At 43.2% G+C, this 125,117-nt stretch overlaps 2 protein-coding genes and 1 pseudogene across 2 annotated transcripts; 1 reads left to right on the top strand and 2 right to left on the bottom strand.

Moving 5' to 3' along the window:
* Window positions 1-11,476: 11,476 nt before the first annotated feature.
* GABRR2 (gamma-aminobutyric acid type A receptor subunit rho2) lies at window positions 11,477-73,500 on the bottom strand. The gene is made up of 9 exons (XM_003822874.7): window positions 73,106-73,500; window positions 57,355-57,461; window positions 28,659-28,726; window positions 26,013-26,236; window positions 25,017-25,099; window positions 24,682-24,822; window positions 22,617-22,769; window positions 21,416-21,612; window positions 11,477-14,999 (listed from the first exon to the last, which is right to left on the bottom strand). Exons 1-9 carry the CDS (start codon window positions 73,291-73,293, stop codon window positions 14,688-14,690), a joined length of 1,473 nt encoding a protein of 490 aa, XP_003822922.3. The 5' UTR covers window positions 73,294-73,500; the 3' UTR covers window positions 11,477-14,687.
* Window positions 59,392-68,240, top strand: LOC100969084 (tubulin beta-3 chain-like; annotated as a pseudogene).
* An 11,817-nt stretch (window positions 73,501-85,317) lies between the features above and the next one.
* Window positions 85,318-111,684, bottom strand: UBE2J1 (ubiquitin conjugating enzyme E2 J1). Its single transcript, XM_003822875.6, has 8 exons — window positions 110,534-111,684; window positions 101,672-101,745; window positions 100,323-100,454; window positions 96,730-96,814; window positions 96,476-96,581; window positions 93,569-93,698; window positions 91,360-91,479; window positions 85,318-88,219 (listed from the first exon to the last, which is right to left on the bottom strand). Exons 1-8 carry the CDS (start codon window positions 110,562-110,564, stop codon window positions 87,941-87,943), a joined length of 957 nt encoding a protein of 318 aa, XP_003822923.1. The 5' UTR covers window positions 110,565-111,684; the 3' UTR covers window positions 85,318-87,940.
* Between the last annotated feature and the right edge of the window lie 13,433 nt (window positions 111,685-125,117).

Genomic DNA, 125,117 nt, shown 5'->3' on the forward strand with positions numbered 1-125,117 from the left:
GTGGCAGTAAAAAGCCCTTCATGGGGGCTGCTAGGATGGAAGAGGTGTGTGGAAATGGGGTCCCCTCAGCATGTTGTCTGAGGACTGAATACAAAATGCAAGGACTTCTTTTGTTGTGCCCCCCAGCAAATCCAACTGCCTTGGAATAGTAATAGTTTGCAATTGAATGGTGCTTTGGCATTTACAAAACATTTTCACATCAGTGATTTCATTTGGCCCCAAGAACAAGCCCTTGAAGTAGGCATAGCAGGTTACTACCTCCACTTCCTTGAGGAAGCACCTGAGGCCCAGAAACATAAAGTCATTTGCCCCAGGACACATGATTAATAGATAGGAAAACCTGTGCTTTTGATCCCGGGCCTGGGCTTTTTTGTGAGCTCTGTCCTCTCCTGCCCCTTCCTGAAATGGCTGATCTGTAAAATGATTTTATTTGTGACACATTCTCCTTATTTACCATGTTGCCCAACAGGACATTTTGATGACAACTCAGATCTTTTAGTTAATTAATTCCAGATTCTTCCCTGCTAATTAGAGGAGCTGATTCATTGGAATGAAATAGAGGCTTGGGGGGATGACAAGAATAAATTCTTTGAATGAGAAGCCACATTAGAAACTGTCAACTCTTGAAGAAAAGAAAGAGTGTGATTTAATTTTATGATAAAATACACAACACACTTAAATTGAACTCATGAGTAAAGATACAATAGGAAGAACAACATAACACAACATAAGTTGTGTGATATAATGTATTACTATTTAACTTTTTTCAGCATGTGATTGTCTTGACTCACAGAGTAACTTTGCATATAATTTCTTAAAATAAGTTAATATAAATTTCACTATCTTTTAATCTATTGAAAAATGAAAACAAAATAAGCTTCAGAGTGTTTTCATTCATCTTCATTTTTTTTTTTTTTCAGATTATTTGGTTCTTTGCTTTAAGGGAAAGAGAAAACACGGGCTCTTTATGAACCAGTGGAACTAATTTTTGTGGACTTCTGCCTTGTGAGGCTTAGGGCTGGGCTTTCCCTAGGTTATGCTTTCCCTAGGGGCTTCTGAAGTCACCATGAATCTTGCTCCATAACCTGGGCCCAGGAGAACATCCAGGGCAGCTTGGATGTGACTATAAATCACAGGTTTGTGGGGATTGCAGCTGATATTGATGGCATGAACTTACCTTAGGCATCTTTAAGAATCCTGACTATTTCAGGAGGGATAGATGTTGGGGTTCCTCTAAGTTAATCTACCTCATTTACCAACAGCGAACTCATTCAGATGGGTTATTCAGTGTTGTTTGCTTTTCCCAAGTGGCTATAAAGTTGTAGGAGCTTCTTGTTTTTTATTAGTACCATTTAGGTACAACTGGTAATTTCCTGTCCCTTTCAGTCAATGCTGGAGTTGGAGCCAGCCGATCTCTAGTGATGTGGTCTTTGGGGCTGTGACCTCTGCTTCTAATTGTTCTGTAGAAAATGCTAAAGTTGGCAATGCAGGTGGTTTTCTCAGTTGGTTCTTCTTGAGTTGAATATTCAGTAGTTTCTGGAGTTGCTGAGTGAAATTTCACCTAATTTAGAATTTCCACAGCTCATGCTCTGAAACCTCAGTAATCGGGACATGCAACTTTTAGAAAACCAGAATTATTTTGCTTAAAAAATGTTTTGCTTTCTGGTCAATTTACAGGTGTTAACTAGTGGTCCCTAGTTGTTTTAAAATAGAAAAGAAAGAAATAGTGCTCTCTCCATCCCCACGTGTCCCCACCCAGTCATGCAAGGTACCTCTCCAGTCTGGTTACCATAGCCTCTCAGGCAAAAGGAGGCAAAGCCTGAGGCACCAGAGAAGTCTGTAAGGAGCAAGGCCAAACTGTCCAGGCGGTGAGGACAGAGATTGACCTTGGATATGGGAATGCTTCCTTCTTAGCAATCAAAGCCAAAGGGTATTTCCTACCTCAGTTGAACACCATGTTGCACGTCCTGGGAAAGACAGCCTCATACAGGAGCTCATGAGATCTGCTCTATCAGGTTGGCAGTTCTAGTTGTCCCATAAATACAAAGATTGGTATAGTGTGCACGAAGCATATGGCTTACCCAGCCATCTCATTACAAACCTCTAGAAGACCAAAATGGAAAATCATTAACATTTTATGCAAAGTTTCAGCATCTTCTGTTATTTCTAATGGGTAACGCTCCAAAGAATTTGAAGATAGCACAACCCTCCCACAAGTAAGCAAAGGCTGTGGATGGAGAGAGTTACTATAATGTAGGGATGCTACTCAGAGGTACGACAACATCTTCTTAGAAAGACAGACAGCACAATAGTAGCAGCTCAGACTTCAGCCAGTTCTGTCTGTGTTCAAATCCCAGCTTGGCCATTTATACCTGCGTGGACTCTGGAAGGGAAACCTGTCCACGCCTCAAGTTCTTCATTGTGAAACTGGAATGATAGCAATAATACTTACTTCTTAAGGAGGTAAACAAGTTAATAAATGTAAAATGCTTAGAATCATGCATTACATGGGTAAAATGTTTGCAGTGGGCTAAATGTTTGTGTCTGCCCCCAACCAAATTCTAGGCTGAAACCCAAATTCTCAATGTAATGGTATTTGGAGGCAGGGCCCTTTGGGAGGTGATTAAGTCGTGAGGACGGAATCCTCACAGGTGGGATTGATGTCCTTATAAGAAGAGACATGAGAGAGATAATCTCTCTCTGCTTGCCTCCAAGTGAGGATATTGCTAACCAAGAAGAGAGCCTTCACCACACACTGAACCAGCCAGGGCCTTGATCTTGGACTCCCCAGCCTCCAGGACTATGAGAAACAAGTGTTCATTGTTTAAGCCACCCAGTTGATGGTATTCTGTTATAGCAGCCTGAACAGACTAAGATGAAGTTCTACAACAGTTGCTCAAGGGAAAACTGTGAATTTATCGTAGACAACATCAGCACTTTGCACTTATACAGGACTTTAAGCTGACAAGTGCATTCCCATGCATTCACTCATTTGCTTCTCACAACTGTGAGTTAGGCAAGGTAGGAGTGAGCACCTCCATTTTACACATAAGGAAACAGAGTCCAGGAATTTTCTCCACTGTAAAATGGAGACATCAACAGCCCACCAGGAGCAACTCGTCTACAAATTGTAAACATGAATTTTCAAACCAAGCCTATTTTCTTCATTTGATTGAAAATTGGTAGATAACTTTTAAAAACTGCATGAACTTGTATTTTTTTGCTTCATCTTGGCAACTTCTTCCACAAATTCTTCACTTGAACTTCACAAAGGGTCTAGTTGTATATTCACCACCCCTGAGCTTCGTTCACGAGTAACTATCTTAGATGAGCATGTTTCTGTGCTAAGACATGCACAACTCACATAACACCTTCAGGATTTTATAAGATTAAATGTACGCCTGACTTAGGTGTGACACCAAAAGCACAATCAACCAAAGAAACAGCAGATAAGCTGGACTTCACCGAAATTTAAAATTTTGCTGCTTCAGCAGACACCATCAAGAAAGTGAAAAGACAACCGACTGACTGGGAAAAAATATTTACAAAGCATATATCTGATAAGTATCTGATAATTGTATCTAGAATACATAAAGAACCCCTACAACCCAATAATTAAAAACAACCAAACTTAAAAATGGGCAATCCGAATAGACATTTCTCCAAAGAAAATATACAAACAGCCAATAAGCTTATGAGAAGATGCTCAACATCATTAACAATCAGGGAAATGCAAATCGAAACCACAATGAGATACCACTTCATACCCATTAGAGTGGCTAAAATAAAAGACAGACAGTAGTAAGTGTTGATGAAGATTCAGATAAATTGGAAGCCTCATCAATTGCTTGTAGGAATGTAAAATGGTGCCCACACTTTAGCAAATAGTCTGTTCCTCAAAAAGTTAAATATAGAGTTACCATATGACCCAGCAATTCCACTCTTAGGTTTATTCCCAGGAGAAATGAAAAAATATGTCTACACAAAAACATGTACACAAATGTTCATGGCAGCATGATTCATAATAGCCAAAAATGAAAACAAACCAAATGTCATAAATAACATGTGGTATATTCATACAATGGAATATTATTTGGCAATTAAAAAGGAATAAAGTATTGATACATGCCACAACATGGATGAACCTTGAAAACTTACACAATGTAAAATAAATCAGTTACAAAAGACCATACATTGCATGATTCCATTTATATGAAGTGTACAGAACAGGCAAATTTATAGAAACAGAAAGTAAATTAATGGTTACTTAAGGCTAGGGGAGGGGAGGAATATGGAAATTGGGGATGAAAGGACAGGCAGTTTCTTTTTGGGGTGATGAAAATATCCTAAAATTCATTGCAGTAGTGGTTACATGACTCTGTGAATATATTAAAAATCATTGAATTGTACACTTTAGATAAGCAAATTGTATGGCATGTGAATTATATGTCAATAAAATGCTTTCTTAAAAAAAAATTCACCGACCTAGTTAATACCTAATAATTCTGCTCCTGGGTACATACTAGGAGAAATAAGAGCATATGTTTACACAAACTCTTGTACACAAATATTTGTAGAAGCTTTATTTATAAATACATTTATTATTTTAAAATCATTTTAAATAATTTATTATAAGAAGATTTATTTCTCCAAACTGGAAACAACCCAAATGTCCATCAACAGAAGAATGGATAAAGAAATTCTGGTTATTCATACAATGGAATACTGCTCAGCAGCAAATCAAAATGAGCAACTGATACGTGCAACGACATGAATTAATCTAAAAAATGCTATGTGGAGTGAATAAAAGCCAGACATAAAAGAGTACATACCTCATGGTTCCATTTATATGAAGTTTTAGAAATGATAGAACCAATCTAATGGCGATGGATCTCAGAACAGTAGTTGTGAAGTAAGGGAAGGTGATTATAAGGATTAATCTGGAGCATGGAAGAACTTTATGAGGTGCCAACAATGTTCTATCTCTGTAGATTGTGGGCTAATGGGTACACACATTGTCAAAACGAATGGAAATATACACTTAAGATCTGTGTATTTTAGTGCATGCGAATCATACCTCGATAAAAGTTGTCAGCTGTATCTGGTAATAATTTATGAAAAGGTAAGTTTCCCAGAACACAGATATGACAGATATGACTACATATTCCCACTTTTTAGATGCCCATATTCATGTGGCATGTGTACATGACATGCAATAAATAGACAGGGGCAGAATAGTATTGTGGAAAACGAAAGATGTCATTATTCTTGGACACTATGGCCTTAAGATAAGCAGTAACTTGAATCCCAGGTGTACAAATGGCCCAGATTACTGACTCATGTAGTCATACATTATTATTCACAATGTTGTTTTTAAATGCTGTCTTATTTCTTGTATTATTTTATTATTAAGAAGGAACATCCAGAAAATTACACAAGCTGTTTATCTCACTCTGGATTCTTTTTTTTTTTTTTTTTTTGGAGACAGAGTCTCACTCTGTCGCCCAGGCTGGAGCGCAGTGGCATGATCTTGGCTGACCGTAACCTCCGCCTCCCAGGTTCAAGCGATTCTCCGGCCTCAGCCTCCTGAGTAGCCGGGATTAGAGGTGTGTGCCACCACACCCAGCTAATTTTTTGTATTTTTAGTAGAGACGGGGTTTCACCATGTTGGCCAGGCTGGTCTCAAACTCCTGACCTGAGGTGATCCGCCTGCCTCCCCCTCCCAAAGTGCTGGGATTCCAGGCGTGAGCCACCGCGCCCGGCCCTCATCTGTTCTTTTGGTGAAAATGTCAAGGATAAAGTGCAAACTGAGTTTTCTTGGGAAGAATTTCATATATTCTGAAATCAGACCTTCCCACAGTTTCAGTGTTCAAATTTTTGTTTTAGAAATGACAGTGGGCCAGTGGCTCACCCCTGTAATCCCAGCACTTTGGGAGGCCGAAGGTGAGGACGGGGGTGGATCACTTGAGGTCAGGAGTTCGAGACCAGCTTGGCCAATATGGCGAAACCCTGTCTCTACTAAAACTACAAAAATAAGCCAGGTGTGGTGGCTTATGCCTGTAATCCCAGTTACTCGGGAGGCTGAGGCAGGAGAATCACTTGAACCCGGGAGGCAGAGTTTGCAGTGAGTGGAGATCGTGCCACTGCACTCCAGCCTGGGCAACAGAGTGAGACTCCTTCTCAAAGAAAAAAAAAATGACAGTGATAAGAGATGGAAGTAATATTTTGAATTGTGGGTGGTTTTAAATCTTTTCATTTGGCAAAGTTAAAACTTAGCAATGCTCTTCCCCTTTTGGGAACATGGCAACACTCTTCTCCTTCCTCACTTTCCTCCCTTCTCCTTATCTCTTTCTTCTACTTCATTTTTCCTCAGGGGCCAGACACTGGGCTGAGTATTTTAGTTTTTGTTTTGTTTTGTTTTTTAGAGATAGAGTCTTTCTCTGTCACCCAAGCCGGAATGCAATGGTGTAATCACAGCTCGCTGCAGCCTTCAACTTTTGGGCTCAAGCAATCCCCCTGCCTCAGCCTCCCAGACAGCTGGGACTATAGGTGCGTGACACTATGCCCAGCTAATTTTAAAATATTTTTTGTAGAGACAGGATCTCACTATGTTGCTTGTGCTCAAGTGATCCTCCCTCCTTAGGCTCCCAAAGTGTTGGGATTACAGGCATAAGCCACTACACCCAGCCTGGGCTGGGTAGGTACATTGGCTCACTCACTTCTCACATCCACTCTGAGAGGCCAGAATTATATGTGTGTGTATAACACACACACACACGTTTTTTTTTTCACGTACAGAAACTAAAACTCAGAGAGAGTAAATAAATGGCTCATGGCCACAGAGCTAGCAAAGTGCATGCTCTGAATCTCCAGGCTCCTGCCCCCACACTGAACTTGAATGAGATACCTCAGTAGCTAACAATAAATGACACAATGTAAGTAAGCATTCAGCACAGTCCCCAATGCCTCATGGGCAAGAAGAGTTCACTCATTTCTTCCATAAATATTTCCTGAGCATCTATCATGTGCCAAGCACTGTTGTAGACCCTAAATTACTGCAATTAAGGAAATGGACAAAAATCCTTGCTCTCAGGTAGCTTACCTTCTAGGGCTTCTTATTACATCCATGGTTAAATTCTCTGGGGCAACCTCCCCTCCTGCACCCTTTCTGCTCACAGGAGGATGAGAAAGGTCTGTGGCTAGGTGCCACTCTACAGCCTCTCCAGTGCCATGGTAGAGCAGACACCAGGAAAGAGTTGGAGATGTGGAGGCAGCAGCTGCCAGCTTCCTAGCGGAGGTGGAACAGCGGTGCTTTCTTAGGGAAAGGAAAAGAGGCAGGTGAAGGCCGGAGGCCAGAAGAGGGCTGGCGACCAGAGGCCCAGCATCCAGGGCTGGAAGCTTCTTCCAAGCAGCTCAGGCAAATCCAAGCTCTGTGGGTGCTTGTCTGACCCTCCCACCCCTGATTTCCGTGCCTGCGGCCAGGAAGTCAGGTGCCTTCTGGAATGATCTGAAAGGACGTTGGTAGAAGAAGACTAAAACCTCCCTTGGGCCATTTTTTTTTTCCTGGAACTCCGTAGCTTTCTTATAGGAAACTGTGAAAAGTGAAAAGGGCTTGGGGACAGAAGCCCCAGTTCCAGCCCTGGCCCTGGAACTCACCCCCTTTACCTCTTCTCTCTCTGTAAATCTTTCTTCACTGGGCTCCTGGAAGAACTAAAGCACTGGGTTCCTGGAAGAGCACCTGCTCATAGTAGGCTCTGTATTCTTTGTTGGGCTGGTTGGCTGACTCCATCTCTTGTCCTCATGCACTGTGTTCCTTCTTGTTCTTCTGTCTCCCACCCATTCCTCCAGAGTAGACCTTAAAGCCCCTCCAGAGAACCCCTTGTTTCCAGGGAACACAGTTTAGAAACCATGTCCAGACAATACTCTCCCAGAGAAATTTATTTCAGACTTTAGTACCAGCCTTTATTTTTTTCAGACACAGGGTCTCACTCTGTCACTCAGGCTGGAGTGCAGTGGCACAATCACAGCTCACAGCAGCCTCAACCTTCTGGGTCCAAGCAATCCTCCCACCCACTTCAGCCTCCTGAGTAGCTATGATTATGGGTGCACACCACCACACCCAACTGATTTTTAAACTTTTGTAGAGGAGTCTTGTTATGTTGCTCAGGTTGGTCTCGAACTCCAGGGCTCAAGTGATCCCCCTTAACAGCCTTTTAAAAATAGTGTCATTTAAAAAGAGAGAGAGAGTTGAGACCACAATAAAATCAGAATGGGGCTGGGCTTAGGCACTGATACTTTTTCAAACATTCCCCAGGTGACTCACATACAGCCAGCCTGGGAACCATTGTTCAAGTAGAATAATCACAACATAAAGGAAGTGCCTCAATGCACAAAATGCTTTGGGATCACAGATGAGATAATAATACATTCTGCCTTGGGAGGGGAATGTGAGCTCTCTTGTCAGGATGCCACAGACGGGAGGTGACACATCTGAGTTTCACTTCAAATGATGAGCAGGGGGCTCTGGGGCCTTGTTACTTAAAGCCTGGTCCGCAGACCAGCAGCACCAACATCTCCTGGGTGCTTGTTAGAAATGCATAATCCAGGGTCCCCTCCCAAAACTATTGGATCAAAATCTGCATTTTATGAAGATATCCAAGTTATTCATATGCACATTAAAATTTGAGCCATGTTGGGCTAAATGGACACGGTGCAGAAGAGTATTCACCACCATTAACCTGGTCAGTTTAGATTAAACAACAGAGTACTATAGCGAAGGTTTATTTTTCAATTTAGCTTTTAAAATAAATCCGAAACCTAATGTTATCGATGGCTGGCCCAAATGTCATTTTTTAAATGCCATCTGAAGGTCAGAGGGTCAGGACTGAGTGCTTTATCCAATCTGCTAATGGGGAATGTTCTTATGCTGCAGATATGAGCAGGCTCCGGATGGCTCTGGAGGCTGGGTAGGCTGGGCCATGAGACCCTCCTAGCACAGGACTTAACTCTCCATGAGAATAGTCCAGCACACTTGTCCTCAGACACATGTAAGGCACACAGCCTTCTTTACCGGTACCGTTTCCTAGTGATTGTTGGGAGTGGGGAGTCAGCTGCTTCCAAACCGGTGCTAATCCTCTAGGCCACAGCCCTCCGTTCCTTTGCAATGGAATGAAAAAGACAAGACGTTTCAAATGGTGGTGGTCGCGGCGGCGGCTGTGGATTCTCCTTGCGCACTGATTAAATGAATAGTGCCTTTTAACAGAGTCGGTGATGGAAACCCATAATGCCTCTGCCCTGGCTGCCCTGAATATGTGTGTGTCTCTCAAAGCCAGCTTCCAGCCTCAAGAAGCTAAACCAAGATGTCCTGGTTTAACTCCAAGTTCTCACCTGAGTGTAGAGATAATCATGTAGATGCGTTTCAGCATAACCCAGATTTTCTATCTGCTCTTTCTAACCACTTCTCTGTCCATCTGAGTGGGGAATGAATCACCTTTTTCCTGAAAATACTATGAGAAATGGATTGTTTCATGCAAGATCCACCTACGTAGACATGTTGACTGCAGTTATGGGAGGCCCCACAGCTTAGCAGGTGTGGAGTACGGGAAAGTCCTTCCTACCACAGCAGGGTTGATGTGAGAACTGAATCAGAAATCACACGTCTGGCGTTTAGCATGGTGCTGAGCGGAGGATGCACTCTATACTTGCCATTTACCTCATATGGTCACTTTAATGGCTGTTCTCTTATCTTCTGTGACGACTGGATCTGATGATCCAGTTATAAACGCTGTTCTTGGGCCACTCCCCCAAATTCCAGTGTAATAGTTTGGGGAACCAACCATTGAGAACACAGCCCTTATTCAGGCTGGGTCTGCTACCATGTTATGTTTTAAGCCTTCAAAAATATAAGAATCTATAATAGTCTTTCCATAATAAGTAACATAATTCTCTGAACATGTTACTTCTACCTTCCTCAATCACTGTGGTTAAGACAGCCAAGGATGGCTGTCTACCTGGTGTTTGCGGCCACCGAGCCTCCTGCCTACACCTTGTCACATCTGTTCAGTCTTTACCCTTCTTGTGTTTATGGTTATTATTTGCTCCCAGCCCCACCCTCCTCCTGTTGAGAAACTCCCTCCTCCCAGCTTCTACCACAATCCTCCTCCCACCTAAATATATACTCCCGAGCTCTTGTCCACAGACCTGCTGTCTGCTGCTTCTTCCCCTTCAGTTTTGGCCATTTTCATAGCTTCATTCAGCATATCTAGGATATGGTTCCAAATCTTTATCTCCCTCTCAGGCTCACACCAACATTTGCTACTTTTTATTTGACATTTCTAGTTCCTTGTGAAACTCAAACTCCTCATCCTCCACGCATGCCAGCTCTTTCTCCTGGCTTTCCAGTCTCTATGAACATCAACACATAGACTGTGGCCCTCACACATTACTGAATTTAGCATGAACTTTCTCCACTATTTTTAATGTTATTTTCCTTCTTCACTGTTTCCTCAAACTAAGCAGCCTTTCATTTTTCAAATTCATGGCCTCCCTTTAACAGATGTTTGCAAAAAGGTGGAACCAAATAAAAGTGTTTTTGAAGAGTTCTAGCTTTCTCAACTTAAACACATCACAGAGATCTGATCACCTTCAACATACATGGCCCAGCCCAGACCAATTAAATTCATTCCCCAGGTTTATTCTAAGTGGAATAAACATAGAAAGACCCTTGACGCTGGGTGATTGAACTAGAAAGCTGTGGGCCTAAGACCGTCAAGGCCACTTCACCCACCCACCCACACCAGGTGGAGGAAACTTGTCTGCAGTGGGTGAGAATGAAGACAGACAGAGTGTTGGATGGAGATATGACCCTGAAGGGACATGCTGAAACCCAATTCCAGACCCTTAATTCCCTAGAGCTTCCCTACTCCCTTCAAATCCCCTTTCATTCTATGAGCCCCTGGAGTATCCTTCCAATATATCTTCTTTTCATTTGTACCATTTTTAGTTGAATTTCTGTCACTGGCAACCAAAATGGTTAAAAAATACACCAGTTTATATTCTGATGGCAAATTAATTGATTTTCCAAAAGATTATAACTTCCCTGCTCAAAGCCCTTTTTGCTCCGACTTACTTTTCCTATCTTATGTCTTGTACATTCTGTAGAGTGTCTATTCACTGACCCCTGAACATACCTGAGCTTTCCTTCTGCCACGTTATCATCCCTTCCTTCCCTTTTCTAGTACTCAAAGATGTGTTTATTCATCACTCAATATTTATCAGAAAACACTCCTCAAATTCTGTGATCATTCCCTCCTTTGAGCCACACCCATTAGAGTGTAAGCTTCTTAATGACTGAAGAGTGTTTCCCATTCATTTCTTTACCCGTCACCACCATCCCTCACCTCAGCACAAGACCTTGAGGACAAGTGCTAAATAAATATTGGCTCCTTGGTGTCAATGAAGTATGTCCAATCACCAGTTTTTGTATAAAACCCATTTCTTTTATTGTAACATTAACATTTTTTCACAGTTTCATATTGGTGAAATCAGGATTCATATTATAATCATGGGCATTCCAGAATTTGATTATTAGTATTTTTTCTCAGTACATAAAATATGGGTGCATCTTACATTTCACCATGTCTTAGATTCAGTGAAGTAAAGTATCATTCATGCATTCCTGATAACAATTTGTGTTTGCTTCTCTGTCTTCCTGCCTCCAGGGTGAATCATCCCATGTTCTCACTATTTCCTTAGTTCCTGTTTTCTACTCCTACCAATGTTGTCTCCACTTTACCTCTTTAAATTTCCTACTTTTCTCAAGTAGTGTCAGACTATTATACTGTAATAAGGCAATGCTAAATACAATGGTGTCATTGTATCATGGCCCTGCATGATAAAACACTGTTTATGATTCTAAATATGTCTGCTATAGAATTAACTCCAGTTTAACATAGAAGCTAGCAAAAATAAATATTTGTTTTAATTTGTGAACAGGCAACTATGTTATATGAGCCATAATTCATGAAAACAATGCAGTCAGAAGCAGAGAAGTGTTGGAATTAAATAAGACTTACAAGCAAAGCAATATGATATATTTAATGACAATAAAATTATCATTCTTTGAGCAGCACTGTGGCCTGGGAGAGTCTCTAGAGATAAAAGGTTTCTGGCCGGGTGTGGTGGCTCACGCCTGTAATCACAGCACTTTGGGAGGCTGAGGCAGGCGGATCACCTGAGGTCGGGAGTTCAAGACCAGGCTGACTAACATGGAGAAACCCCGTCTCTACTAAAAAATACAAAAATTAGCCAGGCGTGGTGGCGCATGCCTGTAATCCCAGCTACTCCAGGGCTGAGGCAGGAGAATCACTTGAACCCGGGAGGCAGAGGTTGTGGTGAGCCAAGATCAAGCCATTGCACTCCAGCCTGAGCAACAAGAGTGAAACTCTGTCTCAGAAAAAAAAAAAAAAAAGGTTTCTAAACAAGTCCAGATGCCCTGTACCACCCAATTACCCATATTTATGCATTTTTGTTCTTCATTGGTCTGTGAGACTGGGAAATCTAGTAGTCTTGGGTCCAGCAACTCCATAGTGGGGAAGCTGTCCTCATAAGCACTGGCATGGTGGGGACCTGCCTTGATCCCTAGTGTTGTGGAAAAAGCTAGTCGCTCACCTCCTCTTATCACAGCCTAGGATCCTGCCAAAATGAATGACTTGCCCACAAACCCTGTTCTCTGCAATGGCAAACCTTCCCATTCTCCCCATGCGTCTGCTCAAGCTGGTCTCTTGGCTGGTAGAGCTTCCTGGTCTTTAGGTCTGCCCAGCCCAGTGCAGCAGCTACTAGCAACTGTGCTTACTAAGCCCACTTGAGTGTGGATGGTGTAACCAAGGAACTGAGTTCTCAATTTTATTTAACTTCAACTAATTTAAATAATAATAATTATTATTTTAGAGATAGGGTCTCGCTCTGTCACTCAGGCTGGACTGCAGTGGCTTGATCACAGCTCACGGCAGCCTGGAACTCCTGGGCTCAAGCCCTCCTCCCGCCTCAGCCTCCTGAGTAGCTAGAACCCCAGGCACACACCACCACACCTGGCTAATATTTTTAATTTTCACTAATTTAAATTTAAGTAGACATGTGGCTAGTGGCTACCATATGAGACAGCCCAGATCTAGGATGCATTCTGCTCCATTTCTTCTTCTTAAAATCCTGACCTTCAAGGGGCATCTCAGGGCTGCTTTCTCCATGAGGTCTGTCTCCCTGGTGGGACTGTTTTTCCTCCCTTGGAATTCCCATCTCACACTGAACTATTACTGAGGCACTAAACACTCTTAATCTTATATTATAGATATTTGTGTGGTATTTCCTTTACTAGTTCCTTCTCTGAGAACTTCGACTACTCTTATTCTTAATTTGGACCCCAATGTACCTAGGGCAGAGATACTTTAAAATGTTTATTGCCTGAATATATAATAGTAACACCGCAATTAACATTAACAATAGGGAATTGACAAGAGTTGCTGTGTAGTAAAGGACTAACCTTTACTAGGAAGCAACCTCTATGCCCTTGGAATGTCCTGTGAGATAGAAGGGTCTTTGTCTACTGGGGCCTTGGGCCACACCAGATAGTCTATGCCAACAATGTGATTTATGATAGGTGCCCTGGACCTCAAGGTACCAGCTTAACCTCTGGAGGGGCAAAAGACTAAAGTCAGCCATGTGGGCAATCAGCTATAAATCCATGACCGACCCCAATAAAAAAACTGTACACCATGGTGAGCTTGGGTGAGTTTCTCTGGCTGGCAATACTCCATGCACATTGCTACATGTCATTGCTGGGCAAAATTAGTGCTATCTGTGTAACTTCACTGGAGGAGGACAGTTGAAAGTTCTGGACCTGGCCTCTCCTGGACCCTGCCTTATATGCCTAAGAGTAAAAGCAACAGCAAACAGAATGGGTCTGTGGGGTAAGCGGGGTTGAAGGAGGGGAAAGAGCAGAAGTACATCATGCCATATGTAGAATGAGCACAACTTAGAGAAGATCTCTAAGGAAAGAGACTATTTTCTCATTTCCACCGTACCTGGACAGAGTGGGACCTCAATATTTAATGAATGGTTGAATGGATGGATAAATGAATAATCTCCTCTAATATTGCAAAATCCTGTGGGTTGCCATACTCCCACAGGCCAAATCATTTCCTGTCTGGGATCTCAGCTCTTTTCCCTTCTAGGTAGGCACTTAATCCAGTTCAATGGGTTTACAGGGTGTTTTTTGTCCTTAATTTCCTATCTCCTATCCAGAATGCCCCTAAGCTTGTACTTCAGTTTTTCCTTTTCCCTCCACAGCTGACTCCTAGGCAATCTGAGGGTCTAAGAATGTCTAGGAGGCATTTGAATCCTTGTTTATAGGAGGGGAGTTCTTGTGAACTAGTTCACACACAAGAACAGAAGGTCCCAGAGAGATGTGAAGTGTGACGCGAGACAGCATGAATATGGAGCAGCCCCACGAGGTCTGGGGTCAGGGCAGCTGGAAGGCTCCTGGGCTTCTCTGAGAGATGAGTGCTGCTCAGCGTGGTCCAGTAGCTGCTGCATTGTTCGGTGAGGGGCGTGTGGTCAACAAGTCCGTCTGTCAATGACTGGCCAGGCCCCCTCGATGTCTATGCCCTCTTCTAGGAACAGCCTTGGAGCCCCTAGGAAAACACTGACCAATAAATTAAGTTGAAAAATATGTAGGACGCAGGGAATATCAACCTAGAGTATTTGTCAATGGCATGGGTGTTCTGGAAGATACGAAAACCCGTCTGGCCCTTCAGAAGCCCCTTCTTTCTGGCAGCGTTGGCTTCACCACTCAGGCCCAGGTGGACCACTATTTTGTCTTGCCTTTCTTCTTCTGTCAGGATATGGCTTCTGGGGTACCCAGCCAGGCTGTTGGCCTCAGACTCACTGTAGCTTCCATCCAGCATCATGGTTTTTGAATGAAGCATTCCACACATGCACGGGAACTATGGGAAGCAAGCACAAAGAACATCATTAAGCCTTGTGAGGTGGGCAGAGGAGGGGGCCTGGCCCAAGAGCAAAGCCACATTGCTACTCAGAACCACAGAAAGATAGAACTAGAAAGATCTCCAGAGGTTACTTAGTCCAACGATCCTCTACCCTGGCTGCATATTAGAATCATCTGCACAGCTCTTTAAACTGGCCATGCCCGGGCTGCACTTTAGAGCAATTAATTTAAAATTCCCAGGTGATTCTACTGTGTAGCCAGAATTGAGAATCACTGATCTAGTCCAAATCCCTCAGTTGTAGAGACAAAAACTTAAGACCCAGAGAGCTATACGATTCTGAGACCACACAGCTGGTGTCAGAGCAGGACTCTAAATCCACATAGTCTGATTCCAGCTGCAGGACTCCACCTTTCTGTGCATGATTCAAAAGATGATTAGGAGCCAGGCGCAGTGGCTCATGCCTATAATCTCAGTGCTTTGGGAGGTCAAGGCAGGAGGATCGCTTGAGGCCAGTATTTCAAGACCAGCCTGGGCAACATAGTGAGACTCCTTCTCTAAAAAAAAAAAAAAAAAAAAAAAGTTTTTTTTAATTAGCCAGGCATGGTGGCATGCACCTGTAGTCCTAGCTACTCAGGAGGCTGAGGCAGGAGGATCACTTGAGCTCAAGAGGTCAAGGCTGCAGTGAGCAGTGATCATGCCACTGCATTCCAGCCTGGGTGACAGAGCAAAACCCTGTCTCTTTTTTTTTAAAAAAAAAAAGAAAGAAAGAAAAAGATGATGAGGTAGAGAGTGTCCTTATCTTAAAAATTACATTTGAGAGTCAAGGGTCATGGTATCTGCAATGTATTTTTAGACAGTTCAACTGCACCAACAGATACATGCTTATATGGAGAAAATGTATTATGCATTGAATGCATAATACATTTTCTCCATATAAGCATGTATCTGTTGGTGCAGTTTTTGCCACACAAAAATGGCAAAATGTTAGCAATGTTGGATCTAGGTGCTGGGTACCTGAATGTATATGACCCTATTCTTTTAATAGTTTCTGCAAGTATGAAAATGTGGATGACACTCTAAGTGGGAGGAAAGGAAATGGTTTTGCTTGACTTCTCCCCATGGTTTAGCCAGCAGAGAGTGGGCTTCCACTGGTGCCTGGATGCTTGGTGTTGACTGAGAGCAGGAGGCCCACTTGACACATCCAATTGGCGTTGATTTGAATATGTTTCTGACCTGGCTCTCAGCCCTTCAGGGCGTCTGTTTTTCCATCTAGGAAAGTGAAATAATGAAGTTTCACAACCTGCCTCTTATTGTTATGGATCTTGGAACTCTCAGATGAATATCATAAAGCTTTAGAATGCAAAAATAGATGAATGATTTTATGCAGAATTAGAATTACTTGAAGTATTCTTATCCTTGAAGAAATTGTTCGTGGTTTGGGGGCTATTTTTTTTCATCAGGCATGATTGTTTCATTATTAGTTTCTGTGTCTTTTTTCCATCAGTAACAATTCTTTTTTTTTTTTGAGATGGAGTCTCACTCTATCCCCCAGTCTGGGGTGCAGTGGCTCAATCTCGGCTCATTGCAACTTCCGCCTCCAAGGTTCAAGCGATTCTCCTGCCTCAGCCTCCTGAGTAGCTGGGATTACAGGTGCCTGCCACCATGCCCAGCTAATTTTTGTATTTTTAGTAGAGACAGGGTTTCACCATGTTAGCCAGGCTGGTCTCGAACTCCTGACCTCAAATGATCTGCCTGCCTAGGCCTCCCGAAGTGCTGGGATTACAGGCATTAGCCACCGCACCCAGCCAACAATTTTTGAATAATTATCATAGACTCATAGCTATAAGGGAATTGGGGATAAAAGGTAAGAGGTCATCTCTCTCTCTTTTTTTTGTTTTTTTTGTTTTGTTTTTTTTGTTTTTTAGACAGGGTCCTGCTTTATTATTACCCAGGTTGGAGTGCAGTGATGCCATCTCAGATCACTGCAGCCTCCACCTCCTGGGCTCAAGGGATCCTCCCACCTCAACCTCCCGAGTAGCTGGGATTACAGGCACACACCACCACACCCAGCTCATTTTTGTATTTTTTGTAAGATGGGGTTTTGCCAAGTTGCCCAGGCTGGTCTCAAATTCCTGGGTTCAAGGGATCCACCTGCCTTGGCCTCCCAAAGTGCTGGGATTAGAGGCATGCACCACCATGCCCAGGCCTATTCAACTCTTTGCATTTAGATATAATCACACCCAAACTGATAAAATTGTGTGATATTATCATTGGGGGGTTATTTATTTATTTAAGGCACAGTTCTTCTTCTCCTTGCTCTAAACTGAAAATCTTTCTGCAAAAATGAAAATAGACTTTTCTCCTAAGATTTTGAGTTCAAATCAGGAAATACCAAAAATTAGGATAAAACCCCTGTTTCCCAGATTGGCTTGCTTCTAAGAAAGAGGAAGTGGCTCTTGGCATGTCAGACAAGGTCTGGCTAATCAGCCGAAGTACTGGAGCAGCTGAGGGGAGGTAAGCCCTGGGCTCCCACGTGCTCCCGCATGCTCTCGCCTGCACTTGTCTGCCCTTCAAACCAGGGGTGGGCCTAACGGGTCCCAGGCAGCTTTTACCTTTACAGAGTGGAAATCACACTTCAGTGAGCATCAGAATCACCTGGGAACTTGCTTAAAATCTTGATTCCAGGGTGCCATCCTCAAAGATTCTGAATCAGTAGACCTAGGGTGTGGTCTAGGGAATCTATTTTTTGAGACCCTGTCTCAAACCCGGGAATCTATTTTTAACAGACTCAGGAGGTGATTCCAGGGAAGGTACTCCATGGCATCCACTTAGGAACCTCAGCTCTATTGGGAAACATTTCAATACTATGAATATTAGTTTCTCTGTGAGGCAGCAGATGGTGCCTTCTCACCTCTGTCTGCTCTCCAGCAACTATGCTTCTTGGTCTTAAATCCTACATTTGACAACAGCAGAGTACGAGCTCTCACCTCCCGGATGTCTGTTCTCACACAGACAGAGGGGGAGACTTAGGGGCCTGAGGCCCTCTCCATAGATGACTTCCTTGTCTCTTTAAACAAAGTCATACAGTTGCCGGCAAAGATCCGACATGATATGGAAACAGGGCAAGTTGTGCCGGTGAACCGTTCGTTTGTGAGCCCCTGTTTGTCAGATGAAGGCTTTGCTATTTTTTTCAACTGCTCTATACAGGAAAGTCTAATGATTTATAAATCAAAAGTGTTTAAATATGGTCCAAAGTCCTGTGATAATGGTCAGTGTACAAATTACTGAAGTTTAAACAAGTCAATTTTCTGAAGTAAAAAATGTTTGACTAGAGCTTTAAAAATAAGCAACCTAGTATAATATATTTGGAGATGTAAACTAAAAATAAAGTTCTAAGCCCCCAAACTGACGAACTGACCCCCATCTTGGTCAAGGGGACCCCAGAGAAACCTTAAAAACTGAGTTCCCAGTCATGACGAGACAAGAGGCTGAACACACCTTGTTATTCCTCCTCTCTTTTGGGATTTAGACACAACTGACCAGCATTAATGCTGAAATAGAGATTGTAAGACAGAACAGATTCTTTATGGCCATAAGATACCAAATTACAAACAGTACCTAAGGCCATTCTAGGGCCAGGGTGAAGTCACACACCCCTGCGCTTAAAGAATACACTGTGTGCTAACTGCCACAAGGTTTTTCTTTTTCTCTTTCAGCTAAACAAGCACTGGCCTTGAGATAAACAACGTTAAAACAATTTGGGGCTGGTGCGGTGGTTCATGCCTGTAATCCCAGCACTTTGGGAGGCCAAGGTGGGCAGATGGCTTTGACTCCAGAAGTTTGAAACCAGTCTTGGCAACATGGCAAAATCCCATCTCTTTTAAAAATATAAAAACTAGCTGGGCGGGGTGGCACATGCTTAAGGTCCCAGCTACTTGGGAGGCTGAAGTGGGAGGACAGCATGAGCCCAGGAGATGGAGTGCAGTTAGCAACCACTGCATTCCAGCCTGGGTGACAGAGTCAGACCCTGTCTCAAAAAAAAAAAAAAAAAATTTGCAGCTCACCAACCATCAGACACTGACTAACCAACCAACCCCTGGCCCGTGTTCCACCAGCCATAACTACAGCTTTGATTGGACAAGAGAGTGATTTTAGTAACCTTCTCTTGATAGACCATCAATCATGGACCAGTCCTGGTCAGTTTACAGAGGCTGTTCACTTGAGTGACTTTGTGTCCCTTTTGCATATAGGGTCCAATTGTAATACATTGAAATGTTAAGTCTCCACCCCAGGGTGAACATGGGTTGTATGTTACATGCACATTTGTTCAATAGGCATGTGTCAGGACTACCTTCATAAATATTCATAAATCTTCCTATAGCCTGTTGAATATGTATATTTAGCCATATTCAGCATGAAGCCCCTACTCCAACACCTTCTCCTTCAAAGTGCCTGTTTCCAGGTCTTTACAGGAGGCTGCACTCCCCAGCCTGCAGGATGGCCACCTTGCAGACTGGAATCCTTTATAAGAAATAAAGTCTCCTTTTTCAAATTTATAAATTTCTGATTTTTTTAAAGTTAACAGAGACAATGTGGAAATACTTGATAGGTATAATGCAGGTGTTGAAAGACAATTTTTGAAAAGGCAACATATTCTCTTTTCCTAAAATTTAAAGGTCCCATTGACCAAAATGTCGTTACATGGCAAAAATAAATTATTTTAATTTTAAAAGCTCCATTATGCTAAAAGGCTAATGGCCACTTGGTTGTTCATAAATATGAGATTTTCATGTCCCTTTATCTCCACAGCTTTTAGATGAACACCCATTTTGATTAGTGCAACGATTGGCAATGATCAGGTAGCAAGTCAGCATTATTTATTTAGTATTAGGTTGGTGCAAAAGTAATTGCAGTTTATACCATTACTTTTGCACAGACCTAACACTAAAATGAATAAGAGTCTGACTATGAATGGAAAAGACTGCCTCCCTGTGCCAAAGGCTCATGAGCATGGCTTTGTAAAATCTCCCAGTTGTATTCTGTCTCATAGTTTGCAGTTGACCCTTGAACAACACAGGTTTGAACTGTGCTGATCCACTTAGATTTTCTTCCACCTCTGCCACCCCGGAGACAGTAGGACCAAACCTTCTCTTTCGTCCTCCTCCTCAGCCTACTCAGAGTGAAGGTGACCAGGATGAAGTCGTTTATGATGATCCACTTCCATTTCATGAATTGTAAAGATATTTTCTCCTTCTTATGATTTTCATAACATTTTCTGTCTAGCTTACTTTATTGTAAGAATACAGTTTATAATACATATACAAAATATGTGTTAATCGACTGTTTATCTTATCAGTAAGGCTTCCAGTCAACATGAGGCCATTAGTAATTAATTTTTGGAGGAGCCAAAAGTTATACTTGGATTTTCTACTGCACAAGGGGTCAGCCCCCCCAACCCCTGCCTTGTTCAAGGATCAACTGTAGTATAATATAGTACAGTACAGTACATTATAGATAGTATGGTATTTTTATTTTATTTTATTTTTGAAATGGGGTCTTGCTCTGTCACCCAGGCTGGAGTACAGTGGTGCAATCTCAGCTCACTGCAACCTCTGCCTCCCGGGTTCAAGGAATTCTCTTGCCTCAGCCTCCCAAGTAGCTGGGATTACAGGCGTGCACCACCATGCTCGGCTAATTTTTGTATTTTTAGTAGAGATGGGGTTTCACCATGTTGGCCAGGCTGCTGTTGAACTCCTGACCTCAGGTGATCCACCCACCTCGGCCTCCCAAAGTTCTGGGATTATAGGCGTGAGTCACCACGCCCGGCAGATAGTATAGTATTTCCAATTTCCTTCTGCATCTACACATAAAAGGTTTTTTTTTTTCAGAAATATATATAAGGTATTTAGCTTTAGTCCTTACTGTGGCTGAATTTTCACTGGGCACTGATAAATAAAGGCACTTTTTGTTCTAGAACTCTCCCTTCTCTGGTCATAAGACAAGGAGGCACCGTCCCTAGACATGTTCAGTAATGATAGTGAGTGTTTGTCTAGATCCTGATACATGTGAAAGATCAAAACAACTTTCACATACATTATCTCATGTGACTCTTACGTAGAGGTGAGGGTTCTGTAATCTCCCTTTTACAGATGAGAAAACTGAGGCTCAGCATAGGTGTCAAAGTTGAGTCTGAGACCCAAGTCTTCCAGTTCCTAGTCTTTGTCTAAAGACCTTCTGCTTTCTGGAACCCTTTGGGGTAGAAGCCAGAACCTATTCTAAAACAATATCCTCCTCGTTTTGCACAAACATCTCCTTTTTCTACATGCAACCCCTGCCTCTGCCCCCCCGCCCAGAAGACCTTCATTTTCACCCAGCAGCATGGACTTAGACAAGGGCGGAAGAAGCCCTCTCACCTTCTCCCGCAGCTTCCGTTCCTTGCGCTCCTGCACGGTGGTCAGGTAGTTGACAGCCGCGTACTCCAGCACCGAGAGGAACACGAACACAAAGCTGACCCAGAGGTAGATGTCCACGGCCTTGACGTAGGAGACGCGCGGCATGGAGGCATTCACGCCCGTGATGATGGTGGTCATGGTCAGCACCGTCGTGATACCTGCAACACCCGGCCTTAGTTGGGCTGCTGACAGCGGTCTAGAACTGCCCCCATATCTCACTAAGTCACGATTTTACACTCTCTATCTCTTAAACCACATGAGAAAGTCCCAGGTGTGTTTCCACCTCGGAGAGGGGCAAGGATCTGCCCTACTAGCAGCCAGGCCTATTCTCCTCAGAGCCAACACGCTTGCTTGTCCCATTTTCCTTCAAGCACCTGAAAGACTGGGTTTCTGTGATGTGGCTGACAAGGAGAGGACCTATTCTCATGTGGAATTAAAGACAGCGACTAAAGGACACCTCTGAAGGAACGTTCTCAAACTTCTCATCTTTAGATGAGAGAGAATGTGCCTATTCCTTGAAGTTTGAGAACGTTCCTTCAGAGGTGTGCTTTAGTCACTGTGGAAGACTGTGGAAATTCCCAGAGGCCCATCATGCGGGATTCTTCTTCACTCTGTCTTGCTGCTTAAACCCTCACCTTTCTCAAAGCCCAACCTAATGTTGTCTAAATTTACAATGACATGTTGTAAACTTTCACTCTGGAATTCAGGGTCTGTAAAAGGCTAAACCACAGCTCGAGGGAACGTGGTCCTCCTTTTCCCAGAAATCTCATATTCTGTGCCCTACCTCCAAGCCCTCAGCCTGTCTAAACAAGGCCAGCAAATGAAGTTTTTGTATTTACAGAAGGAATTGTTGGCATTTGCAGAATCATCTTGTTTATCTAAATACTGAGCTCTGATACTGCCAGTTGTCGAAGTCTGTACCCCAAATCTTTCTGAAGTGATACAATCACAGTTGATGTTGTTTTAGCTCCCTGTGGCTCTCATAATGTGGAGGAAACTGAGGCCAGCATCTAGATGGTAAAGGCAAGAAACATGAAGTTGCTCCCTCTGACTCTAACAGCTCATCAGTTAAGAACTCTAAGTAATGATTTTTACTTTTTGTAAACATAGTGATAAGTTGAAAAAAATAACCACCCTACCACACCTTATGAAATGCTTTTACCCAGTGAAACTCTGGCAGGCACAGCTCTGCGGTCGATCCAGAAGGACACCCAGGACAGCATGACCATCAGAGTGGCAGGGAAATATGTTTGGAGCAAGAAGAAGAAGATGTGGCGACGCAACGTGAAGTTAATATACAGACGGTTGTACCAGCCTGGGGGATGCAGGAAGAAGCCAATGAGGTTCCATCTGAGAGGTGAAAGCAAACTGTGTCCCTGGGAACCTGTCTTTCACTGACATGGCTCTCATCAGCAACAGAAAGTTGAAATTAATGACCAGTTGGCTTAATATAATACCTTTCTTTTCCAAAATCTAAGCCCTTTCTCCTATATATAAATATCTTGCCAATATCTAGTACATTTACTATCTCAGTTGGTATTACCTAACTTTTCTTCACAGTATTTTGGGAAAGGGCAGAACTAAACAGAAGGGAAGTTTTAGTCATTTGGGTTTTTGTTTGTTTTTGAGGCAGGGTCTTGCTGTGTAGCCCAGGCTGGAGTACAGTGGCACACTCACAGCTCACTGCAGCCTCAGCCTCCCAAGCTCAAGCGATCCTCCCACCTCAGCTTTCTGAGTAGCTGGAACTACAGGTGTGTGCCACCATGCCCAGCTAAATTTTTTTTCTTATTATTATTTTGTAGAGACAGGGGTTTCACCATGTTGCCTAGGCTATAGTTTTTTGTTCTGTATTTGTAATTTGCAAATTACAACCATATTTCTTGAGTGACTTGCTGCTCAAAAGCATAAGAGGTTGGAATAGTTCTATTTTGTTGAGGCCAGTGCCACTGGGGCAGGAGCCAGGAGAGCTAGGCTCTGGTCACTCTCACCTTTATTGTGAAATTTTCACCTTTATTGTGAGACCCTAATCCTTTATCATGCAAACTCCACATCCATCACAAAAAGAAATAGGCTGTTCACATGATTCTAAAGTCTGACATTGGGACATGAGGAAATGAGACACTTAGAGGCTTTTCCAAAGCCTTAGCTAGAGTCAGTTGAGCTTGGTTCAACCCAGGCCTCCAATGCCCAGGCGAGTGTACAGTTCACTGGCACTAAGTATATTATTCACAATATGGTACAACCATCACCACTATTCATTGCCAGAACTTGTTCATCATCCCACACAGAAACTCTGCACCCATTACACAATAACTCTCCATTCCCCCTCCCATGAGTTCCTGGGAACCTTTATTCTATTTCTCTCTCTTTATTTTTTTTAATAGAGACAGGGTCTCGCTCTATTGCCCGGACTGGAGTGCAATGGCACAATCATAGCTCACTGCAGCCTCAAACTCCTGGGCTCAAGCAATCCTCCCTCCTCAGCCTCCTGAGTAGCTGGGACCAGGGGCATGTGTCACCATGCCTGGCTAATTTCTTTTCTTTTTTTTTTTTTTTTTTTTTTTTGAGACGGAGTATCACTCTGTCCCCCAGGCTGGAGTGCAGTGGTGCAATCTCAGCTCACTGCAACCTTCGTCTCCTGGGTTCAAGCAATTCTCCTGTCTCAGCCTCCCGAGTAGCTGGGATTACAGGTGCATACCACCATGCTTGGCTAATTTTTATATTTTTAGTAGAGATGGGGTTTTGCCATGTTGGCCAGGCTGGTCTCGAACTCCTGGTAGGTAGAAGCCAGAACCTATTCTAGGCTACACTATTTTAATAATCAAAATTTAGGCTGAGCATGATGGCTCAGGCCTGTAGTCCCAGCACTTTGGGAGGCCGAAGTAGGAGGATTGCTTAAGTCCAGGAGTTCGAGACCAGCTTGGGCAACATAGTAAGACCTCATCTCTACAAAAAAATTTTAAAAATTAGCTGGACATGGTGGCAGTGCCTGTAGTCCCAGCTACTCAGGAGGCTGACGTGGGAGGATCACCTGAGCCTGGGAGGTTGAGGCTGCAATGAACCATGATTTCGCCACTACACTCCAGCTTGGGAGACAGAGTGAGACCTTGTCTCAAAACAAAAAACAAAACACACACAAAACATATTTTCCTTGGGGTTAAGGCTGAAGAAGAATTCAAATGTGCTTTCTTGCACATTTGAATCAGATTGTGGCAAAAGATAGCTACCAGTGCTGCTGTAGAAGGCCAGTCTGGAAGTTGTGTGAAATTTCTGAATCAGAAACTGAGACAAGGAGATCTTCTCATCTGTTTTTAGGGATTCATCCCCATTCTTCCAGTACAGCATTAGATCTTCATCTGTATAGGCATCTTTGGGAAGAGGAAAACAAGTTAATTTGACTCCTTCGCTTCTGATGCAGGGTGAAGTAACAGGGAAATCCTATGCCAGTCCAGAAGTAAATAGGTCTTAACGTTGGCGGGCAGTGCTCAGTCTCATGATTACTAAAATGGCACAAAGATCAGAGAGGAAAGAAAGCGAAGGAATTAGGAATGCTGATACTTACAGCTCTCCAGCTCCAAAGAACAGGTCTGGGAGTCCAGGGGAAAGTGGCTGAAGTCCATGTTGCACATGGCAGTGACCGTAATCCTAGACAACCCAGAGTCACATATTGGCTTGTGCAGTGAATTATTGGCTCCTACATCTGCCCAGAGCAAGAAGGCACAGCACACAACTGAGCAGCTGCCTCCTCACATCTGCTGCAGAAGTTTGGAAACATAGTTATCTGAGTTATAGAACCTTAACTTCTAGAGTTTTGTCTTCTGTAGTAGAATATTAGTGCTCTGCAAGATCCCCATTACTGGGCTGGTGCTCCCCTTCCCCAGCCACTGGTGGTGCTGGCTGCTAATGGCTCTCTCCTGTGCCTCTCTCTGGGCTTTGCCCTCAGCCAGCAGGGCCACCTCCTCCAGAGATGCCTGGGAGGCCCCCTCATCAACTTCCACCGAAGGCCAGAAGTGTCTAGTATCAGCATTGCATTCTGGTGAACTGTACAAGCAGACCAGGGGGATGTGGGACAATGAGTTTCATCAGTGACAAGTAAGAAAAAAGCATTTTTTTAAAGATGTGGAACATGACTTCTTATGTGACTCCCCGTACTCCAGAAGCCAATCTGCAATAGCACTCAAAACACAGTAGCTATTTTTTGGGGGGCGGGGGGGGGCTTTTTTTTAATCTATTTTTTTAAAGCTTTTTTTTCATCTTTATTATCAATCAACTAGAATCACATGCTCTCAGGGAACAGAAGGTACAGTATGTGGAAGGTCATTGTCTCATTCAGGCCAAAGTAGTCTTCTCACCCAAGCTTAAGACCCCCAATGATGGGGAAGTTGTCCCCTGCTGGGGTGGCCATGTCATGTTTAGATAGTTCTGACTAGCATCAGAAGGCTCCTCCCATCCAGGAACCCACAGACCCAACTGCAGTGACAGTCTTCAGGGCCAAAGGGCCTGATCACACATACCAGAACGGCACTGGACAGAGGAACAATGGCCCCCAGACAGCTACCTCATGCTGTACAGCACGTGTCCATCTGGGAACACCCTCAGCATGATGTTGTCAGTGGTGGTGTCATGAGTGAACGATCTTTTGGAGTGAACAAAGAAGACATCAGGGACCCAGATCTTCTTCACCAGCCGGCCATCGAAGGTCATGCTCTTGTTGCTGGCGCTGGAGAAAGCTAGCCTCTCATCCTTCCAGTAATGCCGCAGGTACAGGGTCATAGTGAAGTCCTGTGGGAGCCGGGATGAGACCAGACAAAAATGGCTTAGAAGGTTTTCTTCCTTACAATCAACCCATCATTCACTACTGTGGTGGACATCTCAGGCTCAGCATCCAGATTCAGAGGTAACAGTTCTGCAGCCCTGTGGCAAGATGGCACTGTGCAGTTGGAAAGAGAATGGCTCATTTTTATGGATCATGCGCTTGGAGCCCAGGAGACTGAGTAACCAGCCCCTCAGGCTTTGCAAATGAAAACTGCAGCTGTGATGCTCGCAGCCTGGCCTGGTGGCCAGTAGGGAAGGATTTCTCCAAAGCTCTGCTCTCTCTCACTTAGACCTCTGCACACATGGTTCCTTACCCATTGGCTAACCATTCCATTTCAGCTTAGTGGCCACTTCCAGAAACCTGGATTGTCGAATGTCCCTCTTAGGAGGATTCTTGCCATTAGGCTTATAAGATCCTTGAAGGAAAAATTGTGTCTTGCCCACCATTGCATCCCCATTCATCACAGAATTTAGTGCCTGGCAAAGCACATAGTAGATGCTCAATAGATATTTGCTGGTTGAAAGATCGGGGAGATAAATGGATGAGGGGATGGGCAGCTGCATACCTACTATAATTTCTGCCTGAAATCTTACCTTGTTCAAAAGTGTCTCCTTGCCTGCATGGTTGATTCCTTAAGAGTTTGGTCCTTCCCCATAGCCAAAGCTGCCACGGGTGCAAATGGAAAAATAACTGCCCAAAAGATCTTCTTCTGGGTGGAGGAAGGCTGGAAAGAGTTCGTGGTTGTGGTGGGCCCAGAGGGAGCCCCAGGAAGAGAGGAAAGAATGAGTGAGCACTGGGATAGTGCATGCATGAGAGTCTGTCCCTAGACTGATCCTGGCTCCCAGTGCATCAGCAGCTGCCAGGAACTCCCCCCTCCACACACATGGAGAGCAGCCAATACATGAGTAGGAAGAGACCAGCCAAATGCCCCTTCTGGCTATTTCCCTTCTTGGTCACAGAGCTGAAGAGCAGGCTCTGAGGGCCATTGCCCAGGGGAAGTGCAGATTCACAAACACCAGCTGTGTATGGCTACCTTGGATGTTACCTACCTACTGCTGGAGTCCACCTGCCTTCCCACAGGTTGGTGGTTGCTCTGCGAGAGGCGAGTCATTCTAGATACCTCTCCCTGTGATCCTGAGCCACACAGGACAAAAGTCTTCACACTCACCACAGACATCTGGGTTGATTCAGTCTAGGGCAGCCAGGCTGTTCTAGACACAGCTGGTTCTGGAACTGGGCTCAGCTGTTGGATATCCAAAGGGGCTGGCAATGTACAATCTAGCATCTTGGAAACTGTCATACCTGCACCATTCACACCTGGGCCCCATATTTTACCAGGTGCTGGAGCTATGGGGGGTGCACAACCTCAGTATCAATCATATCAGCTCTGCCATGCTGGGTCCATTAGGAGCAAGGGGCGTTCCCACTCTTCAAGGGCAGATGACAGCATTGCAAGTGGGATGCAGTGCTGGCAAGTGGAGCCTCCCCGACTTTTATTTATTCCACACATTTTCAGGGCCCCTGTGGTGCCACACTGGACTAGACTTGGAGATATTGGGGTAAAGAAAAACATGAGTCCCTGCATTCATGGAGCTTATAGTCAAGCATGGAAGACAACCGATGTATAAGAAAACTCCCCAAATAAATATCTAGCACAATTATAAATGATGATGTAGGCTATGAAGAAAAAACAGAAATTCTTTAGATCAGGAGGTCAGGGAAGCCTCTTTGATGAAGTCTCATTTTAGCTAAGTCCTGAAGGATAAGAAGGAGATAGCTGTCGGGAGGGCCAGAGCTGAAGCGTGCTCAAGATCCCTGAGGCAGAAGAAAGAGGAAGTTTGCAAACTGAAAGAGAGGCATACAGAAGAAGGAAGACAGGAGGCTGGGGCCCTGGGGTGGGGGGCACACCTCTCCACTGTGAGCTCTGCAGGACACCCAGGCCTGTGGTGGTAGAATTGGGGTAGACATGGAGTGGGGGACACTGCCACAGAGTGAGTAGGGGGACTGCACTTGCAGCAGGAACTGAACATCAGAAAGCTGCAAGATTTCAGCCTGAAATTATCCACCTCCAGTACCCCACCAGGTGTGGTTTGCCTGATCACTTGCATTATTTGTGGAGTGTGTTGAAAATGCAAAGTATCACTCCCAGAGATTCTGAATCAGGAAGTGTGAAATGGGGCCCAGGAACCCACATTTAACCAACTCCTTAGGTTATTTTTACCCACGCAGCGAGAATGCCCGCTTTAGATTTTACTGCTCCAGGGCCAACTTCCAAGTGCCCATTTTATCACCTCTGGCTCCCGCTCTGCCCACACGGGCACAGCCTGCACCACCGAGGCCCACTACACTACAGGCTCTCACGCTGTCTCACTGGAGGCCGCTGCATACCATGTCCACCTCGGAGATGCTGTCCAGGCTCTCCACCTGCACGTCCACGCCCACTGGGATGGCAGGGCCTGCAGAAGAGCAGAGACAGCTGGTTAAGGCACCTTCCTCTCTACCTTTGGGCTGGGAACAGCCCCAGTTGGCTTCCCCCGGGGAGCCAGGACTAGAGCAGAGTAGGGCAGAGGTTTAGAATTCTATGAGGGTTTCTTGCTGGTTCCTGACCTGTTGGGTGTCTGAGCTCTCTCCACAACGTCAGGGACTGTGCCTGCCTTATGTGCCATCCCTGGGCCAGGCTGAATGTGTAATCCATGCTTACTGGATGAATCAATGAGCTGATCACCGCTTTTTACATCCCAGGGCTGTCTCTGTAGGGTAGAGGTAATAATGTGGCTGTAGTGCCTGACTGGAGACCCTGGTCACTGGGCCTCCTGTGACATCTGAAAAAGAGAATGAGGCCCAAGAGCATCCAGCTCTGGGCTGGGCACCTGCATGCCCTGGTCTGGATTCATTTGGTCATTCAGGCTCTACCTACAGAGACCCTGACATATAGCTGGGGTGCAGCGCTCTAGAGGCCTTCAACCCGGGGTGAGACAAGATCTTCTCTGTGCAATGTCACATCACAGCAAAGGACAATGAAACCTTGTCAGGCCATGTCAGATTAGAAGTATGAGAAAACCCAGCACGGAAACTAGCACTGAACTTCATCTGGCCTACGGCAAGATTTCTAAAACTGAGTTTGTCTGTGGGGTCCTGTCCTTTTCCTTGAGCTGGGTGATGGTTACGTAGATAAGTTCACTTTAGGAGAATGTAGTGAGCGGTACACTTACAATGGGTGCACTTTTCTGTGTGTATGTTATGCTTTAGTAAAATGTTTTTTGGATTTTAATATTTTTTTAAACTTAGAAAGGGAAAAACCAACAACCTGCATCTATCAGGCGTGTTAATGAATGCCATCACACTGGAAGTCAGGTGCGGCTAGGCTGGGCCTCAGCGGGAGAGGGCATTGTCCAGAGGCCAGCCTAGCTGCACGTGGGTCCTCTGAGCCCTGACCAGGGAACACAGGATCAGGACGTTCTGACCCACTGTGGTTTGAGCGGGGAGAACCTTAGGGGGACTTGGTGAGTCTGAGTCCTGAGGAATGAGCAGAACTGGAAGGGGCTGAGACTTTGGCCATGGGCAGGGAAGGAGGACCAGAGTTTCCCACACTGCGTACGTAGGAACTAGAAAGCCCAGTCCTCAGCTCCCGCCCAAATGCAGGGTAGAGGTCCTCTTGGAAGTAGTCCAGGGTGGGGGATGGCCTCGCTGACTCCCCCACGGCTCCCCATAGGCTTGCGAACACTTGAAATCCCACCGTTAAAGATTTCCTGTTTTGGCTGAGCCTAATAGAATGGAAGTATTTTATTCATTACTGGTGAGGTTGGGTGACTATTTTCTGTGTTCTTAAACGTGAAAGAAAATAAGTACAATGCATTAATTTTTCCCTCTCAGATAAATCAGGGTATAAGTTGAACGTTCTATTTTTCTCTGTTCCTCAGATGATAGCTAAGATCAGGGCCCATGAGAAATCTTTGCTCTGACAGTCGTCCGTATTCTCTCTTCTTTTGAGACAGAGTCTCGCTCTGTTGCCCAGGCTGGAGTACAGTGGCACAATCTCGGCTCACTGCAACCTCTGCCTCCCAGGTTCAAGCAATTCTCCTGCTTCAGCCTCCTGAGTGGCTGGAATTACAGGCGCCTGCCACCACACCTGGCTAATTTTTTGTATTTTTAGTAGAGGCCAGGGTTTCACCATGTTGGTCAGGCTGGTCTCGAACTCCTGACCAAAAGTGATCCGCCCGCCTCGGCCTCCCAAAGTGCTGGGATTACAGGCGTGAGCCACCGCACCGGCCTGCATTCTCTTTTTATTCCAGGCTCCAGAAGTGCTTTGAGGGTGCCAGAAATGGGATGGTCCCTGTGGGAGGAGGCCCCTCCTCAGGGCTTACCAATTAACCTATCTTTCTCCCCTGAGGGCCTTGCAACCTGAAGGAGGGTGTGTGGGCAGCCTGGCCAGAGCTGTCTCCTAGTACCTAGATCCCGCTCCCTGCTAGAGGCTCCCAACACCATTCATTCCCTCATCCTGGGGACCCTTCATTAGTCTGAGGTGTTAAAATGGCCCAGAGTGGCACTTTAAATTCTGGGGTAGCACAGCCTCCTGTGGAAGATGTACTGTACTCTCCCTGTTCCCCATCTCTCCTGTGCCTACTTTCTCTAAAGTGCCAGGTGACCTGCTGGATACAGCAGTCCCAAGAGCCGCAGGGAAGAAACAATACAGCGATGGCCCTCTTGGATTCATGTTCTAGTGGCCTGGTTTTCAGATAACATGCACAGTGTTTGACCAGGAGCTAGTTTTGGCTCAGGCATTTTCCAGATAAAATGTCAGCTGGCTTGGTGTTAGTTACTGTGTCTGTCTGTTCTCAGGGCCTGGCTTGCTCTTCAGAGCTCCAGTGCCCTTTTAAGGAGAAATTTGATAAAAACTGCAAGGGAGGCATCAGTGCTCTGGAGGTATTGCCCATGCGGAGTGCAGGTCAAGGTCTCAGATGCCCCAGATTGTTGGAGGAAAACAATCTTTCTATTCAGGAGGTCCCAAAGCCACATTCAGGGAAACTCGCACCTCAAGTTTCAACAGAGACCAAAGGCCCTGCCCTCCTTGGTCTGAGCGCTGCCTTTGACCTGCCCCACTGCCTGGCTCTCAAGATCTCCACTTTGTGGCCCTTCCCAACCTAGATTTGGGAGAAATTCTTGCAAATTACTGGTCTTTCTTCTTCTTCCATGAACAATTTTATGTTTTGAGTGGGGCTAAGTCCTAACAAGTCCTATTTAGAAGGAAAGTAGTCTCATTAAACTAATGAGGCTTGGCCGCTTAACACTGCTGTAGGGTTTTCTGCTTTAAGAGAGGGGCTGGGCTGGGTGAAGTGGCTCACATCAGTAATCCCAACACTTTGGGAAGCCAAGGTGGGTGGATCATCTGAACCTAGGAGTTCAAGACCAGCCTCAATAACACGGCAAAACCCTGTCTCTACAGAAAATACAAAAATTAGTTGGGCATGGTGGCATGCACCTGTAGTCCCAGCTGCTCAGGAGACTGAGGTGGAGAATTGCTTGAGCCAGGGAGGTCCAGGCTTCAGTAAGCTGTGAGCATGCGCCACTGCACTCCAGCATGGGCAATAGAGTGAGACCCTGTCTGTAAATAAATAATTTTTTAAAAAATAATGAGGGATCTGGTAATGCAAAGAGACTTCTCTTTGGGATTTCTCTTCTCTGGTGAGATTTCAGGCAGTGTAGCCAGTTAGGTGACAAATTCAAGGCAGCATAAGGGAAATACATGCTTAGCCAAGGGCTCTTCTTGGTTCCTAACTTTCCGCTTTAATTTTTCTTCTCATGGTCCTGGAAAGCACACTTTAGGGATTTATCACATCCAGCAAAACACTGAAAAAGATAATAAATCATGTCCAAATCAGGTTCACTCCAGGAATGCAAAACTGGTTTTAACACTAGAAAATCAATCAAGGAATTCCAGTAATAGCAAGCTAAGTAATTCACACTAACATTTCTACTGAAAATTTAAAAATTGGACAAAAATAGAAAAATTTACTTTTTTTTCTGTTTTTAAGACAAAGTCTCGCTCTGTCACCCAGGCTGGAGTGCAGTGGCATGATCTCGGCTCACTGCAACCTCTACCTCCCGGGTTCAAGCGATTCTTGTGCCTCGGCCTCCCAAGTAGCTGGGATTACAGGTGTGCACCACCACACCTGGCTAATTCTTGTAGTTTTAGTAGAGATGGAGTTTCACCGTGTTGGCCAGGCTGGTCTGAAACTCCTGGCCTCAAGTGATCCACCTGCCTCAGCCTCCCAAAGTGCTGAGATTACAGGTGTGAACCAATGTGCCAGAAGAAAAACTTACTTTTGGAGGCATCAAAGTTAACAAAACAGGCCAGGATTGGGGGTCTAGGTGAAGCAGAGTCCCAAGGGGATGGCCCAGTATTTGGATCTACTTCTCTTAGGGGCATTTGCCAACTCAGGAGGGGAATTGAGAGGCAGAGAGATGCTTTTGATGACTTCAAGGGGCTGTGGGACAGGATTAGGGCCCAAGTGCTCACTTAGTAGAGCTTCGTACTTCATATATTGTACATCCCAAAGACTGCATTCTAGAAATGAAAGTGGACCAGAGTAGATAAACCTTTGTAGGGTTCGCAGCTTAAATTATGTCAGTCACCGAACACAGATTAAAGCTCTCCGGAGTGGTAGTCCCCTCAAGCAACCTCGGGTGTTAATGCTACCAGGCACCTGGCAGAAATAAACATAAATCCCCTCTGGAGGAAGATAACATCATCCTTGGTCTCTAATTTTTTCTATTAAAATATTATAAATATAAATTATAATATGAAATATAAATATAAATTATAAATCATTATTTATATTATATAAATTATAAATCATTATTTATATTATATAAATTATAAATCATTATTTATATTATATAAATTATAAATCATTATTTATATTATTATATAAATTATAAATCATTATTTATATTATTATATAAATTATAAATCATTATTTATATTATTATATAAATTATAAATTATTTATATTATTATATAAATTATAAATTATTTATATTATTATATAAATTATAAAGTATTATTTATATTATTATATAAATTATAAATTATTATTTATATTATTATATAAATTATAAAGTATTATTTATATTATTATATAAATTATAAAGTATTATTTATATTATTATATAAATTATAAAGTATTATTTATATTATTATATAAATTATAAAGTATTATTTATATTATTATATAAATTATAAAGTATTATTTATATTATTATATAAATTATAAAGTATTATTTATATTATTATATAAATTATAAAGTATTATTTATATTATTATATAAATTATAAAGTATTATTTATATTATTATATAAATTATAAAGTATTATTTATATTATTATATAAATTATAAATTATTATTTATATTATTATATAAATTATAAAGTATTATTTATATTATTATATAAATTATAAAGTATTATTTATATTATTATATAAATTATAAAGTATTATTTATATTATTATATAAATTATAAAGTATTATTTATATTATTATATAAATTATAAAGTATTATTTATATTATTATATAAATTATAAAGTATTATTTATATTATTATATAAATTATAAAGTATTATTTATATTATTATATAAATTATAAAGTATTATTTATATTATTATATAAATTATAAAGTATTATTTATATTATTATATAAATTATAAAGTATTATTTATATTATTATACAAATTATAAAGTATTATTTATATTATTATATAAATTATAAAGTATTATTTATATTATTATATAAATTATAAAGTATTATTTATATTATTATATAAATTATAAAGTATTATTTATATTATTATATAAATTATAAAGTATTATTTATATTATTATATAAATTATAAAGTATTATTTATATTATTATATAAATTATAAAGTATTATTTATATTATTATATAAATTATAAAGTATTATTTATATTATTATATAAATTATAAATTATTATTTATATTATTATATAAATAAGTTCATAAGCAAAAATAAGCAGGCACATCAGAAAATAAGGCATACACAGTAACCAGCAGGAAAATAAAGAATATAAACAGATCCATAGGGGTCTTTGGATACTGAAATAAGATAGACTTTAAAATATCGAAGTTTACTACGTGCAAATAGATTTTTAAACATTAAGATTGAGAGTTTCTGCATAAAACTGGAAAACTATAAAACTTAGAATCAATATAAATTTCCACATTAACAGACTACAAAAGAAAATTCTTTACCTCAATAATTGCAGAAAAGCGTTTGTTAAAATCAGTACCTATTTATGATTTTTTAAAAAATGAATAGAAGGGAATTTTCTCAATATGATGAAGGAGAGCTACCAAAAAATCTACATTAAATACCATCTTTAATAGTAAACCATTGTAAGATTTCCTTGGAAATTGTAAGTAAGACAAGAATGCCATTGATGCCACTACCATTGTCCTAAAGGTTTTAGCCAGTGCAATAGGAAAAGAAAAAAACAGTTATGACCGTTGGAAAGTTATGACATTATTTGCATGTTGTATGATTGAGTACATAAAATTTAAAAATCGTAGATAAACTATTAGACTGATAAAAGAGTTTAACAAGATTGTTAAATATAGAGTCAGTATATAAAAATCAATTACATTTCTCTATACCAGCAGAGTTTTAAAAAATGATTTTTTTAAAGTATCATTTATGAAATCATCAAAAGTACCTAGAAATAAGTACATAGAAATACGTCTATGAAACTATCTGAAGTCCTCCATGTAGAAAACTATGAAACATTATTGAGAGAAATTAAAGCAGACCTAAATAAATGGAGAAATATATCATGTTCATGTATTGGAATATTCACTATTTGACATGATTAGGCTTTCTGTCCACACCTAAATCTCATCTTTAATTGTAATCCTCATTATCCCCATCATCCCCACTTGTCAGACCAGGTGGAGGTAATTGAATCATGGGGGATGGTTTTCCCCATGCTGTTCTCATGATAGTGAGTGAGTTCTCTCAAGATCTGATGGTTGTATAAGGGGCTCTTCCCCACTTTGCTCAGCACTTCTCCTTCCTGCTGCCTTGTGAAGAAGGTGCCTTGCTTCTCCTTCACCTTCTGCCCTGACTGTAAGTTTCCTGAGGCTTCCCAAGCCATGCTGAACTGTGAGTCAATTAAACCTCTTTCCTTTATAAATTACCCAGTCTCAGGCAGTTATTTATAGCAGCATGAGAATAACTATGTAATACAAATAACTGACAAAGAGCTAGTATACAGAATATATAAATAACTCCTAAGAGTTCCATTAAGAACAAGTCAAATAACCCAATATAAAAACAAGCAAGAGATTTGAATAGGCATTTCACAAAAGAGGAAATTAACAATAAACATATTTGTGTGGTGGGTACACTAGAAGCCCAATGCCCACCATTACACATGTATTTAACAAAAACACACATGTACCTGCTGAATCTAAAATCTAAAAAAAAAGAAAAGAAAATAATTACTACACAACAACAAAAATGATAAACATCTGGAAAGGTGCTCAACCTCATTAATAGCTCCATTAAAACCACAATAAGATATTCTTACTATATACTAACAAAAGTGGCTCAAATGAATGGGTGACTATCCCAGGTGTTGACAAGGATATGGGGCAACAGGAACTCTCATACCTTGCCAGTGGTGGGCGGGGGGGGGGGGGGGGGGGGCTGCAAATTGGTACCACTACCTTTCAATGCATTACCTAGCAAAATGGAAGCTATGTACACCCCATGACCCAGGGACTCTACTTCGAGAAATGTATGTGAATGTGCACCAGAAGACATACACAAAAATATTCACAAAGCATTCTTTGTAATAGCTAAAAGCTGGAAATCTCCCAAATGTCTGTCTCTAGTATAGGATACATTGTGGTGTATTCATACAATGGAATTTCATAGTTACATGCAATAACATAAGAGATTTTCATCTTATGGATGAATATGTACTGTATGCTTTCATTTATATAAAATTCCAAAACATACAAAGCTAAATTATGGGGTTGAAGATTATGTATGTTGGAGATGAAAGAATAAAAAGTCAAGGAAGTAATGGCCAAAAGGTACCTGACTGGAATGGCATATGGATAGGTGATGGGTTTCTGGGGAATAGAAATATTATTTTTCTTGATCTGAATGATGGTTCACCTGGGTTTATTTTAAGCTATTTCACTGTACACTTGTTTAGCGTCCTTTTCTCAATGTGTATTATAGCTCAAAGTTTTAAAAATAGTAAAGAAAAATAACACCTATTAATATTTGAGAAACCAGTATTTGGAAACAGTGACTTAAAAGCTTGTCTGAGAAGGTGAGGCTGAGGGGCTTGAGTCTCAAATCTAGGCAAACCAACTAGGGTCTCAACTTAAACTCTACCTTTCTTCTAGGGGGCTTTTCCTGAGCCCCTGGGTAAGGTTGTGGGGTCCCCACAGTGTCCCATTCTTTTCCTAGTGTAACACTCACCTGCTTCCTTCATCAACTTTCAGGGAGAGCAACTGTCTTTCTGCTTTGTCAGCCTCCAAAATCTGCACTCAAGAAAACACCAGAACCCCCAACTCCCACTCACCCACACTAGTGTGGGGCGGGGAGGTTGGCATATCAATAGAGACCAAGATCTAAGGTCAAATGGCACAAAGTTCCACTGAGGTGTGGGAGGAAGAGGAGGACAGGAGGTGTTGATGGCTTTGTGGTCCCACAGGTGGGTCATTCACCAACCTGGACTCAGGAAGCGGGCCCCTGAATTTCCTACTCCTGGCTTCCCCAACCAGCTCTCCAGTGGTTGAGGGGCCTCTGTTTGCTGTGGCTCACAGTATGGGCCAGTACCAAGAATGACCAATACCAAGAAGTGGATGATAAGCCTGAGAAACCACCATGCCCTGTGCATGGGCTGCAAGACGAAGCCAGCTCCCGAGCAGGGTGGAGCCGTCTCTCTGTCCCTCAGATCCCCGGCCTGGCCCTGCATCCCCTCTCTGGTCCTTCATGCCACCCACAGCTGCTCCTGACAGTTTGCTTGTGTTTGTGCTCTGTTATCCACCATCATCCTCGTGTTGAGATTGTCTGTGTGAGGCAGGCAGCGGGGAGCCCTGTGTCCATGGAGTCCCTGAAGACCGGTGAAGGGATTCTGTGAACACCCTGAAACTGGATATAAAAAAAGTGTGCATGCGTGTGTGTGTGTGCATGCATGCGGGTGTGTGCTCACTCTGGTGTGTGTCTGACAGAGACAGAGAGAGGCAGATATTTTTAATTACTATTCTGGGAAACAGACTTTCAAAGGACTGTGATTCAAAAAACTTTTTTTTGGTTTATTTTTAGAGATAGGGTCTTGTTCTGTCACCCAGGTGGGAGTGCAGTGGCAAGATCATAGCTCACTATAACCTGGAACTCCTGGCCTTAAGGGATCCTCCCTCCTCAGGCTCCCAAAACACTGGGATTACAGGTGTGAGCCACTATGCCAGCTACAAAAAAAGTTAAAAAAAAAAAAAAAAAACCCCACTGATACACTGCCTGTATCTGAATTTTGTCACTATCATTTCTTAGTAGTGTGACTTTGTACATACAGAATTTCTCTTTCCCTCAGTTTCCTCATCTCTAAAATAGGTATAATAATTGTACCAACTTCATATGGTTATCAGGCTATCATTAGGATTAAATGTGCTCATCCATGTAAAGCCCATGGAAAGCTTTGACATATAAGATGTTCTCCATAAATAGTTACACTGTCTGGCTGTGGTGGCTCACGCCTGTAATCCCAGCACTTTGGGAGGCTGAGGCAGGTGGGGCACCTGAAGCCAAGAGTTAGAGACTAGCCTGGCCAACATGGCAAAATCCCATCTCTACTAAAAATACAAGAATTAGCCAGGTGTGGGGGCTCATGCCTGTAATCTCAGCTACTTGGAGGCTGAGGTAGGAGAATCGCTTGAACTCGGGAAGCGGAGGTTGCAGTGAGCCAAGATCGTGCCACTGTATTCCAGCCTGAATGACAGAGACTTAGTCTAAAAACAAATATATATATATATATATATATACACATACATATACATATACGCATACACACACATAGTTACATCAACATTGTCATTATTATTATGGCCTAACTCACTTACCTAGAGGACAGAGCCTGAGGCGCTTACTCCCATACTTCCCTCAGCACTCACAGAGCAGACAGTCTGGTCTGAAGGGGGCTGAATACACATTGGAGGAAGGAATGACTCTGCCAACCTCTTAGCACTGGTGTCTATGTCACTGAGGGTCACACTCTGCAAATCTGATTTCCTGAGGGGATCACAGGCACCCAAGATGGGTTGCCTGCCATGCCAGCTTACTGCCCGCTGCCCCTAGACTCCACAGGCCCTAACAAGGGTCCTGAACTGTCTCCTGGCCCTGGGCTCCAACGCTGCTGTCATGGGTGAATGCGGTTTTGCTCAGCTCCAGCAGAGTGGGCGGAAATAGAGCATTCCAACCTGTGCCATGGAATAAAAGGTGGAAGCCAGCAGCAGAAAAATCTGTGAGCCACACTTGAAGAAAAGTTGGTCATTGTCAGCAATGTGTGCTCCCAGTTATTATGGAGATTTTTTAAAAACTATTTCTGAAGTTCTGGATTATCAGTCAAGGAGAACTTGCCACATTACACTGAAACAAGAACACAGCAAGGATTTTCCCAAGGAAATGCTGTGCTCAGTGAATTCTTCAGGCTCTCTCACAAGGCTTCGCCTTAGGATGAAATTTTGTCAAACTTGTAAAATGAATTGAAGCAAAAATAAGTAATAACGATTTTTCACTGTTTCTCTGAATTTGATATTTTAAGTGTCACGATATTTAAAGAAATAGATCCACATCAGAGATGAATTTGAATAAGACCTTCCATGTGTCAGTGCTTCCTAGGGTCCCTGTGCCTGCACTGACTGAGTGGTTCATACCTGTCCTGACTGTGTCCACCAGACCAAGCCCTGAGCAGACTGCAATTCGCAATATGGAGATGCATAGGCCGCAGTTCCTTCCTCCAGGAGCTTAAAATCCGTGGAGAGGAGCAACTGACTCTGTTTCAGGACACATCACAGAAGTGAAAAAGAAGCATTCATAATATGATCCAGAGGAAGGATCAGTGAAGTCTAACGAAAGGCATTGGAGAACATTTCACACAAGAGACAGCTTTTGCTGAATTTAGGCCACAGGCACTGGAGAAAGCATCACCAACGGGCTGCATTTGGGTTGGACTTTGAAGCACTAGTTACTTCTAACAGGTAGCGGGAGGAAGAAGGGCACTTCAGGTTGTGTGATGAGCATAAGTGTAGTGTGGCAAGTAGATCATTCCCCCACACTTCTCAGATGTGCACGTTTTTTTTAAAAGGCAGTTTCTTTGATCCATCTCAGAAGCCCTTATGTCTGTTAAGATGTCTGTTAAGTGTGGAAAAGTTGTAATGAACAGCAGCTCCGTGTAGTCCAGGTTTTAAAGTGTTTCAGATTTCCTCCCACCGTAGATGACCTGTGGCACAGAGGCAAAAGGGGGCCCTTGAATCCTTGCTTGCTGGCTGGTCTCTGCCACTAAGCACTTGTCTGGACTGGTGTCTGCTGAGGTCCAAAGGATCTCATCTGTCTTTTGGCAAATCCATGGTCCTCTGGCCTCCAGCAGGGAAATCCTCTCACGCTAGGGCCTCTGGGTCCAGACCGGAGCCTATGTTGGTCTGCTGTCCATCTCAGCACCAGCGTCTGCTTACTGCACACTGAGCACTCATGGACTTCAGAAGGCTGTCATGCCCCTCTCTGACCTGGTGGGGGCAGTCACTCAGCTTCAACTCATCCGTCCGGCCACCTCCCTCCATCACGACTGCATCACTACTCCTTCCTCATACTCAATGTAGCAGCAAACGCTTGCATACGTGCACACACACTCGCACATATATACACACTCTCTCACACACACATGCAACCTCCCATGCTAGGCCCAGCCAGTGAGCCACCAGCCCCCCTCCTCCACCACACCCACAGAGTTCGTGGGCTCCCTCACATACTGATCTTGCTCTCCAGAAGGAAGCAAGGACACGTGCATTCGACCTCTATGTCTACCCGTCTGTCTTCTTCCCCTACAGCTCCCCAGGGGTTGGGCTTGCCATGTCCTCTTCCTGTTCATTAGGAATTCCTCTTCAGGCATCCAGGCATTCCATCTCACAATTCTGCCTTGATGGCAGAAGTGGTGTTTTATCTTCACAGTGAAAAAACCCAATGGACTAAGTTGACATGGCTCTTGCTATGAGAGTCCAGGGTGATTTGGACTAGAGGTTTCTGATGATGAAGACACATTGCTTCAATATCCACCATTATCTTTGTCACCATGAAATGACATGAAGATGCGACTGTTTGTGGAGTCGGAAGCAAAATATATAGGAGTAGCATAGGGCATGGAAAAGTTTGTTGTTTGGGAGAAAGTGTGGCAAGGTAAACTGGGATGGGATCCTGGAAAGGCCTTCTATCCAACAGCAGCCCAAGCCCACCACCAGGCCCACAGAGGCAGCCCGAAGTGGGGCTTCCCACAAGGTCAACCTGCCCAGCTCAACAGGCTTCAGACCGAAGTGGAGAGTGGCAGCTGTCTGCTCACCAGTCTCCCCCTTTCAGATCCTCACTTCCCCAGCCCCTCCCAGAGTCCTCCCATTCCCACGATACTGTGCAGCTCCATGTTCTTGACTTCGGGCAGACACGTGGAACTGGTGACTACGGTGCCGACTCCATCCTGTGTGCTGCACACGTGGTCACACTCACTAGCTGAGGACTGACTCCTCAAAGCCCAGAGACTTTCATGATTCAGCTTTCTAAAGCTCACTTATCTGATAGGTATAAAGTTCTTTCTCAGTGTTTTCATTTTTATTTCTCTAATTACCAATGAGTCTGATCATTTCTATGTTTCTGGTCCAGGATTTCGTCTTCTGTGAATTGCCCGTTTCTGTTCTTTGCACATTTTTCTATTGGATTTTAATTTTTTTTTTTTTGCTTGTTGTAAGGAGAGTTTGCCAAGGATTCTTGTCATCAATAGGTGTTCTTTATCAAGAGTTTTTTCTGTATCTATTTAGAGAATCCTATGATTTTCAAAATTAGAGATGTACAAAATTTTAAAAATGACATATATACATATGACTTGTGATAGCAAAATAGTGGAAACAATTTAAATATCCTTCAATAAGACAGTTGGCAAATAAAGTATGATAGATCCATACAGTGGAATAATAAACCATTAAAAATATGAAGAAGTTGTATATGAGCTGATAGATTCCCAAGATATAGTGCTAAGTAAAAAAAACCAATGTACAGAAGAGTATGTATAGTACAATAACAACGAGAGTATATATAGCCACACAAGAGTATGTATAGCACAATCGTCTAGAAAGTGGGGTGGGGAGGATATATATGCATATTTCATATGCATAAAATAGCTTCGGAAGGACATGAAAAAGATTTTTATAGGCATCTAGAAAAACAGAAGGGATAATTCCCCTGGCTCTGCATGAGCCAAGTACATCCAGGAGGGACAGCGTTTGGAACCAAGAGCTGCCTGTGAATAGCACAGGCCCAGGGAGAAGTGTACGGGGTGGGCACATTCACGATCACACTATATTAGAGTCTATTGAAGGGCATGGATTATTGATCTTGTAAAAATTAAAAACTTTCGGAAAACAGTCTTCAACTATTTGAAGGATAGTCATGTGGAAGAGAGACTTCTTCTGAGTAGCACCATAATTACAGCTCTCAAGGTGGTATACGTAGGAGCCTCAGAGAGACAGATTGGCCCTCAAAATGATGCAAACTCTCCGATGGTCCCACCACTCCAAAGATGGTTGGGGTTGTTTCAAGAGAGAGGGTCACATGCTGTATGATTTCATTTACATGCAGTTCAAGAGTAAGCAAAACTAGTCCATGGAGACAGAGGTCAGAAAAATGGTTACCCTTGGGAAGTACCAAGGGTACCTTGGGAGGGGGTGTGAGGGAGCCTTCTGGGAGCTGGAAAGTTCTGTATCTCGATCTGCATAGTGTTTTCAAGGGTAACTGTTTACATATGTAAAAATTCAAGCTATACACTTAAGACTTGTGCACCTTACATATATATGTCGGTAGTAGGCAGAATAATGCCCCAGAGATTTATACATCCTCACCTCCAGAACCTGGGGATGTGTGTGGTTGGATGGCAAAGGAGAACTAAGAACATGTGCAGATAATTAAGGTAGCGAATCAGCTGACCTTACAATGGGGAGAGTAGCCTGAAGTACCCAGGTGGGCCCAATGTAATCACAAGAATCCTTAAATGTGGAAGAGAGAGGCAGAAGAGAAGGTCAGAGTGATGCCATGTTTAAACGACTTAGCCCGCTGTTGGCTGGCTTTGACCACAGAGAAAGGGAGCCAGGAGCCACAGAACGTGGACGGCCTCTAGAACCCAGAAAGTACAAGAGAATGGATGCTGCCTAGAACCTCCAGAAAGGAACATGGCCCTGCTGACGCCTTGCTTCTAACCCAGCGAGACCCATTCCGGACTTCTGAACCACAGAACTGTAAGATAATACATCTGTGTTGTGTTGTCTCCACATTTGTGATAATTTGTTATAAAACTTAGAGGAAAGTAATACAATGTTTTACCTCCCAAAAATTTTTTAGCAGAGTGTCTGAGGTGGACTAGGGAGTGTGCTGGAACAGGGCCGGAACAGTTTACCCCTGCATAAACTATAAAGAATATGTTGATGGACTACCTCAGCGTAACATTCAAAATTCCCTGTCCACAGCCGACTCCCCAGGCACACAGCCCCGTATCCCTCTCCTCTGTGAAAATGAGTTTGCCTGTGGGCAGCCTTGCCCTTTTCCACTGACTGTAAGCTTAATTGTGTGGGGAAACATTTCAGACATTCTTCATCCCTGAGGAAGGAGGTGCCTTCTGCCCTGCCTCTGTGAGGTTGGAAAACATCCAGTCCCCAACAGCACCTGGGCTTCTCCCCATGGGATAGCCAAGGAGTGGCCAGACTGGGCCCAGCTGCCCTGGCATTGCTGGCGCAGGGGAATTGTTGTTACTGGGGGTTATATGGCTTGACTTTGCATTTGCTGCATGTTCCTTTCCTCAAGGGCTTCTTGCAAAGTTTGAGTTAATTTGAACTGTTGGCAACGACTCTTTTTCCCTCGGTGGGGGTAATCGAACGTTTCAGTTTAGAAATAGGCCTGATTTTTCTTATGGTGAGGGCCGGCTCCTAAACAGGTGATGAGCACCACGTGTGAGCATGCGATTGAGGGTGGGGAGTGGGTGAGGCTGCACTCGATCTGTGGCTCCTCCCTCCAGAGCAGCATCACCATCACCCGGGCACTTAGAGATGCAAATTCTTCGGCCGCCCCTCCCCAGGCCTGATGAATCAGACACTGTAGGGATGTGTTCAGGGGTCTGGGTTTAAGGTAGCCTGGTGGGTGATGCTGATCCACACTCAAGTTGAGAACCCCTGGATTACCGACCTTGAAGGAGACATTCAGGAGTGAGACTACAACTTGCCATGTCCTGGTGGCCGCTTCCTTTTTGCTGTCAGACTTCCAACATCCCATCTGGACCAGCTATGGGTATCTCCCACCGGCGCGCCCCCTCCTTCCCCACTGCCCTTGCTGAGTGGCAAGACTTTTCCTAGGCCTCGGCCTCTTTGACCTCTCCCATGGGGTGCCCTGCTTGAAACTCCCTCCCTCTGGGGTCTCTGTGACAGCTCTTGCCCGACTCCTCCTCTCCCTCCCAAGGGCCTTGGGCCCTTTCTCTTCTCTGCAGATACTCAGCTCCCCGCCCGCACCCCCAACAACCAACTCTCACCCTAAAGCCAATGACAGTCTTCCTCCTGGGCCTATCTCTGACCCAAATCCTATGGCCTAAATGTTTTTCAATGCCTACAAGAGATCTCCAAGGAATATCTGGCCAATTTCTTAAATTTGACCTGTCTAAATATTGCATGATCACACTTAGACGTGGAATCTAAAATAGTCAAATTCACAGAAGCAGAGAGTAGAACAGTGGTTGCCAGGGACTGGAGGATGAAGAGAATGAGGAAATATTGATTAAAGTGTACAAGTTTCAGTTATGCAAAGTGAGTAAGTTCTGGTGATCGAATGTACAGCAATGTGACTATAACTAACAACACTGTATTGAGTAGTTGGGATTTGCTAAGAGGGTAGACCTTAAGCATTCTCATCACAAAAGAAAATGGTAACTATGTGAGGTGATACATTTATAAGCTTGTTTGTGGTGATTTTATAATATATATGCATATCAAGGCATCAAGTTGTATACCTTAAATATATACAATTTTTACTTGTTAATTATACCTCAAAGCAGAAAACAAAATGAAAAAAAAAACTATGACAGACCTGTCTAATGGGACCCAGCCCTGCCCCACTGCCCAGCAGCCCAGTCCTTCAGGAGCATGGTGACCTCGATGGTCACCTCCACACGGATGGGGTCCTTAAGTACCAGGCAAAGGAATGAGACTGCCACGAGGGTGGGTGGCTGCAGAGGAGGGGCTGTGTGGGACACAGGGCAGGGAGGGAAGTTTAATTTTAATGGAAGGAGCAAGTAGGAGCGTGTCATGGTGTCAGGTTACGGCTTGTGTTCCAGAGGGAAGCTGGGGAAGGGCCAGAGGTGTCCCCTCCTTCAAGGGTAGAAGCCCCTGGGAAGAAGCCCGAGGGAGCCCCAGAAAACCAGCTTCTCTCCAGCTCCTGTACCCCATCCCATTTCTCCTAAAATGTAGCAGTGAAGCACTAACCTCACCCAGTGTGGGGAAGACGAGAGGCAGAGCCAGGGAGTCCAAGAAGCAGCTCAAAAAGGAGGCTGCTGCCCCAAAGTGAGCCAGTGCCCTTGCTCTGAGTCGGCTCCGTGAGCCTTGGTGGGACCAGAGGCGCGGCAACCGGGGCCCTGCTGACCAGGCTCCTGTGACTTGGAAGTCCAGGGGTCAAACCTCCTCTAGGGAAGAGGCCACAGAATAAAGCACCAGGAGAGCCAAGGGGGCACGAGGGTCTCTGCTCACAATCTGGGCACCCCAAATGCAGCACACTTGGATGCTAAAGTAGCCAGCAAGGTGAAAGTTGTGTGACAGAACGACCCTAGAAAGTTCTTCAGAAGGCATCACATTGGAGACAGTCCAGCTGGGGAAGCAACCAGGCAGAAACCTAAGAAGCAGTACAAGTCTTTGCCCTGAGAGAGACCCTCAGAGCCAGGAGCTGTGTCGAGAAGGCACAGGCCCACTGGCTCCTCAGGAACAGGGCCCGTGTCTTTGTCATGTCTGCGTCTGGAGACTTTGCAGTGCTGTGTGCACCCCCACCTCCATCGCCGCCTCACACACACTGGCTGCACTGGCCAGGCTGCGCTAAGTGCTTCCAGCGGGACATCTGAGTCCATCCTCACAACGGCTGGCTAAGGTGGGTGCTGATATCACCCCCATTCCACAGGTGAGGACTTGAGGATTAGAAGGTGACTGAGTCCCCAGCTAGAGGGAGGCACAGCCATGAGCTGATCCCCAGTGGTCTACATCCAGAGCCCTGTGCTTAATCACTGCCCTGTGTTATGCAGAACGTTCTTAATAAATAAAAATATTGTTTACTGAGCACTTCCTATATGCCATGTACTGTGCTAGAGACATCACACACATTACTCACTTAATTCTTAGAACTCCCCCTCTGAACAGGTGCTATAATTATCCCCACTTTATGAGGCAATTAAGGAACAGAGAGGCTCAAGAACATGCCTGAGGCCACACAGTGAGAGACAGAGCTGAGGTTTGGACTTCCCAAGGTAGTGTTGCCTCAGAGTGGTGGTTTTCAAACATCTCTGCAAATTTTTTAACACTTCTCCTAGCAAGAGATGAGGTTTAGTTCCCCTCCCCTTGAACCTAGGTGAGACTTGGTAATCAATTCAATGAACAGAATTCAACAGGAATGATGATGGCTGCAAACTTCCATCTGCTGGTTTCTCTTCAGTTGCCATGGAGATCACAGAGAAACCAGAGAGGGGAGGACCAATGGGGAAAAGCACTTGGGGTGGGGTGGGGGCAGAGACAAAAAAAGGAGGGCTAGAGGGGATCAGAGAGAGGGGAACCAGAGAGTGGAAAAGGAGGAAAGGAGGAAACCAGTGAGAGAGAGCAGGGGGGATGATGCCAGGATGCCTGAGGAGCCCCAGCTTTGGGGTCTTCAGCCCAGGCACCAGACACAAGCATGAAAACACCTTCGAGAGGACCCCATCAGCTGCCACCATCTGACTACAACTGCATGAGAGCCCCAGTGAGAACTGCACAGCTGAGCCCGGTCAATCCAATTTGTGAGCAAATACATAAATGCCTGTTATTTTAAGTCACTGTCTTAGGGTGGCTTATTATGCAGGAGTAGATAACCAGAAACCCAGTGTCCATGTTTTATTTTGATTTTGATTTTTAGAGACAGCATCTTACTCTGTTGCCCAGGCTGGAGTACAGATAGCTCACTGCAAGTCTTGAACTCCTGGGCTCAAGTGATCCTCCCACTTCAACCTCCCAAGTGGCTAGGACTACAGGTGTGCACCACCAAGCTCAGCTAATTTTTAAAAATTATTTTTTTATAAAGACCAGGTCTCACTGTGTTGCCCAGGCTGGTTTCAAATTCCGGCCTCAAGAGATCCACCTCAGTCTCCCAAATTGTTGGGATTATAGGCGTAAGACACCGTGCCCAGCTAATGTTTTTAATCACTACACTGTGAACAAACTAATTAATAAGTGACTGAAAGAATGAATCAATGATGTCAAAGGAAAAAAAGGTCATATACTGAGTTCAAAACAGCCGAGAGATGCTTCATGTAAGAGGAAAGAGATTAAGCTGGGCTCTAGGCATGGTGAGTCCGTCAGAAGGAGCAAGACCATGCAGTGGGGTGCTGTGAACAAATGTTCACAGGCAGAAAGAAGCACAGATGTGCAGGGCCAGAGAGCATGCTAGGAGAGAAGAGGCCTTGCCTGGGAGGAGAGAGGAAGTGAGCAGAGGAGGCAGTGGGCCAGGCTGCGGAGAGGTATCGAGATCCAGCTGCATTGCATCCTGTAGAACAGGGGAAGCCTTGAAGCTTCAGAGGGAGCAGTGCTGAGGAAGGGGTGTTTGGAAAGTGAACCTGCCTAAGAGATATGGGAGAGCCAGAGGTGATGCTGGAAGATTAAGGCCATGGTGTTGGGGGATGGCAATATTCTCAACTTTATCAATATCACTTCCTAAAGAGAGAATTTAACTTGAATTTGAATTCTGATTTAAATTAAATACTAAGGATAAGATTTTGTCAGAGAGGGCGCAGCTAGGATTCCTTCACCCTCCAAGATCATGTGGAGAACATGGGTGTAAGGGATGGGGGGCACGCCAGAGCAGGGGAATAAGGGATAGATCTGAATTACAGTCTGATGGATGGATTGATATAACTTGATTGATCTGGAAGGGGAAGGGGAAGGGTGAGGAGGAGGGCAAAATCAACAAGGGCTTTGTCTTAGTTCATTTTGTGTTGCTATAACAGAATACCTGAGGCTGGGTAATTTATAAAGAAAAGAAGTACATTTAGCTCATGATTCTGGTGGCCAGAAAGTCCAAGAGCATGGCACTCACATCTGTTTGGCTTCTGGTGAGGGCCTCGTGCCACGTCACAACATAGCAGAGAAGCAGAAGGGGAAGTGGGTGTGTGCAGGGACCAAGGCACAACCTTGCTTTATAACAACCTACTCTTATGGGACTCTTTGATTCCTGAGAGAACTGATCCAGTCTCTTGAGAGTGAGAACTCACTCACTACCAAGAGAACAAACAGTGCCAAGTAGAGCTCCATGACCCAAACACCTCCCATTAGGCCCATCAGCATTTTAGAGACCCTGTCTCTAAAAACAAACTGTAAAATGATATATATCCCTATCCTGCTGTTTTGGCAAATACACCTTCCTATCAGCCCAGAATGGCTCAGTCCAGCTTCAGAACTTGCAGACTCCAGGGAGTAGCAGGCTGATGTGTGCCAGCACAGGCAGACTGGGCCCAGCACATGAGCTGCCTTTCTTCTTTTCCTGCCACAGCAGGTCCCTGCACAGGGAAGAGCCTCTGTGCATGCATGTGGTCACCCTGCCCACATATTTAAGCCATTCACTCCCCTTGAAACAGCCACCCCCAGCCACCTCTCAGGACCAGGGGCAGGCACAGGCAATGCAGCAGTGCCCTCAGGGGCTCGCCTGGAAAAGAGGCATGCACAGGCCCTGGAGGCAGGCTCAGGGCTGTGTAGACAGTGATTCTGGGGCCCAGTGCCCAAGTGTGGCCAGGAAGGGCAGGAGAAGCAGGAGGGCAATCTCCCCTGAGCCTCACAGACTCGACACTCTGAGCCGGGTGTGGGGCCCAAGCAGGGCCCCTCTTGCCTGGGTCTGAGGCGGCCACTGACAACAGGTCCTTGCCCTCCACCTCCTGCTTGGTTCTGCCAATGAAAGTGCCAGTCGGTATCAGAAGGCAGGAGGTATCAGAAGGGAGGAGGAGGATGAGGGGAATGGCTTCTCCTGCATCGCTCTTGGCCCAGCTACGGGCTGCATCCTTCTTTTGAAGGCCACAGCTCCCATCGGGCAGCTTTTTCCAAGAGCTACAGCTCTTTTCCAGGCTCAGGTAACTGCTTCCTCCTCTCACACTCAGGCCTGGCCTGGCAATGGCTCCACATTCTTTGCAGCCTCTGGGGATTTGCCACAGCTGCTAGTTTCCCTTGACCCTGCCCATGCCTCTGTAAACGCACCTTCACTAGGCTCTCTTCAATGACCCCTTGGAGCATGCCAGCTGCTTCCTGTTACTATATCCTTTCCTCGTTGCTTTTTCTCAGTGCTCTATCTCAGTGAATGGCCTCACCCAGGTCACACACTCAGGAGGTGCCCTAGGTTCCTCTGATTCTGTGGGATACCAAGACCTGGCTCTCTTCCCTCTGTAGCATCTCTCAGGTCCCTCCATTTCTTTCTGTGGTCTTCAGCCCCTCATCAGCTGTGGCCTGGAGCATCCCTGAAGGGCCCAGCCCGTGCCCTGCATCCAACCTCAGCCCGTCTAGCCTCCTCCACGCAGGCCCACAGTGAGCTTCCTAAAGCCCAAGGCACATCCTGTTGCTCCTTAGCTTAGGCTGTGCTGCCAAGAGTCTGAACTCAGCAAAGCCCTCCCAGAGTGGCGCTGCCCATTGCTCCAGCCTTCTTTTGGTATGCCCCGGCTCTGCACTCCCTCCTGTCTACACACGCACACACTAGATATAATCCAGCCACGTGGACCTGCTCCTGCTCCCTGACACTTCGCTGCTTCCTGCTCCGGGGTATACCCTTCTTCCTGCCTTTTCCTCACCGCTGGTGCTCACACACTAGGTATCCTTCCAGATTCACTGCAGGTGTCACTGCCTGGATGCAGGCTTCTGCAGTCTCCTCTCGGGGCAGAACTGAGCATTCCCTCCTTTCTCTTACTCCATCAGTAGAGACACCCTACATCACTTCTGTCATACTTGATTACACTTAATCATTTATCTGTTTCCCCCCAATAGACCATCAGCTTCTTGAGAACAATATTTCATTTCATGCAAAGTAATTTAATGTAAAAAGAGTTCCAATAGTATGAGCTTCCCAGGCAAGAGCGGCTCTTCCCCAGGGCAGCCCTTCCCTTGTGCCCCTGATCAGACCCAGCTGTGCACCCCAACAGCTCTCCAGCCTTTTCTTCCCAGTGGCCCTCACAATTTGATATCTCCACATGAGGATTTCATTAAACTGCCCTTCCAACTAGAGCATAAACTCCAAGGACTATGTCTGTCTTGCTCCCTACTGGGTCCCTAGGGCCAAGGACTGCCCAACGCATAGCAGCAGCTCAAAAAATACATATGTGTCTTATGAAAAAAATCATTTTGGTTGGAGAACCTGACCTACTTTGTTGTCTCCATTTTTTCCTGGCCATTCTGACAAACTCCTTGAATATATTTCAAAAAATTCCATGATGATACTATATCCCTCCAGTATCTCCCATCTATGCAGTTTGAGTTAAAAACCAGCATTGTGCTGGTGGAAGTGTAAAATGGTGCAGCCGCTGTGGAAAACAGCACGGTGGTTTCTCAAAAAAAAATTATATATATATATATATCATATATATCTATGATATATATATCATATATATGATATATATATCAGATATATCTCGATATATATGATATATATATCAGATATATCTCATATATATCATATATCATATATCTCATATATATTATATATCTATATATCCTATATAGAGAGATATTTGCACATCCATATTCATAGCAGCACTATTCACAATAGCCAAAAAGAAGAAACAACACAAATGTCAATCAACAGATGAATGGATACACAAAATGTGGTATACATATCCACTGGAATATTCAGCCTTTAAAAAAAGGAAATTCTATCACATACTACAACATGTACCTTGAAGACGTTATGCTAGATGGAATATGCCAGTCATAAAAGCCACTCAAAAGTAGTATAATTCCTATATGAAGTTGTTAGAATAGTCAATTATGGAGACAGAAAGTTGAATGGTGGTTGCCAGGGGCTGAAGGGGTGAGAGAGAAATAGGGAATTCTTGTTTAATGAATATAGAGTTTCTGTTTGGAAAGATGAAAAAAGTTCTGGAGATGGATGGTGGCGGTAGTTGTGTAACAATGTGAATATACTTAATGCCACTGAACTGTACAGTCAAAAATGGTCAAAAGGGTCAATTTTATATTATATATTTCTCCACAATTTTTAAAATGAAATTTAAAAGAAAATCAGGGCAGGGCACAGTGGTTCATGTTCATGCCTAGCACTTTGGGAGGCTAAGGCGGGCAGATCACTTGAGCCCAGAAGTTCGAGACCAGCCTGGCAACATGGCGAAAACCTGTCTCTACACAAAATATAAGAAATTAGCCAGGCATGTTGGTGCACGCCTATAGCCCCAGCTACTCAGGAGGCTGAAGTGGAAGGATCACCTGAGCCCGGACAGTTGAGGCTGCAGTAAGCTCTGATCCTGCCACTGCATTCCAGACTGCACAACAGAGCGAGACCATGTCTCAAATAAATAAATAAAAGAAAATCAGCATTGCAGCATTTCTCCCAACAAAAGGAGGAGAAACCCTGTGCCCCTGGAGGTTCTAACCAGGGCATACTACCTAATCAAACAGCTGGTCGCTTAGACAAGGTATTTTTGTTTCAACTGATCCATGGGATTATTAGGAAGCTGACAGATTTTTAATCTTTTCTCTTTCTAGACTAAAAAGGTCACCCAACGGGTATCTAGTCCTAAGCTGATTCCTCTCTCTCTCCACTACTTTTAATTTTTAAAAAATATTTCATTTAAAAACTTGGTGCTTGGGTCCCACCCCCAGAGATTCTGATTTAATTAGTCTGGGGTATAGTCTGAGCATGATAATTTTTCATTGCTGTTTTTGAGCCAGAGTCTCACTCGTCGCCCAGGCAGGAGTGCAGTGGCGCAATCTCGGCTCACTGCAACCTCTGCCTCCTGAGTTCAAGCAATTATCATGCCTCAGCCACCCAAGTAGCTGGGACTACAGGCGTGTGTCACCACACCAGGCTAAATTTTTGTATGTTTAACAGAGATGGGTTTTCACCATGTTGACCAGGTTGGTCTCAAACTCCTAGCCTCAAGTAATCCACCCACCTCGACCTCCCAAAGAGCTGGGATTACAGGCATGAGCCCCCACACCCAGCCTCTATCAACTACTTTTAAACACCATTCCACAGGAAGTCCCTCTTGGAGAAATAAGATGGGAATGAGGACATAGTCCACAACAATATTGAGGATATTGAGGAACATCTTTGCTCAAATGACCTGCTTAGTGTGGTGGGCGCTACTGGAAGGGGGTGTTAGGCTGGGCCGGCACTTTGGGTGGGTTGGGCCCAGGCTCTACTTTTTTTTTTTATACTTTAAGTTCTAGGGTACATGTGTACAACGTGCAGGTTTGTTACATATGTATACATTTGCCATGTTGGTGTGCTGCACCCATTAGCTCGTCATTTACATTAGGTATATCTCCTAATGCTATCCCTCCCCCCTCCCCCCACCCCACAACAGGCCCTGGTGTGTGATGTTCCCCTTCCTGTGTCCAAGTGTTCTCATTGTTCAATTCCCACCTATGAGTGAGAACATGTGGTGTTTGGTTTTTTGTCCTTGCGATAGTTTGCTGAGAATGATGGTTTCCAGCTTCATCCATGTCCCTAAAAAGGACATGAACTCATCCTTTTTTATGGCCGCATTGTATTCCATGGTGTATATGTGCCACATTTTCTTAATCCAGTCTATCATTGATGGACATTTGGGTTGGTTCCAAGTCTTTGCTATTGTGAATAGTGCCGCAGTAAACATACATGTGCATGTGTCTTTATAGCAGCATGATTTATAATCCTTTGGATATATACCCAGTAATGGGATGGCTGGGTCAAATGGTATTTCTAGTTCTAGATCCTTGAGGAATCGCCACACTGTCTTCCACAATGGTTGAACTAGTCTACAGTCCCACCAACAGTGTAAAAGTGTTCCTATTTCTCCACATCCTCTCCAGCACCTGTTGTTTCCTGACTTTTTAATGATGGCCATTCTAAGTGGTGTGAGATGGTATCTCATTGTGGTTTTGATTTGCATTTCTCTGATGGCCAGTGATGATGAGCATTTTTTCATGTGTCTGTTGGCTGCATTAATGTCTTTTGAGAAGTGTCTGTTCTTATCCTTTGCCCACTTTTTGATGGGATTTTTTTTTAATTTGTTTGAGTTCATTGTAGATTCTGGATATTAGCCCTGTGTCAGATGAGTAGATTGCAAAACTTTTCTTCCATTCTGTAGGTTGCCTGTTCACTCTGATGGTAGTTTCTTTCGCTGTGCAGAAACTCTTTAGTTTAATTAGATCCCATTTGTCAATTTTGGCTTCTGTTGCCATTGCTTTTGGTGTTTTAGACATGAAGTCCTTGCCCATGCCTATGTCCTGAATGGTATTCCCTAGGTTTTCTTCTAGGGTTTTTATGGTTTTAGGTCTAACATTTAAGTCTTTAATCCATCTTGAATTAATTTTTGTATAAGGTGTAAGGAAGGGATCTAGTTTCAGCTTTCTACATATGGCTAGCCAGTTTTCCCAGCACCATTTATTAAATAGGGAATCGTTTCCCCATTTCTTGTTTTTGTCAGGTTTGTCAAAGATCAGATGGTTGTACATGTGTGGTATTATTTCTGTGGGTTCTGTTCTGTTCCATTGGTCTATATCTCTGTTTTGGTACCAGTACCATGCTGTTTTGGTTACTTTGGGGGCCCAGGCTCTACTTCTAACTAGAAGCCTGTCAGGGGCTGCTTCCAGGGAATGAGACACCTTCTATATCACCTTCACAGAGTCACCTTTGTGCTGTCTGTGCAGCCTCCTTTCTCACAGAGACCTGCCCATGAGGTGCTGAGTGAAATGGGGACACCCAGGAGCACCTGCAGGGAAGGCTTCTTGGCTCTAAGCCATCTTCAAATGCTCCCATAGGGTTCAGGTTATAAAGATCATTGACAGCACAAGCAGTGGGAATCCCCGTCCTGCAATCATCCCATCTTGCCTGGCTGGCCAGAACTCTGGGTGTCTTATTTATGGACTCATGGAGGCAGGGAGCCCTGGTACCTCACTATGTGCTCTCCTACCCCCGTTTCATCCAAGTGACATTTGGGCATCCAGGAAAGCCCTGCAGGAGATCACAGGTGCCCAGAGGACCAACTGCCATGGGGAGGAGGCTTGGAAGGAAGGAGGAGTGGCCCCCACCTATGCTGTGGTGGCTGAGATCTTGACTCCTATGGAAGGTGATGCCTCTTTCCTTAGCAGCTTCCCCAAAGTCAGAGCCCTCCCCAGGGTCAGAAGCTTACCCAGGCAGGGGCAGGGAGCAGTCCTGACCCTCCACGCTCTGGAGGGCCCCACAGAAGGGCCCAGCAGATGCAGTGGTCACACCACAAGAAGTCCACTTTCCTCCTGGAACTGGCTTGAGGAAGGAGCAGCGTGATGGGGACTGTGGCGTGTTGCAGCATTCTGCTCAGAGTCAGGGTTTCTGGGAACATGACAGGATTTCATCTGCCGTTCCAAGAGCTAGCTCCTGGTGGGAGCATTTTCATAAGGCTTTCGCTTTTGCAGCTGATGTCACAAAAGAAACCTAAGTTCTGCCTCTGGCTGTTCGGTGGCCATCACCTAACTCCTTGGACCCCAGGCTCTTCTTCTACATACCGAAGGTACTGACCAGGTGATGGCCCAGGCTCCTGATAGCATCACTAGCCTTGGGTAAAAAGGTACAACACATTGTTCAGAATAGCACCCACACTCAGTGCACACCCACAAAAGACCACACTGAGGCACGGCCACGTTATGACTTTTGAGGACCCTGGGCACTTTTGCTTCATGGGCCTCTTCCTCTATAAAAAAAATATCAAAAAGCATATTTTATTATTGTGTTGGTTTAATGATGAACATATTAATAGTATATATTAAAACAACTTCTGCTTAAAAGTTTGTTTTTCTTATTTTAAGATAAAGCAAAAACATTTTGTTGTGGGCCCCAGGCAGTGTGCCTATGCCGCCTAATGGATATGTCAGCTCTGCGTCAAGACATGCAAGTAGGAGACAAGAAAGGGACCCAGCTAGGAGGGGGGGTCCAACCTCAGCTGACCTGGGACATTTACTTCACCTCTCTGTGCCTCAGTTTCCTCATCTGGGGACAATAATAGTATCTACTTCATAGAATTGATGAGAGGATTAAAATAAGATTATATATATGTGTGTACCTTGATTAGAATGATGCCTGGCATAAAAAAAAATCGCTATGAAAGTGGTAGTTGTGGCTGGGCACAGTGGCACACGCCTGTAATCCCAGCACTTTGGGAGGCTGAGGTGGGTGGATCATTTGAGGTCAGGAGTTCAAGACCAGCCTGGCCAACATGGTGAAACCCTGTCTCTACTAAAAATACAAAAAAATTAGGCATGGTGGTGCATGCCTGCAATCCCAGCTATTCAGGAGGCTGAGGGAGGAGAATCGCTTGAACCTGAGAGGCAGAGGTTGCAGTGAGCTGAGATTGCGCCACTGCACTCCAGCCTAGGTGACAAAGTGAAACTCCGTCTTGAAAAAAAAAAGTGGTAGTTGTCATGCATGTTATTGTTGGTTATTGTGTTTCCTAGCCACTGTACCCCTCTATACTCTTAACTGTTGCTGTGCAAGAAAAGTGGAGCTTCCTGCTTTTGGGGACGCCTTGCTTAGACTTCCTGGAGCAGATGCAGCTATTTTAAAGCTGCTTATTAGTATAACTTTATTTTCGTAAAATTCCTTGGCAGGCTTGCCCATGACGAATCCCCGAGGAAACCCAAGAGCTACCAGAAATATGGTGGCCTCTTCTTGACCTTCCGTGGGCGTCAATCAGGTTGCGGTTGGGAGGGAGATGAGTCACAGGCCTGTAATCTGCCACCTGCTTTTCTCCTTCTGCTTAGCAGGTGTCAGAGCTCAGGGAATTTAGTGGGAGGCTTTGAGGCCTTTTAAAATGCATAGGCCTCTGGGATAAATTAATTTCTTAATCCCTTAACAGTCACACAAGAGGAAGGTCTGACAGCTGGGTTTTTCAGAGGGGACAGGAACAAATGTCTGTCAGGGGTTTTACATGCATTATCTTGTTTAATCTGGACAACAACAACCCCATATGTGGGGATTACTCTCCCCATTTTATAAACAAACAAATGGAGGCTCAAAGGATTGGTGACCTGCCTGGAGGTCACAGCTACTCCTTTTTACTGCCCCAGAATGATAGGACCTACTAGAGGATCAAGGGCAGAGAAAAAGGAGAAAGGGAAGCCAGCCCGCCTGGGTCTGTCTTGGCCAAGGTTCATCAACTGAAATTCTTGGTGCCTCAGTTTCCCCAAGAGGAGAGGAAAGTTGGCCCAGGGATCTCATACATTCTGCTATTCTTACCCCACTCTCTGCCTAGTCAGAGCAGATGACTGATTCCTTTCCCAGCTGCTATGGCCTGAATGTTTATGTCCCTGACAAATGTATATGTTGCAATCCTAACCCGCAATGGGATGGTACTAGGAAGTGGGCCTTTGGAAGGCGATGAGATCCTGAGGGTGGAGCCCTCACCAGTGGGATTAGTGCTCTTAGAAAAGAGGCCCTAGAGAGCTGCCTTGCCCCACCCACTATGTGAGGTTACAGTGAGAAGGCACCGTCTATGAACAGAAAGTGGGCCCTCACCACACATGGAAACTGTCGGCACCTTGATCTTACTTCCGGCCCCTGGAAACATGAGAAATACGTTTCCATTGTCTATAAGCTGCCCAGTCTATGGTGTTTTGTGTGAAAGCCAGAACTGACTAAGACACTGTCCACCTTCTCCATAGCATTTCTCTAGTTCCTGGGAAGGATACCCACTGGCCATGCCTCCCCTCCCTGACCCCAAGACTAACAGAGCACCTTTGGGGGCAGGTGTGCAAGGAATCTTTGTAATGAGTTAAGCTGTTGTTGCTGCACTGGAAAACAGGTGACTCCATCAAAATAGCAAACTCCCAGGTAGTCATGGCAACAAAGTTACAATGCCTTGTTCAGAATTCCACTCACACCCAGACACACACACATGCCAAAATAGTGCAGAGGCAGGGCCACACTAGGACTTTTGAGGATCCTGGGCACCTCTGCCTTCATGGGCCTCTTCCTCTATAAAAATGACAGAGGAGCTATTTTGTGTCCTGATTCTCCTTGCCTGCTCTTATTTTTGTAGGACAAAAAAGTTGGCAGCTGCAGGGCCTGTCTCCTTTGTGAATGTAAATGGCTTAGTCACTGGCGGGCCCTCTTTAGTCAACGGCCCTTTCCACTACTTCCTGCTCTTTTCTCCGTGGGAAAATTAGGGACTCAGGAAATGGAGTCAGATTTATGTGAGTGGGAAAAGTGCACCATCTGAGGAAGCGCTGTGCCAGAGGGAGCCAGAGAGGGCAGCACATCACATCCCTGGGGCCAACCTCCGGCCTGGCATCAAGGAAGAACAGTCCTACCTCCGAAGGCGGGCCTCATGCTGAAGTCGTGCTCGTCCACTCTGAGAAGCTGCTGAGGCTTTCCCTTCTGGATCTTGGTCACATCAAGGTTCTTCTTATATAAGTGACTGTGAAGACAAGCAAGAAACTATTTTCCATCGGCTCTTCAATGCATTGAGTGAGATGATTTGGGCGATTACTCCCTGCAAGATCTACCTGTTAGGCACCTTTTCTCCATTCTCCTTCTTGGCCCAGGGGAGAAGGAGGGCTGAAGGACCCTCCACACACACGCCAGATCCTCACAGGTAGACTGACCTGAGGACCAGGTTCTTCTGGAGCCTTCTGAAAGTGGATGCCCTCCTGGGCAGGACAACATTCTACCTTGGTAAAGGCTATAATTGGATGAAAATGGTTGGATTGGCTGCTAGCTAGACTAGTAAAGAAGAAAAGGGAGAAGATCAAAATAAACACAATTAGAAATGAGAAAGGGGGCTAGGTGCAGTGGCTCACACCTGTAATCCCAGCACTTTGGGAAGCTGAGGTGGGCAGATTGCTTGAGGTCATGAGTTTGAGACCAGCCTAGCCAACATGGTGAAACCCCATTTCTACTAAAAATACAAAAATTAGCTGGGCATGGTGGCACACACCTGTAGTCCCAGCTACTCAGGAGGCTAGGGCACAAGAATCACTTGAACCAAGGAGACGCAGGTTGCAGTGAGTGGAGATTGCGCCACCCGGGTGATAGAGTGAGACTCTGTCGCAAAAAAAAACAAATAAAAAGAAATGACAAAGGGGATGTTACCACTGACCCCACAGAAATACAAATAACCATCAGAGACTACCATGAACAACTCTGTGTACACAAACTAGAAAACCTAGAAGAGATGGATAAATTCCTGGACACATACACACCCCAAACCAAATAGTGAACCAGGAAGAAATTGATTCCTTGAATAGACCAATAATGAGCTCCGAAGTTGAATCAATAATAAATAGCGTACCAACCAAAAAAAAAAAAAAAAAAGGCCTAGGACCTGATGTATTCACAGCCAAATTCTACCAGATGTACAAAGAAGAACTGGTACCATTCCTACTAAAACTATTCCAAAAAATTGAGGAGGCGGGACTCCTCCCCAGTTCATTCTATGAGGCCAGCATCATCCTGATACCAAAACCTGGCAGAAACACACACACACACAAAAGAAAGCTTTAGGCCAATATCCTTGATGAACATTGAGGCAAACAATCCTCAACAAAATATTTGCAAACCAAATCCAGCAGCCCACCAAAAAGTGAATCCACCACAATCAAGTAGGCTTCAACCCCAGGATGCAAGTTTGGTTTAACATATGCAAATCAATAAATGTGATTCATCACATAAAACTAAAGACAAAAGCCACATTATTATCTCAATGGATGCACAAAAGGCTTTCGATAAAATTCAACACTCCTTCATATTAAAAACTCTTAATAAACTAGGTATTAAAGAAACATACTTCAAAATAGTAAGAGACATCTATGACAAACCCATAGCCAACGTCATACTAAATGGGCAAATGCTGGAAACATTCCCCTTGAAAACCAACACAAGACAAGGGTGCCCTCTCTCACCACTTCTATTCAACATAGTATTGTAAGTCCTGGCCAGGGCAATCAAGAAAGAGAACAAAATGAAGGGCATCCAAATAGGAAGAGAGGAAGTCAAACTATTCTTGTTTGCAGATGATGTGATTCTGTATCTAGAAAACCCCATAGTTTTGGCCCAAAAGCTCCTTCAGGTGATAAACAACTTCAGCAAAGTTTTGGGATACAAGATCAATGTAAAAAATCACTGGCATTCCTATATGCCAACAATGGTCAAGCCTAGAGCCAAATCAGGAATGAAATCCCATTCATGATTGCCACAAAAAGAATAAAATGCCTAGGAATACAGCTAACCAGGGAGGTGAAAGATCTCTACAATGAGAATTGCAAAAACACCACTCAAAGAAATCAGAGATGTCAGCAGCCAGCCCAGCCCGCCTTCCCGTCCGCAGCCGCCTGCCAGACACGCCCAGTATGAGGGAGATCGTGCACATTCAGGCCGGCCAGTGCGGCAACTAGATCGGGGCCAAGTTCTGGGAAGTCATCAGTGATGAGCATGGCATAGACCCCAGCGGCAACTACGTGGGGAACTCGGACTTGGAGCCGGAGCAGATCAGCATCTACTACAACGAGGCCTCTTCTCACAAGTATGTGCCTCGGGCCATGCGTCGACCTGGAGCCCGGGACCATGGACAGTGTCCGCTCGGGGCCTTTTGGACATTTTTTCAGGCCTGACAATTTAATCTTTGGTCAGAGTGGGGCCGTTAATAACTGGGCCAGGGGTCACTACACGGAGTGTGCGGAGCTGGTGGATTCCGTCCTGGATGTGCGGAAGAAGTGTGAGAACTGCGACGGTCTGTAGGGTTTCCAGCTGACCCTCTCGCTGGGCAGGGGCACAAGCTCGGGTATGGGCACGCTGCTCATCAGCAAGATGCATGAGGAGTATCCCAACTGCATTATGAACACCTTCAGCATAGTGCCCTCGCCCAAGGTGTCAGACACTGTGGTGGAGCCCTACAACCCCCACGCTGTCCATCCACCAGCTGGTGGAGAATACAGATGAGACCTACTGCATCAACAAGGAGGCGCTCTAGGACATCTGCGTCAGCACCCTCAGGCTGGCCACGCCCACCTACGGGGACCTCAGCCACCTGATGTTGGCCACCATGAGCAGGATCACTACCTCCTTGTGCTTCCTGGGCCAGCTCAATGCGCACCTGCACAAGCTGGTGGTGAACATGGGTGCCCTTCCCCCGCCTGCACTTCTTCATGCCAGGCATGTAGCCCGGGCAGCCAGCATTACCGGGCCCTGACCGTGCCCGAGCTCACCCCTCAGATGTTTGACGCCAAGAACAAGATGGCTGCCCGCGACCAGCACCACGGCTGCTACCTGGCAGTGGCCACCGTGTTCCAGGGCTGCCTGTCCATGAAGGAGGTGGACGAGCAGATGCTGTCCATCCAGAGCAAAAACAGCAGCTACTTCGTGGAGTGGATCCCCAACAACATGAAGGTGGACGTGTGTGACATCCCACCCCCCTCAAGATGTCCTCCACCCTCATCAGCAACAGCACGGGCATCCAGGAGCTGTTCAAGCATCTCAGAGCAGTTCACGGCCATGTTCCAGCACAAGGCCTTCCTACACTGGTACATGGGCAAGGGCATGGACGAGATGGAGATCACCGAGGCCAAGAGCAACATGAATGACCTGGTGTCCGAGTACCAGCAGTACCAGGACTCCATGGCCCAGGAGGAGGGTGAGATGTTCGCAGATGAGGAGGAGGAGTTGGAGGCCCAGGGCCCCAAGTGAAGCTGCTTGCAGCTGGAGTGAGGGGCAGGTGGAAGCTGGGGCCAAGGCCAGCAGTATCTGACCTCCAGAGCCATCTTGCTGTCGACACTGTCCCCAGCTTTCCCCCACCACCTTGCCACTCACGCTAGGGCTGCCTTGCCACCCTCCTGCAGTGTTTACACCCGTCCTCCCCACCTAGGCCACATGTGTGCTGCTCCTGTCTCTGTCTTATTGCAGCTCCAGGCCTGACATTTTATGGATTTGTTTTTTACTGGTTTGTGTTTATATTTTCAGGGATACTTAATAAATCTATTGCTGTCAGATAAAAAAAAAGAAAGAAATCAGAGATGACACAAAGAAATGAAAATACATTTCATGCTCATGGATAGGAAGACTCAATATCATTAAAATGGTCATACTGCCTAAAACAATTTATAGATTCAATGCTATCTCTATCAAACTACCAAAGGTATTCTTCACAGAACTAGAAAAAACTATTTTAAAATTCATCTGGAATCAAAAAAAGACCCCAAATAGCCAAAGCAATCTTAAGGAGGAAAAAAAAAAAAAAAAACCAAAGCTGGAGACATCACATTACCTGACTTCAAACTATACTACAAGGCTATGGTAACCAAAACAGCATGGTACTGGTACAAAAACAGACACATAGACCAAAGGAACAGAATAGAGAGCCCAGAAATAAGGCTACACACCCACAGCCATCTGATCTTATGCAAAGCCAACAAAAGCAATAGGGCAAGGACACTTCATTCAATACATGGTGTTATGAGAACCGGCTAGCCATATGCAGAAGATTGAAATTGGACCCATTTTTTACACCATATACAAAAATCAACTCAAGATGGATTAAATACTGAAGTATAAAACTCAAAACTGTAAAAACCCTGGAAGACACCCTAGGCAATACCATTCTGGACACAGGAAGTGGGAAAGATTTCATGATGGAGATGCCAAAAGCAATTGCAGCAAAACAAAAACTTGAGAAATGGGATCTTATTAAACTTAAGAGCTTCTGCACAAAAAAATAAAGTATCAACATAGTAAATAGACACCCTACAGAATGGGAGAAAATATTTGCAAGCTATGCATCTGACAAAGATCTAATATCCAGCATCTATAAGGAACTTAAATTTACAAGAAAAAACAAACCCCATTAAAAAGTAGGCAAAAAGTGGGCACAGTGGCTTATGCCTGTAATTCCAGCACTTTGAGAGGCTGAGGCAGGAGGATCACTTTGAGAAGATGAGGCAGGCGGATCACTTGATGTCAGGAGTTCAAGACCAGCCTGGCCAACATGATGAAACCCCGTCTCTACTAAACAAAAGTTAGCTGGGTGTGGTTGTGTGCACCTGTAATCCCAGCTATTTGGGAAGCTGAGGCACGAGAATCACTTGAACCTGGGAGGCAGAGGTTGCAGTGAGCTGAGATCATGCCACTACACTCCAGTCTGGGTGAGAGAGTGAGACTCCATCTCAAAAAAAGAAAAAAAGAAAGAAAAAAAGTGGGCAAAGGACATGAACGGATGCTTTTCAAAAGAAGACATACACTCAGCCAAAAAACATATGAAAAACAGTTCAATAACACTGATCATTAGAGAAATGCAAATCAAAACCACAATGAGATACCGTCTCACACCAGTCAGAATCACTATTATTACAAAGTCAAAAAATAACAGATTCTAGTGAGGTTGCAGAAAAAAGAGAACGTTTATACACTGTTGATGGGAATATAAATTAGTTCAACCATTGTGGCAAGCAGTGTTGTGATTCCTCAAAAAGCTAAAAACAGAACTACCATTCTACCCAGCAATCTCATTACTGGGTATATAGCTAAAGGAATGTAAATTGTTTTCCCATAAAGACACATGCATGTTCATTGCAACACTATTCACAATAGCAGAGATATGGAATCAACCTAAATGCTCATCAGTGACAGATTGAATAAAGACAACGTGGTATGGCCACACATGGTGGCTCACACCTGTAATCCCAGCACTTTGGGAGGCCAAGGCAGATGGATCACAGGCCAGGAATTCAAGACCAGGCTGGCCAACATGGCAAAACCCTGTCTTTACTAAAACTACAGAAATGAGCTGGGCATGGTGGTGTACATCTGTAATCCCAGCTACACAGGAGGCTGAGGCATGAGAATCACTTGAACCCGAGAGGTGGAGGTTGCAGTGTGCTGAAATTGTGCCATTGCTGTCCAGAAAAAAAGAAAAAGAAAATGTAATACACATATACCATGAAATACTCTGCAGCCATAAAAAAGAATTTGATCAGCTGGGGGTGGTGGCTCACACCTGTAATCCCAGGACTTGGGAGGCCAAGGCAGGCAGATCACTTGAGCCCAGGAGTTCAAGGCTAGCCTGAGCAACACGGTGCCACATCCAGCTACTTGGGAGGCTGAGGTGGGAAAATCACTTGAGCCCAGGAGGGAGGTCAGGGCTGCAGTGAGCCATGATCATGACACTGCTCTCCAGCCTAGGTGACAAAGACCCTGTCTCACACACACACACACACACACACAAAGCATGAGATTATGTCCTTTAGCTGGAACATGGATGGAACTGGATGGAGGAACAGAAAATCAAATACCACATGTATTCTTACTTCTGAGTGGGAGCTAAGTGATGAGAACACATGGACACAAAGAGGGGAAAAAAGACACTGGGGCCTACTTGAGTGTGGAGGGTGGGAGGAGGGAAAGGGTCAGAAAAAATAACTGTTGAGTACGGGGCTTAGTACCTGGTTGTCAAAATCATCTGTACAACAAACCCCTGTGACACAAGTTTACCTCTATACCGAGTCTGCATGTATACCCCTGAACCTAAAATAGAAATCTTAAAAATAAATAAGAATCTCACCCAGGATAAGTAAATAAATATAAATAAATAAATAAATAAATGTGTGATGAGAAAAAAAGAAAAAGAAAATGATTGTGCTGAGTAGTGGAAGATCATGATTTTTTTTTTATTTAATTTCTTGGCCGAGTGCAGTGGCTCACATCTGTATTCCTATCACTTTGGAAGGCCCAGGTAGGAGAATGGTTTGAGCCCAGGAGTTTGAGACCAGCCTGGGCAACATAGCAAGACCCCGTCTCTTTAAAAAAAAAAAATGTAATAACCGAGTGTGATGGCATACGCCCCTGGTCCCAGCAAATTGAGAGGCTGAGACAGAAGGATCACTTGAGCCTGGGAGGTTGAGGTTGCAGTGAGCATTCTAGCCTGAGTAACAGAGTGAGACCCTGTGTTTAAAAAAAAAAAAATTCTCGTGATGTTATAAGAATGGTTTTGTGATAAATATACTTCTAAGACAAATATAGTCAAAACTTTTAAATGCTGGTTTTATCTTTGCCAAATATGATGCTCCTTACTTCAGTCCAGGTCTGCAGAACCTACCCTGGGACAAAGCCTCCCTCCTTAGAAAGACAATTCACAGCCAGTGGAGGACAGAGTTGCTCTGACCATCCACCTAGGTGGTGCACCCAGAGCTGGAGCCCAGGACACAGCCCTGGTCAGTCCTTCCTCTAAACCAGGTGACGGCAAAGGAGTGATTCTCTCTTCTTTCTTTCACGCTCACTCTTTCCAGATCATTTTCTTCACCACAACTGCACACTAAAGCAGTCAGATCCAAAATGTTCTAAGGCAATTGTCTGCTGACAGTTATTACTAAACAAAAAAAAAGAGAAAAGGAAAGAAGGAAAGAGAAAAAAAGAAAAAAAATGGAAAGAAGGAAAAAGGAGGAAGAGAAGGAACCTTCACACAGCCAGGCTAATCCACAGTACATTACCTGTTCCTCTTATAGGCTTTTGGTTTGTGCCTGGCACTGAAGTTACTTTGTGTACATGTCTCACTTAGCCTTCTAAGAGCGTTAGGCTAGGGTTTATCTCTGTGTCCATTGCACTTAGCACAATGCCCGGCATGTAGCAGGCATTCAATAAAAGGTAGCAACATGACCACACAAACAACTTCTGGGAGAAATTTAAACCAATTCCATTCTAGTACATTTGGTCAACATCATCTGTAACCCAGATGTTTCTCAGCCTTAACCACACTTTAGAATCATCTCAAGTGGCTTTTAAAAACCCTGATGCCCAGGCTGTACCCCAGAACAACCAAATTCACCTCCCTGGGGTGAATTCCCCAGCTATTCCCATGAAATCAAGGCTAAGAATCACAGTCATTCCAAACTTAGCATTTTTAGATCTTGGAATACCTTAATGATAATAAACTCTATGTGGCTTTGTGTTATGTTGGCTAGACCTATGATTCTCAAACTTAGCTACAGATTGTAATCACCTGGGGAGATATTAAAACCAATGATGCCTAAATCCCACCCCTAGAGATTTGAATTTGACTGGTTGGGATGGAGGTCTCAGCACTGGAAATTTGTTAAAGCTCCTGGATGATTCCAAGGTAGAGCAACATTTGAGAACCGTTAGTATAAGCCTTAATCTAATGCCTTTGGCAATGTCCTGAGAGCTGCCCAGGGCACCTGTTGGTGCTGACAACTTAGTAGTAGCAAGTGAGAAACTGCTAACTCACCTGCTGAAGAAACCAGAGCCCTCAAGGCCTGTGACTCTGTTGTGTGCAGCATATTGAAGGTTTTTAGAAATCAATGGAGATTTGGTTTTGAGTGTTTGTTGTTTATTTACATATACCTCTGTTTTCCTCCCTGTTCTTGTCAAACTTCATTCACTTTTTTTTTTTTTTTTTTTTTTTTGAGATGAAGTCTTGCTCTGTCACCAGACTGGAGTTCAGTGGTGAGATCTTGGCTCACTGCAACCTCTGCCTCCTGGGTTCAAGTGATTCTCCTACCTCAGCCTCCCGAGTAGCTGGAATTACAGGCACCTGCCACCACACCCAGCTAATTTTTGTATTTTTAGTAGAGACGGGACCACCATGTTGGTCAGGCTGGTCTCGAACTCCTGCCCTCAGGTGATCTACCTGCCTTGGCCTCCCAAAGTGCTGGGGTTACAGGCATGAGCCACCACACCCAGCTAATTTTTGTATTTTTAGTAGAGACGGGACCACCATGTTGGTCAGGCTGGTCTCGAACTCCTGCCCTCAGGTGATCTACCTGCCTTGGCCTCCCAAAGTGCTGGGGTTACAGGCATGAGCCACCACGCTCGGCCTTCATTCACTTTTGAGGGCAACAGGTGTGTTTCCTGTTTAAACTCTGTAAGAGGAAAGTGATGGTTTCCTCTCTGGAGGTTCTGATCTTGGAGGCATCCTCTTATGAAATCCTTAAGTTTCATTCCTCACCGGCTCTGCCCAGATGGCATAATTCAATGGGAGGTCTAAAGTTGCACTGATCAATAAAGTGGCCACTAGACACATATGGCTATTTCAATTAATGAAAGCTAAATAAATGACTGTTCGGTTTTTCCATTATACTAGCCACACATATGTGTTTGATAGCCCCATGCAGCTGGTTGCTACTGTACTGAACAGTGCAGCTATATAATCTTTCCATTACCTCAGTGTAGTGTGATAATAAAAAAAAATTAAATAAATAAATAACATTTCCATAATCACCAAAAGTTTTATTGTTTGGTGCTAGTATAAAAGTTAGCCTGCCCACCCCAGATTCCCCTATAAGCCAGGGCTTTCCGATTTACAGCCCTACTTCTAACACTGCCTGGCCCAGCTTCTCACTGCCCCAGACCTCCCAGTCATTTCCCCACCCCCGTGAGGGCTCAGGAACAAACCTGCTTCTCTTTCTCTCCATTTAGTTCCTCCCATCAACCTTGAGGATGTCAACATCCACACAGACAGTTGTCCCACACCCTGGTCACACAGTTCCCCAATTCCTAGACTCAAATTGATTTGTGCAACATATTTTTATAGAGCATCTACGTTTCTATAGAGCCCCTACTCTGTGCAGACACTGCCCGAGCCATGGGGAGGGCATATGTTCACGGTCCTCACAGAGCTTCCAACCTAGTCAGGGAGGTGGACGATAAACCAGTGGACAGATAAATCACGTGACAAAGTAGGGTAAGGAATAGAGAGCTACGGGTTGGAATAGAGGGCTGTTTAGATGAGGTGACTGGTGATTCTTCTGAGTCCTGGAGGGAGGGAGGGAGTCATGAGAGGACCTGAAGGAAGTAATTCTGAGAAAACAGCAGAGCAAATGTCCTGAGGAGAGCCTGACTTGCATGAGGACAGCTTCCCATTTGGCAGCCATCTCACTCAGCCACTCTCACATCTGCTTTCCAAACTCACCCACCCTCTTGTCCTTCCACCCTGCTGCTGCCTTCCACATTGTCCTGCCCTATTTGCACATCCTCCAGACGTGTAGGTGGTGAGGTAACTGAGGCTCAGCAGAAGTGCCTAATGCCCCTTCTCACAGAGTCCTTTGAACCCTGCCCTCATGCCCCCTCCCCACAGCTTCCTCAGCTTCTCCCCCTTTCATGGCTCATTCCCACCAGTATTCAAACTGGATTCTAGGCTCTCCCACCTGGAATTACAACTAAGCAGAAAACCCATCTAAACTCCACATCTTCCTCTAGCTCTCAATTCATGCAAAATGCATTGAAAGTGATGGCAATATAGGTGTGTTGGTTATATTATTTAAACATTTCCTTTTTTAAAAAAATGTTTAAGACTTTTTTTTAGAGTAATTTTAGGTTTGCAGCATAATTGAGCAGAAGGTACAGAGTTTCTATATGCCCTCTGCCCCTAAACATGCATGGCCTCCCCACTATCAGCATCCCCCCTGGGTTGGTGCATTTGTTACAATTGATAATCCTGCATTGACACAGCATTAGCATTAGCACCCATGCTGCTTATTATTATTATTATTTTTTTTTTTTTAGAGACAGGGTCTTGCTCTGTTACCCAGGCTGGAGTGCAGTTGTGCAATTGTAGCTCACTGCAGCCTCAAACACCTGGGCTCAAGTGATCCTCCCACCTCAGCCTCCTGAGCAGCTGGGGTTAACAGGCACATGCCACCGTGCCTGGCTAATCTTTTTTTTTTTTTGTAAAGACAGGGTCTCACTATGTTACTCTTGGCCTCAAGAGATCTTCTTGCTGCAGCCTCCCAAACTGCTGGGATTACAGGCATAAGACACCATCCTCAGCCTAGTGTTGATATTCTCTGGGTTTGGACAAATGTATAATGATGTATATCCACCATTATGGTATCATATAGAATAGTTTCATTGCCCTAAAAATCCTCACTGTTCCACCTAAAAAAAAATTTATTTCCCCCTCAGTAAATAATTAACTCTTCCAAATAGCCATCTTCCACAGGCTGCTGGCACTGCCTCACTCCAAGCCCTCTTGCCTACTTATGCCCAACCCCTGGTCCTACAGGTGCTCTTGCTGAGGTCTGGCTTCTCCACAGCTACAGACAGGAAGGTCCCTGCTTCTGCCGGAAACTGTGTCTTTCAGAACAAAGTACTCTGGTTTTCCTCCTACCTCTCTGACAGGCGCTTCTCCACTGCAGCATCCCCCTATTCTTCACCCCATCCCTTAAATGTCAGTGTCCCCAGGACCTTGTCCCAGCCATCTTCTCTCTCTACCCTCTCTTTGGCAGACTCACCTAAGTTGATGGCTTAAATTGTCATCAACATGCTGATGTTCTTAAATCCCTACCCTCTACTCTCAACCTTTATATCTGATTCCTAACTCAGCATCCCTAATTGAGTATCCTATAGGCATCTGAACTCAATGCATGCATAGTTTGGTTTGGGCCGCACTCAGTTTGAAGTGGCGTAGGTTGAAGAACGAGTGAGCATTAGATGAGAAGCGGGAGGGGGTGGGGGTGTGGTGGGAATGAATGAAGAGAATGAAGCTGCAGGGACAAGCAGAGGCCAGGCCAGGCAGAGCCTTGAGAGTCATGTTAAGAATTCTGTCTTTATCCAAAGGCAATGGGAAGACAACGAAGAGTGTTAGGCAGATGGAAGAGGAAGCTATGATAAGATTCGCTTTTAGACAAGCCTATTATAGCTTCACAGGTCAAAGAGGAAAGTCCAATTTAACTTCCTCCCCTATGGCTGAAATACGGGACTGTCCAGTCCCCTTAAGCCATGTGTAGTCATGGTCGGGTGCTGCCAAGGAGCTTTCACACACACACTGATCTCTTCCTCAAGCCTTGCCTCCAGGAGTCAAGTGGGGCCAGGCCTGGGTCTCTGGGCAGTGACCGTGTGAGGGGCCATGTGCAGACGCCCCATGAAAGACGCCTCCGGAAGGCAGATGAAGAGCTCAGCCCGAGGGCTTAGCAGATCATAGACATTAAACCGTAAGTGCAGCCGGCTCACTGCCCCTCTGACTCACAGGGAGTAAATCCCTCCTGGTCAGCACAGTTTTACATCCATTTAGGAAAAGGCTTAGGAGAGCGGAAGTCCCAGAATGCCACCCACCCCAACAAGAGAGAGATTTAAATCCCACTGCCATTGAGGGCCCAGAGTTTTTTTAAGAGATCAAGCCACTAAGATCCTGAGCCTTGGGCTATTTGTATGAGCCATATGCTCTCCATTCATCCTTTCACAAGAGATGGCCCACACAGTCTCGGCCCTCAGACCCTAGACTCCTTCCTGAGCCCCCACCCACCCATGGCAGGGCAGCCAGGACCTTCATGGAACCTCAAACCCGGCCTTTGGGTGAGGGGTGAGGGAAGAAGAAAAATGGATCCACTATGCCTTTGGAAGCAGGGCTGATGTCACCGTGTTGTGGTTTTTTGGCAATAACAGCAACCAGGATAATCAGGTATTCGTGGATGCCCCTCCTCCCTGTGCAGGCCCTGAACTGCAGGACGTTAGGCAGACCTCACCCCATCTTCACATCATCCCCATGGGGAAGGGCTCACCACCCCCCTTTTCAGCTGGAGAAACGGAGGTTCAGAGAGAGCAGGAAACATGGCCACATACGCTAGATGGCGGCAGAACCAAGGTCTGAACCTGATTTTCCTGAATTCCCAACTCCTTTTCCTTTGCCAAGACCCTCAGCAGTGGATGAGGGTCACTGTGTGGCTGGAAAGCAAAGCTACTCCTGCCTCCAGCGGAACAGAACCACAGTGCAGACCCAGGAAGGATGGCCGAGGTAGGGGTACTGAGGAGGCAGCAGATGGGGAAGGAAGCTACAGAGGGGGCTCCACGTTGAGACCTGCAGGGGCCTGACAGTACTGTCCAGGGCACAGCCCAGAGTCAGCTCTCAAGGGAGAAGTGCCTCCCTTGGCAAGAAAGAAGGGCAATCGTGTGGTCAGGAGGCCAACTTTGGCAGCAGGCCAGGAGGAGTAGGAATAAAGTTGGAAGGCTGAGAGCTGGGAGAACAGAACAAAACCAATAACAGCCAAGAGGAAACAGACTCACTCTGCAGCCATTTAGTACACAGAGACACAAAGTAGCAGAAAACAGGGGCCGGTCTTTGTAAAAGCAGCTGCTGGGCAGAATCATTGTTCTGTGTGCATGCCTTGGCCGGGGTGAGGCAGGGAAGGCTTCCAGGTTCAAAGAAGTCTTCACAGTGTGCATGTGTGAGGGTGACCATGTGCATAGTGTGTGCCCATGAAGCCACACATGTGGCATGTGGTATGGGTGTGAGTGTGACCGTGTGTATGAACAGGACTTCTAAGAAAAGGAGCAATCCTAAAGAGAGAAAGCACTCTAAGACTGTAATCAGAAGGGGTCTGGTCATTTTCTTATTTGTTCGTATAGCTTGACACCTGCGTGTCAATAATGAAAGTAATTTGGAAAAATAAATTGTCAGAGGCTTGGCTGAAATGTTCACAAGGAGGCGTCACCCTGTTGACTGTCTGACTGTGTGTGCATTCTCATGGATGCAGAAAGGCCCAGAACCACATTCCCTGTCCTTTTCCCCCAGCCTCAGTTTAATAAATATTTTACTTCCTTGAAATGTATGTGTTCATCTTTTCCCACTTTAACACCTCATGGGCTGGATTTCAACAAAGTCTCCTCCCCGCTAAGAGTCAGAGCCCAGCTGTGCCCAGGCTCATGCGCGGGTTTGGGAATGAGACTGTGGACTTCTGAGGAAAAGTGAGATGGAGGTGCCGCCACAGCCCAGGCTGCTGAGTGGGGTCCCTGGGCACCCCAAGGGACTTGTGCTGAACCCCAGTTCTTACAGAATAGACAGTTTTGAACAGATTTTCCTCCAGTCTAAGTAAATCAGGAACCTACATTCTAGTGTTGGGAAGCCACTAGCAGGCCGTGTGACTTACTCATGCCCCTGAGCCATTTCAGCATCTGTCAAATGAGTTGATTTGGACAGTTTCCCAGTGTGTGCTCCATGGAGTAGGAATCCCACAAGACAGTCCAAAAAACTGTGGATTTTTTAGTTGTTTCTGAGAAGCCCTGCATAATTTATCCCTCTCTTCAAGATTCTCACAGTGCCTATTTGCATAACAAAGGTTCTAAAAGTTCTGCTGTAGAGACATCTGTTGAAAATGGTCTAAACCAGGGTTTTCCACGTTTTGGTGGCCCTGGAACCCCATTTCACTCAACAGCCATTCACGTTTCCCAAAATTAGAGTTCATGGGACTTGCTGGGCCGATGACATCTGAGGCTCCTTCCAGTTTAACAGCCTATGGTTCTGGCAACCCAACCCGCATGGGTTGTTCAGAGCAGGGCCTCTTTCCCATCGTTCTGGAGGGTTTTGATCTGTTTGCCTTCCGCTGAGTAGGACTAGGCTCCAGAGAGAGTAATTATAGGCTGGGTGTGGTGGCTCCTGCCTGTAATCCTAGCACTTTGGGAGGCCAAGGTGGGTGGATCACTTGAGGTCAGAAGTTTGAGACCAGCCTGGCCAACATGGTGAAACCCTGTCTCTACTAAAAATACAAAAATTAGCCAGGCATGGTGGTGCACGCCTGTAATCCCAGCTACTCGGGAGGCTGAGGCAGGAGAATCGCTTGAACCGGGGAGGTGGAGGTTGCAGTGAGCCAAGATTGCGCCACTGTACTCCAGCCTGGGTGACAGAGAGTCCATCTCAAAAAACAAACAAACAAATAAACAAAAGAGAGTAATAACCTCTCCCAGAGCAGCAGTTGCCACTGGGATACTGGAAGTAGAGGCTGTAACTCTTATTTATATTCAGGGTTTTTTTTTTTTTTTTCTAAAAATAAGAAATCAATTAAACTTTAACATACATATTTATAACAGCACATGTATGTGATTTATAAGTAAATATGCATGTATTAGAGGTACAGTTTCAAAAACTTGTCATTGACAGCAGCGCATGTTCAAAAATGTTTGGGGACTGACCTAGAAAATGTGCCTCAAGATATTAATTTATATTCAAAACCACTAGTTTATCTGATGCTTAGTAGAATGGAAAATAAATGTGTAACATGCCACACATGGTGTTTATATCTTAGCTGCTTGTTCTTTTCTTATCTCCATGTCTAACAGTCATTATTTCTACTTCAGGCCTGGAGTATGATGCTTCGTATGTCAATTCAAAATAAACTTCCTAAGGAACTTAGATTTGTAATGTAATGATTTTGAATGCAGATCCTGGGCCATTGTTTCTTGGGAATGTCTCCATTACATCATGAAATTGCATTCACTGTTGTTCACACATATATTTCTGATAATTAAGCAAATTTCTGAACACCTCTTCTAAGATTCAAAACAGTAAAATGATTGGCCGGGCGCGGTGGCTCACGCCTGTAATCCTAGCACTTTGGGAGGCCGAGACGGGCGGATCACGAGGTCAGGAGATCGAGACCATCTTGGCTAACACGGTGAAACCCCGTTTCTACTAAAATTACAAAAAATTAGCCGGGCGTGTTGGCGGGCGCCTGTAGTCCCAGCTACTTGGGAGGCTGAGGCAGGAGAATGGCGTGAACCCGGGAGGCGGAGCTTGCAGTGAGCCGAGATCGCGCCACTGCACTCCAACCTGGGAGACACAGCGAGACTCCGTCTCAAAACAGTAAAATGAAACCCAATATCATTATAAAGTTATTCTCTGGCAAATAATTTAAGGAAGACAACTCCCGTATGCATTTTTTTCTTAATAGTTCAGGCTAGGTTCCTATATACAGTTCTCCCCAAAATACTTGAGTGTAATTATTTAGCAGATCATCGGTTGTAACCCTGAGAAACAAAGCAGCACAATGTGATTTGTACAGAGAATGATTTTACCCACTACATCTCCAACTATTTATATCTGCCTCAAATCAAAATGCTTTGGCTGAACACAGGCATCCGAATGGAAGGCTCACCCCAGTCTAGTTCTGCTCTCAATGCTTGTGACACATAGAGTATGTGTGCCCAGGGAGAGGCTGCGTTCAGTGAAGTAGCTGGGTTCTCATAGGGCGATATCTCAATAGGACCTGTAGCCCCCTGGGGAGCCGTCCCACTGTGCCACTGCTGCTGCTACTATGCAGGGTAACCTCCCTCCTTTCCCACCTATGACTTTACCTTGGCTTGGGCATTTCCACCTGCCCTGTCCATCGCTTCCTCTTGGGTTTTCTGCTCTCCACGAGAACCATCAAGCAAAACAAGAACAAAATGAGTCTTGTAAAATAAGGCATTTTGTGGACGTCTGTGAGGCAAAAAGCTGCTTTCCAGTAGCCTGTGGCAGAGCAAATCCCCCCTGGCTTGACCATTGATCCATCTGCTGCCTCCTGACGGGCTGCTCTGAGGGGCTGTGAGGGCAAGGCTGGCCAGGCTAGTTGTCCCGATTTACTATTTGATACTGACGCCCCACTCACCCCCTCCACTCCGGGCCATGACACAAACACCAGGCTTTGCCCTCCCTGCTGATTAGTGATTGGCCATTAGTCGAGAAGTTTGTCCTCATGAAATTCTGCTTCCACTGAATCCTAGAATAGCTTTGGCTAAAGCTGTTATATAAAAAATTAAATCTCTTGAACATGCCAGCTTTGTGCTGAGATTATTGGTCCATCTTCTGGCTGCATAAAACCAGTCTGTCCCATCCACCAGGGGGTCAGCTCAGATTCCAAGTAGATTTGCAGAGAGGACTTGGTGGACATTTAGATGGGTACATAAATGTGTTCAGGAAATGCTGAGTAAACATGAATGACCTGTTTCCTTAGGGTTGATTTGTTTATGGAGCTAAGAGAATATGCTTTGCCTATGAACAAGGATACTTCCTTTCTCACAAATATAGATCAACTTTTTCCAGTGAAAACATCAAAGCATAAAATACATTTTTAGTTTCAAGGATGACATTAATCATAGAATTCATGATTATGTAAGCTTTTCTTCCTACCATAAGCATTAAATTAACTTTGGCCTTTAACCCTAAAATGTATAAAATCAATCATAAATTAGGCTTTATTCCTATCCTGGGATATGGAATTAAGCACATTAGAATTGTAGAGATACATGTGGTTATGTCTAACCTACTGAACAAAATAGAATATGTTTAAAAACTACTCATTGCTTGCTATGTCCTGGCAATGGAAAATTTCATGGTAGAAACATAGGGAGATGAGGACAGATCAGGAGGTGGGATAGCCGTAAGTGAAACAGAATTGGGATTTTACTATGTATAAATGACAGAATCAAAAGAAGCTCTTTGATTCCCTTAAGCAAAGTGAGATGGCATGATCCACTTTATTTTTGAAATAATTCCTAATTGGGATCAGTTGAATCAGGGAACTTATGATGACAAAAGAGAATAAGGTCCTGCTCTGAGGGAAGCGAAGAAGGAAGAAGAGAAAGGAAGACAGAAGAGTGAGATACTCAAGTTAGTTCTGCGGTAGCATACATTTGGTGCCTGTGCAGATAGAGTAGAAGGTGAAAGACAGAAAAGTCAACAATAATATCAAGAATTCTACGGTGGCTCACACTTGTAATCCCAGCACTTTGGCAGAGGCAGGTGGATTACCTGAGGTCAGAAGTTCAAGACCAGCCTGGCCAACGTGGTGAAACCCCATTTCTACTAAAAATACAAAAATTAGCCAGGTGTGGTGGTACGTGCCTGTTAATCCCAGCTATTCAGGAGGCTGAGGCAGGAGAATCACTTGAACCTGGGAGGCAGAGGCTGCAGTGAGCCAAGATCACACCGCTGCACTCCAGCCTGGGCGACAGAGCATGACTCCGTCTCCACAAAAACAAAAAAAAAACAAAAAAAAAACAAAAAAAAACTACAGCATGAGCCTGGAGTTCAGGAGAAAGTCTAGTTCTATTTCTAGACTATAGAAATAGATCTGGAGCTGTAGAGACCAAGTGAAAGTTTTCCCTTTGCCCCATGGAGGATCACAAAAAAATCAACTGACAAAAGGAAGATTAGTAGGGGAAAAGGCATACAGATTTATTAACATGCATGGAGGAAAATCACATCATGATTACCCAATTACCCAGCATGGTACAGACATTTATATACCCTTTTTCATAAGGAAGAGATGGGGGATGTAGGCAATTCTTTTGACGGACAGTAAATCATTAGGGAGGATGAATGGACCCAGGAGGAAAGTGAGGGGTGGAGCTGCACAGGAACTAAAGTTGTCTTATACAGATAAAGTCCAACAGGTAATCTCTTAAAGCTGCCCTCAGAAGACTAGATGAAAAGTCTATCTGGGTGCAGTGAGGACTCCCAGTCGCTTCTCTTCTCAGATGGTTGATTTTTCCTGGTTATTTTGTGAGATCCCTAGGTAGGGGGTCTTAAGTGCATTTAAACTTTCTTAGATAGGGAAATTCCAGAGAGTCCCTCCCAGTTCTTTGTGAAAGAAGAGCAGAGAGCCTGACCAATCAGTAGGTTAACAAAGAAATTCAGACAGAAATTTAAAAACTTTTTGAAATGAAAAAAAGTACAGCATACCAAAGCCTGTGGGATATAACAAAAGCAGTGCTAAGAGAGAAATTTACAGTATTCAATGCCCATATCAAAAAAGTAGAAAGATCACACACTAACAAACTCCTATGGCACCTCAAGGAACGAGAAAAGCAGAAGAAACCAAACTCTGAGTTAGCAGAATAAAAGGAATAACAAAGATCAGAGCAGAACTAAATGAAATAGAGACCAATAAAACGATACAAAGGATCAACAAAAAAAAAAGTTGTTTTTTTGAAAAGATAAAGAAAATTGACAAACCACTAGCTAGACTAACCAAGAAAAGAAGAGAGAAGCTCCAAATAAACACAATCAGAAATGAAAAGGGAGACATTACAAATGATACCACAGAAATACAAAAGATCATCAGAGTCTGTTATGAACAGCTTTATGCTCACAAACTAGAAAACCTAGAGGAAATGAATACATGTCTGGAAACACATAATCTCCTGAGATTGAACCAGGAAGAAATAGACCTCCTGAACAGACCAATAACAAGTAGCAAGATTGAATCAGTAATAAAAAAAACTCCCAAAAACTAAAATAGTCCAGGACCAGATGGATTTACAGACAAATTCTACCAAACATACAAAGAACTAAAACCAATCCTCCTGAAACTATTCCAAAAAATCAAGGAGGAGGGAATTCTCCCTAACTCATTCTATGGGACCAGTATCACCCTGATACCAAAACCAGACAAGGACACAACAACAACAAAAAAAACTACAGACCAATATTCCCAATGAATATAGATGCAAAAAATCCTCAACAAAATACCACAAATTGAAAACAACAGCACATCAAAAAGTTTATACACCATGATGAGGTACGATTTATCCCAAGGATACAAGGATGGTTCAACATACACAAGTCAATAAACATGATACATCACATAAACAGAATTAAGGAAAACTATGTGGTCATCTCAATAGATGCAGAGAAAGTGTCTGATAAAATTCAGCTTCCCTTCATCATAAAAATTCTCAACAAACTAGGCATAGAAGGAAGATATCTCAACATAATAAAGCTCATATATGACAAACCCACAGCCAACATCATACTTAATGGGGGAAAGTTGAAAACATTCTAAGAAGTGGAGGAAGACAAGGATGCCCACTTTCACCACTCTTATTTAATATAGTACTGGAAGTCCTCACCAGACCAATCAGGCAAGAGAAAGAAATAAAAAACTTCTAAATTGGAAAAGAGAAAGTCAAATTATCCGTGTTTGCTGATGATATGATCTTGTTTCTAGAAAACCCTAAAAACTCCACAAAATCCAACCATGGAGGATGATGAAAAATTTAAAAAGACCCATAAAAGCCCTCTTAGATTTGATAAATGAATTTTGTAAAGTTTCACAATACAAAATTAATGTACAGAAATCAGTAGTGTTCCCACACACCAGTAAAGATCTAGCCAAGGACCAAATTAAGAAGGCAATCTCTTTTACAATAGCTACAAAAATAAAATAAAATACCTAGGAATATATTTAACCAAGGAGGTGAAAGATCTCTTTAAGAACTACAAAACACTTATGAAAGAAATCCTAGATGACACAAACAAAAATGAAAAAACATCCCATGCTCAAGGATTGGCAGGATCAATATCATTGAAATGGCCATACTGCCCAAAGCAATCTACAGATTCAATGCATTCCCTATCAAATTATCAAAATTATTTTTCACAGAATTAGAAAAAAAAAATTCTAAAATTCACATAGAATCCAAAAGAGCCTGAATAGCCAAACCAATCCTAAGCAAAAAGAACAAAGCTAGAGGTTTTACCTGACTTCAATTATGCTACAAGGCTGTAGTAACCAAAGCAGCATAATACTGATATAAAAATCAACACATAGATCAATGGAACAGAATATACAATCCAGAAATAAAGCCACATACCTACAACCAACTGATCTTTGACAAAGCCAACAAAAATACACACTGGGGAAATGACACTGTTTTCAATAAATGGTGCTGGGAAAACTGGATAGCCATATGCAGAATAATAAAACGAGACACATACCTCTCAGTATACAAAAATTAGCTCAAGATGGATTAAATACCTAAACATAAAACCTGAAACTATAAAAATCTAGAAGAAAACCTAGGAAAAACTCTTCTGGACATTGGCCTGGGCAAATAATTTATGACCAAGTCCTCAAAAGCCAGTGCAACAAAACCAAAAATAGACAAACGGGGCCTAACTAAACTCAAAAGCTTCCTGCACAGCAAAAGAAACAATCAACAGAGTAAACAGACAACCCATAGAGTAAGAAAAAATATTTGCAAACTATGCATCAAAGGGCTAATATCCAGAATCTACAAAGAACTCAACAACAACAACGACAAAAACAAGTAACTCCATTAAAAAGTGGGCAAAGGACAAGAACATTTTTCAAATGAAGACACACAAGCAGCAACAAGCATATAAAATAAAATGCTCAACATCACTAACCATCATAGAAATGCAAATTAAAACCACAATGAGGTACCATTTTGCACTAGTCAGAATGGCTATTATTATAAAGTCTAAAAACAAAAGATGTTCACGAGAATGCAGAGAAAAGGGAATACTTATACACTGTTGGTGGGAATGTGAATTTGTACAACCTCTATGGAAAACAGAATGGATAGTTCTCAAAGAACTAAAAATAGAACAACTATTCAATTCAGCAGTTCCACTACTAGGTATATATACCCAAAAGATATCAAAAAATACTGCACTCATATGTAACAGAGCAGGAGCTTCACCATCTTGGACAAACACCACCATTTTAAATTTCCCTTGATTAAAAAACAAAACAAAACTGCCTAAATCCAGCCCCAAAACATCAGCCTAATGGCTAACGTCAGAATAACCAGAAACATTCCAACCCCTAAGATAAACCCGCTCCAACCAGAAACATGCCAACCCAGAGATAGCTTCCTCTCTAACCAGAGACATTTCAACCCCACAGTAACCTTTTCCTCACATAGAAACACTCTGAACCTACGATAAGCTCCCCTCTTCCTAAACCCTTAAATATCCTTAGTCTGTAAGAGAGAACACTCCTGACCAAAAATCGGCCAGAAGCCCCTCTCAGGTTTATTCTCCAAAACAAACCTGTCTTTGACTGTTGAGCCACTTTTCATGTTTCTTTCCTTTTTCTTTAACTCTTACAATATGTTTATCACTGCACTATTTACGATAGCAAAGACATGAGACTGATGTGCTGCCTCCTGCACTAAGGAGGCAACTTCCATACCAAAGATACAGAATCAACCTAAGTGTCCATCAACAAAGGATTGGATAGAAAAAAATAAGGTATCTATTTATGCCATGGGATGCTACTTAGACATGAAAAAGAATGAAATAACATCTTTTGCAGCAACATAGATAGAACTGGAGGCCATGATCATAAGTGAAATAACTTAGAAACAGAAAGTTAAATACTGCATGTTATATAAGTGGGAGCTAAACAATGGGTATACATGGACATACCGAGTAGAATAATAGATACTGGAGACTTCAAAATGTGGAAGGGTGGAAGGGGGGTGAGGGTTGAAAAATTACCTATTGGAGGCCAGGCATGGTGGCTCACGCCTGTAATCCCAGCACTTGGGGAGGCCGAGGTGGGTGAATCACCTGAGGTCAGGAGTTCGAGACCAGCCTGGCCAACATGGTGAAATGCCATCTCTATAATAAATATAACTATAAATACAAAAAATTGGCTAGGCATGGTAGCATGCGCCTGTAGTCCCAGCTACTCGGGAAGCTGAGGCAGGAGAATCCCTTGAGCCCGGGAGGCGGAGGTTGCAGTGAGCTGTTATTCCGCCATTGCACTCCAGCCTGGGCAACAAGAGAAAGACTCTGTCTCAAAAACAAACAAAAAACAGAAAAATTATCTATTGGATACAACGTTCACTATTTGGGTGATGGGTACACTGAAGGCCCAGATGTCACCACTAAGCAATATATATGCATGTAAGAAATCTGCACTTGTACCCTCTAAATATATACAAAGATAAAAGTGTTTTTAAAAAGAGGAGCAGACAGGGATATGGAAGAAAGGTCAGAGAGAGACCTTGCTTTTGAGACTTATTTCTGAGGCCTTTCAATTTTCAAAGCACACAACATGCTGAATCATTTTCTGCCCCCAACAGAGGCATTAGGGTATGGCATGTCAACTTAAAATCATGAGACCCATACGTTTGGAAAGGAGAAATTTATTTCTTATAGAGAATGGTAACCTGCAGGCTGGGAAACAAAGCCTCAGGCTGAGACAGAAAGCAGGCACTTCTAGGGAGGGAGCATGTTATGGGAGTTTTATACTTGAGGATTGGCTAGGCATGCATATTTGTCAGGATATGAGGGCTATGAATATTTATGAGAGGAGATCACAGGTGATAAGCAAACATGTATGTCACATACGTCCCATTTTCATGTTAGGGTGGAGACAATGTTAAAATGCAGCAAAATTAGTCTCTATACCTCAAAAGGTGAAACGGAAGACACAGAAGTACCTTGCGTGCAGCCTTCATGGACAGAACTGCAGAACCAGTCTGTGGTCAGTGGTCACTTATCAGGAAGGAATGCCTTGTCAGTTGTCGTGTGGAAACTGCAGGAGGGGAGGGAAGTTCCCCTGCAGCATTAAGCAATTGACTAAAGTCAGCAAAGGAGTGTCTTGTGTTCTTTGTCTTTCTAAGTTTGGTTTCTGTTTAACTCTTAGGAAAGTCTGGCGAGTGTTAGTGAGGAAGGGGGTTCAGTGAGGCATGACTGACCTTCCCATGGCTGGGAGACATAGTTTTTAAAATTTTTCTGGGGTCACCTTGGCCAAGAGGGGTTCATTCAGTCAGGCACTTAGGATTTTTCTTTTATTTTTATTTCAATAGCTTTGGGGGTACAAGTGGTTTTTTGTTACATGGATGAATTATATAGTGGTAGATTCTGAGATTTTGGTGCACCTGTCACCCGAGTAGTTTTTTATCCCTAGCCCCCTTCCCAACCTTCCCTTTCAAGGTCTCTTCTAAGTCCATTATATCACCCTGTATGCCTTTAGGTACTCACAGTTTAGCTCCCACTTATAAATGAGAACATACAGTTTTATACACCAACAACAAGAAAGCTGAAAATCAAATCAAGAACTCAATCCCTTTTATAACAGCTGCAAAAAAAATAAAATACCTAGGAATATACTTAACCAAGGTGGTGAAAGATCTCCACAAGGAGAACTACAAAACACTGCTGAAAGAAATCATAGATGACGCAAATGGAACACAAAACCCATGCTCATGGATTGGAAGAATCAATATTGTGAAAATGACCAGACTGCCCAAAGCAATCTACAGATTCAATCCAATTCTCATCAAAATACCAACATCATTTTTCACAGAATTAGAAAAAGCTATCCTCAAATTCATATGGAACCAAAAAAGAGCCCAAATAGCCAAAGCAATCCTAAGCAAAAGAAACAAATCTGGAGGCATCACGTTGCCGGACTTCAAGTTATACTACAAGGCTATAGTTACCAAAAAGCATGGTACTGGAATAAAATGAGGCATGTAGACTAACAAAACAAAATAGAGAACATAGAAATAAAGCCACATACATACAGCCAACTGGTCTTTGACAAAGCAAACAAAAACATAAATTGGGGAATGGACACCCTATTTAATAGATGGTGCTGGGAAAACTGGCGAGTGACATGTAGAAGAATGAAACTGGATCCTCATCTCTCACCTTATACAAAAATCAACTCAAGATGGATCAAAGACTTAAATCTAAGACCTGAAACCATAAAAATTCTAGAAGATAACATTAGAAAAACTCTTATAGACATTGGCCTAGACAAAGAATTCATGACTAAGACATGAAAATGATTTTATTTTCATTTTGCAGGTGGTAGTTTAGCTATAGGAAAGGATGAAATCTTCAGGGACATATAAGAGGTCAAAGTTCAAGCACAGAATCTTGGAGAATCTTCACTCTTAAAGGATGGATGGAGCAGCCAGAACAAAAGCACAGAAATGTCAACCTAAAATAATGAAAAGGCTCAGGATCCAGTTAGAGTTCATTCAAGTGCAAAGTGTGAGGGTGGCCATCAGGGAAGCAGAGCTACACCCAAGAATGGTGATCAGTTGCACCAAGTGTGGGAAAAAATGAGGATTGTTTATACAAATCAAAACAAAACAAAACAAAATGGTGGTGTTGAACAGAATTACGTTTCCTCTACAAAGGCTCATGTGTAAGATTTGATTGGCTGCTATTGATTACACTCTAGGAGCGTTGCTTTAACATTCTGTTGCAAAGAGGTAACAATCACAAGAGTCTCCATTTCCAATGTCATTTAGCCTAGGTTTGAATGAAGAATGAGGTGTCTGGTTAGCGTATAACATTTCAACACAAAGGTCAGGAAGTAATGGTCATGTACCAGAGAGGAAAAACAGCCATGTGCTGTGAGTCAGTTTCCAGGGCTTAACTTTTCCCCGTGGCTTAATAAATCTAGGAGGTTCCAAAATTTTATTTTCTTCTTACAGAAGAACTAGAAAAGAAGTTGACTATGAAAACCAAAGAAGGAGCTTCAAGGAGGAGGGTAGTCAACATTCAGTGCTGTGAAGAAGTCAAGCAAGGCAAAGGCAGAAAATAGGTTACTGGATCTGGCAACAGCACATCATTCCTCACTTCCATAAATGCAGTTTCACTTGTGAAATGCAGCAGGAAGCCAAATGACAACGGGTTAAATAGGTACTTGAGGCTGGGAGTAATTCATTACAGGGACTAATTCAGTGGTTCCCAAATCTGACCACGCCTCAGAATTATCAAGGGAATTTGTTTAAAAGTCCTACTCCTCTTGAAGCCTTAGTAGTGGGAGGCATGAGGCCTATTAAAGTTCTTTTCCATAGATTTTGTTCAAAGGATCTTTCTTTTCCTTACTTCCATTTGGAATAAGCTTATAAAGGACTGGCTGGAACCCTAGGATTGTGCCTGGATGTGTAATCACCCAACAAGTTCCCCTTGTGCACTGTCCAGGCAGAGCCAATTCATCAAGACAGGGGAATTGGAATAAAGAGTTCAATTCATGCAGAGCTGGCTGTATGGAAGACTGGAGTTTTATTATTACTCAAATCAGACTCCTGGAAAACTCAGTGATCGTGGCTTTTCAAGATAATTTGGTGGATAGAGGGCTTGTTTTGGAAAAGGGCCGTTACTGTCTTTGTTTCAAAGTTAAACTATAAACTAAGTTCCTCCCAAAGTTAGTTTAACCTACGCTCAGGAATGAACAAGGGCAGCTGGGAGGTCAGAAGCAAGATAAGAGTCAGGTTAGATCTCTTTTACTGTCATAATTTTCTCAGTTATAATTTTTGTAAAGGCAGCTTAAGGTGGTGGTTTTCAATAAATATTTGTTTTGTTGCATGTAGACAACTTTAGGTCCTACCAATTTTTTACTTTAAAGCCCTTTTATCAATAGTTCAATTATTGTAATTACAGTCAGGAGAAAACCATTGTAGGATGGTATAATTATTTTTTTAATCACAACTTTATTGAAATATCATTCACATACCATAAACTCACCCCTTTAAATGTGTGGCTTTTGGAATATTCAGTTATGCACCTCCCCTGAAAGAAGACTCATACCCATTAGAAGTCATTCCCCTTCCCCATTCCCTTCAGCCCCTGGCAACCAACACTAGTTTCTGTCTCTATGAATTTGTCAATTCTAGACATTTTATGTAATTAGAATGATATAATATGCAGCCTTTTGTATCTGATTTCATTCACTCAGCATAATGTTTCCAGGGTTCATCAATGAAGCATATATCATCACTTCATTCTTTTTTATGGCCATAATATTCCATTTTCCATAGACATACAATATGTCCATAGACATACAATTCCATTTCCATATACATACAATATGTTGTATGTATAGATACAACATATTGCTTATCCATCAGCTGGGCATTTGAGTTTCTGCTTTTGGGCTATTAAAAATAGTGCTGCTATGAATATTTGTGTACAAGGTTGTGTGTAAATGTTTTCATTCCTTTTGGATATTACATGTGGCAGTGAAATTGCTGGGTCATATGGTAACTTTATATTTAACTTTTTGAGGAACTGCCAAATTGTTTTTCAAAGTGGCTGCACCATTTTACCTTCCCACCAGCAATGTATGCAAGTTCCAATATCTCCACATCTTCACGAACACTTGCTATCTGGCTTTTTTGTTCTGACCATCCTTGTGAGTGTAAACTGGAATCACTGTGGTTTTGATGTGCATTTCCCTAATGACTAAGGATGTTGAGCTTCTTTTCAGGTGCTTATTGGGCATTTGGTATCTTCTTTGTAGAAATCTCTATTCAAATTATTTGCCATTTTAAAATCAGGTTATTTCCTTTTTATTACTGAATTATAATTATTTAGATATTTCAGATACAAGTCCCTTATTAGATATGTGATCTGCAAATATTTTCTCCCATTGTGTTGTCTTTTCACTTTCTTAATGGTGTTGTTTGATACACAAGAGTTTTTTATTTAAAGAAATATAATTTTCTTTTTTTTTTTGGTTGCTTGTGTTTTTTTTTTTTTTTTTTTTTTAAGAGGTACGATCTTGCTCTGTGGCCCAGGCTGGAGTGCAGTGGTGCTATCACAGCTCGCTGTAACCTCAAACTCCTGGGTTCAAGCAATTCTCCCACCTCCACCTCCTGCATAGCTAGGGCTACAGGCTAATTTTTTTAAATTTTTTTGTAGACACAGGGTCTTGCTATGTTGCCCAGGCTGGTTTCAAACTCCCAGCCTCAAGTGATCCTCCACCTCCCAAAATGCTGAGATTATAGGCCTGAGCCACCATGCCAGACCTGCTTGTGCTTTTGATATCATATTTAAGAAACCACTGCATATCCCATTGTCACGTTTACTAAGTTTCCAAGAATTTTATAGTTTTAACTCTTATATTTAGGCCTTTGATCCATTTTGAGTTAATTTTCTTATATAGTATGAGGTAGTGGATGGTATAACTTTATTTACTCATTTTTCTCAGGGCAGGGTATAGCCCCAGTGGATCGAGGTCAGAGCTGTGGGAAGGACCCAAAGGCATTTGCTGAGGTCTGATTATGCCAGACACTTAGGTGGGACTCTAGTCATGCACAGCCTTGTGCTTTATGTTAAGGGTTTCACCCTATCTAAGAGCAACAGGAGAGAAGGGATCAGGTCTGTATATTGGAAACTCTGGCTGCAATGTAAGGAATGGGGTGAGACTAGAGACCTGTTAGGAGGTTACTGCACCAATTTGGAGGAGTTAATAGCTAAATAGGATAGTGCCTAGTTAGGGAAGTGGAAAGATGTGAGAGAAATATTCTAGGAGGTAGAATGGATGAGAGACAAGACTGGATGATGTAAAGAATACAACCTTTGGTCAAAAACAAGGTATGAGTAAAGTCACTGGTTTTATTGAGCAGCTCAAACTAGTTCTGAAGGCAACTGTTCAGAAGGCGTTCCCAACAGCTTTTGAGCAATGCACAGCCTCCCATAAAACCTTAAAAAGTACATCTGTTAATGTGCACATTAGTCTTTGTTAGTCACGTTCACTAAATGCATTAACCTTACATATACTTCCAATTAAAAACACACACAGGCTTTTCAGTATTTTGGCCTAGATTTTTGTTCAAACGAGTCCAAATGTGTGAGTGAGGTTTACTTGTTTTCTGATTCTGATCTATAAAAATGGGTGGTCTCAAAAGACCAGAAAGTTTATTCATAGCCAAAAATGACAAAAAGAGTTCTTATTCTCCCAAAATAGGAAATTTTGTATTCCTATAGTCAAAACAATAAACAATTTTTGAAATTAAAAAAGTTGAGAATCTTGAAATTCATTTATTTCAGTAGAATAAAACAATAAGCAGCATGAAAACGTAAAGTGCTACATAAAAGCCCCACATTACATAAATTTTGAAAAGTTTATTGGCTTAAACAGTTACAGGTGAAACAGATTACGTATTTTTTTCAAGCATGCTATTTTAATTACCTTGATATCTCATCATGTGCTATGTTGGTCAAATAAAATGTCATGAGTTATCTAGATCTGAGGATTAAAGAGGAGTCCTCAGCCTTTACTTACCAGAATATACATCCAGTTTTAGCTGTATGCTGGAATTAAGGAGTTAAAGTAGGGCTTTAAAGATAATAGTTTTCTGAAGAGGCCTTTCAGTGGGGCTTGGACAAAAAGGGCCCCAAAGACCAATTTTGCTCATTAACCTCACACTGGGGATCAGATTGACAACTTAAGGATTTTTAGGGAGCATATGTGAGATCAAAGGGAAGAAGAAAATGGTGCCCCTTTCAGATGGTGCTTCAGGTGCTAAAAAATATCCCAACACAAACAAGCAGATGGCTAGCTGACAGGTGGGGGAAGAGATGCAAGTCAGATAGCAAAGGATCTGCACAGTGCAAAATCTTCTTGGCTTTTTATTTAACTTAGCAGTGAATGCAGCAGGATTGGCTTAAAGTATAGGTACACCCCCATGGAAACATGCAACAAGATCACATCGATCCAGAGGCTGGCTCAAGTTTGACTGAGGGGAAACGGAGGGAAGACTGTTCCTAGCACACAATCTCAGCAGAGGTTGAGGTGGTGATGATTTCTTTCTTCTCATATGACGCTACCGTCGGTGACTTCTTACTAGGAGACCACTGAGCACTGAATCAAGGTTTCTAATATGTTTCAAATCAAGATTTTAGAATGTATTTTCTTATGGCAATAGAGTTATAAAATGGTAACCTATGATTTTCCTCATATAATGAGATCTTCATAAAGTCCTTGAGCTTTTTAGACTTTAACAAATTCAGCTACAGATATAAAAAATAATCTGTAAACACCTTTAAAATGTGAATTTATTAAAGTTTAAGACAATTCTGTATTATATAATAGTATACAATATGTTCTTATTTTAGATGTAGAAATAAAGGAAAACTGGCTCTCAGATGAAAACAGAAATTGTGTCTGACAGTTAATAGAACGAATGTCCCATAAACAGGAGTAAAAATTAAATTTGCCTTTAAGATGATTTTACAATTATTTCTCTTGTCCATAATTTCACTTAGTTAAAACCACATAAGGACTTTATGAATACCCTCCCCTATACTATTCAAGATATACATATGGGCTAACTTTCGTGGACCGATCTAGAACCTAAATACCATTTCCAACATTGTTTGACTTGTAAAAAAATTAACTTACAAATAACACTTTTGGAGCATAACCTATTTGAAAGCTTGGAACCACCTGTATTTAAAAATTAAATCTTCATTAACAACACCCTCAAGAGTGCCCTCAGTGCTGCGAACTGAACATGCTGAAGGCAATGTTTTTCTGTGATTATATGGTCTCACCAGCCATTATGATGATAATATTACCTACTAGAGTCTGTGGCGCTAGCTAGCACTAAGTTATATATTGATTTTTCCACTGAAAATTCTTTCTTGGGCTCTGACTAGGTGGACAATTCTAAGTAAAGGTTTTTCTAACTTCTATCACTGTTACTTGGGCCCTGAGGTTTTCTATTAAAATAGTACATGAAATATTTCAATATTATGCATATTCCTGGAATAATTAAAATTTATACTGATTATAAAGCTAGGCATATAATACATCCCAAAAGACATACATTTCAAAGCAGACCAAACATTCAAATCTTCAGATCCCCCCATTTAACTTCTGGAAGAAAACCAAGCGATCTCCTGGCTTGGGCCCTTTCTTCCTTAAAAATCTATGGAAGACTGTTTTATTTCTTTTTAAATTTGTGTGATTATGGCAGCAGAGGGCAGGGGGTGGTGATAACAGCATATCAAAGTGGTTACAAAGTACTCCCTCTTCAAGTAGCATCCAGTGACAAAGATGTGATCTCATTTCCTCATAAATGTTTGACTGAAATAAAATTATTTTCACTGAAGAATGTTTAGGACACAAAGTCACAGAATGAGCAATCCCAGTACATCTCCTATGAATGACATTTTAAGGAAGCTATTTGAGGAGTTTCGCTTTCCCTTTTCAACTCTTCTATCCCTATGCATTCTACATACGTAGAAACAGAGTACTCAATAAGTGGTATTGAGTAACTAGTAATACTCATTGGAACTTAAAACATCATCTTTTATCCAAAAATTTCAAAGGGCAATATAGGAAAGTATTACAAATTTACATAAAAAGAAGATGAAACATGAGAAAAAACAAGTTATTTCCCTGCAAAGCAGATCAAATAGTGAGACAAGGAACTTTGACTTCCAGTCCCTTTAAGCAGGACGTAACTGCTAGACACAGTCTGAATGTCTAGATATATTTATACTAAACTTATAAGGATCAAAAAAAGGAATGAAGGGTAAATACAAAATAATCTTTTTGTAAACAATTCTTAGATTATACCCAATGCAGAATGTTTAATGAAGCAGTTGAGTCACAGCTCATAAGTCACAAAACAATATTATAACTCAAAGTCAAATATGTATTCATTGGCCAGATATATTCGTCGGAATATAAGAGCTGCCAATGCCAAAGTCAGGATGACAATCAGTACAGCTGACCCACCATGATCAGTGTGGTTGTCTCTTGGCTGGTGGCCCTGGATTACATCTGGTGAAGTAGACAACCTTCTCTGACTCTGCTGCTGGGCCCGGCGCTGTCGAGGGCTCATGGAGGTATTCTTAGCTACAGGTTGGGTAGGTTGATGAAAGGATGCTGCTGAGGAATTCTGGACTCCGTACTAGGAAATTTTAAGAAACTTTGTTTGAAACTGGCAAAGAAGATTTGTAAATATACTTGTTATCTATTCAAGAATACACAATCTCAGAGGATAACATATGACTAAGGGCAACACTACCAAGAATGATACTAATAATACATCCCTTGAGGGGCATCTAAATTTAGGTTCAAAAAAAAGTCATAACGTAGGACAGCTTTTTGGCCTTTTAATAGTTTTATTAATATATTTAGAAAAACAATCCCTTAAAACATTGACTCTATATGATATTTTAACACATACGCTTAATGAAAATATGTATATACATATAATGTTTTAATGAGGTTCCTATGTTTCAGATGCCTTTTGTCTCTATTTTTTTAATCATTGTTTTTTTAGAGATGGGATCTTGTTACATTGCCCAGGCTGGTCTTGAACTCCTGGGATCAAGCGATCCTCCTGCCTTGGCCTCCCAAAGTGCTGGGATTATAGGCATGAACCAACGTGCCCAGCCTCAGATGCCTTTTGGATGGTATATCACTGACTAAAAATTAAGTGCCTTGATATTATAAAATTCTAAATTTTTTCCTATTTAAAACAATCATACAGCACTTTGGGAGGTTGAGGCAGGAGGACTGCTTGAGCCCAGGCATCTGAGACCAGTCTGGCCAACATAGTGAGACACTGTCTCTACAGAAAAATTTTAAAACTTAGCCAGGTGTGGTCATGCCCACCTGTGGTCCTAGCTACTTGGGAGGTTAAGGCAAGAGGATCACTTGAGCTCAGGAGGTTGAGGCTTCGGTGAGCTATGATCACATGCCTGCACTCCATGCCTGCACTCCAACCTGAGCAACAGAGTGAGACTCTCCCTTAAAAAAATAAAAAATCACATTCTTAGTTAAGTCCCTAGTGATATATATATAAATTTTTCTAGAATAACCAGCATGTGTGAGGGAGTTTTGCTTTTTATTATAAAATGAAATGGCTTATTCAGAACCTCGATCCCTACCCTGGGAAAAGGAGAAAATCTGACAGACTGCAAGAACAAAACTGCCTTTAGTGTTTTTCCCATTTCTACATTTCCCATTGCTTTTTGATGCTAAAATATCTGCATTAAAAAGCAACAGATGGCCTGACGTTATCTGAGGTATTTAGAGTTGTGGCAATCTCTTGCCTCTCCTCCAGGCTAACAACAACAAAAAAATCATAGCTTATCTGGGATTTGATGTATAACATCTCAATTAATTTATATTATACTTAATGTAAAATAACCACCCTTAGCCAAACCAGGTTTCAGTTACTTTCATAGTGGTCAAATTATATAATCATACTCTGAGATAGTTTATATGTAAATATAATTAAAAACTTAACTTGCAATTTTAGACAATTTATTGTTTGTTGGTATTTTCACTAAAAATAGTCTCAATTAATGACCTGTATCTATGAATAAGAATTCTAAGTTTTATGTACTAAATCAAAACAAGAAATACTACTATAATAACATCATTATTTGTACACTCTAATTTACTTAAACTTCTTGATTTATTTAATTGTATTCTTAGCATTTTTTGAAGTACCAATCCTAAGATTCATTCATTCAATCAACAAACAAACATTGGCAATCTACTATATAGAAGGCACTAAGCCAGGCACTGGGGATACAGTGGAGAAGCTGAAAGAGACCCCTGACCCTCACAGAACTTACATTCTGGGAAGAGAGATAGACAATAAATAATTACAAAGTAAATTACAACTGGAATAAGTATAACTGGAATATGTAACAAGGGGACTTAACATAGATTGAAAATACACAAAAGATTTAAATACATCACAAACATTAGAGGCTGTCCTAAAAGGTGAAAAAAGATTACCACCTTCCTTTTTGTAATAGAATGCTTCTATTAGAAAAAAAAACTATGAAATAAAAAGTAATTAGAAAGCTTTTTCAATATCTTGAACTAAAACATATTGACCTTAAAATTAATTCATTGTTTTCCCCTGCAATTCATAAAATTACACTGGGATCACACAAAAATGATTTAAACTCATCGCTACACACTTTTTTCTTGGATCTCCATCTTCAGTCCCCCTAGACTACCACCCTGTTCTTCTTCAACCAACTTTTCTCTGCCCAGCTCACTCTCTGAATAGGAGAGACTCACTCAAGACTATTCAGTCCCACTTTATGTACGTTATTGCTGGGTAAAGGGCAAATCTATATTTGCCCAACTTCTATTTCAATTTTCCCTCACCCTTTAAAGTCTTCAATAAACTGGAGAAACAACAACAAAAAAAATGTGACTACTTAACCAAACAATCTGTTACCAAAAAGACTTCCAAAGACAGTTAATCTTTTATATATAGGAAGGAAAATCATTTTTTTCCCATAATCCTTATTTTTTGGCACCAATCCAGTCATATTTTTTAAATCACTCTCTCTGATCACCTAGGCCAAACAATTTCTTAGACAACAGGTCAGGGCACCACTAACAACACTCATAGCATTCATTCTTTTATTCAACAATTATTTATTGGACACTTACTATATACGAGGTAGCATTGTCCAACAGAATTTTGTGATGATAGTAATGTTTATGTCTACACTGTCCAATATGGTACCCATTAGCCACATGTGGCTATGGAGCACTTGAAATGTGGTTAGTGTGACTGAGGAACTGAATTTTAAATTCTACTTGATTTTGATTAAATTTAAATGTAGACAGCTGCATGTGGCTGGTGGCTACTGTGTTGGACAGAGCAAGTCTAAGTAAATTTTTGGCTCTACGACTATTAAGTCAGTACCTTAATGCAGCTGAACAATCCTGCCAAAAATAGTGTCTATTTAGAAAGTGGCTAACATATGGATATTTTGTTTTATTCAGTCTAACACTATATTAAAATTAACTTTTCAGAGAATCACAGAATTCTGGAGGGACAAGACAAAAATTATTTAATCCAGCCCCATTTAACAAAAAAAGAAAACTGAGGCCAGAAAGCATGAACAACTTGCTCAACATAATAATTCATTAGCAGGACTGATGAGTTAGAATCCAGTTGTTAAGAGAACCAAAATTTTCAGATATTTGATCCAGGATCTTCTCCTCCTATTGCAAACAGTGATAATGATAGAGACATACATATATATTAAAAGATAAGAGCCATACCGATGTACTGGCCGTAGCACCCTGGAATGTTGTAGGTATATCATCTTGTAAATCAGTTAGTGAAAAAGAGTGGTTTAAGTCTGACTCAGAGATAGTCTTTCCAGATGAATTGACTTCTGCCTATAAACAAGATAGACCCAAGAGCAGTGTTACAACAGGAAACAACAGGAAACATACACAATCTACAACTTGCTAAATCCCCTCTGTTGGATTTATTTTAATTGCTAGTTTAATATCTATTATCAGGCAGTTAATCACTGAGCACTCTTGTGTCCAACACTGTACTAGGTATCATAGGAAGAAGCATACACAACACCCGTTCTCAAGAAGCCGTTACTTGATGAGGGACAAAACTAACACCCATGGTTCACAATCCACAATGCTAAAAAGCTCTCAAAACTCAAGGTTTTTTTGGTAATTTTTAGGCAAAGCCTGATATGAGCTGATGTGAAGCTATGAATAGTCTTTATCCCACATTAGTGTAAACATTAATCCCACATTAATGTAATATTCCCAGATTTGCTGAAGAAATCCTAATGGATTTGATTATGAGGTGCTGCCCCAGATCGCACGGCAGGTTAGTTAATATATGGTATATGTAAGATCTTTTCTTAAGTCTGAAAAATTCTCATGTACAAAACACATTTGGTCCTGAGACTTTTCAGAAGCAATTTTAAGTGTAATAGGAATCCTCAGAAGGAAGAAAGTAAACATGTTCTGAGCAACTCCTCCTCCAGGCACTACAATAAAAGAGAAGGGAACTGGACCTGGAAAGACAGACAGTCCACAGAGAAGTGGAGAGGGAGGAGGAAGAGAGCATGCTGCTTAATGCAGGTTGACATTTCTGTTTGTGAAGCTAATTAAATTCCAGAAGGATTAAATACTTAATACTTTACGTCTGTATGTATGTATGTATTTATTTATATTTTTTTGAGATGGAGTCTCACTCTGTCACCCAGGCTGGAGTGCAGAGGCACAATCTTGGCTCACTGCAACCTCCACCTTCCAGGTTCAAGCGATTCTCCTGACTCAGCCTCCCAAGTAGCTGGGATTACAGGCACACACCACCATGCCCAGCTAATTTTTTCTATTTTTAGTAGAGACAGGGTTTCACCGTGTTAGCCTGGATGGTCTCAATCTCCTGACCTCGTGATCTGCCTGTCTCGGCCTCCCAAAGTGCTGGGATTACAGGCGTGAGCCACTGCGCCCAGCTAATACCTTCAATAATTAAATATTTAATACTGAAAGTATTAAAATACTATATAATCCTATGTTTGGGTAACACATATACAGAAAAAAGGGATATATAGGAGGGATGCCAAAATATTAACAGTAGCTATTTCTTGGGGGTGAGATTATGAATGTCATTTTCTTTTTCTTTTTTTTTTTTTTTTTTGAGATGGAGTTTCGCTCTTGTTGCCCAGGCTGGAATGCAATGGCGCGATCTCGGCTCACCGCAACCTCTGCCTCCCAGGTTCAAGCAATTCTCCTGCCTCAGCCTCCCGAGTAGCTGGGATTACAGGCAGGTACCACCATGCTTGGCTAATTTTGTATTTTTAGTAGAGACGGGGTTTCTCCATGTTGAGGCTGGTCTCGAACTCCTGACTTCAGGTGATCCACCCGCCTTGGCCTCCCAAAGTGCTGGGATTACAGGCGTGAGCCACCGCGCCCGGCCATCATTTTCTTCTTGTTGCTTATCTATATATTCTGTAATAATAGCTAGAATTTATTAAGCACCAGGGACAGTTCTGAATGCAACACATGTATTACATATATTAATTCAATCCTCACAGCAATCCTATGATATAGGTACCATTATTATTTATAGATAATAAAAAGGCACAAAGTGGTTAATTAATATGTCTGACATCATACTACTAATAAGCAACAGAGCTGGGATTTGAACCCTGGCATTGTATACCAGAGTTCAAGTTTCACTCACTCACTATTCTATAAAGCTTTCATGAATGTAGTTAGGAATTTTGTAATAAGAAAAACATTCCATGCCAGTATTAAAACATTTCATGTACCCTATACATATATACACCTACTATGTAACCACAGAAATTAAAAATATAAAAATATGAAAAAAGAAAAACATTGGCAAATGTTATATTGTAATAGAACTGCATCGCTTTCTTTTCTATGCAGAATCCAGCAGTAAACAAAATGGTTGCAAAATTAGCATTTATTTAAGAATTTATAGTACCTTAAAGCTTATTTGCCTAGCCAGTTCTTTGGCTTCTTGGTCAGCTTGGCTTGAATCGCTTCCAGATTTTAAAGGCAACAGGACATCCTTCATGGCAGAGCCACATCCTTCACAACAGAAATCTTGTGATCTAGTAGAAAAAGATTTTTTAAATGAAAATAAATAGTTAAATGTTTAATTCCCTCTTACTGAGATACTCAAATGCTCAATCATTAAACTTAAAAGAAAGGAACACTGGAAAATTCCACATCACATTTATCCACATGCTATGAATTAGAAAATTAATGTAATGATTATAGTCCTGAGACAAGTAAATGTTAGGCTGGCTTTAAAAAAATCCAGGGCTCAGATGCTATTTTTTCCAATAAACTATCTAAAGAAAAATAAGTTTTACATCTATACAATGAGAAAATTGTCTATTATACTGTCCTTGAGATCACGTATAACAAACCTATTTTAAGGCTGTGAAAAAAGTCCTTTAACAAGATCAAATTATCTGTTAGCAGAAATATATATAAAGCAGTAAAGAAACTAATTAAACATAGAATTTACAGATATTTCTAGGGAAAAAAAACCCCTCACAAATAGCAGTATAACTTGAAAGACTTGAGAGAACTTACAGAAAATCCAAAGACTTAATTTATTACTGATTATACATTAGGTAGATACTCAGGATGTGTCTGTTAACTAGACTATTTTCTAAAATATATTTGTTTTTCCATTTTTCCCTTTGTATTCCAGATATAGTCAAAACTTCCTTGAAGTTTACAAGAGTCCTCTGAGGATATAAATGACTGAAAGTAAACATGCATCATATATAAAACATACATTGTTACATTGTTAAACTTCTTTCTAAAAAATTGTTTTTCATAGTACTTCTAGTTCTATTAAAAAACCTTAGGTCTTGAAGAACATGCTATTTAAAATTATGAAATATCATATAAACAAAATATATGTAAAAGTAGCAATAATTTAGTTTTTCTGTTTGTTTGTTTGTTTTCTTGAGACAGGGTCTCCTCGTTCTATCACCCAGGCTGGAGTGCAGTGGTGCAATCATGGCTTGCTGCAGCCTCAACCTCCCAGACCCCAGTGATCTTCCCACTTCAGCCTCCCAAGTAGCTAGGACCACAGGTGTGTGCCACCACACCCAGCTAATTTTTATTTTATTTTATTTTATTTTATTTTTAATTTAATTTAATTTTTTTTTTGTAGAGACAGTGTCTCCCTATGTTATCCAGATTGGTCCGGAACTCCTAGGCTCAAGCGATCCTCCTGCCTCAGCTTCCCAAAGTCCTGGGATTACAAGCATGAGCCACTGTGCCCAGCCTAATTTAGTATTTATTGATGAGTATTTCTTGTTTTACCAGAAGTGGCACTATTGTCCACACACCTTTGAGAATTGGTTATATACAAATTATTTGCTTCAAAATGTATTCACTTTTAACTGAGTCAGATGAACCTTAAAGGGAGTGTTTATTTTGAATGTATTAGTTTATCCACAATGGTAGCATGCTACCACGGTTGAATGCAAAAATCTTTGTTTTTTTTTTTTTTGAGACAAGGTCTCAACTCTGTCCCACAGGCTTGAGTGCAGTGGCACAATCATGGCTCACTGCAGTCTCAACCTCCCCAGGTCAAGCAATCCTTCCACCTCAGTCTCTAAGTAGCTGAGACTACAGACACGTGCCACCACGCCCAGCTAATTTTTGTATTTTTTTGTAGAGATGGGGTTTCGCCATTTTACCCAGGCTGGTCTCGAACTCCTGAACTCAAGCAATCCACCTGTCTTGGCCTGCCAAAGAGCTGGGATTACAAGTGTGAGCCACCATGCCCGGCCCAAAATCATTTTTTAAAAGGTTTCTATTATAGACTGAGAATCTAGAATATACAGTGAGAAGCCTAGAAGAACAAGAACTCCAGTTCTTTTTTTTTTTTTTTTTTTTTTACCTCGCACATGAAATCAACTGGATAAAGGCATCAAGATAAAAAAACCAACATAGTAAATCGAATGAAAACAAATACTATGTATTCAAAGTACATAGTGTAATCTATGAAGAGCTGTATAAATAAAGTACATCCCCATAGTTTGGAAATAAGGTTTAAAAAGAAAAGTTGCTTATAAGACCAAGAAGTCTACCAAATCTTCCAGATGCTAAAATCTAACTGATTTAGCAAATATCTGTAGAGGGCCTACTCTGGGGTGTGCTAGGGTAAAATATGATATAATTTAATTAACATAATATGTCTGAAGGGTGGTAGGCAGCAGACTCCAGAGCAGAAAAATTATCAACATCAAAAATTAGGTATCAGCACTACTCAAAGAGGGGCTACTCTGAATGGAAGGACTGATCTTGGTCATATAGACAAAAGTGCACCTGCACCTGAAAAAAACAGAGAAGGCATCACTTCTCTGTTTGTGATTGCCACTGGGCAATCACAACTTGATAAAATCTCTTTTGCTTTATTCCAGATCATTTATTAAGCACTTGCTATGAGCTAGATGCAAAGATGGATAAAGTGGATTACCTCCTGGCCCTCAAGAGGTTTGTAATCTTGTGGAAAGCTACAAATAATTGCTCTGGTTCTTTTCCATCTATAATGCCATAGTGGAAACAAATGACTGGTATTGTTTTCCAGGAGAATATATCTCCCACTGAATTTTTTAAAAATAGTGAAATAGTATCAACTACTTTTTAAGACTAGATAGCATTAAATAAATTACTTAGATTCTGGTCACTCCAAGGAAATTATTACAACTGAATTTCTAAAAGAGCAAAACTGAGATAAGATCCTGTAGCTACAGTCACTCAGAAAATAAGTCACATAGTAAGAGGTAGGCCCTACCTCCTAATAGCCATTACCCTGAATACTATTCAGACCTCAACAAGAATGAAATGCAAAACTTACTTTTTGGCAAGTGCTCTTCTTTCCTCAGGAGTGTAATCTAGAGAACCTATGGCTCCCTCTCCTTTTGTTGGCATAAACCCAATGATGGCTAATAATGCTGTCCTTACTGAAATAAAAAAGTAAATATCAATCTAAATTGCTTTGTAAAAGCAACTGGGTTTATTCTGGAAAAAGAAAAAATCAGAGTATTATACTTCATAACTATGAATTGATTGAAGTTATGAGATTTATATTCACTATAAATTAACACTTACTACTCCACGAAGGCTGCCAAGTTTCAGGATGATGGCCTGAGATGCTCAAACAGATTTTCTTGCCCACTTCAAATCGACCATTAGCCTGAGGAATAAACAATGCATTTAGAAAATTAAATACATGTGCTTAATGTTTATACTTTCTGTAAAAATATACTATTTATATATAATAATTTTAGAGATTATCTTAGTTTTTTTTTTTTTTTTTTTTTGAGATGGAGTGTCGCTCTGTCACCCAGGCTGGAGTGCAGTGGTGTGATATCAGCTCACTGCAAGATCCACCTCCCGGGTTCACGCCATTCTCCTGCCTCAGCCTCCCAAGTAGCTGGAACTACAGGCGCCCGCCACCAGGCCTGGCTAATGTTTTGTATTTTTAGTAGAGACGGGGTTTCACCGTGTTAGCCAGGATGGTCTCGATATCCTGACCTTGTGATCTGCCCACCTTGGCCTCCCAAAGTGCTGGGATTACAGGCATGAGCCACCGCGCCCGGCCAAAAAGATTTTTTTTTAAAATGTAACCTCTCATGGGACACAGATTTTTTGTCCTTATAGACTCCAAAAATACTTGTTGGATGCTGAATAATAAAAGCTGTTTTTAGAAGGTGTTTTACAGCACCTTTTGAAACTGAGTTGCACAAGTGAAATCTAAATAATTAACATGTAAAGTTTTACTGGCCAGCGAAGTGGCTCACGCCTGTAATCCTAGCACTCTGGGAGACTGAGGCAGGAGGATCACTTGAGGCCAGGAGTTCAAGGCCAGCTTGAGCAACTTAGTGAGACACTGTCACCAAAAAAAGAAAAGAAAGAAAATTAGCCAGGAGTGGTGGCATGTGCCTCTAGTCCTACCTACTTGGGAGGCTAAGACAGGAAGATTACTTGAGCCCAGGAGTTCAAGGCCACAGTGAACTATGACTGCATTGCTGCATGCCAGCCTGGGTGACAGTGTGAGACCCTGTCCCCAAGAAAAGAAAAGAAAAAAAAAGAGGAGAGGAGGGGAGGGGGAGGGGGGAGGAGAGGGGATGGGGGAGGAGAGAGGGGAGGGGGGAGGAGAGGGGAGGGGAGAAGGGAGGGAAGTGGGGAAGGGAGAGGGGAGGGGGAAGGGATGGGGAGGGAAGAGGGGTGGGGAGGGGAAGGGGGAAGGAGAGGGGGGAAGGAGTGGGGAGGGGGAAGGGGAGGAGGGAAGGAGGGGGGAGGAGGGAAGGAGGGGGGAAGGAGGGGAGGGGGAAGGGAGGGGAGGAGGGAAGGAGAGGGGAGTGGGGAGGAGACGGGGGAGGGGAGGGGAGAGGATTTACTAATGTCCTACCCTGTGCCTAGTATGGAGCTAGGCTCAGTTAAGAATCTAAAAGAGGCCAGGCATGGTGACTCATGTCTGTAATCCCAGCACTTGGGAGGCTAAGGTAGGAGGGTCACTTGAGGCCAGGAGTTTGAGACCAGCCTGGGCAACAAAGTGAAACCCTGTCTCTACAAAAAATAAAAATAAAAATTTAGCCAAGCATGGTATGTGTGACTATAGTCTCAGCTACTCAGGAGGCTGACGTGGGAGGATCATTTGAGTGTGGGACATCAAGGCTGCAGTGAGCTGTGATCATGCTATTGGACTCCAGCCTGGGTGACAGAGTGAGACCCTATCTCAAGTTAAAAAAAAAAGAATCTAAAAGAGAAGACATGCAAGAGGCCAGGACGAAACCTAAGGACTCAGTATCACCTAACTAGATGTTAGTGAGGAAAGACATGGGGAGAAAGGCTTTGAGAGAGGTGTGATTTTCAGAGGAGTGATGAATGAAAGGATAAATAAATACTTATTGAATGAAAGTTGGAGAAGACTTTTCAAAAAAGAAGTGAACCAGAAAGAGTGTAATGTTGAAAATCAGGGCTGATTCTCAGCCAGTGTGGTTAGTATGACCATACCATTGGCTAACTATTGAAATATACCTGTATTTGTTGGTAAAGAGCTGCTGCTAACTACTGTCCTCCACCACCACCAGTCTCCCCATGCACCAGCCCCTCCCTCCCCGAAGACCACTTAGCTCTCCCCATGATCTAGCAACTACATAAAATGACTCCTGACACAGTAGAGTGTCTCCAGGACCCTGCTCCAACTCTACTGCCAGCATTAGCAGTTCTCTATATCAGCTAATACTTATTAAGCAGCTTCTATATGTCAGGTACTTTATGGTGTGATTACAATTACCAAACACAACATTCATTTTGACTGATGAGAAAACAATTTTAAAGACATTGTGTAACCCACCCATAGTGTAATGGAAAGAGCACCAGTCAGAATCTAGGCCTATTGGCTCTTAAACAAATGTTCTCTCCGTTATACAAAATAGAGGTAAAAGCAGCATTAATTTGGTATTTATTGATGAATACCTGTTGTTTCACCATTTGCTACTCCGTGTGGGTAAGATGTTTAACTGAGAACAGGATGAAGACTGAGGAGAAGCAGTGAGATTTCTCAAACTGGTCTCTGAGATTGGTGTAGTTTCATGTTTCAACAGGGCACTATGTGTGGAAGGTGGACTGCAGCAGGCTAAACTACGGAAAGGATGCCTTGGAGGTTACCAAAGAGAAAAATAGGCACAGCTTAAAGTGATAACAGATACAGGGAATGGCTTTTGTGTTTGTTTTTGCTTTTTTCAAGGTTAGGGGATAATTAAATATAGTTAAAGGAAATGAGAGAAGAAAAGCTTAACAATTAAAGAGGAATTATTAGATCAATAGTTTTCCTTGGCCAGGTATGATGGTGACACCTGTCATCCTAGCACTTTGGGAGGCTGAGATGGGAGGACTGCCTGAGGCCAGTAGTTCAAGACCAATGAGACCATGTCTCTACCAAAAAACTTTTTAATTAGCTGGGTGCAGTGGCATGTGCCTAAAGTCCCAGCTACTCAGGAGGCTGAGGTGGGAGGATAGCTTGAGCCCAGGAGTTTGAGGCTACAGTGAGCTATGATCGTGCTACTGCGCTCCAGCCTGGGCAACAGAGCAAGACCGTGTCTCTTAAAAAAAAGTTTTCCTTCACATGAAGAAAAGATGTGTAAATTTGGGGAGAAAGAGAGAAAATCTGAGATATAAACAGTAATAATAATGCTAACACTTATTGAGTATTCTGTGTCAGGCTCTATTCTAAGAGCTATACAATAAGATCTTGATACTTTTCATCCCACATAAACTCAATGAGGTAGGTATCATTATTCTCATTGTAAAGATGAGAAAACTGAGGAAGAGAGTGTAAGAAAGGTGGGAAGTTAAAGGAGACAATATGATTACAAGGTACAATAACATTAGCTACCCTTAGTGAGTACTTATGAAGTGCCAGATGTGTATGCCCAGCACTTGGCATATATTAATTCATTGAATCCTAACAACCATGATATGACATTTATGCATTCAGTTGTATCATTTTTACTTCTCAGATGCATCAGCTTCCTAGGAATTATTTTGGAGGAAAAAAATTATAGTCCCAGGGCCTGGACCCCAAAAGCAAAATTATACTGTTCTATTATTTCTTAATGAAAATGATTTGCTTACTATATTTTGCAGCTACCAGGAAGAGTTAAGCCACAAGCACTCTAAAAATCCAAAATTCTTACCGTTAGGAGAATAATGCTTGGTGGTTTCATGGGATACTCTGGTGGCAGTACTATCCGCCCGTGATAAACTCCTCCATCAAAATCGGAGTCTGGGGGCCCTCTAACTGTGAAGTGCCATTCAAAAAGGTTATCCTGAACAAAAACAATAATCCACAAGGAATTAATAATATTGAAAAGTTTGATCATTTTATCTGAATATTAGAAATATTACCAAGCAAGAAAAATTAAATGCTTTATATTATTGCTAGTATAGTTTCTAATGCATGAGATGTCTCGAGACTGTAAGTGATAAATTAAATTTATAAGTAAAAGCTATTTAATCTAGCTTTCATGTTCCATTGAGCTAAAATATTTTATAATAAACACATTAAAAATTTCTGAGTGTTGTTATATATTCATAAGTAACTTACAGGTTTAAATTGGAAATTAATCCTTGAAAGAATAGCAAATTATGATAATTATATAATCAAAAAATTACTATGTTTGGGTTATTTTAACAAATCTTTAAAAATTATCCCTTATAGATGCCTAAGAGCTTATTTATAAAATGGTAATACTAATATATTTAATGTCATCTTACAGTTACCATGTACTTTTCAGTTTATAAAATACTTGCACTTAAGTTATGATATTTTTATTCCCACTGTTACCATGAAAACCTGCCTGGGTATATTTAAATAGCCTCCTTTTACAAATGAGAAGACTGAGAGAGGCCGAGATGTTTGTACAAAAAGTCTTGAGTAGCTACGGAGACCCATCAAAAGGCTTCCAAACTGTAAAGTATCTGGGGTTCTTTCCACCTCCCCTCCCTCAGACTCAAGATCTAACCTCAGCCGGGTGCAGTGGCTCACGCCTGTAATCCCAGCACTTTGGGAGGCCAAGGCGGGTGGATCACGAGGTCAGGAGTTTGAGACCAGCCTGACCAACATGGTGAAACCCCGTCTCTACTAAAAATACAAAAATTAGCCGGGCGTGGTGGTGGGGGCCTGTAATCCCAGCTATTCAGGAGGCTGAGGCAGGAGAATTGCTTGAACCTGGGAGGTAGAGGTTGCAGTGAGCCGAGATCACATCACTGCACTCCAGCCTGGGCAACACAGTGAGACTCTGCCTCAAAAAAAAAAAAAAAAAAGATCTAACCTCAACTTAGCATCTGAGACCCATATAGACCACAAAATCCGTTTCTTCTAAAGTGATTTGGAATGGCTAATGAAATATTCATGAAATATGGTGAATAAAATGTCAAACTACATCACACACATCTGTAATGACTCAAAGCAATGAAAAGCAATTTTAAAAAATTTGTTTTAAATATTAAAATCCATATGAAGAACATGGAGATAGAAACTAACCTCTAAAGGCTGCGCATGGTAATGATCTGTTGGATCTTTCAATTCTGCCGCTTCTTTCATTAAACGTTTAACAGCTAAAATAAAATTCATAAAATAGAGATATTTAAAATATACTTTTCTGAATGATTAGCACAGTCTTACAAGCCTAATGAAAAAATGTGTAGAGAACTAGTGCAAATGAGCATATGGCAAAGGTTTAATTATAAGATTATGGGAATAAATAGAGGGGGAGAGGAAGGAAACAGTTGCTAGGCATTAACACTTTAAAAGAGTTATATATTAAATATATAGTGAAGACACTATTTTTATTTAATAAGCACTTATATATACTTCCTATATGGTGGTATTTATTGAAGTGCTTTTACAGACATTAATAACTCATTTAACCCTTAATACAACATTACTAGATAGGTATTATTTTTATCCCCATTTTCCAGATGAAGAAGCCAAGACACAGAGAGATTATATAGTCACACAGCTAGTAAATGACAGAGATGGGATTCCAACACAGGCAGTTTGGCTCTACCTGTTAAAATGTCTTTATTAACAAAAAATGTATTCTCTGGATCTCATGCTCGGTGAACAGGAAACACCTCTATATCCTCCAACTCTTGGGACTTTCCATCCACTATCTTGCATTAAATGAATGGACTGTCCCCTGAATTCACTGACTCTCCAAAGCCCCGATGAAATTCCTTCTTGAAATGATCCTTCAGCTTCACTAAAACCTCCAGTCCACTGACCCCACAACTTTCTTCACCCCTCCTATACTTATATTCATTTTCCTCTTTATCCACACCCTTGGCTCTTAGGAGTCCCTCTTGTACACTCCCTTAATAAAATCCAACTGTGCCTGACCCAACCCAACCATCTTATTTGCTGTCTATACCCAAACAGCTGAGCATCACTGAAAGGAGGAAAAAAAGTCAGAGAGGATGGTGCAGTAATGCCATTACAAGTCATTACCAACAACCTCTACTGGGATACAATGCCACCTAATGTCCCCACATTTCTCTAGTAGGCCTTCCAGCCTACTCTTTCCACCTAGCACTCCAAGATTATTTCCCACCTAGTCTAATTTCTCCTCTCTTTCAGTTAATGGCACCCAGCTTTTTATCTCCCTGATGAATGACTGCTAGCAGGAGCTGCTCAGATGCCTATCACAATCTACAATCCAATCTGTATCTGCACCCTCTGTCTTCTATTGGCTCTCAAAATTCAATCCTTTGATATGCGCTCTGGATCCCAACCCCTCTCATTTCAAGCTTTTGGTGCTAAAACATGTCAGGATACTGCAGTGGGATGGCTGAGTTAGGGAAAAGGCTTCTCAAAACTGGGTTTGCAACCACTGATGTAGTTCAAAAGAGAGGTATGCACCAGATGCTGGGAGGACAGGCTGGGCATCTAACTTTAGAGCAAATGGAAGAGAAAAGGAGTCAGGTACTGAATGTGAAAGAAATAACAGTAGAAACTCCCCAGGTAGATATGAATAGGAAGAGGTAATAATAAAAGTAAAATGTGTAGAGGCACAGGTTGGAATGTTATGGGGAGAGAGATTAACTGAGAAGGAACCCCTACATGTATATAACCACAATGGTTTGGTATGTATCAAGACTTTTGCATAAAATTGCATTTGAGGCCAGGCGTGGTGGCTCATGCCTGTAATCCTAGCACTTTGGGAGACTGAGGCGAGTGGATCACCTGAGGTCAAGAGTTCGAGACTAGCCTGGCCAACATGGTGAAACCCTGTCTCTACTAAAAATACAAAAATTAGCCAGGCATGGTGGTGGACGCCTGTAATCCCAGCTACTCGGGAGGCTGAGGCAGGAGAATCGCTTGCACCCAGGAGGTGGAGGTTGCAGTGAGCTGAGGTCGTGCCATTGCACTCCAGCCTGGGCTTCAGAGAGAGACTATCTCAATAAAACAAACAAACAAAACCAGGCACAGTGGCTTATGCCTGTAATCCCAGCACTTTGGGAGGCCGAGGCAGGTGGATCACCTGAGGTCAGGAGTTTGAAACCAGCCTGACCAGCATGGTGAAACCCCATCTCTACTAAAAATACAAAATTAGCCTGGTGTGATGGCACATGCCTATAATCCCAGCTACTAGGGAGGCTGAGGCAGGAGAATCACTTAAACCCAGGAAGTGGAGGCTGCAGTGAGCTGAGATCGTGCTGTTGCACTCCAGCCTGGGCAACAAGAGCGAAACTACGTCTAAAAAAAAAAAAAAAAGCCCTCCAGGCCGGAGGGCAGTGGTACAAACACAGCTCACTCACTGAAGCCTCAACCTCCCAAGCTCATGCAGTCCTCCCACCTTGGCCTCCCCAATAGCTGAGACCACAGGCATGCACCACCATGCCTGGCTAATTTTTAAATTTTTTGTAGAGCTGGGGTCCCACTGTCTTGCCCAGGCTGGTCTCGGGCAATCCTCCTACCTCAGCCTTCCAAAGTGCTGAGATTACAGGCGGGAATCAGCATGCCTGGCCAAAAAAAAGTTGTTACTATCCTACTTCACAATTATTAATATTCTTTTCCATTTCTTACTCTGAACTAAGCCCCTATATGCAGAGACTTTGTTCACTGGATCATCAACTATTTCTTGAGTTCCTACTAGGTACTAGATGCTACAGCTTCATGCGTAAACAAAATATGGCTTTGGTCACTAAAGACTTACGGCTGGGAGGTGCAGTCAATACAAAACAGAATGATAAATGCTATATTAGAAATATGTACATACTGAGACACCCTCTCCCTCTAAGTCTAGAGACTGGGCTTTGGTCAATTCCCTGAACACACTTTACCTCCCCTCCACTCTCAGCCTCTCTATACAGCTTTCCTCAGGGCCCAGGCTGCTCCGGCCCCATCCTCCACCTCACCGTCTAGTCTGGCTACCCTAGACCTTTAAATAACTTCTCAGGAATGTCTCTATGACACCTTCCCTTGTTGCCCCCTGCCCCCCACCCCCTACAGTGCTTGGAGATTTCAATCTGGGCAGATCAAAATCTCTGAGGCGTCCTAGGGAGGGGTAGAGACTAGGAATGCTCTCTGAATTACTCTGGTTAGGTTTAGAAACCACTGCCCTAGAGACCAGGTTGAGTCTCCTTGCTCTATGCCATCATAACACTGTATTTTTCCTCTTATGAAGTTCATCTCACTTGTAATTACTTGTTTAATATCTGTTTTTCCTGCTAAGCAATAGTAATGACAGTGTAGCTGTAGCAGTACAGTCTCCTCAGGGCTTAGCACATGGTAAGTACTCAAATATTAGTTGAATTAAATTTTACTATCTTCTCTCAACATAGCTCTAAGAATCCGATTAAAGGCAATGGTTTTTAAACTTACTTAATAAAACAATTAAACTTATTTAATAAAACAAAATCCTTCATTCAAAGAAAGCTTAATGAGAACCCCAACAGGTGAAACAAAAACCACAGAGCCGCTTTGGTTGCAGAGGCCAGTGGAAGGGCCTGCGGACTATCTACTCCTTGTCCTTCCATTTCACTCCTGAAGGGACCCATAGAACAAAGATGGAAAACCCTGCTTTAAAGCCACATAAACATATCATTCCTTTAAGTTAATATTATTAGATAGAAATGCAATTATGGAAGCTGTTATGAAGTTAATTAGTTTGGAGATGCCAAAAAGATTGTTTTTCCTTCATTCCTCGTCAACTGGCTGAACTCAATAATGATTAAGCTGAAGTCAGATTTTATGTCATTCTATACCCTTATCACATTTTCTCTGCCTCTTCCCTACTCAGTTCAGTTCAACAGGAGAGAAGAAAATAAACACTCAAAACTTGTACCTGGATATTATGAGAGATGTATAAAGGGTCAGAATTGTTATAAGAATGTATCTGTACCAATCCTGTAAAGGAACAATCATTGGTTCAACAGCTAAATAGCTGATTAGTTCATAAGTCACTCAGGCACATACCATGTAAGAGCTAAGGTCATGTAGCCAAAAGGTGAGATTAGTCTCTTGTTTCCATAAGCTATTTTTTTTGCAAAAATAACATATATTATGAATGCTTCAGTGAAAAGAAACAGGGACTCGATTTAGAGCTGCATTAAAATTCTGACTCTGACATTTTGTAGCTCTAAGTCCTTGAACAAGTCACTTGATCTGATGTTTACATCTGTCAAATAAGAGTCAATAATTTCTCCACAAAATTCTCCTTTCCTTTTCACCCCTCCTTCCTGCCCAGTCCCTGAGTCATTAAAGTTGAAAATGGACTGGTATATAAGGCCTTCTCAATGATTCTTCCTAACTCAAAACCATGCCTCAGCATATTTCGCTGGCCTTATGATATGGCTCCCTGGCTCCTAAGGAGAAATACCACTGTTAGGAAACAGTCATGGTTCAGAGTGCTGCCTGGCAACCGGGCTACAGCATAGTCTGCCCCTCCTGATACTCCATCTCTTGCTTCTACATGGCTAGAGAGGAAACTTTTATTCCAGCTCCTCTCCTATCTCTTGGAAAGGTTTTTCCATGGAATCCTTTCACTGTGGTGAGATAAGATGTGCCAGGAAAGGAAGGGGTGGCACCTGGATGCCTGCTCTTGTTCTTCTTTCTTATAGAGGCCACATGGACACTCTGGAGCCATGCTCTAGGTGCTGTGGGCCTAGGCATTAGCATTCTTCACACACCGGGGCTAGCTCACTAGCCTCACATTGGGGTTTGTATACAGCTAAAAATAAAGGGATCTTCTACAGGCCACTGCTTCCCATATATGGATTCCTCTTCAAAAGCAATTATCTTGATATTATCAATTCCCAAAGCATGAGTGAAATACAGGAGACAGGTATATTAAGGAAGGCATGCTCCCTAACTGCCTCTTCCTGCTCCCATAATGAAGGTACTTAAGCAAATGCCTACAGAGTGATGTTTCTGCCCAGGAGGACCCTGCAAATGTATCAGTTCAACAAACATTTAAAGAATGTCTGAGTGTTGGAGATAAAACAATGACCAAGACCTGCTTCTTGTCTTCCGTAACAGTCAGTAGAGAAAGACATGAAAATAATTACAACCAAGTGGTAATATTGACCAAGTATATATGTACAAGTATATATAGGAACTACTTTAGTCTGCCTAGGGGAGCTAGACAAGGCTGAACCTTAAAGCTTGAAGAACTATAGGAATTTCAGATGGATTTAAAGGAAGGCATTCTAAGCAGAGGTTCCAACAGGAACCAAAGCACCTAAGTGAGAAAAGCTACTCCAGCTGGAGAGTCGTTCAGGCAAAATGGATAGGTAAAAATGCAGGCCTGGTGCAGTGGCTCTCACCTGTAATCTCACCACTTTGGGAAGCCAAGGTGGAGGGAACACTTGAGCTCAGGCGTTTGAGACCAGCCTGGGCAACATGGTGAAACCCTCGTCTCTACAAAAAATACACAAATTAGCTGGGTGTGGTGGCACACACCTGTGGTCCCTGCTACTCGGGAGGCAGAGGTGGAAGAATCACTTCAGCCCAGGAGGTTGAGGCTGTAGTGAGCTGTGATGGCACCACTGCACTCCAGGCTGGGAGACCCTGCCTCAAAAAAAAAGAAAATGAGGAAGAGCATAAGAGTGGTGGACAGTGAGGCTGGTGAGGAAGGGCAGGGTCAATCATGAGCAGCCCTGTAGGCCAAGCTAAGCAGTTTACTTTGAACTTTATTGACAGCTATCAGAAAGCTACTGAAAATTTTTCAATTTGGGGGTAATCAGTTTTTGTTTTGATTCATCTGGTGACAACAGTGACTGATTAGATATATGTGTTTCTGTGTGTGTATTGAGTTGTGTGTTTCAGGGCAGGGATGGAGCAAGGAAGCGACCAAGAAATAAAAAATGACTCCCATAGATGCCTGAGTGCTGTCTATCCCTGAGATATGAAATACTAGGGTAAACTGCAAGTTTAGGGGAGGAGAAGAAAACTGATGAGTTTTGTCTTTATACTTACAGAGATTTTTTTCACTCTATGGGAAATGAAGATGTTGAGTCACCATAAGTTCTGTGTATCTATAGCTTACGAGAAGGGCCTGAGTTGGACATGAAACCTTGAGTGGATTAGTGGGAAGGTGCAGTTGACACCAATGGCATGGATAGGTAACTCTTAGACTTCTGGTGGAGGCAGTGGGTACTTTTGCACCAGTCTCTTATACTCCCACCACCTGCTGCACATGTCAATGGCCCCCTGATGAAGAAGCTGCCAAAGGAGGTGCTTTATACACATTTCTTCACTTTGTACTATAAGACCCTACTTCCTTGGCCAGAGCAGACCCAAACACGGGTCAAGTAGCTTGATCCATAGACAACTATTGACAGATTATAGACAAGTAGCTTGATCCATAGACAACTACTGACAAATCCATAGACAACTACTGCTACTACAGTAGCAGATCCATAGACAACTACTGACAACTACCACAGACAACTACTGTGAGGTGATCCTACACAACAGCTCTATCCATAATCACAAGTCCATTCCAAAAAAAAACCATAAAGCAAAAAGTTTCCCCACCTATGAAATGAAAAAATTTACTATATCCACATGCTAGTACACTGGCCCTTAACCAGCTATCTGTATTGTCTTCACTTAATCTTTCCACTCATACATCAAAGACAATCCCACATCAGATAAAGAGTAAAAGATTAGATCCCTCACATTGTGTGGTTGTTTTTTGTTTGTCTGGTATGTTGGTGTTTTACGTGTGTGTGTGTGCACCCTGCCATACACAGGAAATTGGAGTTTTCAGTTGCTCCCCTTCACACAGGCATTACTCTAAAAATACCACAGGACTGAGAATAAAGCAAAGGAAGGAAGTATTTTCACAATGCCTCCCAGCATTTTCAGTAAGTCCCATATCTCACCTAATTCAACTTCTCCATGAACTCCAAATAATTCACACACTAACAAAAATAGATTTTTAAGAAGCATTGTGTTTTTTTTTTTAGAGCAGCAACACTATCTTTGAGGAAATGAAACCAGAAAAAGGAAGCAATTTATGACACAGCTAGAAGCATGTCAACCAAAGCTCAACCAGCTGACAGTAGTTCACATACTTTGGAAATATACAAAATTCTGGAGAATTTTAAAAGCTTATCATCATAGTATTAAGTCTAACCTATCGAAATTGAGCGATGTTTTCTGACAACAATCTCTTGGGTTCCACCAGTTCTCCATTCTAAACTGCACTACTACTCACATGTGCATTATCCTCTGGACCTTTCACTAAGCACCTCTGCTGTCCTAAGGAACCGTGTGACCAGGGAGCCACCATACATTTTTACCCAAACAGCTCCAGTTAAATATACCACAATGTAAATAATTCAATCATTTTACCATCTAGCTTAAAAATTAAGCTTTTCTTTCCCTCTTTCTCTTTGGTCTTTTCTTCCTCCCTCCCCACCCCGGGATTCTCTTTTTTTTCTCTTTTTTTTTTTTGAGATGGAGTCTCGCTCTGTCGCCCACACTGGAGTGCAGTGGCGCGATCTTGGCTCACTGCAACCTCCTCCCCGGGTCAAGCCATCCTCCTGCCTCAGCCTCCCGAGTGGCTGGAACTACAGGAGTGCGCCACCACCATGCCCGGCTGATTTTTGTGTTTTTAGTAGAGACGGGGTTTCACCATGTTGGCCAGGCTGCTCTCCACCTCCTGGGCTCAAGCCTCCCAAAGTGCTGGGATTACAAGCGTGTGCCACCGTGCCAGGTCTTCATCAGATTTTTTTAAGGAGTCAGTGGCTCCTAAAATATTATGACCAGTTCTACACACTTGGTCACCTAAGGACATTTCTTAGCCTGACAGCACTCAGGCTAACAAAGCTCCCTCCAATCAATATCCTCAGGCTTTTCTGGGGTTTTTGCATATTCTGAAACCTTACAAAAAACCCAAAGATTCACAGTGTCAACTCTTTCCACAAGGATGCTAGTCTTGCTAATTCCTACTGAGAAACAGCTTTTTTTGGAAGGAAATTTTAAGCAACAGCAAAAGTTGGTGAAATCATCACTAATATCCTAGAGTTTATCATGCAGAGTTAACTGTGGAGTTTCTTCCCCCTGACAAAATGTATCAAGGTACAGATAGAAAAAATACCATTTAGAGGATCCAATGATTCATTTCAAGCCTGTTTTATTAAGCTGAGAAAGCTAGTTGCTTATCTTTATAATGCACCAGAAAGTAATTAGAGGCTAGGATTGCTGGGACTGCTTGTGTAAATATAAAGCAGGATCATTAAATGCAGGAAAGGAATCGCTACGACTGAATACAGATACATTTCATATTAGCCAGTCTGGCAAAAATCAAGGTTAGCTCTCAAGAACAGGGCTCAACGAGGTGTTTTGATGTTGTTGTTTTGTTGTTGTTTTGTTTTGCTTTAGCTCTATAGTTAACTGGTTTAGTTACAGAACATTTCCTTTATGTCTGTAATTGTATTCGCCCAAGTGCTGCAAATAGGATATTTAAACGACCAACTCCTCAAATGTGAGTAAATCAGCCGGCAGTAAATAGAAGTCCGGTGGCAGCGACAGGGAGGGAATAGCGACCAGGTACAGCGAGGGGGTTGATGACTATCGCCCACCGACATCACCTTTACACCTGTTCTCAGGGATGAGTTTCTGACCCAGCTCTACGGGACCAGGCGAAGATGAGAAAAGGGAGAGGCTGGGTGCTGCGGGGCGCGCTGGCCGGCCGGGGGATTGGCAGCGGACGTCCACCCGGCCACCTCGCCCTGCGGCCTGTACTTCCCGGGCAGGCGGCGGTCTCGCGTAGAGCGCGAAACCAGGAGCTGAGCCGCGAGTGGCGCCAGACGCGAGGGGACCGAGGCGGCGACCACCCCGGGGTCCAGGGTCACTCCGCCCTCCTCGCCCGGGGGCCCCAGCCCTGCTCACCCGGACTCTTCAGGTTGTAGCGGGTCTCCATGGTGGGTCGCTGGCTTGGCTCCGGCCTCCCGGGCCGCTGCCACCTCCTCTCTACGCGGCCGCTGCCCGGGTCTCAGCGCGGCTCGGGAGGACGGGGCCTGGCCGAGGAGCCTCGGCAAATGCCGCCCAGTCCAGCCTGGACTGCGGGCGGGGTGGCAAGGCTGAGTGCGGGCGACGCGCTCGCTTCGCGATGGCGCCGCCTCCTCCACTGCGCCCCCGCCTCCCTGAGTGCCTGGCAGGCACCGGCGCCGGCCGGGGCGGCGCTGAACCGGGCGCCCGGGCTGGAGGTCAGCCTCCTCGGGTAGTCGCAGGCCCAGCCCTGCCGCGGCCGCCCGGCTTGCGTCACCCGCCGTCGTCCGGGATTTGTGAAGTTGCCCTGACGTGGCAGTAGCTTCGTGGCAGTCGGTCACTACCCAGCCGCCGCCCGCCCGGCGAAGCCGGCTTGGGGAGGTGCAGGAGCGAGCGGCGTCCTCGTCCTCTCGTCCCGGCCCTACGCGCTGTAGGCGAGGCCCGGGACCCCCGGGCCCTCGAGAGCTCGGAGGGGGCGCCGGGCTCCGGCTGCAAAGCTGTCCGCAGCCGGCTGCCCGCGCGCGGTCCCGCAGGGTCTGGGAAAGCCTTTGTTTTTAGATTCAGTTGCTGTTGCGAGGGGCGGGGGTTAAGTGAGGAGGGGGAAAGCCAGTGACAAGGAAATGGAATAGGATTTTTTTTATTTTTTATTTTTTGTGTGTGTGTGATGGTGTCACCGCTCTGTCGCCCAGGCTGGGATGCAGTGGCGTGATCTTGGCTCACTGCAGCCTCTACCTCCCGGGCCCAAGCGATCCTCCCACCTCAGCCTCCAGCGTGGCTGGGACCACAGGTGTGTGCCACCATGCCCGGTTAATTTTTTGTATTTTTGTTAGAGACACGGTTTCACCGTGTTGGCCAGGCTGGTCTCGAACTCCTGGACTCAAGCGATCCGCCCGCCTCGGCCTTCCAAAGTGCTGGGGTTACAGGCGTGAGCCACGGCTCTGGCCAGAGTTGGATATTCATAACAATCTTTTTCTCGGGTAGTGTGTTAGGTGCACGACATGTTTTAGGCATTGCAGGAGTTTTGGTTTTTTTGGTTTGTTTAGATGTAAAAGCTGTCAAAAAAAGGAATTACATTTAATGTGAGGGAAAGCATACAAATATGAAAGGTTAAACTTCAAAGGACACACTTACTGCTTCATTGTCCAATGTGTGGGATCGAGAGAGGACTGAGTTCAAAACACTTAAGGAGTAGGGACCTTACTAAAGGAAAGGAGGGAGGGATTGGGAAGGTGGGGAGGATAGAAAGGGTTAATCAGGTTGGGCAAGTTTTATTCTGTTATATAAAGACATAAAACCCTTAAATTTGATTTGTTTTCTATTGTTAAAGTTAATCTAAATCTGTGAGTTTCTTGGTGAAATTGGGAGTAAAAAAGTGAAGGATATCTAAAATTAGATGGTATATTTTAAATCATTCCCTGATGTTGTTTTCTGTATAGTAAACTGATAATCTGACTGACTGAGATATGCAAACAAAACCAAACTCCAATGCTGCTTCATTCATTCATTGTGTTGAATCTTCAGATTAACTGACACTTGACACCCTCTCCTGCCACAGCTCTACAAAAGCCCCTAATTTGTGTAGTAGGCCCTACCACAGCAAGGCCTGCAAAGCAGGTGCTGTATATAATGCGTTCCTATTTGATAGCTGAGTACTAGAAGCCTTTTGCTATTCAGCCTCCAAGGTCCATCAATCTCTGGGTGCAGTTGTCCTCTGGGGCTCTCCTTTAGCCACCACCACCTCCACTGCTCCCTGGGGCTCTTCTCCCATAGGACTGGTTCAGTAGGAATAACAATCTCTCCTTCCTTGGTTAACAACAATAACAACAATTTATTGTGGACATGTGCCCATAACAATTTAATTATGGGCACATATCAAAGCTTAATTACAATCATGCTCCAAGATCAAAGCCAATTCCAAAATTTCTCTCAGCAGAGACATTTACAGAGAAAAGAGAAGTGGCTGGCAGGCGCGGTGGCTCATGCCTGTAATCCCAGCACTTTGGGAGGCCAAGGCGGGCAGGTCACCTGAGGTCAGGAGTTGGAGACCAGCCTGGCCAACATGGCAAAAACCTGTCTCTACTAAAAATACAAAAATTAGCTGGGTGTGGTGGTGCATGCCTGTAATCCCAGCTTCTCGGGAGGCTGAGGTAGGAGAATCACTTGAACCCAGGAGGCGGAGGTTGCAGTGAGCCGAGATCAGCCTGGGAGACAGAATGAGACTCCATCTCAAAAAAAAAAAAAAAAAAGGCCAAGGTGGGCAGATCACTTGAGCTCAGGAATTCGAGATCAGCCTGAGCAACATGGTGACACCCATCTCTACTAAAAATATACGCACACTCAAAAATTAGCCGGGCATACGTACCTGTGGTCCCAGCTACTCTGGAGGCTGAGAAGGGAGGATCAGTTGAGCTCTGGGGGATGGGAGAGGAGGAGCAGGCTGCAGTGAGTCATGATGGTGCCACTGCACTCCAGCCTGGGTGATAGAGCGAGACCCTGTCTCAAAAAGACAGATACAAAGAGAAGAGTAATTTTATTTAAAGGTTACTAAATTCTTGACTGACAGCTGGGTGGGAAGGGAGCTCATTTCCTTGGAAAATTTCTTATCCAAAAATTGCTTATTTTTTTAAACTAGAACACTTATTTCTTTCAAGAAAAATTTACAAATTATATCAGGTAAAGGTTTAATCCAAGATCAAATTTGGGGTAATTTTTTCTTTACTTTTGATGATCCTAAGGAAAACTCCTTTTTTTTTCATTTTAAGACTTTTTTTTTTTAATCCTTAAAGCTGACTTCGTAACTAATAAAAATGACAAAATATGAGGTTTAAAATGTTTCAGAATCTTAGAAAACATCTTAGAACCACAATCCTTGACCTGTGTAATTCATCTTTTCCTTAGTTAGGAACCAGAAGTCCCTTGAAGTGCAGGCCCTTTCTCCACCGCCATTTGCATCCTTGTGCAAGGTCTGGACTATAGTTTTTTAGCATCTACTGTTTATCAGGCACTTGACATAACATCAACTCATTTATTCTTCATAACAGCCTTGGAAGTGGCACTGATTATTTATACCCATTTTACAGATGAAGATAATTTAGGTCTCAGAGAAATCAAGTGTCTACTTCTCAGTTTTTTTAACTACAGATTATTATCTTTCTGGCATATGATTTTTTATGTTAATGAGAGGAAATTTTTCTAGATTTTCATCTATTTCTTGATTTGGTTTGAATACTTTGAAATATATTTTATAAAGGTTCTTAAAGCTTCAATGACTTATTCAAAAAAAACTTCAATGACGATTGGGACCGACTCATATTCAGAGAAGGACTGTGTGGTAGATAGAGCTCCCTCTCCCCTCTCCCCTCTCCCCTCTCCCCTCTCCCCTCTCCCCTCCCCCCCTCCCCCCTCTCCCCTCTCCCCTCTCCCCTCTCCCCTCCCCCCTCCCCCCTCCCCCCTCTCCCCTCTCCCCTCTCCCCTCTCCCCTCTCCCCTCTTTCCACGGTCTCCCTCTGATGCCGAGCCGAAGCTGGACGGTACTGCTGCCATCTCAGCTCACTGCAACCTCCCTGCCCGATTCTCCTGCCTCAGCCTGCCGAGTGCCTGCGATTGCAGGTGTGCGCCGCCACGCCTGACTGGTTTTCGTATTTTTTTGGTGGAGACAGGGTTTCGATGTGTCGGCTGGGCTGGTCTCCAGCTCCTAACCGCGAGTGATCCGCCAGCCTCGGCCTCCTGAGGTGCCGGGATTGCAGACGGAGTCTCGTTAACTCAGTGCTCAATGGCGCCCAGGCTGGAGTGCAGTGGCGTGATCTCGGCTCGCTACAACCACCTCCCAGCCGCCTGCCTTGGCCTCCCTAAGTGCCGAGATTGCAGCCTCTGCCTGGCAGCCACCCCGTCTGGGAAGTGAGGAGCGTCTCTGCCTGACTGCCCATCGTCTGGGATGTGAGGAGCCCCTCTGCCTGGCTGCCCAGTCTGGAAAGTGAGGAGCGTCTCTGCCCGGCCGCCATCCCATCTAGGAAGTGAGGAGCGCCTCTTCCCGGCCGCCATCACATCTGGGAAGTGAGGAGCGTCTCTGCCCGGCCGCCCATCGTCTGAGATGTGGGGAGCACCTCTGCCCTGCCGCCCCGTCCGGGATGTGAGGAGTGTCTCTGCCCGGCCGCCCTGTCTGAGAAGTGAGGAGACCCTCTGCCTGGCAACCGCCCCGTCTGAGAAGTGAGGAGCCCCTCCGCCCGGCAGCCACCCCGTCTGAGAAGTGAGGAGCGTCCTCCCTCCTCGTCTGGGAGGGAGGTGGGGGGGTCAGCCCCCCACCCGGCCAGCCGCCCCGTCCGGGAGGTGAGGGGCACCTCTGCCCGGCCGCCCCTACCGGGAAGTGAGGAGCCCCTCTGCCCAGCCAGCCGCCTCGTCCGGGAGGGAGGTGGGGGGGGTCAGCCCCCCGCCCGGCCAGCCGCCCCATCCGGGAGGCGAGGGGTGCCTCTGCCCGGCCGCCCCTACTGGGAAGTGAGGAGCCCCTCTGCCCGGCCAGCCGCCCCGTCCGGGAGGGAGGTGGGGGGGTCAGCCCCCCTCCCGGCCAGCCGCCCCGTCCGGGAGGGAGGTGGGGGGGTCAGCCCCCCGCCCGGCCAGCCGCCCCGTCCGGGAGGGAGGTGGGGGGATCAGCCCCCCGCCTGGCCAGCCGCCCCGTCCGGGAGGGAGGTGGGGGGATCAGCCCCCTGCCCGGCCAGCCGCCCTGTCCAGGAGGTGGGGGGGGGTGCCTCTGCCCGGCCGCCCCTACTGGGAAGTGAGGAGCCCCTCTGCCCGGCCAGCCGCTCTGTCTGGGAGGGAGGTGGGGGGGGTCAGCCCCCGGCCCGGCCAGCCGCCCCGTCCGGGAGGGAGGTGGGGGGGTTAGCCCCCCGCCTGGCCAGCCGCCCCATCCGGGAGGTGAGGGGCGCCTCTGCCCGGCCGCCCCTTCTGGGAAGTGAGGAGCCCCTCTGCCTGGCCAGCCGCCCCGTCCGGGAGGGAGGTGGGAGGGTCAGCCCCCCGCCCGGCCAGCCGCCCCGTCCGGGAGGGAGGTGGGGGGGTCAGCCCCCCGCCCGGCCAGCCGCCCCGTCCGGGAGGGAGGTGGGGGGGGTCAGCCCCCCGCCCGGCCAGCCGCCCCGTCCGGGAGGGAGGTGGGGGGGTCAGCCCCCCGCCCGGCCAGCCGCCCCGTCCGGGAGGGAGGTGGGGGGGTCAGCCCCCCGCCCGGCCAGCCGCCCCGTCCGGGAGGGAGGTGGGGGGGTCAGCCCCCCGCCCGGCCAGCCGCCCTGTCCGGGAGGTGAGGGGCGCCTCTGCCCGGCCGCCCCTACCGGGAAGTGAGGAGCCCCTCTGCCCGGCCAGCCGCCCTGTCCGGGAGGGAGGTGGGGGGGGGTCAGCCCCCCGCCCGGCCAGCCGCCCCGTCCGGGAGGTGAGGGGCGCTTCTGCCCGGCCGCCCCTACTGGGAAGTGAGGAGCTCCTCTGCCCGGCCACCACCCCATCTGGGAGGTGTACTCAACAGCTCATTGAGAACGGGCCATGAAGACAATGGCGGTTTTGTGGAATAGAAAGGGGGGAAAGGTGGGGAAAAGATTGAGAAATCGGATGGTTGCTGTGTCTGTGTAGAAAGAGGTAGACATGGGAGACTTTTCATTTTGTTCTGTACTAAGAAAAATTCTTCTGCCTTGGGATCCTGTTGATCTGTGACCTTACCCCCAACCCTGTGCTCTCTGAAACATGTGCTGTATCCACTCAGGGTTGAATGGATTAAGGGCGGTGCAAGATGTGCTTTGTTAAACAGATGCTTGAAGGCAGCGTGTTCGTTAAGAGTCATCACCACTCCTTAATCTCAAGTACCCAGGGACACAAACACTGCGGAAGGCCGCAGGGTCCTCTGCCTAGGAAAACCAGAGAACTTTGTTCACTTGTTTATCTGCTGACCTTCCCTCCACTATTGTCCTGTGACCCTGCCAAATCCCCCTCTGCGAGAAACACCCAAGAATGATCAATAAAAAAGAAAAAAAAAAAAAGACTACTTTAAAAAAAAAATTAAAAAAAATAAAAAAAAAGATTATTTTCCTCTTAAAAAAATAAAAAAATAAAAAATAAAAAACTTCAATGACTTATCTAGAAAATGAAAGAACCCTGATTCAAGTCCAGGTCTTCTGACTCTGAAACTTGGGTTTTTTTGCTACACTAAAAAGAATCAGGCTGTTTTGTGTCATTTGAGTTTTCCACTATTTGAAAAAAGTATATGCTTCTTATAACCTCCGAGCTATTCTTGGTTCACACATTTTACTTATTCTTTAGCACTAGAAACTTTTTTTTAAATGATTTTCTTCTTGATCATAAAAGTAATACAGTGGTTCAATATGTGGAATATGAACAAAATCCAAATCTCCCATAATCCTCCTGCTTAGAAAAGGACATGATACAGATTTTGGTATATTTACCTTGAGGTTTTGTTTATAAGGCATAGGTATTTTAAGAACTGATATCCCATTATACCACATATACTTTTCTATACTTAAAATATCTGCCATTAGCTAACTGGATTACTTGTTTTGCCAGTTGCATTGTTATTATCTCTTAAACTGATAGTGTGAATCAGCTTATTTTACATCAATGTCTTCCTAGAGTAAAATTAAAAAAAAAAAAAAAACCTCAGAAAGCCATATATAAATTTTATTGCATCGCTTCTCAGTCTTTTGGCTAAGATCAAGTGTAGACTTTATTGTAAACATTTTGTTAATTACTTTGAATACTTTATAATTTTTTTTTTTTTCAGAAAAAAAAAACCACCTGCTATAGTTTTTTCTCTTGTTTTACCCCCAGGATTTCCCCTTGGGATTGGTTAATAAGCAACATGGAACATTTTCCCATGGGGATGTAGCTGGTATTAATGTAATGGAGATGTTAGTTGTGTTATTACCAGGGACACAAGTTTAAACTCTGGTTACCTGAACAAAAATGTCAGGCAGGAAGGAGCTCTCAGTTTTTGGGTGCCTCACCTTAGTGCAATTGCAGGTCTAATAGTTATGCTTTTGCTTACCATCTGGCAGCCGGCTGAAAGATCTAGGAGAGAAAATGCTTCTGTTTTTTTTTTTTTTCTTCTCAGTTTCTCCTATGTTCAAGATAGGTCTTGCTTGTTCATTCTATTTTAACACTTTTCTAATATATTTCAGGAGAAAATATTATGGAGGGATATCAAGCAAATATATTTGAAATACAGTAGAGTGCTTAGAATACTAGTTTAGTAGGTTCCTTCACCAGATGACTTGTGTACCATTTCTCATTTTAAAAGGTTTCCCTATAAGTAAGCAAAGAAGTGTTTTCTAAATAAAATAGTAAAGAGTTGTTTGCAACATTATTAAAGTAATTTTTAGTGTAGCTTTCTTAATTTGTCTTTTCTTTGAGACCCAATTTGCTACCATAGCTTTGAATTATCTATCTCTCTCAAAATTACAACTTTTGGTGTTAGGGATGAGGAAAAGGAAGGCTGCTTAGCATTGTGCTTTTGCTTTATTTGCATAGACTGCATCTTGTTTTTCTCAAAATTGAAAGGTGCTTTAAAAATTAGTAACAAAATTACAATATTTATTCCTTAGTTCTGATGAACTAATGAGTTTGAGTTATTTCATTTTCTAAGTTTAGCTCTAAAGGAAACACCTGCAACTAAAACCGTCGTTTCTGGGGGAGAAAATGGTGTGCACTTGGCGGTGTGCTGGCAGACAGCTGCCAACTGTTTCGAAAGTGTGTTCTCCTTCCCCCCTTCTGAGTCCTCTCCTAATAGCTATTCAAAGCGCTGTCCTGTCTCTACCTTTCTTCTTGTGTCACATATCCTGTCACCCCAATTTGTCATTCCCTGGACCCCTTTTAGCCACTTGCTGATTGATGAAACTTGGTCACCAACAAACTAACCTGAACAGCTTAGAAGTCTGCTCTTCCCTGGGAGTAGTTTCAGTTTCAAAAGTCAAGAATTGTCTGAGTTCAATACTTTTAAACAAATTTGTATTTTATTCACGATTATAGCATCTACAAACTTCCAAAAAATATTGTCATAGATATGAAAAAAATTCTTCAGTCTCAAGACAATGCACAGCATATACATGATTTATGAAATTCTTACAGTAATTCTGCAGCCATGGGGCATTTCGACAATATTATTGTCTTCAGAACAATCAGTACTACACTGCTTCCCATTAAAACCCAAGTTACAATTATAGGCAAACTTTGAATGATAACCACATCGTCAACTTCTCAAAAGTAGTCCTGTACTTTTTTCAGCACTAACCAACCAGAAGGTATAGGTATGCCACAATTTGCCTTCTAGCATCTTGTGAGAAAATACTGGAGCCAGTTTAACTTCTTTGGGGAATTCAAGTTGGGTCTAGGTACAGATGCTGGCTGGGCGCGATGGCTCATACCTGTAATCCTAAAACTTTGGGAGGTGGAGGTGGAGGGGAGGATCGATTGAGGCCAGAAATTCAAGACCAGCCTGGCTAACATGGTGAGACCCTGTCTCTATGCAAAAAAAGGGGGTGGGTACAGATGCTATTAAATAGTAATATATACTATATATGCAGAATGGAAAGCAAAATTTTTCCAAAAATATCATTCCTCAGAAAAGAGAGTCACCTTGTGTTTTTGTCTTTGTCCTGTTTGAACAAAATACTCTTCGGGAAGACAATATGTCGTGAAAGGGTCACAAATAATGGCAATTTTCTGTCTTATAAAGGTCACCTAGCAAAATCAGGGGAAAAAAGGCAAAGACATATTGATTAATTATTCCTGAGGGTATGACTTTGGATAACAAGTATTGGAGATCATTAAGTAGGCTTTTAAATAATTATTGAACAGAGAAATACAAGAAGTACTTATTTATGGTGATTATGAATATGTAGGAAAAAAACCCTGATGTTTAACAAATGGTTCTCGAGATGTGGTAAAATCTCCACTGACAGCATTCTACTCAATGTAAGGCATGCTCTACCTTAGATAACTAGGAGGGAACTGTTAGAGGACTCACAATGTTGTTTCAGTGATGATAGAGACCCAGTTGTAAACGATGCATGTGAAGTATTTGAATAAAATTGTTTGAGGAAAAACCAATTTTTCTAAATTAGTACCATTTGCATAATTTGTGCTATTAGATGTAAATGAGTATTTAAATACTGAATCAATAAATGGTTTAAATAGACTTAAAATTATTTACATTCACAAAAGTTTACATTTGAAGTATAGGTTAAATAATATAAACTCTTAAAGCTGCATAATCAGGTTGGAAAAAATGCTAACACTTGGGGTGTTGATGTGTATATAGGTATGGAAGATGCAAGAAATCTCCCCTAGGTGATTGCAACCCTAATCCCCTACCATTTCCCCTCCCTATCCCTTTAAACAACTACAGAGAAAACAGTGTCTCACAGATTATGAGAATTGTTTAGGGTCCTTATTTAAAAATACAGATTTCTGTATTTCTCCCTGGAGATTCTGATTCAAGAAGACCGGGATGGGGCTGGGAATCTGCATCCTTAAGCACTCTAGATGATTCATAAAATCAGGTAACTTTGGAAAATATGGGCCTAGAGCATTAAATGAAACAGTACTATGTGTATTGGTGGCACCGTTTCTTGCACCTTATAAAGCTAAGTGAATTCCTTCCTCTCCTACGGAGATGGAAAGATACATAGGACTGGTCTCCCGCAGTCACCCCCTTTACTGCACTGCTTCCCAGGGAAAAGAAACAAAAGCCTAATTACCAAGGCCACCTTATAAGCGGTCTGGGAGAAGGCCAGAATTAGTTCCAGGTTATTGGCTATCTAGGTGAGGAAAGTTGAGTACTATGGGGCTTAGCTCTCTGCAAAGCCAGAGGGGAGAAAACTGAGTAGCAGCCCTCTTAGGGACTTAGGCAATAATGAAAGCAGAAGGCAAACAAAAGCAGCTTGTAGGAATGGAATTCTCCACGTGGTGATGAGGGTTAGCATGGGACTGAGGTTTAAATTGCTCTATCATAGTTGGCCTTTCATGAGAGGGGGCTTGGTTTCATGACTCTCAATTTTGGAAGAATAGAATAACCCTGCTGGCCCCAGGAGCTTATTAGGAAAGATTGAGGAAGCAAGATGGTCAAGGTCTCAGGCAGCTGGACACCAGTTAATGCCCCCACCCTCCTGAGCGTAGTCACTGGATCAGCTCCCTTTCAAAATAGCACAAAAGGGCAAACTCATGGATTCTTTTTTTTTTTTTTTTTTTTTGAGACGGAGTCTCGCTCTGTTGCCCAGGCTGGCGCCCAGTGGCGCGATCTCGGCTCACTGCAACCTCTGCTTCCCGGGTTCAAGCGAATCTCCTGCCTCAACCTCCTGAGTAGCTGGGATTATAGGTGCGTGCCACCACTCCTGGCTAATTTTTGTATTTTTAGTAGAGACGGGGTTTCACCATGTTGGTCAGGCTGGTCTTGAACTCCTGACTTTGTGATCCACCCGCCTCGGCCTCCCAAAGTGCTAGGATTACAGGCATGAACCACCGCACCCGGCCAAACTCATGGATTCTTGATAACGGATAAGACCAATGCCATCTGAATTAACAAAGGACCCCTTAGGAGTCAGACATGAGCTCGTGAGTCACTAAACTCCATGTAACGCTATCATATTATAGTCAAGGATAGAGTCTGTAATAAAAATGATCCTCTCAGGCCTACAACCCCATCAACCCTTCACCCCTAATACAACCCAGCATACAAAAATACCCAAGGATGGCAGTGAAAGGAAAAACCACTTTAGTAAACACTAGAAGGCCATGATCAAATGAAAGAAAAATTCAGGAACTTACTCAGAATTTCCCATTTGTTAAGATCTCTTAATTAACAGAGAAGGAAAAGATTTTAGGTTGGAAAGAAAATCCTTAGATATTTCTGATGTGGCCAATGGGTTCATTCTAACACTACTTTACAAACCACAGGTTGTGACTCATTAGTGGATTGTGAGACCTTTTTAAAAAAGCAAATGAAAGAGAAAATACCAGAATGCATTGCATGTAGAGAGGATATAACTTGGTAAGTTTTTTTTAGTACATTTGTATGAGTGTGTGATAGTTTGCAATGTGAACTGTATTTATTGTGGCTCACAATAACAAGTTTAAAATTGATTTCATAAAGGTGAACTACAGTTCTGTCCCAGGGCAATTTTATCTAGCGTTCAAACATGGCTTCAGGCATGAGTTCACATGGACGTTCTACTTTTTAAAGATGGTTTAGTTTTTCAAGATTGAATATGAGAACCACACTTCATCTCAGCTTTAACTGCTAAATCATTTATTGAAACCATAAATGTAATATTCTACAAAGAAAAGACTATTGACTTGTAAATATTTGTTGCACTGTTCTAACAATATTGTTTTGGATTTTTTTTTAAATCATGGAATTAAGTTGTTTCTTGGAATAATATGATACTTCAAATCGGTATCTTAAAATCATGAACGAGACTACTAGAGCTTATATTTTCACTTTCCCAGGACTATTGCAAAATACTGATGATACAACTGAAATAAGATCACTGCCTGAACTTAACTGTAATTTATGATAAAAGTAGGTCTTTTGAGGACCTCTAGGACAAGTATGACACATTTTAAAATCACCCAGCCTTTCAAAATTCTGAATGATGTGAAAGAGTTCTGCATTTACCATCAGATTTTTCTCACATATTCTACTGTTCCTGATGACATGTTAAGAGAATATAAACATTCTTAGGTGACACTCTTATAAATAGTTCCCTGGTGCGAACAGATTGCAAAGGGTAGAAAAGTAAAATAAACTTTATTTTTTTTTTTTTTGAGATGGAGTCTCGCACTGTCGCCTGGGCTGGAGTGCAATGGCGCGATATTGGCTCACTGCAACCTCCGCCTCCTGGGCTCACACGATTCTCCCGCCTCACCCTCCTGAGTAGCTGGGATTACAGGCACACACCACCACACTGGGCTAATTTTGTGTATTTTTAGTAGAGACAGGGTTTCACTATGTTGGCCAGGATGGTCTTGAACTCCTGACCTCATGGTCCGCCCACCTCAGCCTCCCAAACTGCTGGGATTACAGATGTGAGCCACCGCGCCCGGCCAAATAAACTTTTTATTAAATCTAATTCTGGAAGTGATATTGATGTCATATATGTATTAAGCTGGAAAAGTATGAATATTAAAATAACATTTAAAACTTCCTACTTTTAAGATAATTCACCTCTTAATTACAAGGAAAAGCACTACATGTCAATAAACATTTCGAATTTACAGCCTACTTCTTCTATTTAGCCTTACATTAAATTAATAGTAAATATAGCTATTGATCTATTGGTTGAACAACTCAATTTCTTGGATGCTAGTTATTATCCATGGTCTCTGCTGCACACAGTGGTAAAGTCCTACACAACTGCAGTTCTAAAAACTGACATCTATAAGGACCTATCAAAAATTAGTTTATTTTTCATTATTTTTAGATATTAAAATCCTTTCATCTCCAGTATCTGCCTTTTAGCCATTTCTCTAGCACAGAGTCTGGAATATAATTGGAACCCTATAAATATCTGTTGGATAAAAGAACATTGTTAATTTCCCTCAGAAAGTCACACCATCATAGGAGATTTAGCAATCATTATTGACAAAAGAATCAAAACTCATGGCTCCTTTTATTTACCCCACACTCTTTTGGTCATGCTTGTCCTCAACACATTGAGGGAGAATAAACCAAGTCCGGAGACGCAGCAAGGCCAGGGAGCAGGGTCTTGTGAACTTTGCTAAGGAGTTTGGGCTGATATCTAGGAGTCATGGAGAGCTTCAGACCTGGAGGGTGTTAAGCAAGGAAGCTTAAGAAGGTCAGGAAGCAAGGAAGGTCAGAATTGTGGTGGTTGAGAGAGGCCACTCGGGGTCTGTGTGAAGGATGGATGGATGGATGGATGGATGAATGGGGTAGAGAGACACTGGTTAAACAGCTACTGAAAGGTCCGATGCAGTTGCTCATGTCTATAATCCAAGCACTTTGGGAGCCCAAGATGGGAGGATCACTTGAGCCCAGGAGTTTGAGACCAGCCTGGGCAACATAGCGACATTCCATCTCTACAAAAAAACAAACAAACAAAAATTAGCCAGGTGTGGTGGTGCACACCTGTAGTCCTAGCTACTTGGAAGGCTGAAGCAGGAGAATCACTTGGGCCTAGGAGTTTGAGGTTATGGTATGCTGGGATCATGCCACTGCACTCCAGCATGGGCAACATAATGAGACTGTCTCTCAAAAAAAAAAAAAAAAAAAAACTGAAATCCAAGTAAAAAGGAGATGGTGGTCTAAACCAAGATAATGGCAGAGGAGATGGAGAGAACAGATTCAATAGACCTTTGTAAGGCTGAGCTGAAAGAACCGAGTGACTGACTGCAGGTGAACAGGAGGGGAGGGAAGAGTCAAGAATGAGGCCCAAGTGTCTGGCAGAAGCACAGGGAGGAAAGTCACACCATCATAGGTGATTTAGCAAGAAGGAAGCCAATTTTAGACATATTAGATTTGAGGCTTTTCACCTACAGAAGATTCTAGCAAAAGCATGCTAATTGCAATTTAAGATATAGATCTGAAGGTCAAAAAAGAATTAGGATGGAAATATACCTTTTTGGATTTTATTCCAGATCAGTATTTTATTTTTTTTACATATATTGAAATCTCAAGGTAAAAAGTTGAATACAGTTAAGACCAAAGGCTTATTCTCTCTTAGATTTCTGAGCTTGAAATATACTCTTGCCTATTAGAAAACCAAATGGCTGCAAAAGGTATTTACATTTTCTTTAGATATTTAGACACTTAATACCATCTTCAGCATTAGAGTTATTTAATGGGTTAGGAATAAAAATGCATGATCTTTGACTTTCTTCTCTGCGTGAATTACATTTAGAAGACTGCTCCTATTGGTTCTATAAATATGCCAGGGGAGCTCATGTAAGAATAGGTACTTCTTTCTCAATATGCCAGCATTCATGCCCATGTAGTAATTAGTAGTTTAGGTGGATAAACTCCAATGTATCTGGTGGGCTCTGACACACTCTCCTGAATACCGCCCTCCTTTTGCATCCTCAAATGGCATGGCACACCCCATAGTCTTAGTCCACCAGACAAATCCTCTAAGTGCCCCTCTTCATATTTGTGAAAGGAAGGTATTTTTTTTTAAACATTTGGTGAAGCTGCTTATAGTTGTAGTTGGGAAAGTGGGCTTACTAGCTATATGATCTTGAGCAAGTTATTATTTCATCTTTTTGAACTTGGTTGCCTCATCTGAAAAATAGAAATGGTAACAGTACTTACCTCTTGGATTTATGAATTTTAGTTATGCAAAAGTACTTCAGAGCAGTGCCTGGGGCATATTGTGTGTACTCAATCAGTATCTATTATTACTAAATACTTCTGTTGAAGACAAAATTTTCTTTCTCTTAAGCTCAACATCACTACTGATGTAAAATCTTGGAAATAATTATTTCAGATCAGG

Source organism: Pan paniscus, chromosome 5 (assembly GCF_029289425.2).
Source record: "Pan paniscus chromosome 5, NHGRI_mPanPan1-v2.0_pri, whole genome shotgun sequence".
Taxonomy (NCBI): domain Eukaryota; kingdom Metazoa; phylum Chordata; class Mammalia; order Primates; family Hominidae; genus Pan; species Pan paniscus.

Bases quoted from the DNA above. Each gene is read 5' to 3' on its own strand.
- GABRR2 (XM_003822874.7), bottom strand. From the start codon at position 73,293: ATGGTCAAGCCAGGGGGGATTTGCTCTGCCACAGGCTACTGGAAAGCA. The intron at 25,100-26,012 runs GTAGCTGTCTGG...TGGGTTGTCTAG, and splicing joins CACGTGCTGTACAGCATGAG to GATTACGGTCACTGCCATGT. The intron at 24,823-25,016 runs GTAAGTATCAGC...CTCTTCCCAAAG, and splicing joins TTCTTTGGAGCTGGAGAGCT to ATGCCTATACAGATGAAGAT.
- UBE2J1 (XM_003822875.6), bottom strand. From the start codon at position 110,564: ATGGAGACCCGCTACAACCTGAAGAGTCCGG. The intron at 101,746-110,533 runs GTGAGCAGGGCT...ATTTTATTTTAG, and splicing joins CTACAACCTGAAGAGTCCGG to CTGTTAAACGTTTAATGAAA. The intron at 91,480-93,568 runs GTACTATAAATT...TCTTGTTTATAG, and splicing joins CTAGGCAAATAAGCTTTAAG to GCAGAAGTCAATTCATCTGG.